The sequence below is a fragment of the Pieris napi genome, chromosome 6, assembly GCF_905475465.1.
Source record: "Pieris napi chromosome 6, ilPieNapi1.2, whole genome shotgun sequence".
Taxonomy (NCBI): Eukaryota; Metazoa; Arthropoda; class Insecta; order Lepidoptera; family Pieridae; genus Pieris; species Pieris napi.
The window spans coordinates 4341695-4485873 of record NC_062239.1 but is presented as its reverse complement, the minus strand read 5'-3'; the positions used below and the strand labels follow the sequence as shown (position 1 = coordinate 4485873).

The window sequence follows — 144179 nt, the reverse complement described above, 5'->3', positions numbered from 1 at the left end:
AATTTTTTAATTATTTAAAAAACTGGCGTAAGTTAAAATCGGTTAAGATAACTAACTGTTGAAATCGAGCCACAGACATCGATATGACCTCCGATGGATAGCTTGTATCGACAGATGGCTATTACAATCCGTCGATTACTTATTGGCACACTTCTTACAACATTTGGATGAAGATTACTATCTCAGATGGTGAATTACTGATTGAGATAGGTTATTGGGTTCGGGCGTTAGTCACCTAGGGTATCGGGTATGATTTCCTGTTTCAGCGTAAATAAAATGAACGGCAATAAATTGCACAGTCAACCCAGAACGTTACGAAGTTATGAAGGCGTGGACAAAGGTAGATCCGATTATTTTAAGGTATAGGTACATAAAAAGGTGCACGAGGTCGTACGTAGTCTTTGACGAATTCCGTACATTTTTTCATAAAAATTCCATCCAAAACTTTTCACCAAGGTAAAATGTCTCCTACGAAAGCTAACCTTGATTTATACAGTATCTACTCACTAAAATGATCTTCATTGAATATTAAGTTCGATTATACTAATTTGGTATTTGGTATCTCATCAAGTCGAACAAGATCTATTGCTTTTCCGATATCAAAAGGAGAAATTCGATAAATCGACCTACAAGGCATTATAGACAGGCACTAAATATCGACATCAAGGATGGAATTTTAATACAAATTCGCAATGAATACCCACGATCTCATTTCCAAATAGCTTTTGGCCGCAATGACACCTCTGGATTTTTAATTTATCAAGATTCATTTTCGTTATTACGAGAAATAACGATCGTACATTACGTGAATTGAATAAAATCCAAAAAACAATTTGATGTTTAAGTGAAAATATTTTTATTTTTTATGTAACAGGAGGCAAATGGGCAGGAGGCTCATCTGATGTTAAGTGATAACGCCGTCCATGGACACTCACATTGCGAGGAGGGTCTCAAGTGCGTTGCCGGCCTTTTAAGAAATGGTACGCTCGTTTCTTGAAGGACCCTAAGTCGAATTGGTTCGGAAATACTTCAGTGGGCAGCTGGTTCCACATAGTGGTGCTGCGTGGCAAAAAATGCCTTATGCCCGCCTTCCACTGCGAGCGGAACGTACCCATTACGGACTCCGCTATACTCGTAACGATGATTTTCATACTCGACTACACTTGTTCTGAAACGGCCTGAAAAAATGTTTCAGCCTCCTGAAAACTAGGGTAACAAATCATATGTGATTGACCCTCTCCTGAAATGGTCAGAAATCACATTTCAGCTTGCTGAAAAGTTTTCTAACTAGTGGGAAAATCTAGAAACATTGCAATCGACCCGTCTTCGTAACATTATGTCTTTCTCTTATATTTATATTTATTTCCAGCACACAAACATACAGTGTTTACAATATTTTTAACCATAAAATAATTAAAAATTGACAAATAGAAAAGTAAAACAAATTTTAAAAGTGCCAACCTGTGGCAGTGTACTTCTAATGCTGGCAGCATTAGAAGTACACTCGTTGTATTGCGATACTTATTCGTTGAGTGAGGAAAGCACAAGCACTGAGGTCACCGGTACTATCTACCAGGCGCCGAGGTAAGCTTTAATTGGCGCCTGTGCACTACAACACGGCCCAAGAGTTTCTACTTCAAAGGGAACAAAATCAAAGTGGGAGAAGACTCTTATATTTGAGCAGTTTATTATTTTCCACCTGTTTTTTTTATGTTTATGTAATAGGAGGCAAACGGGCAGGAGGCTCACCTGATGTTAAGTGATACCGCCGCCCATGGACACTCACAATGCCAGAAGGCTCGCAAGTGCGTTGCCGGCCTTTCAAGAATTGGTACGCGCTTTTCTTGCAGGACCCTAAGTCGAATTGGTTCGGAAATAAAAATGCTCTGCTGCCAGATTTTGTGCTTGTAACTTTCTCTATACTATTATTTAAAAAATCTTTAATACATACGTCAGTAATTGCTAGTGGTCAATTAGCGTAAATAAAAACCAGTCCACTAATTAGAATCGAGTCTTAACGAATAACGTCAAATTAAATTTGCCCCGTCGAAATACGAAATTACGTTGCAGCGTAAATCAAGTCAGCCCGTTCGCTGTTCACCCAATTACTGACACATCCAATTGATAAATTCCAATATAGTAAACAATGCACAGCTTAGATTCTCAGTTTCAGCAAAATCTATTGAGTACCTCTCGAATCTATTTTCGATAATCTGCCAGTCAAGTCTATTTTTTACAATGGTACGCTTTAGTCGACGGAGTAGACATATCACTTGTTATAGAAATTGGAAAAATGGATAACCAAAAAATATATCTAGATTTACAGGAATAGGAGCAGTCAAGTCTAGTGGCTGGATCTTTTCAGATTAAGGTCGTGCGTTCGAACTCTGGCTGTGACCTAACGGATTATTTTATGTCCCCAAATAATAGTTATACATACAGTCGAGTACAACATGTTGGAAATCAGTAACTCTGCGACCAAAAAATGTGACTATTACAGTATGCACCTATGTACGATATGAAAGGTATGGCCGATTTACCAATAAAATAACTATTAATTGCGTACAATGGTTACAAAGCAATAATATTGAAGTCACAATAAATTTCATACATTTATATATGTAGCAAAATTGCTACTTAAATTTTCAAAATTATTATTTATTAGTAAACAGGTACAAAATTGGAGGAGTACAATAGTTTTTATTTTCAAGTTCCAGTGACGAAATCCACAAAATGTGTCTATAAAGTGGCTGTAAACAACTGTCTATATCAATCACAGAGACCAACTTAAAAAGCGTGTTTTCTGTGTAAAATAAAAAAAAAAAAAACAAATTAAGAGCAAGTTTCGTTCTTAATTACCTTATTTACAACTTCATATAAAACAGTCTAAGAGCACTATTTCTTCAGTATTTATTTAACTAGGACTGTAGGTGGAGAATTTAGCACAAACCTTTTACGATCTACCTATTAAGCGAAGTATCTACTTATTTCGTTCGGGAAATTGCTCTTCTTAACTGAAATTGTAAGTACACTTACGTACACTTTAAGAGCCAACAATTTTTAATAAGATTACAAAGTTGAAATGTTCGAAGATGACACAAAAATTGAATTTCAATAAGAATATGTTGTTGTTAAAATTTATGTCCTTACTAAGCAATAGTTTGTAGTAATAGTATTAATCTAAATGGGTCCAACAATCATTATTTCATGGCTTATCTGTCATGTTGTATTAAATCATTTTTTAAGAAACAAAGAGAAACTCGATCCCTTATAGAATTAAGGGGCTACAAACGCCTTGCCTTTTACATTTGAATCGACACGAAGTAAAGAAATAAATAAAATAAATTCATATTACTACATATACAATATTATATTTATACAGCTAGCAGTTACTGAGCTTGTGTAATGGCTTAATAAAGAGATGCGCATAATGAGATAATCGTAAAAAACGTAATCCCACACGATGTTAGCTAATGGAATATAAGAAATAAAAACATAAAAGGGTTTCTCAAGCCACAGTCAAACGGGAAAATCGTAAAAAAGACTTTTCACAATATAGCAAGCGCCTAGTGATCCTACCTTATTAAGTCAGCATCCGACCCTTTTATTGAACCCGTCGAAATGTTTATGAAAGTGAAAATGTCCTTAAATGCACCTGTTTGTCCCATTACAGGGGATTTGCCCCAAATTGTACACAAAATTGTAACAAACGAGTGAAAAATTTGTTTTAGCGACTTAATTTAACCTCGTAAAACACGACAATTTATATTTTTTCTTTGTTGTAGATGTCATCGTTAATAATTCTCTTTGGATGAGGCCTGGCCACTAAATTATTGTAATTTATGGCACTCATTACTAATATTAAAATTTCAGCTTGTTTTTGAACCCATTTTTCAGCAAAAATTATTTGTTTTCTAAAAATGGTTAGTTAATATTTGAGTACGCTTAAGAATGCTCTTACGGTAGGAAATGATGAATTTCTAAAGCTAATTAGATACCGATTAATAAACACGCGATTTAAGAATGGAAGAGAAATACCTTTTCGATTGGTTTAGATTTATGGTGAACCTATTTAACTATCTAAAGACTAAGTAACCGTTAATTTTAATAAACGATACTGTTTTTTTTAATTATGGCACAATTTGTCAGGATGTGTTTGGTAACCGATGCAAACTGTGGTTACAGCGCTGATTTTAGTAGTGTATTGGTCGCCCGCGGCCTAAATGATTCTAATAGTAAAATAATATTATTAGAAAACCAAAACTAAAAAGAAAGAGAAGTAAGATCCTCCACCGTTGATAAAATTAAAACATTGGGTAAAGGAAGAATATTCATTCAATTATCAAGGATCAATTTAAAATTGAGAATAGTTCAACATACATACGCCAAGGAAAATAACAAGGCCATAATATCTGATCGTATTTGTTTTCGCTCCGTATTTGCTTTCGTGATTACGTAAAACATTTTGTACAAAGTGTACGGAGCAGTGGAAACGCACATAGCGTCAATTTACGAGCGTGTAATATTGGGACGATTGCCGTTTGAAGCAAACGAGACGAGAACGCGTCCTCTAATTTATGAGACGTAATATTCTAAGGCACGTCTACCTTAACCTATAAACGAATATGCTCATCGCCGTTATCTCTGCGAGAAATTTATTTCCTCCCCGAGTTCGGATAACTTAATCTCCTAAGAAGCTTTTTTGTGTTACAAAATTAACATGTAAAAGTTCAGTTTGTTTATCTGAATTACTGATAAAATTTAGAAAATTAGCTTATTAAGTTTTGGTAAACTTTTACTAAAATGATGTTGGTGAAATAATGTTGAATCCTATAGTGTTTATGCACTATAATTTTATAACTATTTTACATAGGTAAGCAAATATTTGGTAAATAGAATATACGGGTTAAAACCATAAGTGGATCAAGCAGTAATCGAGGTGGTAATTTATTCAAGAAAAATATTTGAAAAAAAAAAAAAAAATATTGATAATTATTTAGGTGATTTATTTTTATCGAACATCCATTACAAGGTCTCATCTATCTCTTTTACCATTTCTTTTCGGAATCAGAGAGATTTCGTTGAAAAGAAAGGCCAATTAGGATAAAAACAGGCTGTAATTACACTACTCAAATTTAGTTGATGTATTTAAAATTGTTGTGTTATTTTACGTATAATTCTCCGGACGGCTCGGGTCGAGGTAGATTAGGGTAACAATAACATCAAAGACGGTGATTTAATATACATTTATTGTATTCAAGGAACAGATTATATAAAGTTACATGGGGTTCATATCTTATACGAACCAGAATCGCTGCTATGCTATGATTATTTTACAGGGATATTCTTTGTAAATTTGCTAATTATGCAGCCTTGAATTTAGGTTGCCAAAGAGATGGTCAATGGGCATATACGTATACAGTATGGCTCTATAGACAGATTCTGTAGACGATTTTTGCCGCGCACCATCACTATGTGGAACCAGCTGCCCACTGAAGTATTTCCGAACCAATTCGACTTGGGGTCCTTCAAGAAAAGAGCGTACCAATTCTTGAAAGGCCGGCAACGCACTCGCGAGCCCTCTGGCATTGAGAATGTCCATGGGAGGCGGTATCACTTGGCATCAGGGTCTCCTGCCCGTTTGCCCCCCGTTCTATAAAAAATAAAAAAGGTAGTCTCTGTAGTAGTAGCACATAGTCTCTTTAATACTTATGATACATACAAGGGGATAAAATAAAATTTACATTACAGCCAGGAGTTAGTAGTCGAACGTACGTCCGAGTCAACGCTGTACCAGGCGAAGTTGTGACTCGAGCTTTGTCTTCCACTTTCCTTTATATATTCTCGCATTTAATTAAGTATCATTGTTTAATCGTGCGACAAGCTCCATACTTGCGATACCTACTTTATCCCTTCATAAATATCCTATTCCGTGATCGTATTTTTGTATGAAATGTTTTATCAGGTTTGTTTATCCGCGTAATATTTGTGGTGAAGCTTAATTTCGCATTAATTATTGGTGGGTTATATGGTTGGTGTGACAAACATATAAATATAAGGGAATTATACCGACAATGTTGTTTAAAATACTTGAGTATTATTTCCTGTCTATTTAGAGAGTGTTCACGGAATATAAAATTATTTAAATAATCATGTATCTATACTAAATATTATAAAATCAAAGAGTTTTATTGAAAGAATTTTATTGTGTTGATAGACCATGTCATGAGGAAGGCTATATGACATCTATGACTAAATTAAAGCAGGTAGACCCACATATGTATACGTTGAGATATCACTCTCTATACTACATACTCTATTTATACACAGAAAAGAGAGAAAGAGAATCTTAGAACTCATTATAATTGATGATGAAAGTTACATGGGGTTCATATCTTATACGAACCAGAATCGCTGCTATGCTATGATTATTTTACAGGGATATTCTATATTATTTTGCTAAGTGTGCAGCCTTGAATTTAGGTTGCCAAAGAGGTGGTCAATGGGCATATACAGTATGGCTCTATAGACAGATTCTGTAGACGATTTTTGCCGCCTACCACCACTATGTGGAACCAGCTGCCCACTGAAGTATTTCCGAACCAATTCGACTTGGGGTCCTTCAAGAATCTTTTCTTGATCTTTTCTTTTCTTTTCGTACCAATTCTTGAAAGGCCGGCAACGCACTAGCGAGCCCTCTGGCATTGAGAGTGTCCATGGGCGGCGGTATCACTTGGCATCAGGTGGGCCTCCTGCCCGTTTGCCCCCCGTTCTATAAAAAAAAAAGTAGTCTCTGTAGTATTCAGAGCACACAGTCTCTTTAATACTTATGATACATACAAGGGGACAAAAGAAAATTTACATTACAGCCAGGAGTTAGTAGTCGAACGTACGTCCGAGTCAACGCTGCACCAGGCGAAGTTGTGACTCGAGCTTTGTCTTCCACTTTCCTTTATATATTCTCACATTTAATTAAGTATGACTGCTTAATCGTGCGACAAGCTTCATACTTGCGATGCCTACTTTATCCCTTGATTTCTATTCCGTGATCGTATTTTTGTATGAAATGTTTTATCAGGTTTGTTTATACATGTAATTTTGTGGTGAAGTTTAATTTCGCATTAATTATAGGTGGGTTATATGGTTGGTGTGACAAATATATAAATATTGTTTAAATATAAGGTAATTATACCGAGAATGTTGTTTAAAATATATAATACTTGAGTATTATTTCTTGTCTATTGAGAGAGTGTTCACGGAATATAAAATTAATTAAATAATCTAATCTTATAAAAAAACTATGATTATTATTATAAAATCGAAGAGTTTTGTTGAAAGAATTTGATTGTGTTGAATAGGCCATGAGGAAGGCTATATGACATCTATGACTAAATTAAAGCAGGTAGACCCACATTTTTATACGTTGAGATTATCACTCTCTATAACTATACTACATACTCTATTTATTCACAGAAAAGAGAGAAAGAGAGAATCTTAGAACTCATTATAATTAGATGGTGTTCTTACATAATATGTTGGTATTTTCGATTCCAGTTACAGCCAAACAAAGCTTTACAAATACGTAAAATAATTAAAATAGAATAGGATTTGATCCTCGAGCTCGAAACAAAAGATAAACCCCCATTTTGTATCACAAATAAAACACGTACGTTTTCAGGTCGAATTAACTTCCAAACGCGGGGTAGCATTAAATAGAGTTAAGTTGATAATAATATCCGGAAAATTACCCAGTAATTGTCACGTACCGAACATTAGCAAAGCACCGAATTAATCCTAGTCTAGTTATGCAACATACGTTCTAAACTGCAAACAATGGCAAGCTTCTCGATTACCTAACAAAACCACCTTCATATTGCCAATGGTAATTTTTCGCTACTTTTATGCAGAATCGTATAATTTTATGGTAAATCGATTAGCAGACTGTAGCATTCCATGCATACGTTACGTATTGCGTATGGAACAAAAGGAAATTTTCGTATAATTAAATTTACAAGATACAAAGTAAAGACACTTGACACTCCATTACTATTATTAATAAATATACATAAAGAGTGTTTTAACAGATTTTGACGACATATTTAAAGAAGGGAAAGAAAATGTTAAAAAAAATAATTTAGATTTAAAGTGATAAAGGTTGATTTTAATGTAAAAGTGATTAAAGTTACAAAAATTGACTCAATGACTAATACTTCTTGACTTCGCAAGAAGAAACTTGCCTTTATGTATAATTTACAGGTCAATTGAAGTAATGAGTCCAAGTGTAAGACTGAATAAAGCATTTTTACGAATAATTCGGAATAATTCTATTATACAATCGGAACTTTAATAAAACATGTAACACAGAGTTTTAGCAAACTTAGTTAAACAATTGAAACATTTGTTTTCCTAAGCTCACTAAGTTCACTCCTCGCTTAGTGACTATATTACCTACTCAATTTCATTTGGTAATTTTAGTCTGCCATGATATTTATCCTTATGTGTTTTGTGTTGAGAATATTCGAGGCTAATTATATTTCAGCCGGTAATTATGCTGCTACTCTGCCTAATGATGTGCAAACGTTCGAGGAACGTACTAATGAGGTTGACATAATAGTTATTTTATAAACGTGTTTCAGGTGATTTTGTTAGAAGTTAGATTAAACAAAAGAAGTGACGCCGTATGCCTTGGCCTCCCATATCTTACATAAATCATTTGGTTGAACCTGCAAATTTAGGCTAGTTATTTGTTGCTTTTATTCAATTGAATACCTAGTTTATTCTCACAGCACTGTCAGTGCTGAAAAATACTGTTTCTAAACCGTTTTTTATTATTACTTTCATAATAAATAATTATTGTAATATAGCCATTTTTATACTATTAAAGTTTCATTTAAGTGGAAAAAAACTTTCTAAGTGTCTAAACTTTAAATTTAAAGTTGTGGAATTCAGATTGATCCTCATTGCCTTCAGTTTTTTTGTTAAGGGTACCAATCCGTCTGAACATTAGTATTATCGTAGTTGAAGATAAACTTCCACAATTGTATGTCTATAGGTAGATTTATTTCGAAAAGAAAATTCCAAAATGATAAGAAAACGTCTTGACGTCTTTTGTAACCCAAATGACAAACCTGGCTTTAAATATAAAAAAAAAATCCAATATTAAAATATGGAGAAGGTACCACGATAAAAGCAGTACAAAATGACGGATGAGTCAAAAAAGTGCGCATGTGGGTACGCTCCCAGGGTTAGTAAGAAGGCACGCTGACATACTCCCTACCACCGACCATTGGGTAATATGAGATGAGAATCTGATATTCTGAATGTTATTATACCATGAATGTATAAGAAAAGTAATATGGTAGAAGTGTATGAACAAGATTACATACATTTGTATTATTCGTTAAGATTCATACAAATGCAACGGAGGATCTATTTATAAAAAACTAGTCCGAATCTAGTTAACCCCAGCAATAAAAAGGTCAAACCGAATGAAAACTAACAAGCAATTCGGGAAAGAGTACAGAAATGAGTCCTAAGGGATTGTCGATAGTGTCGTAGGAAAATAGATGCAAATACCAGTGCAACGGAGTGAGGCCGAATTCGTTTCCCGACATCCAGGCTTATTGTTGCTACTTCCAGAAAATGGATTTAGCAAATGGAATGGAAAATTTCTTTGACGCCATCTTGTGTGAATGTGACATTAATGTGCGTAATAACATCCTGTTTTTGAATTTCGAATGAATTGAAACATAAGGATTATGCAATTTCGTTTTACTACCGCTTTATTTGAATTTCGTTTAACTTCAATATCAGTCTATTAATGAGATATATTGCTAAATACAGCTGTCGAAGAGTGACTTAAAATAGGTGATTCGGTTTTCTTAAAATAGTTGAAGGATGAAGAAGGATTCCTTATAATTTAATAAAAAGAAATCAAGATGCACTCAATGGCCTCAGGTTCCAAACCTCACTAGAGTGTTCCAAATTCAAAATATAACTTCAAATTTCGAATATTCAAATGGCATTAAAGCAAATATATTTAAGCATCTCGTTGTCTAAATATTTTTACTAAACCAGTAGGTGAGTGACTAAATTTTAATGTTCTCCTTGTGATTAATTTAAAATAAACTTCAGCTATTGAAAGCAAGTATAGCCAACGGAAATTCACGAAAATCAAAAGTTAAATAGCTACTTCGCAATATGCTCGTGATTACGAAGCTAAACTCCGCATTATCTTTGTGTTGGTGTTATTGAAGATACGTTCAATATAAGTACAGCCTACTTCCCTCGTTAAGCCTCTTCTTTATAGGACGCCGGAGAGCGTCGTTTAGTTTTTAATGATCGTTAGTGCACAAAGCATATGAAGTGGTCGCATGGTGCATGAAAAAGGCTTTGAAATTGTTTGAAACTATTAATCAGAAAACCACAAAATAAAAGAGATATTTTAATTAAAATAACGGTGTAACCATGGCAAAAGATTGAAAGGATGTAATTAAAACAAAGTTCCGCTACGTCTAGGAAAAATAGTTATAACGGGCTGCGTAGGACACTGGACAGTTATATACAGACTAGCTGATCCGGCAAACGTCGTTTTGCCATGTATATCATTTATAATAACAAATAGGGGTTGATCGTAGAGGGGTGAAAATTAGGGGTTGTATGTATTTTTTAATGTTGTATCATAAAAAAATAAAAACAGAAAAAAATATCTAAAAATAAAAAAATATTTAGGGGTGGACTACCCTTAACATTTAGGGGGATGAAAAATAGATGTTGTCCGACTCTCAGACATACCCAATATGCACACAAAATTTCATGAGAATCGGTCGAGCCGTTTCGGAGGAGTTTAACCACAAACACCGCGACACGAGAATTTTATATATTAGATGTATATTATGCAGCATTCGGATTTAAAATTTCTAAGATAATCGTTTCGACAGATATCGTTTATAGATATTTTTAGCTTGCTTGTTGTAAAATATGTACAGAATTTTTATCTAATTACTTGCGAAAAATCGGATTAAAATATACATTCAAGTTTTAATTAAAGTTAAACAAAACATTGTTTAACGAATTCTCTAAGTTCTAGAGCCTTTGAATTGTAAAAGTATGCTTTTCGAGTTACAAATAATTATTTTCATTTATAGAACTTTATAATACCGCTGTAAGTCCTTACACCTAACAACAAATACATATAATAGTCTGATTAATAAAATACATTATTATATATTAAAGTCTAATATAATATAAGGCAATCACTGACGAATTCATACTATTTGAATTTGGAAATGTTTTTCATTTCTAGTACTTTCTATCACAATGCTCTACTTTTAAATCCCTCAAGAGGATTATTGAAGTTTCTATACTGCTATAGTCAAAGCACTAAAGCTGTACAAGCATCAGTACTTTAGAGAAAAGATATAAATCAAAGGACATGAAAAATATCATTCACATTTAGAATTTTTTGGTATTTATAGGACCTTTTTCCAGGGTTTAATATCATCATGTTTTATTAATCCAAACTGTTCGATTGCAAACGCATAAGTAAAAAACTGTATTTTTCCGAAGCAGAACATATTATTTTCAATTTAATGTTTACAAACAACAAAACAAATGAATGGAGTGGGTCGGGAACAAATATTATAATACAAGAATTTAACGCAAGTAATAAATCAATCAATATTCACTAATCTACATCGTATAATTAAGAAAAGCGCCTAAAGGCTTTAGTATTAATTAGTAAACTTAGTTTTATACAAATAATGGTTTGATTCTTGAAACTACTTTGAATATGATTCGTCACAATACTCTATAAAATGGAAACGAAATAAAAAATATTTGCAATGAAATAATATATTTCGTGGCACGCATTAAAATGCATTTATATTAAGTTATCTTAAATTTTCAGTAATTTTATTTTATTATAACTGGGAATACATTTATTATTATACTAGCTGCCCTCGCGAACTTCGTTTTTCCTTAATGTGATTTTACTTAGCCTACTTTTTTAGTACATACCAACATGGCACATTTTGCTATTTGCTACCCCAGAGACTGTTTGGTTTTCTGGAATGAAAACCTTTTAGGTTTTTCTGTGAATTTTTCTCTATATAAACCTTAGAGTTCAAGTCATAAGATTTTAATTAAAAAATAAAAGATATAGGTTGATCGTAGAGGGGTGAAAATTAAGGGTTGTTTGTATTTTTCTATGCTGTATCAAAAAAAATTAAAACACAAACATTTATCTGAAACATAAAAATTTATGGGTGACCCTGAACATTTAGGGATTTGGAAGATAGATAGTAGCCGATTCTAAGACTTACTGAATATGCATAAAAAATTTCATAAGAATCGGTCGAGCCGAACATTGTGACACGAGAATTTCATATATAAGATATATTTATATATGGATTACATACAATCTTACTGGGAAGTCACAGTCTCCTAATATACAGTTCTGACTACAGCAGGATATATGTTCTATTTGTTGGTAGCCAATTAATATATATTATTAATTCACATCAGTTTATCAGCTTAAGCAAAATGAATCTATTAGCTTTAGATAGTAAGTGATTAACATGAATATTAAGATTGAAGGAATTGGATGAGTGTTTCTAACGTGTTCGTTCTAGTTAGATCGAAGAACGATCCAATATCCGCGCAAATTGCCTCGCTTTTCTAATTAAACTTATTCAACTGTGATGACACTTGCAAATGAACCAAATGATTGCAATCGGTAAAATTGAAGACCTTATTACAGTTATAAAGTTAAACGCCGCACAACTATGCACATACATTTATCACCTTATGTCCAGTTTTGTAATGTACAATTTACTAGTGAAATTTACAAATTGGTTAAATGTGAAAATTCCCTTCCCTGCCAAGCTAGTCTTTTATCTCTAGCAAACACCACAATCTGATGACAAAAACTTTGGTTCGTACGATTTGTTAAACTAAGCATTATTTATAAATTTTATCTTATTTATAAATTATAAACCATATCAACAACAATCCTTAAATTTAAATCCATTTTTTTAGTTTTGATCTAATCAATGTTTGAAGAAATCTGATTGATTTGTCATTAAAGTTAATAATAAATGATCAGAACATTGAAAATCATTCCAGAAACCAGGAACCAGGAACCATTACTTAATTCATTAATTGCATACACGGTACACAAGAAACGTCAAGTTTGATTACGCCGCCATCTTGGTGCGCTCTTTTATGTCATTGTCAAACTTTCCGTCTAAGCAAGCTGCATTTTTTGACATATTAATTTTTTTATTGGTTCAGTTAAAATTGTTTTTTAAGGTTGTATATTTGAAATATGCAATTTACTTTAGCGTTATGGTAAGGAATATCGTTCTAATGTCTTTTAGCAACAAAATTAACGAGGGAAAATATCCTAAGCTAATTAAGATTGTTTGTTTATGAATAAGACTATAGATATACAAGAGTATAATAAGAATAAAAGGCAATACGTATATAATGCCTGATAGCAAAATGGCAAAATAGGCAAATCGAATCGGAATAGAATGTCGTGAGTTAGAAATAGTATCGTAAATTTTTGTCTCAAAATGGAGAAACGGACACAAAAATATATTTAATGCCTATTTAAATTATCTTTTTATCTGCTTTTCTTTGCATATATATTATTAATTTGATATTACTATATAAGTCTAATGTTGTCAAATCCTTTTTTAATTTTAAAATGCTTGCTTATATAGTTACACAATATACATATTAACATGCTGTTGCTGTTATTGGCCTAGGGGCTTTAATGTGCGAATCTAATCTATGAGGTCGTAGGTTCGATGTAACTGTGCACCAATGGAAATTGGTGAAAACAAAATTGTCTATGAAATAAAATAATCAAAAAAGGGATGTAATCTGAGGCAAAGCCCATATTGTAGCTCCACATGATTTACACAAAAAAAAACTGTAATTGGCCAAACTTCACCACCGATTGTAGCCCGTAAAAATTTGTTGAACCTGATAATCATGATCATAAATAATATATACGAGCTAGTGTCAATTGCGAACAAAAATCCAAGTTAATGTTCGAAGGCGCGACCTCAGGGTACCCAATCGCACGCTTAACCATTAGGCTTAAGATACGGGACTTAAATACATTTGCAATACTACAGTTATAAATATTCATGACGAAAGCTTGTCTAAGTCACCGTTGAAAATTTGTTAAACCTAATTTCGAGTTGGGGACGATATTGCGAATGTTTAGCTGAATACATTTAAATACGTAAGCATTTAATACTACGTCTACTTCTAGATATATTTATAAAACATTTTAATTAGAATACAAAAAAAACAGATTATGCATAACGTGCTTCACGACTTTTGATAATATAGACTATAACCATTAGGCGGTACATACCAGAGACCAAGTATTTAATTGTCTTTGGCGTTACCATTGTAAAGAGAGACGATTGTGATCTGTCAACGTCTTTTGTCTAATCATTGACAAATGACGGGATCCGTTTTTCCATTTGACCAATCAAATCATCTCGCCTTTATTTCGTATTTTGCCGTACATACGATGCATTTGTTCAAAACCTCCATTTTTCTTATTAATATTTCCTACAAGTTTTCAATGCAACACATACAATCTATTCAGGCCTGCTGGAAAGCATAGACTGATGAAAAATAAAGTAGTAAAAGGTTTAATAAGTCAACGTTTCAAAGGAACTTTTTCTTTGGTTCAACAAGGAGCCTTTCCAGAACTTGTGACTTAGCTAAAATTCAATATAGTTGTACATTTGCGTTTAAGAATTTTCATTTAAATTTAAATTCGGCTTGAAATTTAGACGAAAGTGGTGTTCAAGAATTCATCAGAGCCTTGAGGAAATTATGATGTTCCTATACATGTTCAAAGATACTTTTATGTAGTACATAGTCGCATCTGCAGCATACGTTTGCTCTTGTCTTTTCAACAATCTATTATGTCTATGACAAAAAGTTATTTGAGTATTAAGTTCGTATGTGCAATGTATTTGTATATTAATCATTTTGAGATTACAACACATTCCAAAGCAATACATTCTGACCCCTTATTCCAAAATTCACACAGATGAAATCACAAGCACAAATTAGTATAAAATAATCCGAGAGTTAGCTTAGTCACTGAAACAAACTAACAAGACATACAAACCCAAATCAATTTGCAAGGTACTGTGGGTGACGGGCGGCGAGGCACGTTATAATTTGTACCGGCGAAGTTTGAGGGACCCGAGTACGAATTCAATATCTACGTCTCATTTACAGTTTTGACATCATATCGGTAGGTATAATAATCTTTGCTAAAATTATTAGTTAGTAAGTCAGCGTAGAAATCATTTTATAGATTTATCTACGTACGTTGGTGGTCTAACCTTTCACCATATATTTTCTGTATATGTGCGCAATTAGTGCTAGTACATACAGTGGAATGTTAGGAAACCACCACATCAAACACGTAAAAATCAATGGCGTGTATCCAGCGCAGAAGGGCGATCACAAACTTGCTTCTAAACAAAAATTATCTATTAAGAACAAGGCTGGCACAAATTTGTAGCACACGCATTTTAATAACTACATACGTGAATATTCCCCAACCTGTCAAATATGGCCGCCGCTAAAAGATTTGTCTTCTGTGTTCGTACAGTCCTTTCCTTATTTAAGCTTTGATGAGAGAATAATTGTTTATGAATGACATGAGTCGATAACAATAAAAGTATAACACCGGAAAGCTGGCAGCGGTTTCCAATCAATATTTCAATTATAATAACGTCCTTATTATTGGAACGCTTCTTTGCATAGATTGCATATATTAACTTTAGTGTGAATAGGTTTTGTGAAAGCATTATTTTAGTTAAAAGGATCCGTTCTGATATTGAATTCTTCATCGTTCTTGCGTAGTTTTTATCTTCAACTTTATTGTTATCCAAATCAAAATTTAATATGAGAAAACGTCTGGACCTAATTAAACAGCTCTTTAGTAGACAATAGCTGTTTATTTGTCTTTTTATCTTTAACTTTATTGTTATCCTACTCAAAATTTAATATGAAAAAACGTCTATAAATAAATTAATTAAACATAGCTCTTTAGTAAACAATGGCTGTTTATTTGAATTAAGCTGTTTTTAACGTTTGGGAAGAGGCAAACAAAAATTGGTTTATTCATATTATTTTACAAAAACATGTTAGCTTTCGTGTTTTATACGAAGCATGGGGATAACTTTCAATTCATTGATGGAAAAATTAATGACCGTTGACCTAGTATAATATGTTACGCGTGCAATTCAACTCTGAGGTCGTGGGACCAAATCCGAGTTGTGCAAACTACTTTTTTGTGGGCAATTGATACTTTTACGATGCAGGCAACATTTCAAGGAAACCGGCATACGTAAGACTTTTGATACAAATACAAAGAATTAGAAGCGTACCTTGTAATGTAATACATAATCATCACCGCGATACCATAATGAAGTACAATAAATAAATTTTGCCCATAGTTTATCACGCATCAATTATCAGGGTACGGAATGAAAGTGACAAAAGAAGGCAATCTACAAATAGTAGTGAGGCCGCCATCAAGCCGGGGCTACGGAAATTAAGCGACCCATTAATCCTTCACGTATCTACGTGGAGAAGTTACCAGTATTTATTCAGGCAAATGTAAAGTAAATTCTAGAAGGAATAAAGTTTTGAATGTCTTAAATTTTACACATAACCGTAACTTATTTTTGTCTACGACTCGGTACTTAAGATATTATTCCTTTTTGTATCGTAGAAATGGCTACAAACCGAAAAAGATTTTTTGTCTTTGACCCATGATGGAAGGATATACATTATACATATACGTATATATCCCATGACCTCTATGGCTACCGTATGTCAAATAACAAAATGTGTTTGACATATGTCAATCTCGTCATCAGTCATCTTTCGTAAATTAAGTATTACTGAATGCGGTTTCTTCAGAGTAAAATTTGTTAAACATTTATTTTGACTACATATTTATTATTTAACTCACATGTATGTTAAAATATGTTCAGACACGTCCCATAAGAAAACCTTGTTACTTAAAGAACCTGTATAAGCACAGATCTCATGGGAATCTTAGTAAATATCTCGTATGTCGACTACAGAATATACACAGATCGGAATAAATAAATAATAAACATGCGGTTAAGTCGAACTTCTCAAATATTTGTAGGATAACATTGGTATTTGGTTTAAGGCTAATTTAATACCAATCGAATATACTGTGACCAATAAGAAGTATACTTGTTCAAAATTTTGCAATAGCTTATCGAAATTCAATATTTTATTTTTTTCGTAATCTTACTGCTAAAATAAATTATACCCAACAAAAACCAATTAGACTAAATATAGCCAAAGATGGAATACATAATAGATACAAAAAATTCAAACATTTACGAAATACGTAATACCCAATTCGGCTGTGCTGTGTTCGTATAGGGTCGCATATTTATAAACACTTTTGCAAAAAAAAAGGACACCTAATTTAACTATTATACATTTTATGGTCGATTTCTGAGTTACTACGTACGCGTGAAGTGAAATTTCAATTAATTTATGATGAATTTTAAAAAAAAAGTTGTACACGCCAAAACAATAAGAAGTGGTAGGCAATACTGACAAGATTTTTTATACAGTTTAAATTAAAATATTTAAGGCACAAATAGAAAAACCTAATTACAGGAGTTTAGTTTCTAAGAATTCTGTTAGCTACAGTTATAATTATATATAGTAGGTATAAAGCATGATGTTTGCCCGTTAAAAATAGTAAAAATCAGATTTTATTGTTATTTTTGTGCATTACTAACTTTAACTTTTTATTTATAATTTTTTCAGATCTGTGCCTCAATTTTTTTTTCGTGGTCTATAATTTTTTCTACGAGGCAAGTAGGTGATCAGCTCTCTGTGTCACAGACCGTGGACAATCTTTTGTTATTTATCGACGTTATTTTTCATATCACCGTGAGTGTTAATTTCGCGCATGATCCATTGGTCCATAGCCGGGTATCGAACCTACGACCTCAGAAAGAGTGACAATGGCATAAGTTACACAAAAAAATGATAAATCAAACAACCATTATAACATATTACAATACGAATTAAATTTAAAATTCGACATTTGTGAGTGTTATATTGAATTTTTTTGTCTAGTACTTTACTGCACTTTTAGTAGATTATTCTTGTCCAAAAGACAATACCTATAATATTCATTATAATTATTTTCAAACTCTTATAAATGAAAGTATTAAATCGTCTACTTAACAACAGAATACATAGTTTCCATTCAACTATCTTGAACAGCTTTTGCTTAAGGAAAAGCTTATAATTTGTTGAGTAACTCCTTCAAGTCCACTTAAGGGCTTTCCGTTAATACGTTTCGTGATTGAAGATTTTGCCCTAATGAAATCCTTATTTTCTTATCGGTACTCTATCTGTATTCTTATTATAGCGTACGTTTTAGAGTATTATTCGGAATAAATTAGAACCGCGGCCTTTGAAAAGCACGAGGGACTTTACACTCTATAAACCAGAGAAGCTACCCAGATTTCTGTATCTTTTTCATGATCATTTGTCAATCAAATGGGCAAGTAGGTTATCAGCCCCCTGTGCCTGAGACATGCCGTCGAATTTTTGGGTCTAAGGCAAGCCGGTTCTCGCGATGTTTTCCTTTACAGTTAGAGCGAATGTTAAATGCGCACAAAGACAGAAAGTCCTTTGGTGCACAGCAGGTGATCGAACCTACGATCTCATGGATGAGAGTCGCCTGCTGAAGCCACTATGCTAATACGGCTCTGCTTCGTCACTCTATAAGTAAGATTTATATGAATTAATAACATTATTCTAATAAAAAACTCATAGCTTCCAAGTAAACGTAACTTAATTATAATGAACATAATATACTTAGCTAATGCCTAGATGCCTAGACCCCTAAGATGTATCTGTCTAATTTATATTAAGTTCACGTTAAACATTATAAATAGGCTTTATGTGATTAAAAGTCTCCTCAACAAACAAAAAATTAATTCTTCATTTCGCTTAACCATTGCTCTGTTCACCATATTCTTCGTCGTTATTGAATTTACGAGTCGTAATTACAATCCAATATCGTTCCGTTTCGAAAGGAAATTCAAGTTGTACCCGATATGGCCCGAATCCATGCGAATAATGATTTATTAATATGTATGCGGATTCAACGGATGCCTGTGTCATCTTTGAATTGATTTATATGCGAATTTCAGGTTGTTGGTGCCTGATTTTCTACTCAGTATATTTTGGGTATAAACTCGTGTAAGGAATATTTGTAGCGAAAATAAGTAACAAATAAGTAACACTGATTTTCAGTTGGCCCCTACAATCTAGGAGCGACAGCATCACCCATCATAAATGAACACTCATTAGACTCGACATTTAATAAGCTCTTCATTTTGATTCAATTATCAGAGCGTATGTTGAAGCAATATTCAAGCCACGAAATCATCCGTTCAAATACTAATAGGTACTCACCTACCGACGACGACAACGATTTTTCTTTCTATAAGCGCAGTTCTATGTATACTCAATGTCTTTACTATGTGCTTTGTGACTGACAATAAATTATATATTTGTGTGTTATTTATAAATTACTTCTATTTATTATTCATTGTTGTTGTTTCTTTGTATTCTTTTTTTGGTTATGAGACATGGACTATTAAAGAAGACACAAAAAAACGAAGCCATTGAGATGTGGTGTTACCTTGACATGCTTAGCATCAGCTGGAACAAAAGAGTGACGAATGAAGGAGTCCTTCAAGGAAACTGGATGACACGAAAAAATATGCAGACTGTGATAAAACGGAAAGACGCATATGTCGGTCACGTTTTGCGTCATCATCGCGTTACGGCAAAATTCAAGCCGAGAGACCGGCTGGTAGAACGAAGTCTTGGTTGCGGAACCTGGGAGTGGTCCGGCATCACATCCGCCGAGGTGTTTAGACATGCACAAGATACCAGGAAATTCAAGTTTTTAACAGCCAACCTTTAGTAATAAAAAGTAATAATGGCACCTGAAAAAAAAGAAGATTCTTTTTTGTGTTCTTTAACTTTTAATAGTCGGCGTAAAGAGATTCATTATACGTATATAAATGTTTCTCTGTATTTTTAATTTAAATTTGTAACAGAAATAAAGATATACTTTGGTAAAAAAACTAACATATTATCTAAGACATACAACCGACGATGAAGTCTATAAAAAATATATATCAATGATATAAGTGAATACGTTAACATTCATAAAAATTTAAAAAAAAAATCATTAGTATGAATGTAAATTTCGAATTTCTAAATGCATATTAACTGTGTCTAAGACGATTTAGAACGTGATTTAATACAGAATACAGCTTCCAGCCATATCTCTTGGGGCTGCTTACATTTTAGCCCAGCTTTACAGTTGCTTTAGAGCTTAGAAAATCTTTAAGGTGCTTAAAAGCGACAACTTTAACCAAAACTAATTTCTACATTGAAATGAAAACATTTTCTATTGCGTTATTAAAAATATTTTAGAAAATGTTAAAATTTGATGACATACGTTTACGTTTGAGAGTTAAATATGAAATAGTATGTTTCATCTATTTTACAAAACATAAAGAAACGCTTCAAGCTAAGTAAATGTATTATTGATGATAAAGTCAAATAATCTGTTATGTGCGGGGATATTTATATTATCCATATTATATAAAAAAGAACCAACCTTAAGGATTTGACTTTCATTATGTTATAATTTATTTAATGTAAATATTGAACAAGTTACGAATAAATTACCGAATATTATATTGTAAATATATAAGTCTGTGAATTATTAACGTAATTAAAATCACTTCTAGCAAAGTATTTCGTATTTCATTCGAAAACACAGCGATTTTTAACGAAGCATAAAACTAAAAGCTCAAATAGAGTTTCACTAAAAACAAAATTAATATTCCGTATTCTTTACGCTAATGGACAATGGAACTACGTTTCCAAGATTCATTTAAGAACTAAATAATTAGATGCTGCGGGCCTGGGTCTCCGCTCCGAGTATTACATCTTTTAAAACAATATTTGTCAAGACAAGACCCTGCCAACAAAATGCATGAGGGTTCTTTTCCGTTTTATTTTTCTTTAAAAATAAGACGTTCTGAAAATACGGTACATCTCTGTTATCTAGCATTAATATTGTGTTGCTGTATTTTCTTTTAGTTTTTATACAATCTGCGAATTTCTTTAATGGGCTTCATATCCAAATATTTGGAGCTTTCTATTTAATATTACTCAAAAATATGCTGGTGGTTTTATTATAATTGCATCACAATTTTAATTTACTAACAACAAGAAGCCTCTTTTAAAGAAAAAACTTTTTAACCGGATTGAAGTTATGTATTATTATAAATTTACAACTATTTAACATAATTTTAAATTTATCCGACGTTTCGCGTGCTTTACAGCGTGCGTGGTCACAATCCGCGAAAATAGATGACACCGTGAGCCATTTTTGCCAAAACCCTCCATCTTTTAGTCGATACCAACTCCGGGGAAATAAATACAGATAAGGCAACTTTCTCTACAGCTGTGATACTTTTTGACATCCAACATCTTTTGTCTTCAGTCACCGTGACCACGCACGCTGTAAAGCACGCGAAACGTCGGATAAATTTAAAATTATGTTAAATAGTTGTAAATTTATAATAATACATAACTTCAATCCGGTTAAAAAGTTTTTTCTTTAAATGTGTAAAGGTTATGTAAATCAAAGACAATACTTAGAAGCCTCTTGGTAACTGACATTAAATATGACAATTGCCGTTGCAAAGATTGAATCTAAAATTAATTATAGGATAACTTATCGACAGACTCTATAGAATGAATACTATCAATACTACAATCTGATTCTATCACTTCGATCGGTTAAGCATCGCTTTATTAATTACTTCAAGGTACGTGGTGTAAATAGATATCTTTCGAAAACTAATACTCTTATCAGTGTATATAAGTTTTTATGGAAGGTATTTAAAATATATTGTTACAGTAATCGAAAATGGGTAGATTAAACATTTATGAAAATATTTTATAATTGTTATTCTAATAATATAACAATTGACTTGATTTCTAAAACAGTCAAACCACACGTTGACTAACATACACATATATAAGCTTTCCGAAATCGGAAATGTTTTACCCATTTTTTATATTCAAGTTGTTGAAGACTAGACCGGAAACAAACCTCACATCATAACCTTTATAGACCCTTTATGCGTCACATTGAAGTGTATAAGGGTTATTTTTGAAGTATTAAAAACGTGTTTTCTTTGTGCGCGATATAATATTCTAGTATGTTATTTTATTCTGTTCTAAAAAAAAATACTATTTCGTCCATTTAGTATTGACGTATTGTATAGTATTCGTATTGAGAACTTTAAAAGCTTTAAGCGTTTAAAATGCCTCTTAAGGTTATACAGTATCATTGTGATTGTATTGAAGTATCATTACTAATTTTATTTCAGTATATACCTTATGTTTCGTTCCCTTAATATAGTTGCAGCGTCGTGTCCCATGTGATTTGAATATATGCCTCAACACTACGAAGTATCATCAATCTAAATCTGTCATGATCCTTACACAATCCATACATCACTTGGATAGAAAAAGTATTATAATTGCTATATGTAATTAATAATTAGTTTTGTCTATGTCTATTGATTCATTTATGGAATAGAATCCAATTTTGTATTTATAGCGAGCTCATAGTATCGCAGCCACTTCACAAATATTACCACACGCTCAATTTTATTTTGTTTGAATAATATATTATTATTACACTACCCTGTCCCGGCTTTGTTATTCTCAGACAAAAAAATTCAAATAGATGTTGAAATAAATTTTCAAATATGTAATGGTGAAAGAATGTTTAAAATCGTCTTTCTGGTAAATTGTCTCTTATCAGATAATATCATTTTTTGTTATTTGTCCATAATTTTTATGCAGCGTATGAAATAATTTTTATAATGTCATTATTCATCATAATTTAATTGTTATTTAACCATAATTGTTGCATATTATTTATAAAAATTATTGTTTCGAATGCTAAACAGAAGTTAAAACCTAAACCTAAAGTATCTCGCTGGCTACGAAATCCGTTTATATCCGTTTTAGAAATTTTATTAAAGTGTTGAGTACTTGCGTTTGACAATCCTTTACATAACTGCCAATAACTACTTATTGAATACTAAGTCCCAAATCGCAATAGACGAATTCGTATATAGAATGTTCAATATTGCTACAAAGCTAGCGTAGTTGTTAAATCCTTTACAAATTCCGGCAATTCGTAATTAGCTTTTAATGTGCTTAAATTAGAGTCATGCTGAACATACGCCGGCTATTCGGAAATGGCCGACGTTAAGCTTATTCTAAACAAGTATATTTGAGTTTGCAGATGTATTTCATTAAAACTAAATATATTTACTTAGAAATCTAAGACAAAAAGACTTTAATAACTGTACCTAGTCATTGTATTTTTTTATAGAACAGAGGGCTAACGGGCAGGAGGCTCAACTGATGTTTAGTGAAATTGCCGCCCATGGACACTCTCAATGCCAGAGGGCTCGCGAGTACGTTGCCGGCCTATAAATGGTGTTATGTGATTATTTAGATTTTATTAATTTCCTTCTTCCTTCCTTCGTTTCCTTATTAAAATGAAGTTTTTTCTTAAATCATATAAAGTGAGCTGAATAAATATATTATATATATATATATATATATATATATATATACTAGCTGCCCCCGCGAACTCCGTTTCTCTTTAATGTGATTTTACCTAGCCTACCTTTTTAGGAACATGGAACATTTTGCTATCGGCTGCTTGAACACGACGGACGCTTGATAACCCATCAGCGTTTCATTTGTTTTGTAAATTAAATAACCTTCTGATCGCCAAGAATGTGTAAACCCCTACCCATGGCTAAGGAAGTTTTTGATTCAATGTCTCTTTAATAGATATATTATATACTAGTGGACCCCACAGACGTTGTCCTGCATGATATTTAAAGCGATTAGGATATTAAGCAAAGTATGAAAGTACCGACTGCAGTGCCATCTGCCGGGCTGATTTGTGAATCTAAAGCATTCCCAGATCCCCTTGAACACACACAAAAAAATTCATCAAAATCGGTCCAGTCGTTTGAGAGAAGTTCAGTGACATACACACTCACAGAAGAATTATATATATAAAGATTAAAAGATTATACATGAACACTGAATACTGAATACATTTGTGAAATTAAATATTGCATCTTTCATAACTTATGATATTCACATGTAGAAACTACAGCAAACTAATAACTGAAGTTAAAGCATTATGAACTTTAGCTTCAGTTTAACAACTTAAACGCACTTCAAAGGTGAGATATCTTGTATTACAGAAATTTATAGAAACCCGCACGCTTACAGTTTCCGAGCTCATTTATTAAACTTGCTACTTTAGAGCTTGTCTTCTACAAATATGTGACTGTAGAAGAACCTGTAAATTAAAATGAACGCTACTAATAATATATTAAGAAAATATTATGCTTTAACTAGAATAACCCCACGATAAACAGAACCTTGATATCACAATACATACTTAAAAATACTTTTGAATGTCAATGAGCAGATAGGAAGTATACTGTATGCATCTGATAACGTTTGCGATTCGTAACGTTTAAGCCAACTAACTTTTTCTGAATAAATAACTTTAACAAAGTGTTTTTTTCTCATTTTATTTTGACATTAGACCTAAATAAACCAATGTCCCGTTCTGAGTCAAAGAATGGCCTTGTTAAGCATACCTTATGTTGAGTATAATCATCATACAAACCCTTGCTGTTTTCTTGGCATACTGGTTCTACATCCGACAAGGTCTAGGTAACGTATAGCTATTTAAATATAAATTTAACGTATATAAATATATATTTATTGTATTATTTATAACATTAATGAAACAAATCAGAGCAGTGTTGGCCTAGTGGCTTCAGCGTGCGACTCTCATACCTGTGGTCGATCCCCGGCTGTGCACCAATGGACTTTCTTTGTATGTGCGCATTTAACATATTGCTATCGTGAGGAAACCGACATGTCTTAGACCCAAAAAGTCGATGGCGTGTGTCAGGCACTGGAGGCTGATCACCTACTTGCCTATTAAATTTAAAAATGATCATGAAATAGATTCAGACTTCTAAGGCCAAGACCTAAAGTGGTTGTAGCGCCACTTATTTATTTTTAATGAAACAAATGGTAGGTAGCATTTTCCCGTCTAAATTCGAAAACGTTTACGTCAATGAGAAGAATATAAGTAAAATTAATCGCTTAAATAACACGGAGCAGCATTTAAAAGTAAATCGTAAATCTAAAATTATTCCCTAACTCTACGTAGAACGTGATTATGAACCACAAGCAAAGTTTCTATCATTTCATACTTTCGCATTTAGCGTGGAAACAAAATTTAAAGCACCTCGCCCGAGGTCAGAGAAAAACTCGTATTTCTGGGAATGCATCGCTTAAACGAAAATTCACCTTCAGATAGCAGTTTAAACACCATCCAGTAGCGAAAATTTAAGACATTAAAATAATTGCCTATAAATTATAGCTAAATATTAATCTATAATACTACTAATACTATATATCTACTCAGTTAAACCGGCTGGGCCGACCACTAGGCCGGCTCAGGTAAGCTTCCTTCACCTTTAGAAAGCGTTAATAAACTAATAATATTTTATTTTTTATCGTACATTACTAACGAAAAGCTTACTCTGAATTAACTTCATTATATAAATTGTTCCCACGAATACGTAAACCCATCTAATGACGGCTTTTATCGAGTTATGCAATGCTTATATTATTTCACATAATAAATGAATTGAAATAGAATGGACTTGAAACGGTAGGTAGACTTATTTTGGTTCAAGTGCACAGTCGCTAATTAAAGATTTAAGTGGGCGCCTGGTAGATAGTACCGGTGACCCCAGAGCTGGTGCTTTCCTCGCTCAACGAATAAGTATTGCAATACATCGAGTACATGCTGCCAGGGTTGTACACGGCCACAGGTACCCAACTTTATAGATATCTTGTAGTGTTCTATTTTATTATTCTTATTATTGCTATGTGGAAGATTATTTTGGTTGCCGCTGGAGGTCTCAAAATAAAATAAAACTTATAATTTAATTATAAGGTGTGGCAGTTCGATGCTGCGCACGTTTGGTTTCTTTCAAGTTTAGATTATGTCTAAATTCTAAGTAACTAGTACTTAAGTGTCCCACGGTTTACATTACACCGAGTAGGTACTTAGTATAACTAGGGCTACACATAACAAGAGTAACAATTAAACAAATTAACTTTTAAATGTAGTTACATATGAAATTTGTGTTACTCCAAAACATTTTCACCACTATTCGTTTCGTATACTATGTCACTAGTATAAAATACAGTAAACATTTGTCGCCCGAACTAGCCGGGCAGCAATTGTATCTTGCTGCGAGTCGATGCTATTGTTTCACGTACTTTTTTTGAGAAAATTCTGCATTTTCTGAGAGAATAAGTTTTGGAAATTTTTCAGGTGTTTTCTTTTTAGCATCCTACCTAGCTAACCTAGTCTAGTTTAATTATGATTTAACAGCGCTAAAATAAACTTAGGTGGTCTGTTTTAATTAATAAGTCGTTATCATATAATAAAACCTCTTAATAGGAATTTGATTCGATTCAGTTATCATCAATAATATAATTACTGATTTTTATTTTGTAGATATCTTCATTAAGAATGTTATGATCATTACATAAGTGCCACACATCTTTAACTTGGACCTAATTCTTCAAAGTTTATTTTCACCGTACGACCAAGATTCAATTAGTTCTGTACTGCAAGTACAAGTAGAGTAGATTAACGAAAAACATTATAAACTAGAATAAGAATTGTTGAGTCTTGCGGGTTTTCTGATCTCGGCTAATGTTAAAAATCATTAGGATTCTAAAAATACGCATTTTGTATAAATGATATTAAATCAAATTATTTATTAATTGTGACGAGTAATTCATTTCAAACAATCATACCATTATAACATTTTCTCAGAGGTATCATATCGAATCAGTTATTAAAAAGTCAAAAGGCAATCATCAAAGTAAAGGAAATTATTACACCTCATTTTCCGCTTATGTTTTTCAACTTTATGTGATTTTCTGTCACATCTAGTGAGCACTGTACGACACCATTATCCTATTAAGACAGATCCAATAATGCATATTGTGTAGCACCAATTAGTGTGAAAATACAATTAGACTATTAAAGAATGTTAAAAAAAGCAAAACGAATTGCAAATCTGTGCCCATCCAAGTGTTTCGGAATCAATTCGACTTAGGATCAAGAAAAGCGCAATTCATAAAAGGCTGACAATATTAATTAAGATCAGAATAGGAGCTTAATCTTTTTTACGTTGGGAAATGCCTTACGCATGCATTGCAGCTTGTGAAGGCCTTTGTGGGACTCGGTCACCTACTATAAACCCCCCCTTATCACCGCAGCTCTTCCAGGAATGATTCTCATCTGGTTTTAATTAAAATAAACTATTATTTTTCTAGAGACCCGTTAAACTGCATCAAATCTTTGTATGATAATAAATAAAAATACACCTACAATACAAGAAAAGCTTAACAGATACTGCAGATCTAGATTGCAAATAAAGTTATATAAATCCTCACCGACTAGAGACTGGATCGTGTTCTGAATGCGGATTTGAGAGATTTTTTTCTTAACTTTCCGAAGCTTTGTAGCTTTGAAGATACGCAAGCAGACTGCTCCTACGTGTGTGACGAAATAGTGTTAGTAGTAGTTCTGTTTCTGAAATGGCAATATAAATTTACATTTATTTGACTTTCTTTTTTAGACTTATTGGTATGCTGTACTTCCTTCGTTGCTGTAATGTAAAACCGGTAAAATTTTGTGTGATATTATAATAATTTAAATTTAGTTTTTAATTATAATTATTATTATGTATGTAAAGAACACTGTAAATACTTTATATTTGTTCTTTTATATATATTCTTTAAGCCCAAAAGATTGATTAGGTGCAACGGAACAATTTAAAAAACTAATTTAACTGTCTTTCAGGACTTAAGCAAAATTTTTTGCCGGCAACTCACTCGCGAGCCATCTGCCATTGAGAGTATTCACGGGTGGCGGTGGCATCACTCAACATCAGATGAGCCTCCTGCCCATATTCTCCCAGGTTTTTAAAACAATATATTTCCAGCGATTATATTTAAGCTTAATTCATTTAATTAACATAAAGCTTCAATTGTTTACAACTTAGTGTGTCTTCAACCTGAATCTGAGGAGAATGATTGAAAAATGAACCGTTTCAAACGCTTTTTTAATTATATTAAACGCTAAGTGAAAACAGAAACTAATTTGCTATATACATCAATCACGTATTACTTTCTGATTCCCTCTTTATCCTCAATGATGTCAACAAAATATTATCTCCGTCACTCGAACGAGGGCGTCCCCATTTTTCAACTCGTGATAGGTACATTAGGAAGGAAACTGCAAATGTTCTGGAAGTGATGTTACAATAAAAATGTCGCATTTCGTTGGAAATTTTATTAACATTTATTCGCCAATGCTTCATACAAGCCAATATAGTTACATTTTAGTATACATCGATTTTTTTGTATTTTTCAACAAGGTTATATTATATTCTAGTCAATACTCGTTAGTTTTATGGCATATACGTACTATACAACAAATAAAACTATACAAAAACCATCCAAACTATAGGACAGATGAAAAGTTATTTGAATAATAAAAATAATTGTATTGGCAAAATTGACCAAACACATAGGGCTTAACCAAATTTTAATTGGCCTTTCCTTTACACTCTGCGCATTAAATAACCCAAATCATCTCAGTTATCGCAAAATACTAACGTACAAAAATGATAATTGATTCGATAAGACTTTAATCGGAATAAACATTTTATCCCGAAAAGCCATAGTATTTGTTGTGGCATCCACAAACTTTGAATTAATCTGATTTAATTCAAATAAACGGATTGAAAAGGCTTCCAATTATATGCTGAATATCACGGTATAAAAAGAGTACTGTTAATATCAACTTTATGTATATACAATAAAATGAACCAGTGTAAATTTTATTAATACGTTTATGGTAATAGTTGTGAAGATAACAGTTAACATCGTCACAATCATTTGATTTTATTTTTATTGCCTTTGACAATGTGATGTTTGAATTTACATTTCACTAAATCGACCAATCAAAAACAACTTTTGACAAAAGATAAATGGGATTTTTGTACTCATATCAAGGTTCAGCGCTCCCTGTCCTCTGCTACATCTCGCCGTTTGCTGTAGTAAGTATAGTAGTATAGTAGCTCAAGTATACCGCACGATTTCACCCGTAGTCGATGGGCTTTGTATTCGCCTACACTTAAAAATATTTATATAAATCCAATATCTTAGTAAATTTATATTTATTTATATGATATAAACCCTTACATTATATCTTAGAAGAAATAGTAGTAATTTTTATAAGCATAAAACCCAATCTATAAAAATAATGAAAAGTACTCTCAAAAGACGTACAAATCAGCTTTACAAAGAAAAGGCTTTTCTTTACCATTAAATTCAAAAGCTTGTTAATTAGTTAAGTTTACGATACACTAAAAGTAATTTAGGTTATTCAATGAATAATATTTCTGAGAAAGAATATTCTATAACCTGCTTTCGTTCACAATTCGAAATGTCTTTTTCGTGCAGACTAAAAGCTCTTAAATGAATCAAGTGGCTACTTTAATTTGTAATTTGTTTCATTCACAGCTTCGTGTCAGACATTTTAAATGGAATTTCCTCTTTTCATCCCGGGTTATTGGACTAAATGTGTCTGAAAGATAGCATTTATTAAATAAACTGGGATGATACGTGACAAATTAAATGCTACTGCAAACAATATTATGTTTTCATATTTTACTGTTTGGTCTTCAATGTTAATATTAATCTTTTTCTATCTATTTATATTAACCGATGTTAAACGTTCTTTTATATGCCATCTATATTGCATTAGCAGCAAATGATATATATGTGTGTGTATATTATAAATATTGCAGGAAGTGATAAAACAATACTTACTGAGAGAAACCGTTGCGTGCATAACGCATAATTTATGTGCAACAGAATCATTCCAATTAAACGTTCAAATCGTATGCTATAGGAGAAAAGCGTGTAAAACTACTGTATGAATGGTGTGATTATCTTTTAAGGTTGAATCACTATAGTAAAAGTTTTGTTCTAAAGTAATGTTGTGTTTTGTGAACTAGTTGCGAAGTTTTTTAATGCTTATTCTAATAAATACGTAAACTTACTTATATGGATTACCCTTAACATCATTTGATTAAACTAAACTCCGAAATATGCGTGCTGAAATAACGCGATTTTAAATTAACGCGCGTTACCATGGAAGCTAGAATTAACATTTAAATCGTAAAATTGTTATGTTAATAATAGTAAAGTAAAGTTTTAATATACTCCACACAAATATTAAATGATTAAAATTGGATAAGTTCATTCCATACACTTCGCTACAGAAATACGTTATACTATAATAAAACGGACACCTCAGTACAGTATATTAAATAATAATTAGAAAAAAGATAGATAGTAGTTATTATGACTCTCTACTATCAACCATCTCTATCTATGTATCTAATCCCTTTAAGCTGATAATTTAAAACCTTAATCATTATCAGTCAACAAACAGAGGATTTACTTAACATGCCTCCTTTAATTTTTTAAGTCTTTTAAAAAAGGTTTTATGCTTTCACTCTAACTGACCTAAGCTTAACAGTTTTTCTTTATTATTGATCGGAAGTATTTTATATCACTGACAGATAGAACAGCATCGTCTACTAATATTGGAAAGAAATGGTCGGATACAGAAAGAACAAAAGACGTTTTTAACATTTTATTCTACTGTGTCATGTCTTTATTTAACGTAACAATAATTGAGGACACGTTTCTCCTTTTGAATGTGGATTAAGCGGAGTTCTTTCTCTAAAAGAGGAAAAACGTAAATAACGCCTCTAAATATATATTTGCTTTATCTGTTTGTTATGCAAATCTCGTTTAGATATACCCATCAAGAATTATTTACTTTTAAATGTAAATTAAAAATTTATTTAATAATTAAAATTTAAAAAAAATTATTAAGTTAGTTTGAATAAGCCTTCATTAAAAAAAGATCGTGACCATAAAAGAACCTATTTTTTTTCGTAATTTTGTAACATTGACATACGTATGAAACTTTCTATCTTTTGTGCCACTAGGGTCTACTACAACTTAGGCTCCTTCAAGAAAAGAGCGTACCAATTCTTAAAATTCCGGCAACACACTCGCGAGCCCTCTGGCATTGAGAGTGTCCATGGGCGGCGGTATCACTTAACATCAGGCCTCCTGCCCGTTTGCCGCCTGTTGTATAAAAAAAAAAGAACCTTCCTATGAAAATACTTTCAAAATGAATAAGGACGGGCGATTAGTCAAATTTCATACTAAAACCTTTGTCACCATTTTGTACCATTTTATTTAACACATATACAAAATTAACATACATATGTTTATTTAGATAGCATGCTTTGTACGCTTGCGGTGCTTACTCTCTAATATTGCTCCATTATATGAAGTATATGTCAAGTATTCCTTTTATGCTTAAGTGTGATGTAAGAATTGCCTTAAATATCATAGAATTGTCTTATATCAATGGCCTACTCGTCAGCCTCATTAGAAAGGGAAAATCTACTTTCAAATAATCTTGTTAATTATTAACATCAAAGTAAAGGTTCCACAAAACCCACTTTGGCGTAACATTAGAAGGCTCTTCAACGGGTACATTATTGCTCGTTAGGTTTTTAGGACGATGAACGTAGATGCCCCTAAATCCCAACATCTGTCAGTACTTACATCGCTCACATGTACTCTGGCGATAAATATTTTATATGCAGGTAATTTTACGTAACATTTATGTATATTATTATTTAGTTACATACAGCCACTGTTGGAATATGCTTATGTCATCTGTCCCAATTTCAAGAGAGATATCTAAAATAAAACACTATTAAAAATGTACAGGCAAGGGTTACAAAAATGGTCAGAAGACACGGTAAAAATATCTTAAACCAATTCTTCTTAAAGGCGGAAAGAGGATATGTAATAGAAACATACAATTTGTGGCTATTGTAATGTTAAACACATTAAGAATATATGTAAAACATATTCGAGGACATGCACTGACAGAATGTTATCCTGTCCTCTAAATTCAGTTAGAATTTAAAAAAAAAGTACATAATTTTATTTTTATCCTTTACATGCATAAGCATTTAGATGTTAGTGTGTTTACTAAATAATAATCAATAGTAGATTTTATTGCATTTATATATTAATTAAAGACAGCGATACTTTATACCGATTCCGCGTACAATGATTAGCTGGAATTGATATTCTTTAATCAATTACTGATTCCAATAACTATGACGTCAACTAATGGTGAAACCCTATTTTGATTCAGTTATTTCAATATCGCGCTAGAAGGTTTCCTCGGAAGGGAAACGAAACGTAATAGCGATTGCAATTCAAATAAATAATTCCATTTGCGTGGTGCTTTAAAGTCATACAACAAACTATTACAAGAAGTGCTGCTAATTTTTTAATACTATTACATCAATAGCTAACGCTAGTAAAAGTACCCTATTATTTAAGAAATGTACGGGAATTATCAGAATTTCCAAACATTGTTTACAATTGTATTTCGTTTCACTGAAATTAATCGTTAATATTAAAAGCGTAGACTGTAGGCTGGACGAGAGGTCAGTTTAAATTAAAGTTGGCTAATATTTGTATTTAATTTAATATTCCATCAGCTGTTCCTCGGAAAAACATCATGTTAAGTTGACTTTTTATATATAACAGGGGGCAAACGCAGAGGCTCATCTGATGTTAAGTGATACCGCCGCCCATGAACACTCACATAGCCAGAAGGCTCGCAAGTGTATTGCCGGCCTAGTGGTTAAGAACAACTAAATTTGGGCGTTCGAATCCGTTCTGAATCCGTGGAAAAACATCGTTCGTTCACAGACGAGACATACTACTGAGAGCCATAAACAATTGTAGACAGCGACGTTACTTGGTACTTACTTGGCACAAATGGCATTAAAAGTTAAATAAAACTAACCAATAAAATTAACTTCAAGCACATAATATATATTATGTTTATAGTCACAGGATTATTAATTTCATCATGTTAAGTCACACCGAACTAACCTACGATAATTTCCGGGCATTACATGCCTATGAGGGATCTAATGTGAATAGGTTGCTATGGTAATGAAGTGCTGCGCTTTTTAGCTCTACCGGTTCATAGTTGTACTGAGTATAGTAGTAGTAAGTATTAAAAGGATGTATTCATGCCTTTTTAAATAAATTTAAACTTATTGTTATTCGTATAACTTTATTTTAATTAACACAGTATAGCACTTCTAGCACTTTCCCCATTGTTTTCTTACCTAAGTTGTTCCGAAGTAATTAGTTTGCAACGTTACCTTTCTAAACTAAGACTAGCGTATTATTTTGTTATTTTAATGCAGTAAGGTGTTAAAATTATAAATAATATGCCTTCTTACTTAATCAGTATTCGTCTAATAGCTTCGGCGTGAGACTCTCATCCCTGAGTTCGTAGGTTCGAACCTTGGCTGTGCATCGATGTTCTTTCTTTGTGCACGCGAGTGTTAAATACACTCGCACGTAAGGTTAAGGAAAACATCGTAAGGAACCTATAATGTCTCAAACTGGTTATTTTATTATATAAAAAGGGTTTTAAGTAATTAGTTTATTTAAAGTATGCTATATCTCTTATGTTATAAATATACCATAATTTTGTTTTTGTTTAAGTGCATATAATCTTATTTTACCTTCCAAAATTTCTTCAACAATTATAATAATGTCAGTTTCGCTAATAAATAATGCCGTTTGAAATTCAGTGTCTATCACATCCATAGGAAACAGGATTGAAACTCGGTAATTAGGTTAATTGCCAATCATTCGCACTATACACCTGCTAAGTACCATTACGGATTTACTCGTTATATTTTTATTGTTGGATATTATTATATCAATAAATTTACGTATGAATTAAGAGGAGATTCACTTAAGGAAAATATAATTAAATTTAAAAAAAATATAATTTGTCTAGTTCAGTTTAAATAACAAAATAAAAATGTACACATTTTAAATCATAATTATTTTGTGTCAGAGTAAAAAAATACTTTGAATTTGTTGTTGGATGTTTCTCTGGTGATCTATAAAAAATCATGGAATATCTTTACACCATACTGTTTTATATAATAAAAGATTCATTCTTAATTTAGACGTGAGCATTAATTGAATTGTTCATAATTATTACGGCTCATGGTCACGCGCTAATGATGTATGATCAAGTAAGAGAATTTCGAAGTCGATAGGCATTTGGACAGACTTCAAGGTAAATTGTGACCATATTTTTAATGCGTAGGTATGTTACACCGATTAATTAAAGACACAAAATACACAGAAAAACCAAACTTCTACCACAATAATAGAGTATCACAAAATTTCGCATTATTAAATACCCTTTTCTAGGGATATTAAGGGCTTATAAGGGTCGGGAACAATGAAGGACAATAAACACGATTTTCATACATTATTGGGTATTATAGTAAAAATTAATATCATTCAAGGGTTAAATGTTTCGGAGGAAACAATACAAAATATTATTTAAGATCCAGTAGCGATTTCATTAGGATTTTCAAGTCAGTTCAAGGCCGTCTTAATTGTATCTATCTCAGAGGAAACTCAGTTAATTTATGTGTTATTAAAATTACACAGGAAATTGGGTATGAAATAAAACACATAGTTGTAACACTTAAAACATTTTATTTACAAAAGTATTCACAGTTTTGAACTTAAAACTATTATATTATTATTTATCTATTAATAATTAAGACGCATAATTCGTAAATACATTTTACATTTTAGTACAGACTCTACTATTTACAAGTAAACTAGAGATAGTATGGAATAAGAAACAGTTTACTTTCATAACCGATTCTTACATTTAACTATTCGATAACGGAGCGACAATGTCCCATTAATTTCCAAAGCAAACCAAGGAAGACCAATAGTTAATTACGCCTCGTAATCTGTAAGGTATAACATAGAAATTGCCACTGTACTTTATATCACGTTGACTCGCTTTAATTAACAATTACATTCAACGATTTTTTAGTCATCATTCACTAGATTTTTATTTAGATTAGAGCGAGTTAGTTTCGTTGTTTAAGTATTACAAAGGACACCCAATCAATTGTTTTCGACTGATCAAAGCGTACAGAAACATTAAAAAAGTTCATTGAAACTTTGACATATTCGACTACGTTTCAAAAGAGAAAATACAGATAACAAAAGTAATATAATCTGTGGAAGCTTCTAAATTATTTCCGGTACAATATTCATAACATAATTCTATACTCTCGTCATCATGAAAACCTCATAAAAATTATTTTCATTGGATAAAATATTCACCCTTGAAATGAGTCAATCAGTTACAGATTTAAAATCATTTCATCAGATTTCAATAAATCCCGAAACACAATTTTCACTTGTAATTAACTACCGGACAACATTTACATCAAATTTATCAAACCACATTCATTTACCAGTCAAACATAAACAGCAAACAGGCCAAATTGAATTAATTCATTTAAATTATGTACATAATTTGTTAGCTGATTTAGCAACAACAAAATGTCTAATAACAATAATAAATGAGTATAATTTAATTGAATATAAACAACGAATTGATATGCTTGCTAAAAACTATACCAATTTAAATAGTGCGAATTCCCAATTCAAACATTGAATAATTGTTTGATCCTAATCATTTTAATCTGATGAATGATATATGCAATAAGAGAGGAATATTCGTTAGTCGAATAGCGTACGAAAAAAAAAGATCACTAAAATGTATTCTTAACTACACTTGAGATTTTTTTAGATTGGTTTCGATTTACAATTAGTTTTTTTTTAAAGATCTGTGTACAGGACAACATCTGGCCAGTTAAGTTAATAAAGGAAAAAGTATAATCACACACTTAAAATCTATTATAAAGGTAAAACATTTAATTTCACATCTTGTAAAGAATATTGCGTGCTTATAAACTTGCGTAGAACAAGAGGAAACACTAAGGTGCTATGCAAAAGACATAAGAAAAGCAAAAATATATGAATTATTAGGCGCTGTCTTAATATATTGTTGCTAAGCTACTCCAATAATAAGTTATAAACAACTTTGAATACAAATTAATTAAAACTCGTAACAAAACCTTATTTACACGAACTTTGTAATAACGAACCTTACAAATTTATTGCGTGGCATTACATCGTAATATAATACGCCATAAAACATATTATATTGCTCGAACATAAAATTTTATTTACACTCAGATTAAAAGATCAACGAAAATATATTATAGTAATTCGTTTCTTACCTAAATTTGCATTTTATGCTTTATTGTATCATCTAGGAGCTAAAGCCTTATTTTGAAATGAAATAAAGGGTAGCGGTGTGTTATACAGGAATTTTGTTAGAAAATGTCTATGGTAGTAGAAGGTAATAAGTGTGGATAATGTGCAGAGAAGAGTTGGCGCAGAAATTGTGGCCCCGCTTTGCATCGCAGCCGGACGCTCACCGCTAACCACGTGGACAACCACCGACGCGGAATCTAGTAGAGAAAATAACATTTGGTTAAAAAGTTTTATATTAGTACGACTTACGTTTTGGACCCACGTAAACCTACATGAATTTCAAAACGGAATACAAATAACACTATTCCATTAACAGATCGTTGTACTAAATACAAGTGCGAAGTTTTTAGAAGAGCAGACATTAGAAAAAATCTATATGTTTAGATTTCAATGCTTTAAGTCTAAAAAAAATATTTAGTCCGAAACACTGTAAATCAGTAAAGTAATAAAAAAGTAAATATTGTCGAGTTTTTTGGGTCGCTGCAATGATTATTTATCTACTAATTATTTGTCCTTGTAGATTGGTTTAATGACCTCACAATACATGTAATTGAACAAAGTCATGAACTTGAAGTCGACGGGTAATATTTGTTTTAAAGTCTCATTTTGTTTATTATGGGCGTTATTGCTTTTGATGTTTTAAATTAAGTTTATCATTATAACATTGATTAAATCTAAACAATGACAAAGCAAATATTAATAAGAGATTATTTAAGATTCATAATTGATTTAATAAACCAGCTGAACACCAACACCAGTTTGTAAGACAAATTTCCAATATATTCCTGATAAGACTAAATATATAATGTATTTTGGCTAGAGTTTTTGGTAATATGTATGTGTAATATTCAAGTAAATTATCTATAGAAAACCCTATAGCGAATAATAAATGATGCTTATAATGTAAAAAATCTATAATCTTAATATATACGAATTACGTGTCACGTTGTTTGTCCGCTATGGACTCCTAAACTACCGAACCGATATCAATCAAATTTGCACACCGTGTGCAGTTTGATCTAACTTAAAAGATAGGATACCTAACATCTCAATTTATACCCGCAATATTATTCTATTGCAAATATTTGTTTATTATTTGATACAATTCTAACAGATGGCGCTGGGTTAAAAGTACCAACGTTTCACATAAGCTATCTACCTTTCACATAAGTTCTCCTACCGGTTCCCTTGAATAGTCTACTAGTATAAAGTATAATTGACAATATACATTAAAAAAAGTCTGCAGTAAAGTCTATTCATATTAGTCTACAAACACAGTTCTTTTAAACATCTACTAGCGCACAAGTATAGAGTTCGACCTACGACATTAAGAGACAGCACTATGTATGTCAAAATCCAATACATTTTTGACGTATTTGAGCCACACTTAGCGCAAAACTCTCTTTTCTAAATCTTTCCCTAATTGAACCATGCAAGAAATTAAAAACAGCGCCGTCCTGAAATCAAAGAATAAGCAAAAGACGTCTGTAAGTTTTTATTTAATTAAACGTTCGAGGCGAGTGTTACAATATCATCTCATTCATAATTTTTATTACTCAATTTTGAGTTTGTTCAGAACGGCTATTGCCGTAGTACTTTGTAATAACTGACACGGCAAAATTCAAATTTTGTTAAAACTTCCGCTTATATCGTATGCATTTTTAAAACAAGTGTAATTTCATAATCGTCGTATATGAAAAGCTTACGTAAGCGTACTTAACGAGATTATCCCTAAAGGATAAAATGTAACAAGCGTTTTAGCATACTGTAATTGCATAGTGTTATTGTGCACATTTATATGGAATGTTTCATTTAGATTAATATAAAACAAATTTATTAAAAATTGAAAATAAAGTAAGTTAAGTTTTAAGGTGTGTCCATTACCTATTTTTACCTTACTATCACTTATTTGTTTATATAAGTTATTGTTGAAATGGTAGTTTTTTTATTATTGCCCAAAACATCGAAAGCCTTTTTCAGGCACATCCCTGCCATTCGAACTCACACAGCGGTTTTCGCATCAGCAATAAACAATAAACTACAAGCTCCCACCTTTTCAGAATGCCAAATCATAAAATGACTGCTTCACGACTGATTTGAGAGCGACCGCCGATGCGAAAACCGCTGTGTGAGTTCGAAAAGTGAGTTACAGAATCACAGGGCTGAAGTTCACGGACTAACAGATCACCTACTTGCCTATAAAAAATAAACAAACGATAACGAAACAGATACAGAAATGGTATCTGTTTGAGAAGTGTATGAGAAGAATTAAACAAAACAATAAAAAATAAATTTAGCCCTTAAAAAGCAAGAGGGAAGACTATGTATAATGGAATATATCCGAGTTTGTTCTTATTTTTATTTAAGGGTTTAAGGCTCGGTTTTAAGGCTTACTCAGCCTTAAAACCGAGGTAATTAATTTCTCCTCAATTGTAAGTCGAGTTTGTGATGTACTAAGAGTGCCTCTCTTGAGGTAGAATTATTCGTCCACTATGAATATATTATATTACAATAGAATTAATTTCTAGAATAAGTTAATATTAACCATGTTTTATTTTAAGTAGATATAGTATTTAGCTACCACAACCGTCCAATGCTATAATGTAGCATCTAGACATTTCCGCTGTGACTCGAATTCACAGCCATGTGCGTTAACTACTCGTGCTAAGTGCAATAATTACTAACCAGAACTGCTAGGAGCGCATGTATAGTTTCCAGAGTCACGGGGCGAAGCCCGAGCTATGAGGAGGCGACTGGTTCGAGTCCGTTGTTCAGTCTCAACACTGATTCCACCACGCTGTGCGTAGTTCACCACATTTGTCCCCCGATACCAGTATATAAAGCTAGAAAAAGCACAAATATTTTAATCTTAATTTAAAAAAAATGTATTATAATGTTTTAACAGAAGTCATTTTTCATTATAATTTGACAAAACGAATGAATGTGCGATGTTTAATTGTTTCTTTATAACATAATAAGCTGCAATAGGACTTTAATGAATACTTTTATAAGCGCAGTCCCTTGGAATTAAAAATTGCCAACTAATATCGTAATACAGCGAACATCAACAATGAAATAAATCCACATATTAAGTATTAAGTAATATTTCTATTTTCTGTTTCTATATTTTAATAGATTTTCACTTTGAGTTTTACTTTGAGCCATTTCATTGTTAGGCGATTTTTTCATATTATCTTCGCCCATTGTTTTAATAGATAAATATTTTAAAAATAAAAGTGGTTATTACTTTTTTGCGGAATAAGAAACTCCTGAGCTTGAATTTGTTAACCCTTTGAAAGGCCCGAAGGTATGTTAATTACAAATTACATACGTCCTTTATTTACGGCCTTTATTTGATCTAATAAAAACGCGCTTACCTACTAAAATTTACAAATAATTATTTAGATTTAATTTACATACAACATAAAGTCGACAATCTTATTTAGAAAATTTAAGGTATTTATAAATAAAACTGTAAATATAATTCAAGATTTTAGTATTTACCTAGGTGGATCTGGTGCGTGGCGTGCAATACACGTCAAGTTAATGTCGGAGCCAGCTCTCACAAACAACTCTGGACCAGACAGGATCTCCGCTTTGGATACTGCAACAATATTGTAGCTATATTTTGCTGATCTATACTAGACAACGCCTTAAGCGTTTACGTTAGTAACTTAAGCTAACAAGCATATTTAGACTTAGCTTATGAATGATAGGTGAATTCAAAGTATTGGGCTAAGAATTGAGGCGTAGCTTATGAATGATAGGTGAATTCAAAGTATTGGGCTAAGAATTGAGACGTAGCTTATGAATGATAGGTGAATTCAAAGTATTGGGCTAAGAATTGAGGCGTAGCTTATGAATGATAGGTGAATTCAAAGTATTTGGCTAAGAATTGAGGCGTAGCTTATGAATGATAGGTGAATTTAATGTATTGGGCTAAGAATTGAGGCGTAGCTTATGAATGATAGGTGAATTCAAAGTATTGGGCTAAGAATTGAGGCGTAGAGCCTCTTAGAATTTACCAAATAAACTCAGGCAAATTCTTACGTTTCTATTCAGATTAAAAATAAATCAGTGGCGCTACAACCTTTCTAGTTGTTGGCCTCAGATTTCTGTATCTGTTACGTGAGCATTTACAAATCTAATAGGCAAGTAGGTGATCAGCCTCCTGTGCCTGACACACGCCGTCAACTTTTTGGGTCTAAGAGAAGCCGGTTTCCTCACGATGTTTACCTACACCGTTCGAGCCAATGTTATAAATAGAAAGAACGTCCATTGGTGCACAGCCGGGGATCGAATCCAAACCTCAGGGATGAGAGTCGCACGTTGAAAACACTAGGCCAACAATGCTCTACTACTTATATTCAGATTAGTCACATTATTGCTAATTAAATTTCAGTCTTAGAGTGTTTACGATTTATCAGATTCTGAAATTAAATTTATTAAAGCGTGTAATTAACAGCTCTGGCGGTTAAGGAAGACATCACAATACAACCGGCCTGACTTAACTATCGACCGTATGTAAGGTAAATTATTTACTTAATTTTGATTTATGAAATAAATGCGAAAATCAGATCACGATAGTGCCGCTGAATTATTTATTAAGGTATAATTTACACATTAAATTAGGTATTTATGTGTCTACGAAAGCCACGTATAAAGGATAAAAATAAAGAAATCTTTCGATTTATACGTATTTAATCTTCCGATAGAGAGCTCAATAAAGTGCTACAGTTACTTGTAGTTTCAGTGTAATTAGATCTAATTGAATCTCTGAAGATTGAGAAACTCTACAATAAATGTATTTAACTGAACAGCTTAAGTTCAGATGCACTTTCGGTACTAAACTAAAACATTAATTAGAATTCGCGTGAAACATTTCCATTAAGGTGTTCTCTGAAGCTTGTGTGAGCAAGAAAGGAAACTTGTTCCTATTCGTGGTCTCAGTTCACACCTCAGTCGTATTCAACTGTCCGGGGCAAACTATTCGAGTCGAAATTAATCTCGCTTGACATGCGATTGTCAGTTGTTTATTGAGACCGAAAATTATTGAGCACCAAACAAAAGCAAAACGTGTTTATTTTCACTATTAAAAGCGATATAATTGGACTATTCTAAGACTGATATTTAAGTAATAGAACTCGGATGTGAATTCAATCTAAATAAACTTGACTTTGTTCTGAAACAGTACAGTTTTTATAAGAGAATAACATTTTTTTTTCTTTTCTCACAGTGGTTGCCTGGAAGAGATCGCTCGAAAGCGATAAGGCCGCCAGTTGCTTTCCTTTACTTGTAATTTTGTTAAATTTTTATATCATAAAGCAACAAAGTGTAAATAAATAAATAAACATTACATATTAACATAAAACTCTGTAAGATATTAAATCAATACAATAACCTCCTACCGATAAAGGCCTTTTAACTTTAAGAGGTGTGTATGGTATTTGTTCAATTGAGATTGTAATTAATATTTGATTGTAATGAAAATGTAATGAATATTTCTCTGAATGGATGTCTGAAACCATTATTATGTTTATGGTAGGAAATGTGAGTATCTACATATATAGTTGAAAGATGGTGGTTTATTACTAAGATACTTTTTAAACATTATTTAGAAGATAAGCGGTTCAGTTGAGAGGTGTAAATTGTATCCGTAATAGGGAAAGGATTTATTATATACACTGAAAAATTATATTCACGACTCCATCAATATCAAATAACAGATGCTGCGAAATAGTTTTTAGCATAGACCCTCGTCATCCGGGTTTTTGCCAGGCATAATGGTGGCTGTACACACTCGGCGAGAGCCTCTCGCCGAGAGTCTCGACCGAGAGGACCGAGAGAAGAGCGCAGCCTGTACACACTCGTTACGTTATTTGTATTTATAACACCGTTAATAATGGACGTGGAAACCGCTGCTGCTGTTTGTCTTTGTGCAATAAGTTATTATAATTTTCTTCACGTTTACCATAAAAAAACAATTACGAAGCCATGGCGAAGAAGAAGATGGTGGATGGTTACTATGCACCGCAACAGAAATAGGTAATTAGGTTCATAAAGTTTTAATATTATCCAAAATTGTAAATTGCTACTTGTATTAATCTTTCTTTTATGTCCACGGTACGTAGCCATGAGTAAATCTCGCTTTTTCTTTAGTTCCCCAATTGGGATATCCATCGGCCGGCTTATTTGCATCCAAGCATCATGTAGAGATTGTTTATTTTTGTGTCCTACATCCTTCGGATTCCATAACAACGATTCCCTTTGGTAACACTCCAAAAACTCTAATTCGCGTTCGTTAGACCACATTGTGCGATACGTCCTGTCACAACCACAGTCATCAAGCAAGTGATTGAACGAGTGTGTACAGGTCGCTCTCGTTTTACTCGCGAGACCCTTTGACTCGTGCGCAAAAAACCGACATGCGACCGAGAGAGGCGAGACCGACTGCGAGGAAGCGAGGCGAGACGAGAGCTCTACTGTACACTCTCGCCCTCGGCCTGTCTCGGGGTGTCTCGCCGAGTGTGTACAGCCACCATAATAAATTAGATATAATAAGGCATGAGTAATACGATAAATACATCAACAAGTAACAATAGTCCTACTTTAAGATTATTTGTATGTAATTTTAATATACCAAAATTTATTTGTGCAGTCCTAAATTTGTATTTCTATGTGATTTTAATACCTATATAAAAATTTTATGTGTGCCTTTTAAACGAAATACATCCACATCTTACTTCAAGGTTAAAATAAACGCAAAGATCACCCTATGTCCTATTTTATGTAATAGGATTATACATTTAATTTAGTTCGTTTAGTTTTTATTGATATTATACTTGAATATCTTACCAACAACAGTAAGCCAGAAAGATAGACTTATCTTAGGCTCTGTGGATACTTGGCACTCATACGCCCCGGAATCTCGGGGCTGCGCGTGAGCAACTCGCAGGGTCCACTCGTCAGAGCCATCTGTATGAAGTGCTGCAAAGCGTGCGTCACTACTGTATGTATGCACGCCAACTGTGAGGATGTGCAGGTCTCGTTTCCGGATCCATGACACCTGGAACCAAATATGTCATATAATGCATATACTTTCATTAACACTGGATCATAACGCAAAACGATTTTAATTCAAACCATTGTTGTTATAACTCTAAAATCGACTTAAATAATTCAAATAAATATTCGCGCGTAATCCGAAAACTGTATTTTACAAGAAAAACAATATTTCCGAATCCTCGTTGCAAAATGTTATTCCGAGAGCAATACTAACGAAATTTATTAAATGAATTTAATTTATCAAATCAAAACACACGATTATAGTTAATTGAAGCTGCGAAAGCTCTTCGCAAAAAGTAAAAATGTACAGTGAACTTTATTTGGCATAAAATGAAAATTGTTAATTTATACGCCAGGGGCAGCATAATGTAGGCTTCTACGGAGCAGGGGCCGTTATTAAATCTATTAATGCTTTCATTAAACCTGCTAATTTTACTGCCGCGTCGCTTCGCTTCGAACTCGGAAACTATATTGTTATATAAATTTCATTGGACTTGAAAACTTATAAATTGCAAATATATAACTCGACTTTAAGGCTATTTTATAGATGCGAGAAATAAAAATTTATGATGTATATTTTAAAAAGAATATTCCGATATTAGTGCATAACTGTTTCAAAGAATTAATTTCACTTAGTTCACGGGATTAATCAAACAACAAACAAAAGAAAACTAATATTACTTCAAAAATATTCATTTAGAATCTACTGTATTTTGTATAACTTTATTTAAGGTTTCGCAACGGAGAAAGTCAGTGATACTAAAATGAAATTTAGGATTTGAAAGATTACATTTAGCAATGCATTTTCGTAAAATTTTAATTAAAGTCCCATTTGTCCAAACAAACATCGGCTATAACAAATATCCATTTGCAATGTATGTGCTAAAATGTTGCAGGCATCCACTGTTCTGAATCACAATGTAAGCTAATTACTTGCAGGCCCAACCAATATTACAGTATTTGTCAACTGAAGAAATGTACTGTTTGTTATTAGATTTTAAAAAGGTATAGAAGAGGAATATAATATAACTAAATAAGCATTTATTAAACTAATCAAAGAAGAGTGATTGAAGTTTCTCAGAAGTCAAAATTTCAATTCGTCCATGCGTTGGGTTGTTTCTCTCCCTACAATTTATGTAAGGGGCAATGGCTGCCCATGCGTCGTGCTCGTGAATGGGTGCTACTTGTGGTCACTCGTGTAAGTGGTGATATTATTCATAAGTTAATTTTTTTCTAAATATTGACAGTCATATGTGTGCAATATGATTAAGTAAATTTTGTTATGATTTCATAATAGTCCAATATGTGTTCATAAAACCACATTTATTACGTAAACAGGTTGACGATTGAAATTCTTATACACATATTGATTTATTGCATCATCCAGATCAACTTAGGTCCGTACCTCAAAAAGAGGAAAAAAAACACTCCTAAACATTAAGGCTTTTCCAGGCATGTTTCAAGTCATTTCACACACATATAAACAAAATCATGTAAGTGAAATGGTCCAATACTAAAACCAACGAAATTCGGTCACAAGTTTGGCAAATACTCTTATACAGAAATCCGATAATCTCTCCTTTCATGTATCGGTCGATTTCTGTCGAAGTCAGACACGTACTGACTCTCCCGATAATAAGGGTAATACACGAAGCTAAACGAAAATTAACTTATGACCTTGATATCTTTACACTGTGAAAAGTAATTTATTTGTAGCAATAATGACTTCGAGTAGACGTTCTACTACGTTTGGTTTACTAAGTTTATTATAATAAACTTATTACTTAAATTGTATTTATATTTAAATTGTTAAAGCACCTCAAATAAAATAAAAAGTATATAATATAAATCAGTCTATTGTAAGGGTGTATTCATCGTTGTTTTAAATGTTTAAAAAATGGTAAATCAAATCCCATGAAAATGCTAATAATTGTAAAACAATAAAAATATTTTTACGCTTACACCCGTATTACAACTATCCATTAAATTTATTAAATAATTCTAAATTTTTGCGGCATTTTAAATTGATTGCACATTAACAAAAAAATAAGTTTTTCACTATTGGCAAGGTAAAACGAATTCCCAGTAACTCAAATGTTTCGATTATTTTTTATTAGTCTACAATGTAGAGCTATTAATTCACCATTATTTTCAAACGACCACCGCACTTTATGACATCGTCGTTATTATTTTCACATTAGATATCATTTTAATAAATTATAATAGGGTTTACATGGACAAAAATACTGATACAAGCGAAAAAGCCATTCTTTGTCTCTGTTTATAGAATTTTAGATGATAGAGCAAGCAGTGTTGGTCTAGTGGCTTCAGCGTGCGACTCTCATACCTGAGGTCGTAGGTTCGATCCCCGGCTGTACACCAATGGAATTTCTTTCTATGTGCGCATTTAACATTTGCTCGAACGGTGAAGGAAAACATCGTGAGGAAATCGACATGTCTTAGACCCAAAAAGTCGACGGCATGTGTCAGGTACTGGAGGCTGATCACCTACTTGCCTATTATATTTAAAAATGATCATGAAACAGATTCAGAATTATTTGAATGTAAGTATTTTTTATTGAAGAGTAGCGCATATATTTCTGCTTTATAATATTATCGGTACATTTATATTATGTGCCCAAGTATGTTGTTAAAGTCATATTTATATATAAGTAATTGTATATTTAGTTGGTGTACTACATAAGGATATAAGAATAGAATACAAAAGTGCGGATAGTCGTGTTATAAGGCAGTTTATATTACGATACAATACTCCGACCAAAATTCTAATGGCATAGTTAAAGCTTCTCTTATTAAAATACAACGTAAAATTGGTTTTTCTAATATATGATTAATATAACACTAGATTTATATTTAAAGAGTAAAATTTGTGTGAATACATAGAGGTAAGTTATAATAATAATATATTTTATTTCTATATCATAAATTTCGATTTCAAATGTTGTTTAATGTTAGTAGTAGTATGGTATGAGATAATTATGAGGCGAGTTATGTCAGAATATTTCATTTAAAAATCAAAATATTTAATTGTTTTTTTAAATTAACTTTTGATGATACAAACAGCCTGCATATTGTTGTAGATACTTTTAATTGTCATTTTCAAATACATTCAGCTATCTAATATGTTATTAGGTCATTGACGCACAATTTAATTACCAATAGCGCTACAACCCTTTAGGTCTGGGCCTCAGATTTCTGTATCTGTGACGTGATCATTTCTAAAAGGCAAGTAGCTGATCGAACTTCTGTGCCTGACACTAGCAGTCGACTTTTTAGGTCTAACGCATGCTCGGTTTCCTCACAATATTTTCCTTCACCGTATGAGCGAGTACAGTAGTGCACAGCCAGAGATCGAACCTACGACCCCAGGGATGAGAGTCGCACCTTTAAACCAGTAGGCCAACACTGCTATTCACTGACTAGACTGAATAACTATAAACATAGCAAAACAATCAAAAAGTCCATACAAAGAGGCATTTCTTAAATATATTGAAACTTGAAATCAATACCATGTATTTAGGTAAATTATATCATCTACGTATTTTAAACACAACATTTAAGGATTTTTTCAAGCCGATTACTCTGTTTTTGATGGAAATATGTTAGCTTGTAAGCGATGTGTTCATAAATTTTTACGGCTACAGCATGTTCGTAAAACGTATCTGAAATTGACGCGAGTAAGTGAACAAAAAAACGAGTTACCGCGAGTGATTGGTTTATGTACTATTTTAGTACGTACGTTTCTATTTACAAATTATTTTGTAAAGATATGACTGAGTTTTACTTATATATTCGCTAATCTCGACCCTGGAGTGTGCGTTCGAACCCCGGGAATTTGCCATTTGAATCATTATTTTATTTTAGCTATACAAGAAAAAAAACTGTTTTTTTCTTAATTGTAAAGTAATTACAATTTACGGCACACATAAACAATCTTATGTAGAAATATGTGGTGTTACATACTTTTCGTAGACACATAAATTTCTAAGAATAATAAACCTTTATTTTGATGAATGAATTTGAGTTAGTCATGGGGTAACAAGTGCTAAAAATCATATTTGTCGCCTCTAAAGTAACTTTAAATTGACCTTTCTTAGCTTTAAGCAATACAAAGCACTACAAAACTATTTAACATGCTAAAGAAATTCACTGTTTATATTCGCATTTTTATTTGAATAGTTTATGTCGAATATGTAGCTTAAATAAATAAATTTTCCCTCAGGGAAATCTTCGCTGCCCTTTTCTCGTTTTGAACCAGCTTAGTCGAATTTCGCTCTCAACATCTCTTATTAATTTTGAACGCCAAAAATAACAGCTCTTACTAAGTATACGAAGTTTGTATAGCGTAATAAATATGAAAAAACCAGATATGTATCAAAAAAATATAAAATTACATAAGCTATTATTTTGACACCTCTTACAAGAAAAAAACAACTTAGCAAGCGAATTTTATTATTATCTCCCTCAATACATAGTATACGACGAATGTATGTAGATTGAATAAATTTGACGAACAATACAAATATTGACAAAGTATTTTTATTAGCGTTGACAAATATATATCACTTTTAACGCTTTCGCGCGCAACATCGCTTCACTCTGACAATACAAATCCCTACAAAGTACAGCAAAGCCTCGTCCCCAATAACTGTCGCTCTATACTTGTCACAAATGGGACAATCCCGTTATTAAGTAGGAAAAATTGTCATACAATATTTTTACAAAATGAAAATAAACAAAAATCGCCAAGGCTTGTTGGCTCCATTCCAAATGTACTTCGCGAGCTTCGACCTATTTCTATGTACTTTATTCGCGCGTCGGCGTACATACGACATTTCCTGTGCTTAGAGCGATCAGCGAATCAAATTCGCATCAACAGGGTCGTCAGCGGTCGAAACGACACGTTCCACATAACGTCTGGTAATACAATTGGAAAGTTTCATTGCCTTCGTTATTTAGCAAATGTTGATTCGATCTCATTTAATAGTGAATAAAACTTCGGTACATAATGGAAACGAGAAAGAACACGGCGAGGAGCAAACTTTCGCTAAACTGAGTTACTACTTAGACAAGAACAATTTCGTCTAACTTGTCGGGATATGCTAGAAAAAATCTTTTCATACTTTGGTTAACTTTATAAAACTGTTCTTCTCCGATATTTACTTGAGGCTAAGTTACCTCGGGATAAAAGGTGAAAAATGGGAAAAATATGCAAAAAGTTGTTGGCGGTGTAATCTTTCTTTGCCCTTGATTAAATTGTTTGTTGAAGTAACTTTATTGGGGATACAAATTAAGCTTTAATTGTTTCTTAGCATCGTCGTGTTCCTATTTATTACTTAAGATTTAGGACTTAGATAATAATTAATGTCGCACAATATATTACAAAGAGTATCAAGTTTCGGGAAGACGATGTTATTGGGCTTGTCGGGGCGTAAATAAGCAGTCATTACTAAGAGCCATTTATTAAGGAAAATAAGCACTCATTTTGCGTCAGCTCTATTCAAATATTGTCTCAAGAATAAAAGCTTTAAGTACATTTTGTGAACAAAAGATCTATTGTATTAAAGGATAATATTTGACAAAGTTATCGCGAAAGTAATGAATTTTAAAATTGTTTCAAGTTATTTGTTTAAGTTTATAGAAGATAAGAATCAAATAAATGTTAAAAATTTTGTGGAATTTGAAACGATAGTACATCACACAAGTTTATGCGATTGCAATGTGTTTAATGGCGCGTGATATCACCAAATAGAGACTTCCTTCCGTTGATATTTTACGATTCTTCTTAGTTTATAGTTTTAATTTGGAAATTCTTATATTTTATACCTATTGGTAACAAATAAATAATATATAAATAACAAATATAATTTTTACCAAGGATTTCATAAAGTTATGGTGAATTAAATATAGTGTTTGTGCAAGTATCTAAGCCAAAAAAAGCTAAATTTGCAAGTGTTTTTCACTAAAATAAAATAAATCAGTGGCACTACAACCTTTTTAGGCTGGTCATCAGATTTCTGAATCTGTTTTATGATCATTTCTCAATCTAATAGGCAAGTGGATGAAACACGCCGTCGACTTTTTGGGTCTAAGGCAAGCCGGTTTCCTCACGTTGTTTTCCTTCACCGTTGAAGCAAATGTTAAACGCGCACTTAGTAAGAGTCAATTGGTGCACACCCGGGGATCGAAACTACGACCTCAAGGATAAGAGTTAACGGTAAAACCACGAGGCCAAAACTGCTCTTTTCACAGCATTTTTTCACTCAAACTACTTTTTTAACTTATTAAATTTTTACATTTATCGTGGTTTTAAAAAAACTAAACTAGCTGGCCCGCGAAATTTCTTTCGCATAGAAATTTGAGAGCACATGGTAAAAGAAGTAGTAGTTCCTTATAATAGCTTTAATAGTTTAAAAAACTATCAATCATACCTCTGCAAAATATTATATAGACAAAAAAAACCTACAACAAAAACTATTACGATTATAAAATGTAATATTCACCAAAACAATCGATAATGTCCAGCGGTCATCTACACTAACCTAACTCAACTCTTAAGATCTAAAGCCTAACATTTAATCCTTTGTTCCATTGTGTAGCCAAGTACGAATTGACTGGGCAATCCTGAAACGAACAGATTCAACACTTCGAATCGTTTTCCTTTCAGATCCGATATTCCTATTGGTGACATGACTTCTATTGTTTGCACTGAGAATACCTTTAACATTCAAAGTTATGACTGTGTAGATTTCAATTGTTTTTTTAAATATTGAATAAAACGTTTTTCGTAACGAAATTAAAATTTAGGCCTTACCAGTTGACAAATAAGAAGTCTTTGGGGTTCACTCAGAAGGCTGATCACCTGATAACAGACGCAAAATCTATCTGCCCCATTGGAGACGCCCGGTTAAATTATGCACTAGGTCCTGTAAAACTTTTCTGGTTGAACAATAAGGTTTTTTTAGAAAACTAACTTAAACAGACAATTGTTCCATGTCCATTTAAAAATACTCTCTTTCGGTGCAAGATTGAAAATATAAAAGTTTACTGAGTTTTATATAACTTAATACATTTTAAATATTACGTAAAACTTTTGTATTGTAACTTTTCGTTCGTTAAATAATAAATATTTCGCTCCTTTGAATTCAACTACGAATTTAAAACTTTATACATTTTAAATCGTTTTGCTGGGAGTGTGGCACATAAAACATGTATATATCAATTAAACACGAGTTGTATAAAACGTATAGTGTATAAGTGTAGTATTAGCGAATAAGTCTAGTAAATTGCAAGTGTAATATTTGCTTGTACCTTACAAATAGAAATTACACTAGTAGAAAAAGATACGAGAAAATTTGTTGCCTTGGAACTCTAAATCGATGCCCGACATAGCAAAGAAAGCTGATCAACTTCTGCCAAAAAACTAACAATGAAGCAGAAACTAAAATGTGTATGTCCAAAGTAATCACTTAGAAAAGATATTTACTCATTATTACAAATTATTACAGGAATAAAAATAATGTTAGTATAATATATTTAAATTTGAATATGGAGTAAACCAACTCACATGTCTTCAATAGTAATATATTATATACTATTGTTTTATATATATATACAATAAGTGTAAAGCTTCTTAATTTCTCTTATATGAATTGAATAAAACAAAAAATAAAGATATCTTTACAACAACAAATGTTTACTGATTAGAGAAAATAACTGTAAACTGATAAATATCCTGAAGTATAAAAAGAGAGTTGATTATTGAATATCCGTAAAAAGCACTGCCGAACTTGCGTTACGAACATTTTGCGTAACACCGTTGTGTACGCCATTATTTTATATTTTGTAATGGTTTTGCATATCTGGAGCAAGTGTTCGGTATCAGTATGCAAATGACGACTTAATTTAGAGATAAGCTGTATTTACGAACTTCCTGTCTCCTATATTATGTACGCATAGGTAAGTTTTTCAACCGTATTACGTGTACGTGAAACGAATTTAGTACTCAATTATTAAAACATAATATATGACGAGACTCATTTGAGCGCGCATTTAATTGAATTTACTAAGTAGCCTTTTCTCGTGCGTTTGAGTGGAAATATCGTGTGGGATTATATATTTAATTAATACAAAGGTCAGACGTTATACCTTAACTTACATCATTAAACAAAGTGCAATGAAAAGGTTCAGGCTGATATAGTCTGCGCTAAATGAGCGACATTACAGCAGCTAGGACCTTGAATGATCTTAGCTGCTGCGGTCACTGACTTGCGCCAACAGATGCCAATGTGTTATTTATGAAGATTGAATAGGTATAGGATTCTTTTTTCGAAATACCTTTCTATGAATATATTATGAGAGAATCACATTGATTTCTTATATATGTGAAAGGGCAGCGTCTGTAATGAAAGCTCACAGAAATCTACACCAAATTACTTTATAAATTATAAAGTATTTTAAAAATTATATATACCAGAGATTACTTTACACAAACTCAGAAACTAAATCTCTTTGTATATTTATTAGCATAGATTATAGAGATATGTGGGGTGTTCATACATAATCCCATTGATAAATAAGACGTGAACAATGATGTTTTATACCCCTTAACATTCGTGTGCGTCCATAATGAGTTTCTATTTCATTTTATTCTTAACCCATTGTAGACAAAAGTCCAGAAAAGAACGGATATACTAAGTATCCTAAAAAGTACTACAACCTTTTAAGCTCTTCAGATTTCTGTTTTGGTTTCATGATCATTTGTTTTTTCTTACAGGCAAGTGTAGGTAATCATTATTTTGAACTAGACACACGCCGTTCGCTTCTAGAGTCAAAGAAATGTTTCCAGTTTCCTCACGACGTTTTCCTTCACAGTACGAGCGAGTTTTAAACAAGCACATTACTGCTCAGCCGGGGTTTGAAACAGCTCAGGGATGTCGCACACTGAAGCCACAAGACCAATAATGTTATTAATTTTATCTGCGGGTTACAGTCTGTGTGAGAAAGCAAAACGAACAAGAAAACCTTTAGTTTAACACGCGTTGACACACGACGTGATACGTCATTTCCGCTTGTTCTATCAAAAATACATCGTTTCGATATTTGGCTTTCATAATACATTCTCACCTTAAATAGACGGTATTCCGCATTTATAATTCACAATTTTAGCCTTATTTAAAACTTTAACTGACATTCTATAATTTAATTTATTCATACTTTATGCATGATCACATGTTAAAGTTCAAATAAGAAATAAAGTACTGTTGAATCATAGCTTTAACGGACATATTTAGTGTTAACTAAGCTAACTGTAGCCAGCAATGTTTCGTCACTTGAATGTTGAAATACTTTGGAAAATTGATAAAGAATATATATACTAAATATGTGGATATTAAACCACCAACATTTTTATTAGCAATTATTTATTCATAACCGTATGGTCTTTGTGCATTATATGAATTGATACCTGACGAAAGTCTACTTGGTTAAAATTAACACTTAGAATGAAGTTTTGTACCACCGAGAAGGTCTTAATAGTCTCACACATTTAACATGAAAAAACTAGCCGTCAGAATACAATATATTGATATTCTATAGCATGCATTATAGTTTTTACAATCAAATTTAGTGCAAATGTACAAAAATTAACCGAAAAAGATCAAGTGTTGGGCGAAAATGAGCAAAACACTTGAAACTCAACCGCGACACAACACAAAAAGGTACACAATTTGAGGCTTTAGGGCACGTAGGGTTATAATTACACGTTCACAAACAACTATGTTTAAATTGAAATGCATATTCATTTGTCTAGAAGTTTTAATATGGTAGTTTGTGAATATTGCTTGCAATAATGATTCAAATTTTTTTTCAGTTAGGCCAAGAAATTTGAATCATTATTGCAAACACCATTGATTCCAATTTTTTTTTCAGTTAGGACAAGAAGACCTTTGGCTTTAAACCAACCTATAAAATAGACGCAGAATCAAGCCCCATTCCGACATGAAATCTGCTTAAAATTGAAATAAAAAAGATGTGTTATTAATACGAAAATTTAATATTTTAAGTAGGTACTTTATTCCGAACAAGATTGTTTTTATTTGCATATTATCAGGTCAACGAGTTAATATAGATAAAGTAAAACGTAATTCAGCGAAACCAGCATAAAATTGCCTTTTTCAAAACCACTCCACAAATTCAAAGAGCCTTTAACAAATTATACGCAATAAAAGTATTTCATTCACAAAATACGGGGTGTGAACTTTTAGACAATTACACAAATTCTATGTGGTGTGTAGAGGATCTTTTATGGCACATGTATCGAATTCGTTACATTTCCACTGGAATTCGGCTACTATTGTTTCCAGTAGGCATTTATCAATAATTAAAATGGCAGCGCTTTTGCGTTAGAGAATTTTTCATTGAGCGGATTTCGACAAAAATCGTCAGGCAGCTTTAGATTTGTCGTTTAATAGGATTGTTTGGCATCAAATGCAACAATGTTTAATAAAAAATCTAGGAATATCCAATGCAAATATAGGTATATTAAATTGCCAAAAGGAGTACGAACGTTCACAAGCGAGAAAATTATCTGAAATAACAGATTTTGCCAAATAACAGGAGGAATTGTAAAAATATGACAAATTCTATACGAAATATATGTACCTAATATATAAAATTCTCGTGTCACCCGTTTGTAATTAAACTCCTCCGAAATAACTCGACCAATTTTCGTGAAATTTTGTGTGCATATCGGATAGGTCTGCGAATCGGACTAAATATATTTTTCATCCCCCAAAATGTTAAGGATGGGTCCACCCGTAAATTTATTTTTTATTTCAAAAGACAACATTTTAAGTTTTAATTTTTTTATGATATAGCATACAAAAATACGTACAACCCTTAATTTTCACCTAGTAGATAGTTATTTTTATTGAACTATCTACTATTTAATAAAAAAATGTTTCCTAGAAATAATATACATTATGCCAAAACAACGTTTGCCGGGTCAGCTAGTATTATATACTTTTTATTAAGGATGTGAAAAATTGCTACGCCTTTATAAAAACAAATTTCCGAATAAAAATTTAAATAATAATTTGTGAATATTGCTTGCAATAATAATTTTTCAGTTAGGCCAAGAAGAATTAAAGAAAAGAGAACCCTTGGCTTTAAACCAAACTATAAAATAGACGCAGAATCATACCATATTCTGACATAAAATCTGCTTAAAATTGAAATAAAAAAGATGTGTTATTAATACGAAAATTTAATATTTCAAGTACTTTATTCCGAAAAAGATTGTTTTTATTTGCATATTATCAGGTCAACGAGTTAATATAGATAAAGTAAAACGTAATTCAGCGAAACCAGCATAAAATTGCCTTTTTCAAAACCACTCCACAAATTCAAAGAGCCTTTAACAAATTATACGCAATAAAAGTATTTCATTCACAAAATACGGGGTGTGAACTTTTAGACAATTACACAAATTCTATGTGGTGTGTAGAGGATCTTTTATGGCACATGTATCGAATTCGTTTCATTTCCACTGAAATTCGGCTACTATTGTTTCCAGTAGGCATTTATCAATAATTAAAATGGCAACGCTTTTGCGTTAGAGAAATTTTCATTGAGCGGATTTCGACAAAAATCGTCAGGCAGCTTTAGATTTGTCGTTTAATAGGATTGTTTGCCATCAAATGCAACAATGTTTAATGAAAAATCGAGGAATATCCAATGCCAATATAGGTTTATTTAATTGCCAAAACAAGTACGAACGTTCACGAGAGAGAAAATATTCTGAAGTAACATAGATTTTGTCAATTAACAGGAGGCGTACCTACTGTAAAAATATGACAAATTCAATATGAATTCTAATATACAAAATATATAAAATTCTCGCGTCACGGTGTTTGTAATTAAACTCCTCCGAAATGGCTCGACCAATTTTCGTGAAATTTTGTGTGCATATCGGATAGGTCTGCGAATCGGACTACATCTATTTTTCATCCCCCAAAATGTTAGACAACATTTTTTGTTTTTACTATACAAAAATACATACAACCCTTAATTTTCACCCCTCTACGATCCCCCCTATTTTTTATTTTATAGTAGATAGTTATTTTTATTGAACTCTAAAAAAATGTTTCCGAGAAATAATATACATGTCAAAACAACGTTTGCCGGGTAAGCTAGTATTATATACTTTTTATTAAGGATGTGAAAAATTTCTACGCCTTTATAAAAACAAATTTCTTAGGTTAATTAAACGCAAGTTTGTTTTTTATTAAACAACTGAACAACGCCTTATTAACATATAAATGAACAATTATATATATTTGAAATAACATTAAATGATTAAAAGCTCAATATACCAATAATCAAACAAAAACAAAACCTTATACAAGATTAAACCGTTAACTAGGCCTAACATAAATTTGTGGTACTCGTAACTTACAAAGAAACCGGGAGCGAAGCCTTCGGGCAAACTGGCTCTTCCAAGCCTTCTACTTGTTATCGTGAAAGCAACGCTAAGATTTAGAGTTGAAGACAATGCGGATTTTTTAATATCAAACAAGATTATTAAAACCCACTGGCCAACTTGGCTTTATTTCTGTAGGGCTTTTAGGTAATGGATTTTAAGTCTTATTACTTATGTAAGTAATTATTCGAGAAATTCTAATTTGCAATTAATTTTATCAGCCACAAATGCTACATCTAGTGTGTTTTGCAAACCATGTGTTGACATGTTGACAAGTTTAAATATAGCTCATATTATAAAGCTACGAAGTTTTTATTTGTATGGCAGAGCAAATATCAAGAACTTTCTGAAACTCAAGAATTTCAAGAACTAGTTATCTTTCTATTGATAATAATATATATGTTTTAGCCAATTCATAAATATTCGTGTGAAACCGCGCTGTGGCAACCGTTAGTATTATAAATTAAAAATCGATTTATTTGAACTTAAAGACTGCAAGAAATGATAATGTGTGACACGTAGTCACCAATGTCAAAGGGTATTTCTTTACATCATTGTCTTAGCAAATAAGTGATTATTACATTTTAACACAACTTTACATGATATAACATGCAACAAAATTTTTGAATGGACAAATTATTTGTATATATAATAGAGTTCAAAACACTTACAGATCTATCTCCGAGATTTTTCACCCTACAGTGAAGGTAAGCTGGTTGCCCCACCGCGGCCGTGTTTTCTCTTTTTGTAGCATTGTCAAAGTGTGGCTGTACGGCGGGCTCCGTCTCCGCAGTGCCGTTACTCACTGCGAAAATGCTGTCAGGGTCTGTGCTGTCAACCCCACCAGCCGACAGACCTGCAAAACCATTTGTATAACATTAGTATAGATATGGACAATATTTGAATTGTGTTATTAGAATCGGGAGCTACAACGCGTTCGAACGAACTGCAAACAAATATAATAAATAATATTATTGTAAATTTTGTGTTGAAATGTGTTTTTGTTCTAATTAAGACATACATACATATATTAGTATTAAACTGCAATAAAGAATTCGAAGAGTTTATAAACAATTTTGAACTTTCTTAGTAGAATCATTGTAATTATATAAAAGAGAGTCATGACCCATTATTTATCTACTAAAAAGGTCGTTAATCAATGTTTAGCAATTTTTTTAGATACATATATTTTTGAAGTGAAAACTTCTTTAGCGGCGTTGTACACTTTTTTTGGAATGGGTAAAAAATGTTAAGCTCGCGTCAGAACACGTGACCTGATCGAAAATTCGTAAGACGGATGGAGAGTAGACAGCTGGCGCGGCGTATTTAATGTAATATAAATTGTCATGTTTGTGTACGATAGCGCAATAAATAAATATTGTATTCTATCTACCACATAAATGATAGTTCTTTTATACTGATAATTAAAGCAATTCGTGCAAACATTTTCCCTAACCATTCCAAAATATCAAAAATGCACAACGTTAATATTCAAGTTTTTACTTCTACCGGCACTCCCAGAGTGCAACCCGTCGTTTTTTTTATAAACCACCTGAAGTTTGAGCTAAAGATAAGATTCAGTAACGAGACGTAGTACGAACTATGACCCCCGTCAGTCCAATATCAATAATTTTTTGACGTATGGAAGTTAGACTAAGCGCAAAGTCCTTTCCGAATCTCACCCGAAGACGAATGAAGCTTCTTCCTGTATGTCATTGATAAGAAATAATGGACAAGAAATATTTTGAGGAAGTAATACGGATATCTATTATATGAGGATAAACGATTATTTACATAGCGATATATGATTTTTCCCTCAAGTGAAACTATATCGCTTATTCCAAGAAAACTGGGTCATGTTTAGTCGAAAGGGTCAGTTGAAATTTACATCTCAAATAGCTTTATTAGATGAGAATATTAAAGGCTACGAAATGTCAACGTGAATTTTATATGGGAACTATAAAATAGTCATAAATATGAACCTTTCTGTTTGACTGAATATCAAACTAGGTAATAAAAAAGTTTTATTTATTAATACTTAAAATAGTTTTGATAATACGGCCGAATTGGATATTTATTGTTAACCTGAGTGAATGCCGTAGTATTATTTAACTGAACTTTACAATAGTAGGTAGGTACGTAACGCGAAACGCGGACGATAAGTAACAACGTTTTAATGTGTTTCTTTGGAAAACTTAAACGTAAAACAGTACAATCATTACATCTCAGTATAAATGATTTCTTAGTTCAGCGAGTCACAAATGTTCATAGTTATAAAAGATATGTGCAAGCATTTTTATTAATATTATAAAAAAGTACGGTTCACCCAAATGTGCACTAAACTTATAGTAAATAGTTACTTAACCTCTCATATGTTCAGGCGTTATTCTAGAAAGTAATGAAATATTCTCAAAATGTTAAAAATACATTTTAATATCAACAATTTTAAGAAAAACGTTTGTATCTCATAGATTCGGTGGCCGTCAAACATTTTTCAATTTGAAATTGGTCTTAAATACAGGGGGCTTAGTCAAGATGCCTTAACAGTAGTGTATATAGAAAGTAGAATACTAAATTTGTATGAAAATTTGTATGAACTCAGAACTGTCATTTTGATTCAACTTTAATAATCGTCTCTAAATGATGTGTCATATACAATGGTAGAATAACTTCAAAACAACGTCCGAAAGACAATTTGTTCCTGGTTTCACAATCGTAACAATCAAAATGACAGTTGACGTTTTGGGAACTTTCCCACAGAGTCAATATTTACAGATTAACCTAACAACCGGAATAAAATAAATAACTAACCAACTTTAACAAAAACCCGAAGGAGGTTATCGATTTGCCATGTAGTTTTTTTACAAAACAAATATAAATCGACTCCGTACTACGTACTACTAGTGTCGGTCAGCAGTGTGAAATCACGACGCAATTTTAATACCTTTAAAAACACAGATTATGTAGTATTTATTATTAAATCTGAGCCTTAAAACAAAAAAAATAAGACTAAACTAATGGAATGAGTTTTAAATATTATTTTAATTTCTCACCTTAATTAATTATATCTATTCATTTATTTATCATGTGACTTATACTTTACGACGAAGTGCTAGTTTTAAGTAAAATCTGTGCCTAGTATTGATTCATTTAATACATATTATCATAAGTCATTACTGATATTATATCGATCATTATAAATATCCAACAAAAAAAAATAAATGTAAATCTTTCGCACATTTCCCGCGCAATTATTTACTATTTTTAACTGACAATTGACGCGTTCATAATTTCTTTTCAGCCGGTGATAAACCAGAGAGTAAATATGCAATGAATTTTATAATTTGAATTTGGAACACTTCATTCAAATATGCAAATTAGTGTAATATTTAGGTTTAAGTTTAAATCAACAGATTTAAAATATTTGGTTATTATTTTGAATATACTAGTGTTGCTATATAAAATGTTTGTGTTGAAATTTATGTTGTGTTTTTCACGTGAACATAAAATTTGACAATGTATGTAGTCGCTTAGCAAACCTACATTCATTCTGTAGCAAACCGTCTTTTTATTTCCACACGTATTATTGCAATTTTTGTTATTCTTATTAAGTGTTGTTCTTACTCTTGGTCCCTCGAGACACAAAATACAATCCCATTTATCTAATTAAAACATATTAAGGAAGATGAATCCATTATCACATTGTTGGGACCTGGGAAGTGAAAGTGACCAATGACTAGCGGCCAAGGACGTTAGGGAACATTGACTGGGTCACGTTATAATTTGTGAAATAACCCAATTTTCATAGTATTTTGTTTCTTCATGCAAACCTTAGGTAAAGTCTGTTATTACAAAGCATATATTACGAAAACAAATAAGCATCAGCTTTTTTTAATTTTACGTGTCGTAGACTTACCTAACCTTCCCCAAAAATACCGAAGATACGGCGTCACAAACTCTGTAATCATATTAGTCACGAAACCCGCACAATGGATCTCGGATAACTAAACACAATGAAAACAGATTTATTAGGTCCTCCCAATGTTGGGCTTGTTTGTCTTACAAATAAAAGTCTGTGACGTCATTAAGATAACGGAAAAGTGGGTGGTTTTACTCAATATCAGCTATACATAAATTTGAAGTGTTTTTGTCACATAAAATATTAAACACTTCCCTACTCTGCTGGCAAGTGTTTAATGGAATGTCTAATAACATTATGTTTCCTATTAAGGTCGGAAATGGAAATCTTATACATTTTTTTTAATTTGTAACTTTGATTTCTTTTATATATACCCTACATGAAAATCAGTTTAAACATAAATTTTCCAAAAAAAATCATATCTTCGAAAATAGTTTTCTTAGTAATGTAAAGTGTATTCGCCTAATGCGGATTAAGTACCTGATAGGTGAAACAACATTAAAATTGATCAGCCCATTATTGAATATACCAAGTTCTAAAAAAATCTATTTAAAGCGACTGTAGCATCTACATGTATTTTAATTGAATTTCGATTTGTACACTACTACCCCCATTTGTCTAGAACAGTGTAAGCCTAGTGGCTTGAGCTTGCGATTCTCATTCTTGAGCTTCAAACCTATGGTCCAATGAACTATTGAACTTTTGAACTTTTTATACGCAGATTTAACACTCGCTTACGTCGTAGAAAAACATCGTCAGGATATCGGCATTTTAGACTCAAAAAGTGAACGGCATGTGTCTACTACAAAAAACCAATGATCATGAAACAGATACAAAAACCTAAAGACGGGTTTTTAAATATATAGCACCGGTGCTTTTGTTTCGATTTTGTGACAACAAAGACTTTCACATAACCATAGCATGTACAATACGTTAAACTTTAACGTAATAAAATAGTAATGCAACCTTTTTCTTTGAAGGAAACAGAACTTGTCCTCAGAATGATGTTCAAATGAAATTCTATACAATTTGCATGAAAAATATGTGTTAGAGCTGTAACTGATAAAACTTATCGTGTTGACTTATATATACTTGGTGAAACTATCCTGAACTATCCTGTATATAACACAAACAATTACTTTTAGTCACCGTGCTACAAATTGACTTTCCAGGATATATCCGAAGCCATTTAATAGACTATTCTAACTGTATCTTGCTTCCCCAAAAGGAAATCACATATTATATTTTATCGAATTTTTAGTTGGATGACTCTTATATGAATACTTAAGGCCCCATTCCAGCACAAATTGCTGTGTCAGTGTCTCGGGGTGGACTGTGGGGCGCAGTGGAGAGCTGGAGCACTGAGCCGCGCCGGCCCGTAATAACAATTAGTTATGTAAAACATTAAATTAATGTATTTTTATCTATTTCTTTTCTGAAATGGATTACTTGTCTTGCTATAAAATGTATCGTGTAAATTTCAAAATCATGTTCTGTATACATTTTCGTCATAAAATGAATTCAAAGTGTTAAAAATTGGCTATGTTTGGATATTTTTCTATCAAGGGAAATTATTTAAATCGTGTCTCGATCTTTCAAAATGGATACGTAAACCACTCAACTCCACCATATATTTTTTCCATTCGCCCTACTTCAAGAAACGATAACGAAAAATGGAAAGAAAGAAATACTGAGATGGTGACTTGTCTACGACTAAGTGAGATAAGTAATTTATATTTAGAAACTTGCAATCAATTATTGTAATAAATTTATTATTTCAGTTATTACTTCAAAATAACGACTTCGTACGAACGAATCAGGGTTTATTTTACGTTTTTATTACTTATTACGAATCATACAGGCGACTCAACTTTATTATTTTGTATAAAATCTAATATGTACAGTTTTGAAAGCACGTTTGTTCTCCAACGGGTATCAACAATGGAATTCTATTAAACCCAAGCTTTTCTTCGTATTCATTTGCGAGCTTGCAGTCTCATTGTGAAATCACATTACTCACGATGCATGGCATTATTTTATGCTGAAGATTTATAGAACAAACGCTTTGAGAATAGAATTATACTTTTCTAGGTCGACTGAATATGTAGGCTTGATTCCGCTGGCCAAGCATTTTAAATGGAAGCTTTAAGTATGTATTTAATACTAAACATCATACATTGTTATTTTAAAATGCCCAAGGATAGTTCAGACAACGTTTCTTTATGCTAAGCGCAAACACTTCTTGCCGCGCACCTCCACTTTATGGAAAGGCAAACACTTGCGAACCTTTTGGAAATGTCAGTATCTGTGGGCACTTACACACGTATCACTTAGCATCGGGTGAGCCTCCTGCCCATTTGTCCCTTGTTCTATAAAAAAAACCAGCTGCTATTCCAGGTTTTACCGAACTGATACGATTTAGAGGCCCTCAAGAAAGAGAGTACCATTCTTCGTTCCATCTTAAAGGTCAGCAACGCTCTTGAAAACCTCCTCCTGTTGCATGTGTGCAATGGCGACAGTACACTTCTAGTTATAACTTTAAGTGCCTGCTTGTTTCCCTGTCCCATAAAAAAATAAAAACACAATCCGGAGTGCGCTATATTAAGTACTGACCTGTCTCTTATCACAGGATTAAAATAATTTTAAGATTATTTATTTATGATTTCTACACAATTATTTTTAGAATTGTGACGAATGTTATAGAATTACATAGTACCTACACTTGGACAACTTTAAATTAAAAAAATATATCTACCTACATTCTGTAAATAATAACAAAACTGGGAACTATTGTGAACGCATTCACAGTACAATTAAATACAGCCTCCATAGAAACCTTATTATATGTAATGTATCTATTCAAAAAAAGAGCCTACCAGTTCTCAATCGGCCGGCAACGCACTCGCGACCCTTCTGGCATTGAGAGTGTCTATGGACGGCGGTATCATTCAAAATCGGGTGAGAATCCTGTTCGATTGCACCCTGTTCTTTTAAAAATATCGAATTACTAGCCTTATAAGTCTGAGTTAGGTTTTATCAAGAGACTATAAAGTAGTTATAGGCCATATAATATTCATCGTAAAAGGCTTAATATATTCAAGGCCTAGTCTAGACTGGCTGTGGAAAGGAGTCAGCTCAATTCTTAATAAAGACGGACATAAATACGGTTGAAGAATTTTCTCTACAGCTTTCGCATAAGCTGGTTTGAGCTGAATCTATAGCTCACTATATATTATCGGCTTCTGCTAAGCTGTCACTATTCTTAAAGTCACTTTATAGGTTATAAAATATTTCTCCAGATATAGTTTTAGTGCAAATATTATTAAACTAAAAGTTCAATTGTATTTGTCGCGAGGTTTTTGTTTATGTTTCAATGGCTGTTCGGAAGTAGATTATGATATAATTTTTTTTAGCAAATAATTTATTTAAAGACACATTTTTACGTCGTCTTAATTGATATTTTTTAAAGGAGGTACGCTATTAGCCCCTTTGGCTCAAAAACAGATTGTGGCTCCTGCGCTGGCATATTTTCTCTCGATCTATGATCTCTCAACATCAACATACACTTATCCTTAGGCAAGTTACACATCTCGATTTTTCAATGTGAATGTGTCGCTCTAACCAAAGCAGCCAGAGCCGTGCAGCGGTTAGAAATTAATAACTTCTGTATTAAATTCGTATCCGACTATACGTCTATGCTGATGGCGCTACAAAATAAAAATACAAACAACAAACTGTTACTGAAGTGTGACAATGCACTGCAGCCAATAACCCTGACAAATAGGGTTACCCTACTGTGGATAAACGAACACAGTGGATCTGTCGGCAATGATGCTGCCGACAAGCATGCGAGGAGAGGCTCCGGAATGATGCCTGCTGGCCCATATCCGCTCCTTCCCTTGCCCTTCTCGCAAGTGCGAACAAACTGGATTAGCCAAAAATCCACAGAACTCCAACATCACCGATGGTCGCGAAACGCATACTGCCGACAGTCCAAAATGGCTCTAACAGCAGTTAACCCGCTAGTGACAAAGCGACTTCTAAGCAACGGAACATATGCAGTGATTACGGGCACGGTGAAGGGACAATTACGGGCCACTGTCTCCTTAGTAAACATCTTTTTGTCCTAGGCGCGACAGTCCCATGTGCAGAGGCAGTTTCAGCGCAGAGGAATCAGTCACCTACGTAGTCCTGGAATGCGTGGCTGAGGTTTCCCAACGTTCTGTAATCCTCGGAGCAGTGAGGTCGCTCCTAGAAGCCTGTGAAGTGTCCACGTGCTTCTGAATGGAGCTAGGTTGGCTTCGTTAGCCAGCATTTTACGTACAACGGACCTAATGAGGGTCTAAGCGCGGAAACTGAGTCCACCAACGATATACCATATATACCAGCCTTTTAATCCATGAATTCAAAAAGTAGATTCACGAATCCAGGAGTGTTATGAAAATGTGCTTTAAGCACTAAGCCATTGCGACGTTAGTAAGCATCATAAACTTTTATTTTTGCTGGTACCAGCTATTATAAGATTTACCTATCATAGTCCTAAAATATGTGTACATAAGAATAATGATTAAAGACAAGTTTATTGTAAGTTTTAATTAAATTTTGTATAAAAATTTAATATAAGTCATACAACCCTTGAACATTGCTCGAATAAGAATTCCATCGCGAAAATGCCAAATATTTTATTCCCTTTCACCAATATTGTTTCAGAATCAGTTTGGAGTAGGTATTTGTTCAATATTAAGTTTTATTATCTTTTCTTCATTGCGTTTGCGGCTTAGTCACTTAACTAGAGTGAGTTCTACGTTCAATATCGGCAAAACAATTGTTTTATACTAATCACCTATTTATGGGATTAAAAAAAGGTTTCTTCACTGTTTTAATAATTTCCTGTAATAGTCGTAGATATATTTATGGAAACCTTATGCAACAGCCATTAATTTATATAGAAAAATGCATAATTGAAAGTAGATAACGATAAAAATAATTTTGTTTGAAGAACCGAGAAAAGTGGGCAATTTATGTGTGAAATAGGTTAGTACTAATGCGCTACATAGTTTTATCGATAACATGGACAAACCGAGAACTATACTTTATGGTGAAAAAAGGTTGCCGCCATGGTTTTTTCTTTTTATCTATGGTGAAGTTATTTTAATCATTGAGGAATCGTTAACTTTTTATGAACGAATGTATGATGAACGTAATATTAATTTCTTCTATAAGCGTATGACTAATTTGACAATAAAAACATAAAATCAATAATAGTTTATATTTAAAATAGTATACTTCCAACATATTTTACTTAACTACAGTACATAACTTTAATTTTCTTAATGAAGCAGAACGCAGTATGCGTTATAAGTTAAATATTTTAATAAATTAACATATAATTATATTTCGACGCATTACCATCACTAATTGTACACGTTTACGATTTCTCGATAATGTTGATTGGATTTCGTTTAATGCAATTTTTTCATATATAATTTTTTAATCATCGTGAATGTAATGAAATGAATTTTGTTAGCTTTATTTGCATTATGCGAAAGGTGTAAATGCAATCTAAGTTGGTAGTTGGTATTACGTAAATGAATATTTACCTTTTAAAATTATTGTTTAGTTTGAATTATCTTCTGGTAATCCGTAATTTTTTACAGCTGTTTAATAAAGATACTAGACGCGGACGCGGGGAACTTCGTATTGCCTACATATATGTGTGTCAAAACTTAATACAATGACAAAAGACATCAATTTTTTCCAGCTAAAAATAGTTTTTAATGTGTCATTTTTAGTATTATTATTTATGTTTACCATCGTTTAAACCTTGCCGGAACTTCCACTAATATTTCAAGATTATAGCTAGCCAAATCGGTTTAGCCATTCTCGAGTTTTAGCGAAACAAACTAACAGCAATTTATTTTCATATAAATCGATAAGATGGATATCCCACTTAAAAACATTAATTAACATACATTTATTAAAGAATAAGGCTTGGGTTTTTCATAGATATCATGTTTTCTTTCATAACATAATATATGAAAAATTTTACAAACAATATCAATATAATACTTCTAATAATAGTGTAATATTCTCGTAGATAATAAATCTTTTCAGACGTGAAAGCAATTTGTCCCTAGAGGCTGTTTTATGAAATTTCTGACTTTGACCGGTTTCGAATGGGTCCGCGTTATTCGATCGCTCCTGGGAGCTCCAGTCTACACGTCATTCATCATCTTGACAGGTGCCAATAACACTTACTTTTCTCACGTAAGGAATCGGGAAATGATAACGTGATTCCAATTTACTTTTGAAAGCGCTTGGTGATCAATGATCTGGAATTGGACCGGTGATTGGTGATTAAACGTCATTGTGAATGTCATGAATATTATTAATTTATTTATATTATATTCTTGATTTTCTTCGAAGTCTTGAATAAATTAACTGAGAACAAGAATTTCAAGGGTATAACTATGTCGTATATGTAGGCCAGGAAGTATTTTCATTAAAGAATGAGCCAGGTGAAATTTTTGCAAAATAAAAAATTAATATGACTTGAAATGACTACTTAAGGGTAAGAATTAAAAAAAAATACTGGAATACGACTGAGTAAGTACCTAACACGATCTTAACCATATTAAAATTTTTAATTGCTATTTGGTACATAAATATACTTTTTTACTATAGTCTAGTCGACAAGTTGAAAATAGAACAAAATAGAGATACTGCTCTTAAAATTATGTGCGATAGCTCATTGGATCCGGAATGACGTCTAGAAAAATGTGCTAAAAGCGTGTATTAGCACATAAAAAAATGCAAAAGTTATAGACAATTAAAGATGAAAAAAAAATGGCATTTAGTTTTTTGCCAATATTTAATAAACTATTAATATTTAAGAAATTTCAAAGATTCTGAAAGAGGAGGAAATTTCCAATAAAACACTCTTAACTCCCGGAACTCTACGCTGAAAATAGGTCTGCGGGTGACATTTTTAGGATTCGCGCGTGGCGTCAAAAGCGACTACGGCACATTAATTAATTTATTTAAGGTATTGAATATTTTTTTTTAAATTTGAAAAAATTATGGTGTGTTCTGAACACTATAATTAATTTATTCCCGTTGAAAATTTTACTTAAAGTTAATTTTTCAACAAGTTAAATAATTGTTAACTAACGAAATTTTCTCGAACGGCCGTCTTAATTGTAGGTGAAAAAAAATGTTTTAATAATGGTCGTAAAAATATTTAGCTTCGTAGAGCCTTTCTTACATACATACTTAACAAGATCGTGCCATAAAAGTTAAAAAAATATTTATACTTTGTTTATAACAATTTTTTTACTTAAACAAAAACTTAGAAATCCATGTAATGTTGTTAAAAAAAATTTTTTTTTTCTAAACCATCATATAATCGTTTTTTTATTAATACAATATATTTATTGATTGGCAAAAAAAAAATTCCCGCCATTTGTTGATAAATTTTTTTTAAACAAATTGATTAAATCAATATTTTAAAAAAAAAATTTAACACAACTTTATTACATTAAAAATTTTATGATTTAAAAAAAAAAATTCCTTTATAACAATTTTTGATTGTTTATAATCGTTTTTTTTAATTTTCTATTGTTTAAATAATTAGTTAAGAAATTTTTTTTTCTAAAAATCATAATTGACAGTCCTCTATAAAGTAACAGAAAAAAAAATTTTTTTAATCAACAATTCTATTGTTTATTAACTTACCAATTTGTTATAAACAAATATTCAACTTTTTTTTATTTTTTTTCTAAAACTTCTAAAATTAATAAAAACAACCATATATATAACAAAGTATAGAAAAAAAAGTTTTAATTTTAAATAAAAGTAATATTCATGATAATCAAAAAATTACAAAATTTTTTTTATTTAAATATTAACAGTTTATTAAATATTGGCAAAAAACTAAATGCCATTTTTTTTCATCTTTAATTGTCTATAACTTTTGCATTTTTTTATGTGCTAATACACGCTTTTAGCACATTTTTCTAGACGTCATTCCGGATCCAATGAGCTATCGCACATAATTTTAAGAGCAGTATCTCTATTTTGTTCCATTTTCAACTTGTCGACTAGACTATAGCAGCAAGTGACTCGGCAATATATCAGTTAATGCTATATCCAGTTACTTAAATAGAATAATGTAATCAAAAATGAAGGACTGACCTAATTAATAAAACTGATTAAGTACAAAACTACTAAATGGTTTTCAGATATATTTATTTATAAAACTACATTTAGTAAAAATAAACTAAGAGGTTCTTTTCTAACGGATGTGATACAGCCTTTATTTAATACCAGCAGATAGCCACATCTTGTGCACCTAAGGCGAGTTCAGGAGTCCGACTTCCATGTGTCAAAATCTACTTGAAGTTCACTTGGATCATATTGAAGGTCATACTTAGCGCTAAAGAAACTTAATATATATGAAAACTTCCAGTACATCTCCAGGTATTTTTAAACAAAAACAAAACACAATCAATATTTATTACGTTATTCAGATGAGGCGTCAGGAGTGCGCCGAGGCCTGCTCCAGTTTCCATTCTATTCTTCGCTCCCATAGATATTTACAATCAAATAAAAAAAGCTATAATTTTTTTCCACAATCGACATCGCTCGTAAAAATCAGTTTATAGTGTTTTTATGAATAAGGCTTTGGTGTCTTATAAAAGATTTATTGTCAGTAGCGGAAAACGGGGATATTGCGATTATAATTATTGATCTTCGTATTCAAAATTTGTTTAAACTTCTCATTATTATTTCAAAAATTTTAAATATTTCTATTTTTATGAGAGATGGTTATGCATACACAATGAAGATATTCAAGTGTATTTACTATATATATATTATTTTCTATTTATATATTTATATTGGCTCAGAAATATGTCTTTAGGCGGCTGGTTCTGTAGAATACGGGTGCGCGGCGGCCTAAAAATACGCACGCTTATAAACGGATATCTAACATAGATGATATGTGTGAAAAGTTTTTTTATTTTTATAGAACGGCAAACGGGCAGGAGGCTCACCAGATGTTAAGTGATACCGCCGCCCATGGAAACTCTCAATGCCAGAGGACTCGCGAGTGCGTTGCCGGCCTTTTAAGAATTGGTACGCTCTTTTCTTGAAGGACCCTAAGTAAAATTGGTTCGGAAATACTTCAGTGGGCAGCTGGTTCCACATAGTGGTGGTGCGCGGCAAAAACTGCCTTGAAAAACGCACAGTTGTGGAACGGCGGACGTCGGGTGGAATTTCGTATTCTGCCTCGACGTCCGATGATGAAACTCAGAAAAAGTTGTATATTAGACGTTCAAAGCTTATATTCATAATTAGTCCATTGAAATGTTACATTTGCTGAATATTTGTTAGAGGACGCAATTTTATTTATAGGAATATGTAGGAGGGGTTAATGGTTTATGATAATTAAAATAAATCTAATCATTATCACTACTGTCAGGTAGGATTCCATTTAAATATCAGTGAAGCACTTAGGAATTGTGATAATGGCGTAGTCGTGTTACCCGTTAGTTTAATAAGACAGACATATACGCTACCTAATTGGCGTGGAACTGCAAGCATGAAAATGTACTTGGCGCTATCACCAATACCAATATAAACTGTAATTTTATTATTGAACCCAATTTAAAGGTTCGCGTTTGCCTAATGAATTTCCGGTGTTAATTAACGTTGCTTTTATTATTTTTATGGCATGGCATACGTTGTTATTAGACTTTGTAAAACGATTTAATAAGAATATATTTAAGCTCTATACTAGAATAATCGAACATTAGTAAACTAATTAGTTTAATGAGATTTCATTGAAAGAGTTAATGTTTGAGTATATGTATAAAAGATAATCTTACTTTGGATTAAAAAAATGTATTATAAGAAGAATATCAGAATAAAATTTGCTTTAGGCAATTTTGTTTGTTTTTTGTTTTTTTTTATGTAATAGGAGGCAAACAGGCAGGAGGCTCACCTGATGTTAAGTGATACCGCCGCCCATGGACACTCACACTGCCAGAAGGCTTTCAAGAATTGGTACGCTCTTTTCTTGAAGGACCCTAAGTCAAATTGGTTCAGAAATACTTAGTTTGAGAAGAACAAGGAACTTAATAGTCCGCTAACATCTAAATATTACCTCACTATGCATGTGTTAAGTTGATAGAAATAAAAATTTGTTAGTGGCAACCTCATACACATCTTTAGGGTTGAAGCGCACGCGTAACTACTACACCAACGCTTCTGTCATCATTAGAATAGTAAACGTAATTTACTTGATTGGAAACTTCAATTAAAATTACCATAATAACTTCTACAGCTCACTTTAATGTGTGTTTTATAAGCAAGTTTTATAATGAAGCTGAAGGGAACCAAATCAATTTAATAATCCTCCCTTTATTGTGATAAATCTCTGTGACCCGTATCGTTTATATCTAACTCTTTATAGCTTAAGTTTTCACTATCATGGAATTGAAGAACAATCAAATTCCTTTTTATTCCTCTTTATCGATTGGGTCTGACGAGTTACGCAAGACCGAACCGAGTTTTATAGTACCCCTAATAACAAGTTTTATCTGGGCTAGCCAAAACTGATCACATCCAATCCTCGAATATAACGCTATTTGGATAATTTATGTTAATACTAGAAAGCGTTTGCGTAGAATTAGAATAAGCTGGAAACTTTGTAAGCCACAAATGCGGAACACACATCCTTCATCAATTTATTGGATGATCAGTCGTCATTAGCCAGATGTCTACCATATGAACCAGTTTTGATTAATAACAGAAGAAAACCACAGCCGGGGCTTGCAAAGCATTCAGGGCCTGAGTATTGCGTAGGCTCGTGCTGGTATTCTGATATGTTTTGAGGTCTATACAGCAAATTGTGTTTAAATTTACACTTAAATATTAAATAATAAATGTTATAGCGTTATTTAATTCACTATATAATTTTATATCTTAACATAAATGTGCAAGAAAACTCAATTTTAAAATTCAATTTGCAACTGAGTTGTAAATACGTGAAATTTCGCCAATAAACAAGTGTTATTAAAAAGCAACATGAATAACTATTGAAATAAAATACAGCTGTACACGTCTCCTTTAGAGTCTTTGATTACATTGATACAAAAATGGCGAGTACTAAGAACCTTTACATATGATATGTTTTTAATTAAAATATTATCAGTTTGTCAAAAAATTATTGACAGTTGATTTGTCTTATGTCGTATCTTTTGTATACTTATATAGATTCTAAGAGTACTCAACTAAAGTTTAACTATGTTCCATATTATCTACAATAGATCTATTACATAGTTATAATTAAATACCTAAAGAAGCGCTTAGATAAGCTACGAAGTTTATGTCCGTTAACTACGGGTGCAGAAAGATCTTTCTTAAAATTGGAATGGATTAGTTTTTCCCAACCATGTTTTTTGTGCCATGCCCCACCCTAGCCTTTCTAACATTCTTATGCCACCCCACCCTCATAATATTTAATATCTTAAATTGATTCGCTCACTAAAGAAATATAAATGATAGTTTGTAGGCAGAAATTTCTTGGAAGGTTAACGAAACAGTATTTTAAAACATAAAATGAAATACTGAAATTTAAAAAGATATTCCAATAGCCCCCCGTGTAGGGCGTGGGCAAGACTAGAATGGATCAATGAATTTATAAATAGCATCAGGAATACTTAATGAATGACTATAAGTATAGCTGTAACCTTTTGGCTTCGTACCAGGTACAAAGATTTTTATAAACATATAACCACATCGCGTGCATTACAAATTATGTAAATTACATTCAAATTTGCAATCTCTTGTTAGTCGCACTGTTTCTGCATCTGTTAACGTTTTGGGGACTGAAATACATATAATTTGCATTCATATTGTGAAGTAACGTACACGAAACGTATAATGCAATTACCCATGCACTTGCTTTACAGCGGTATCAATGTAGGGATACAATAGGAACATTTTAGCTTTGAGAGGACCATTAGTCGTATGTATTAGTGCACTATTCGGCAGAATTAGAAGTGAAATCAATTGCAAAATTTAGAACCTTATTCTGATAAGCCTTTTAAAAGTGCCTTTGACTTGCGAACTGGTAGTAAATGTTAATTTAGAATCAATTTAACATACTTTTTATTGACGTTCATAAGTGTACTTGGTTGCCTATATGAATAGTTATTTTTGAGTTTGAAGTGTATTTTTGGGTCCGGGGGTTGTTTGGAATGTAGTGCTAGCCATCGCTCTTGGGTATCAAAAACGTCAGAAATCTTATATGTATCTTATATATATCAAAATTGTATCGATTCAGAAATATGTCAACTGTCATTTCTGAAATAGTATGCGGCAAAAAGCGATCAGTCAAAAAGTAATTTCGTTTCTACACTAATTTCATTCAACATGAGTAATTTTAATAAATAATAAAATTCTAATCACCTCAACCTTTACTATCTGGAACCAGGTGCCTATTAAACTATTTCTAAACCAATCTAACGACTCACAATTTAAATGCCGACAACGCACTCGCGAGTCTTCTGGCAGTTTGAGGTTCGTATTCTAGAACGTCAATTTTAATCTAGTTTCCAAAACTGTCAAATCATTTTTTCTCTTGAGGTTTTACATACATGAAAGCGCTCGAAACGAGATTGTGACTTGCGATACGTTTTAGAATATGGCCCTGGGTGTTAATGGGTGGTATCTGTTAACATCGGGTGAGAAAGCTTTCCGTTCGCTCCCAATTGTTTTTTTTGTGTAACAGGGGGCAAACGGGCAGAAATAATAAAAGGCTCAACTGAACATGGCATGGCAATGTGAGTATCTATACACTCACATTGCCAAAGGGCTCGCAAGTGCGTTGCCGGCCTTTAAGAATCCTACGTTGTTTTATTGAAAATCCTATATCAAATTGTTTCGGTAATACATCGGTAGGCATCTGGTTCATCATAGTGGTGGTGCGCGGCAAAAACGGCTCACACTCAGTTGTGGAAAAAATATATAGGCGCAAATAAATGCGAAGCTATAAGTTTGGTAAATAAATGATAACGTTCTTTTAAAGATAAAAAATGACTATATCAGAAGTCGAGTACGACGTAAATACAGAATAAGGATAAACGAGGGCAAAGGAAGGATTGAAATTATTCCCTCTGTAGTTCATCGATCATCCCCTCCGGAAATTATACTGCATATCGTACCTTATGTTAGAGTTGATTCAAGCATATTACCTGCCTATTGAGGGTTTATATCAGTGTAGTTGCCTTGAATATCAAATGTAAAAACGATTATCTACTATTTCACTATTTAAATGTACTTGGTAATTGGCTCTTGAGTTTTTGACACCATGGTTGTGTTTTATGTCCATAAACAAATGTTTGTTTCTTTCCATACTCGCAGTTAAGACATTGAAAGCAAATCATAGAAAATCAACATTCTAGACCCAAAAAATAATGATGACTATCAGGCACAGAAAACCGAATAAAGACCAATTTTTATCTATTTAAATTAATCCTGTCAATAGTGCTGAAAATCTAAAATCGAATAGATTTAAAAATTGTTTTACTATATTTTCCAACTGCTAAATTAAATATTTTTAACTGAGAGAGTTGTACATCAGAATTAGCACAAGTTTGAAATTGGAATATGACTTTTAATAGCTTCATTTACTATTCTTTGTGAGAGATAGAATTGGACTCGTCAGCGTTTAAAAGAGCAGAACTGCAAAAAGCTGAGTGTTTTAAATCTTTCACTGATTTTATAAGAGCCTCTTCCTAGAGTCTATGTTTATTATTTTTATTGGAACACATTTAAAATAGCCTTTAAAGTCATATAACACAAAAAGCCAGTTAAATATTCGCCATATAAAATTCAACACACACAACAGTATCGACAATACTAATTGAAATTTTAAGCATAACATTTGTTGCCTTCCTTGCTTACAAAAAATCCCAATGAAATATGCATTTTCTCCCCATCGTACAAATCTTTTAACAATAAGTCACAACATTCTGATAGCAACGTGCTCACGTATCACTGGAACTATGAACAGCGGTTTCACTTATTATCAAATGAACCTTTTTATCGTTTATAATAAAAAATAAGGTATTAATCCTATTCAAACTGCACATTTCATCTAATACGTTTAATACGCTTTATAGAAAACATTGAATGAGGTATCTGTCAATACTTTGAATAGCAAATAAATGAAGCAGAACGCAGTAATCAGCCTTATTGGAGGAAAATGTAAATGTGTCGGGAAAGTCGGCGTTTCACCGTTCCAACGAGCACATTCAGCCTTAAGCCTGGCTCTGCGCAGTGTTACAGAGGCGAATTGTTTTCACTTATATAGCTTTCGGGAATTTAGTTAAGTTCTATTTTTAAAATAATTATCACATGACAAAAAAATACATTATTGTTAGCGGACTAACGCCATCTTGTAGCAGAAACCTATATAAAGCGTGGCGACACCGGCGTTGACTCACTTTTATTTCGAGACTTCGTGCTTCGTACTGGTTACTAACTTAACCTCAGTAGATTTTAAAAGTCTAAAGTACCTACACGTTCTAATCTTTTGTGAAAACTAATATTATATTAATCTTACCTTTGTAGCATAAACCAAAGTCCTTTACCATCGTATAATGAATAGGTACGGCCTACCTTTAAGGTTCTATTATAAAACGTCAAAGAAACTTAAATCTAGCTAAAATTTTATTTCTCAGACCTTTCAAACCAGAGAAAGGATTTTAAGGTTTCAATAGACAAAGCAGAAAATATATAAAGCAATTCGAGTGGAAGGTTTACGAGAAAATAGAATAAAAAACGAGACATGGATGTTTTAAATATATATAGTTTCTCAGTTTCACTAAAACAGGATCCATCTCTGAAGTGTAATTAGTATGCCAGACGAGAAAGAAGGTGTCAATTTACAGTCAAGGCATTTCCCTGAAGCATTCTAAAACATTTTACCTCTGACTCGAACTTAGAATGAAACCTTTATTGTTATATATTACAAAAAAAAACTAAATAATTTTATATATAGAGTATGTATGGAATAATAATCTAAATAAATGGGGGTGATAGGGTAAAGTAATTAAAAGGTCCTCTTTATTTAATTATTTTACAATTATAATCGCGCGTTTCGAATCTTTACATAGTATTTCGGAACATCTTATTAGTAAATAAAACATGTTCACTTCTTCGCGTATGCTAAGGTCTCTTTGAATATAACTTTATTGAACTTTAGCGCTTTTGAAAACTTGGGATTGTTTAATTATGACTGAACATTCAGTATTCGGGTTTCTTTGTACTGAAACTAGGCTACGACCTAATGACCAACGTTGACATTTCAACACCTCTTCAGAAAAATAAGGAATTATATTTCGTAATGTTCTTAATACGAAATTCTAAAATTTCCTATTTTCTTGAAGCGTTGTATTTTATAAGAAAAATTTAAACAGTCATAAACTATTTGAGGAAAATGTTTTTAACTTTATATACATTTAATATTTAAAGTAAATAATTATTATGCTTTAAACAAATCTGTTTCTTTAGAAAATTAGTGGTGGATGAGATGTTAAGACAAAGAATAAAAAAAATACAGAGATACCATGGCTTACACACCATGCCTATACAGTGCTCTCGCTTTTTTTTTTGTTTAAGAACTTAATTTTCCTAATATAAGCGTCAAAGTTTAAAATAAGGTATTTGTATAAAAATATCGATAATATCGAATTTGTTCAATTTCCCCTTTAATAATGTAGGAATATATTTCAGGGAATATTAAGTAAAGCTACAAAATATACATGAAATATTCAACGAGAACAACCATTTCTAGAATAATTTGTTTTCGCAAAAACCGTCAACACAAGGGAATTGACAAGAAATATAGTTTGAGTGACGCGGATTAAGCCATTTCTCATCAGTTGACACAATATGTCAGATAGTACTCACTACTGCCGCGAACAAAACACGGAAATTCATAGCTTTTTACTATTGAAAATAAGATCGCGCGGTTTTGTATAAGATTAAGGTCCCCAAAGTCCAAGTGAGTTGATAAGTGATTACAAAAATAATATTTTGTCCCTTTTATGAATTTTAGTCACGTCACCTCACCTCATTAAAATTATAAAGAGAATATAAAGAGATATACATTTATAACTTTCGAATATATGTTTCACGTGGATTGAAACATCAATTGATGATATTATAACAGTCCATTAATCGGCTAACTCAAGTTGTTACATAAATTGAGTAATATAATATATAGTCTTTCTATTTAAATAATCTTATAGGTATATGGGAGAGCGGGTAGACTGTGTCACGTACAACAACTTAAAACGGTGCTCTGTATAAATTTGATCTTTAAAAATAATAAAATGAGAAAAACTCCGATAATACTGAAAAATCGTTGAAATAAGTGTGCAAGAAACCCAATGAACAAATAACAAGTGAAAAATAAACACCAAAAAGGGAATATAACCAATAAAATAGTGCTATTGCTTACACGGTCAATTACCATAAATCTACGTGCAAAAGTTGCTTTTCCGGACAATAAGTCAATAGTGGAACAAATCTGAAGTGAACGTGCGTGACAATTCAATGCAAACTCAAGAATAATTAAACTTTCTATTTAAAAAATTTAAAAAATAACCTAAAATGCGTTGCTAATTTGCTAAGTCAATAAACAACACCATCTAGCGTCAAATAGCCAAATCATCTCAAGAACAGCTACTGCAGTACCAATCGACGTAAACAACTACTCGATACTAGAGGTCGCAAAAGCTAAAAATAACAACTTAAAATACAAAAATCAAAATCAAAATGGAAGAGGTAATGGCAGCACTTCGAAAAATTCAAAATGACTTAGATGAACAAAAAACCACTATTACAAAAAGCGCAGATGAAGTGACGGAGAAAGTAACAAAAAATATAAACAAAATATTAGACCAAAAATTAAAAACTTTGGAAAGAAATCAGGAAAAACTCGAGGAAAAAATAGAAAACCAAGAACACAGGTTAAATCAGTTGGAGAGACAAACAAGGCAAAGAAACGTTGTTTTCTTTGGTATGGAGGAAAATGAACGTTCTTATTCACATCTAGAAAACAATGTAATTGATTTTCTGAATATTTATTTTTCTTTAAATATAAACTGCCATGACATAGAAGCAGCTAGAAGAATAGGGAAAAAAGGCGACAAGCCCCGTCCGATCGCGGTCACATTCGCCACTCTAGGTCACAAGATAAAGGTAATGCAACAAAAGAAAGCTCTGAATGATACCAGCTACTATTTAAAAGATGATTACCCATACCACGTCCTAGAGAAAAGGAAGATTCTTCAGGAACAAGTCAAAATAGAGCAGGAAAAAGGGAACAAAGCTACCATAAAATACGATAAGCTGGTAGTAATTAAACCTAATAAAACAGATGCCGACCACACGGACAACAGAAAAAGGCACCTTTCTATCTCTCCACAACAGAGGAAAAATGCCGAGAAAAATACTCTAAGGACCAGTACACAAACAGCTAAGAAAAATAAAACCGTTCAAAGTCGCACAACACCTCAACGATCCTCCAGCATCTCAGAAGGAGTGATTAAGCCAGGAATGCTTAACTTTTTAGTAAACAAGAAAGACATGCAGAGCGACGAAGGAAATAAAAGAAACAGCAACAACATATAGCAACTAACAACGCCTCTCTCAGTGTACAAACACAACATAGATAAACTTAACAAAAATGAATCATCACATCTTCCAAGACGGCTGGTCACCGAGGAAGAGTACGACCAAAACCTTCCAGCAACACCATTAAAAACCAACTCATCAACCGAAGAAAAACAATCTAATTAACCAGCTCTTGCAGAGGGCGACCTTTCGCACGCTGGGAAGAAGATATTAAAAAATAGCTGGCCCCAAATGGCAGCACATAGCGCAAAATTAGAGAAAAATGGCAAAGCTGGAAGAGGCCTTCACCTGAAGAGGGGTTCCTATACAAGAATTAGAATATCAAAAACTGTAAATAATAATACTTAACATGATAGAAATATAGTCATAATATTTATTCATTTACTAAAATATTTTGTTAAGTTTTTGCAAAGATTTAGAAAACCACATAAAGAAATGTACCTTATTAATTAACTATATTGGGAAATAAAAGGCTTTTTATTTTTTATTTTTTTTATTTTATTATTTATAGGTATATAAAAATCTTATGAATTTCGTTTTTTGCATATTCAGTAAGTTTGAGAATCGGATAACATCTACTTTTCATCCCCCTAAATGTTAAGGGTAAATTTAAATTTACCCCTAAATTTTTATTTGTATTTTTAGACAAACCTTTTCTTTTTATTTTTTTTATGATACCGCATACAAAAATACATACAATTACAGTAGATTGTTATTTTCATTGAACTAAAAAAATGTTTCCTAGAAATAATATACATGGCAAAACAACGTTTGCCGGGACAGCTAGTTAGCTATAATATTTATCGCGTAACTTCTAATTGCACCAAATTATATAATTATTTTTGTTTTGTTTGTCAGAATAAGATTTGTTTAAAAGCAAAAAACAATAAGAATTTAAATTCTCATAAGAAATGTTAGTGATTGAATGAGATGGAAGACTGTAATAGGTCTTTAATATTTTATTTTTACAGCTTGTGTTGTCACTGACGTTTTTAATTTTTATTAATGTAATAGGTGGCAAACGGGCAGGAGGCTCATCTAATGTTAAGTGATACAGCCTCCCATGGACATTCACATTGCCAGAAGGCTCGAAATACTAATAAACTTTAAAATATACATATTAAACTAAACCTACTGATATGTGTGACCCAGAATTCCATATAGTTGTGTAATAAGCTTTACATAAGCTTTAGCACTTTGCATTTGTTTTCTTTAAGAGTTAGCGACGTTAGGACTTTGACTCAGCATTTGGCGTTTGTTGTCTCGACGTTATCGTTTGTTTACAACAACCTAAGTGCTTCTAAAGATCCTTTTATGTCGAAATTCAAACTTGCTAATGGAAAATAATGTGTTGAATAAAAATATTGGTTTGTACTAAACTTTACACCAAATTCATTTAAGTAAGAATTGCAATCTTGTCTATTTATTTATCTATTAAAGTTCACCACATGACATATAATGCTATATCTACAGTATATGTTACAAGCAATCTTTTCTTAAATACATGGTAAACAATTTACAAAAAATAAAAATATAATTTCCACTTTTATATTTTATTTAACAATAAGCAACTAATTAATATTAAAACAGCGGACTAGGTATCAGATAGGCACTTAACAATGCTTTTTTCTAAAATTAATCAGCCCACTACCGATTTTGTCAAGCTTTGGATAAGAAATGTTTAGTCTGTTAAATTCACGAAGAATTTAAATAAGAGGTGCCTGAACTCCGAGAGCAAATTTGTAACTTGGAACTTTGTATTACTATTGCGTAATATCTTCTTTTATTTAGGTATGAATGTGCATATCAAAAAACCTCGGATTTACCACACGCCGTATCTTCCATTATAATATGTCCCCTGATTAAATAAGCCTGTAAATCTTATCAACGCAAGTCCATATTTTGTGTGTATAGGCCACAAAAAACATCTAAATAGAGCCTCCCAAAAAGGATAAAAACCGGGTCCTTTCCTATCGTGACCAACTATCTTGAACACGATCTCTCACATACAGAAATGCCGTATCACATTTCAGTATACAGGATAATCAACTGTATGTGAAGTACGTAAAGACGTTTATCGCTTAATGTTTATGTTTCGTTATTTTTTACTAAAGGTACAGTACACCAGGAGACCCTTTTACCATTTGCTCTTATTACTATTACTGTCACCACATCCCGTATCCCATTTCGTCCCTTTGACATCCCTGTGAAGGATATATGTACGAAAATTAATGGATTATATACTATATATTTTCTTGAAACACGAAATTTCTGTTGAAATGCAAGCAAAGAACTATTACTGTTATATCATTTCATACATACCTTAAAACACAATTATTAATTTATTGCTAGAAACAGAGGGTTCATCAATTAAAGAAATAGATACGTCTGTTGCAAGGAGGTCTGTTATTTTCATTTCTTCGCTTTCTTTATTATGCATAAATATTAAATACCTAACAATATACCTCTCAAACAATGTGTTGCTTTATATTTCCCACGAATTTTCAAATTGATGCAAAATTTACCAAATATGATAAAATTACATTACAAATACGAGTATTGTGAAAGTTATATCGATTTTATTAAAGGGTTCTATATATTAAAAGGTATTTCTTGTTTACACTTGTGATAAATAAGACTAAAATAAAATAAACTCCAAATAAATCAGCTGATTTATTTGATAACTATCTAGTTATTCTGTGAACACCGCGTTATCAAAGGGATCTAAGTTTCATCGGTCAGCATTATTAGGAGATTGAATTGTAAAAGCCTTCGGCTCGATCAAAATGAAGGTTGTATGTCAAGTGATTCGTGAAACCTACCGCTCTAGAATCAATATGCCACCTTCAATTGACCTTACCTTTAAGCTTTTACTCCTTAGCGACGAATTTCACGTGGGGCTAAGTTCGCATATTAAGCGTACACATTACACAATAAGGTAACGTATTTTTCATATATTACCAATTATGTATTTATTTATACAGCATGAATAAAATAATAAAGAAATAAGCCATCAAGGAAGCAAAATTTTTTTTTTATTAATACCGTAACAAATAGAATATCTAGTAACCAAAGCATAGTATTCTAAGTTCTTAATCATATATCTTATGTTGTCCTTCCTAATAATGTTCAAATATTCATATAGGTTTGGTATGTAGGTCCACATTAGGCTCGGGTATTTAATATTAACATTTATCGATCGCTATATGAGTTTCATGTCAGCAAATACAGTTATGAAAATGTATTAGCTGGCATCGTGGGCGGAACATTATCGAAACCTTGATTAAGAGGCTTATATTAAAGTCACATATTAAATAATGTATTATATTTTGTACTCATTCTGAGTGATCCCTTCATTATATTTTGAGAAATAATGTTTTTTGTGTTTATTAATATTATAAGTAGACTAGCTGTTCCCTGCCACGCTTCGCTGTGGCACACTGTGATTGAATGGTTGAGAAATGAGAAACAAAAGAAATCATTTTATATAAGTTTAATTTTGCAACTTGTGAAAAAAAATAGATAAAATCAATCCTTCATGCGGATTATATAATATAAAAGCAAAGCAGCAAAAGACAAAGCGTAACACGCGTGAATGTGTGAGTGCATGTGAGTGAATGAGTGAGTGTAATGTGTAACCACATATTATGTCTCAGTAGAATCTCCAACTTTGCGTAAGGTGTGCTCAGAAGCGAATCCTTTAACAGTTTTATTATATTGAGGATGGTGAGTGGGTTTTTAATAGAGTGTTGCATAGCATGCGCCAGAAATATGCTGTCAATTTGTTGAGTCAAAAACATGCTGAAGAAATGAGGTAACTCACAGCGGTTACCTTCACCATACAAGCTTAGCCGGCATTCGAACGCACGCCCATAGGGTCGAGTCACGTGCCTAAACCAACAGTTATCTTAAATTAGTAATTAAGACATGTATTGATCATGTAATTATTTTGATGTCAGCAAATATAGTGTAACGGACGTGACGTCGCCAGTCACATCCTGCCAAGCCAAGCCAAAGCCAATGCCATAGCCAATGCCAAAGCCAAAGCCAAAGCCAAAGCCAAGCCATGCCATGTTGACCAACCCTCCAGCCAACCGCCATGCCTGCCAACCGCAAATGCCAGCCACTTGGAGGGGATGAGTCTATATAAGCCAAAGCCAGCCATATTAAAACCTACTTTTTTGGAAGACGTAAAATAAAGAACAAGTGTGCTGTCACTCTGCCATTTTATTTTAACTGTCAATTATAATAAATTAAAATACAATTATCAATAAAAGAATAGGTCAATTATACTCAGAAGTGGGATAAAACGACCTCGACCACAAGTTTTTCGACCTTCTGACGAATCAATGTCGGAGGAAGATCCTTCACCGCCGGCACTGAAGCTGCTCAAGAATCTGCTAATAAAAAGAAGTAATAAAGGCTCTACGCGATCTTCAAGATGACTGTGATGATGAAGCTCCAAATAAGTCACAAGTACATCGTGCTGCATTTTTGACTCCGGAATTCGACCTTGACATTGAGGAATATACGATAAACTACGAGGTCAAGCGAAGAAGAGGTACAAGCGCCTATAGGACTACGATTATACGTGGGAGCAATGGAAAAAGCATCTCTAGCATCAAGATGGCCGACGTTAATCTTTTCATCTGACCGATGTCCTATCCATAGCGAAGAGATAGATAGATAACCTATCAACAGCGAAGTCAACAAAGACAAACTTCCATCTGGCTCTTCTTTCCATCAAGTGCGCGTTCTGGAGAATAAGGTCGGCAACGATGTGGTAACGCCACCTCGACACTACGAGTTTGGTGGTCTACTCTTATCCCTCTACCCTGCTCCGTGGCGAAGATGGTTACATCAAAGTCGTCAACACCGGGTGCGAGGTTATCGTGTGGTCGCCGGAAGAGGTCCTAACATGGGCTGAAAACTGCCAGGAATCTCCGTTGCAGCCGTATAGTCACTAGTCAGGATGGCCGAGTGTAACGGACGTGACGTCGCCAGTCACATCCTGCCAAGCCAAGCCAAAGCCAAGCTAAAGCCAAGCTAAAGCCAAGCTAAAGCCAAGCTAAAGCCAAGCTAAAGCCAAGCTAAAGCCAAGCTAAAGCCAAGCTAAAGCCAAGCTAAAGCCAAGCTAAAGCCAAGCCAAAGCCAAGCCAAAGCCAAGCTAAAGCCAAGCTAAAGCCAAGCCAAAGCCAAGCCAAAGCCAAGCTAAAGCCAAGCCAAAGCCAAGCCAAAGCCAAGCTAAAGCCAAGCCAAAGCCAAGCTAAAGCCAAGCCAAAGCCAAGCTAAAGCCAAGCCAAAGCCAAGCTAAAGCCAAGCTAAAGCCAAGCCAAAGCCAAGCTAAAGCCAAGCCAAAGCCAAGCCAAAGCCAAGCTAAAGCCAAGCCAAAGCCAAGCCAAAGCCAAGCTAAAGCCAAGCCAAAGCCAAGCTAAAGCCAAGCCAAAGCCAAGCTAAAGCCAAGCCAAAGCCAAGCTAAAGCCAAGCTAAAGCCAAGCCAAAGCCAAGCTAAAGCCAAGCCAAAGCCAAGCCAAAGCCAAGCTAAAGCCAAGCCAAAGCCAAGCTAAAGCCAAGCTAAAGCCAAGCCAAAGCCAAGCTAAAGCCAAGCCAAAGCCAAGCCAAAGCCAAGTCAAAGCCAAGCTAAAGCCAAGCCAAAGCCAAGCTAAAGCCAAGCTAAAGCCAAGCTAAAGCCAAGCTAAAGCCAAGCCAAAGCCAAGCTAAAGCCAAGCCAAAGCCAAGCCAAAGCCAAGCCAAAGCCAAGCCAAAGCCAAGCCAAAGCCAAGCCAAAGCCAAGCTAAAGCCAAGCCAAAGCCAAGCCAAAGCCAAGCCAAAGCCAAATGAGAAGTACAAGGGTTTACGTGGATATAAGAGTTTTACTGGATTACTATCTGCCGATTCGTTAAGACCCTATAAAAGCATTAATACTGTATCTGATAGTGCCAGCAGTTCAGATGAGCAACTTGAAACCGAAGATCTGATTGATTTATTAGAGAGCTAATTGTAGTTGTTGTTCCCACGGGAACAACTGTTTCAGGATGGCCGAGTGTAACGGACGTGACGTCGCCAGTCACATCCTGCCAAGCCAAGCCAAAGCCAATGCCATAGCCAATGCCAAAGCCAAAGCCAAAGCCAAAGCCAAGCCATGCCATGTTGACCAACCCTCCAGCCAACCGCCATGCCTGCCAACCGCAAATGCCAGCCACTTGGAGGGGATGAGTCTATATAAGCCAAAGCCAGCCATATTAAAACCTACTTTTTTGGAAGACGTAAAATAAAGAACAAGTGTGCTGTCACTCTGCCATTTTATTTTAACTGTCAATTATAATAAATTAAAATACAATTATCAATAAAAGAATAGGTCAATTATAATAGGTTAATTTATTAGACGGTAGCAAAAGATCCCGTGGGCGGAATATTATATCGTAACTTTCATTAAGGGGCTCATAATAAGTAAAGTCATAAAGACAAACAATATATAAGAACAATTGGTTATTAGCGCTTAGGAAATTTCTCAATTTTCCACTTAAGTCCTCTATAATAAACCTCAGTGAGCTTATTGTATTATCAATAGGTACTGATAGAAATCTATACTTATAAAGGAAATACTAGTACATTTCGTAATGAATTCAGAAAGTACTGGACCAATTTAAAAAATTCATTCACCATTAAAATGCTCCATTATCGCTGCGAAGAGTCATTACAAATATATCATTATCGGGTATTTGAATAGTTAATACTATAATTGTATGAATTAAATCCGGATAATTAAAATACATCAGGATCAGTATTGAGCAAGCAGTTGCGCGCTAATTCTTTTTTTAAATTTAAATTTGTTATTCCTGGGGCTAATTGAAAATATGTTGTATATTTTAATAAATGTCAAATCAAAATTTATTATTACACATTTAGACAAAAAATCAAGCAAAACACAGATAGCTTTTACATTTACACAAATAAGTTTTCTCAATTTAAGTTCATTCAATCTTCAAGAATAAAGAAAATAAAAAAAGTATTTACCTTGTGTAATGTTATTAAATTCTAAACATAAATTACAAATATCCCAATTATTCATATTGGGAATATTGTGTCACAAATACTTATTTAAGGCAGTTTATGTAATAGAATATGTATTTGAATATTGGCAATAATTGGAAACCATATATATACTGTGTAAATACGAGCTACAAGTTATATATTTCTTTAGGATTTTAATCCACAATTTTTGTGTGAATTAGATATGAATATTTTTTCAGATCAGCAGTTGTAGCCCAACAACCCGGCAATTTTTTACTAAAAAAAATATACGTGTTAGGCACTGATGGCTGATCACCTATTATTAAAGAAAATACGATCAAATAAACAGATATAATCTTACCCATGAAATATTATCTTGGCACTTGATTATTAAATATAAACCTTTCATAAATTTTGTTGTACATTATGTTTAACTCTTTTGTGTCATATTAAATAGCAAGATTAATTACATTATGTGCTTTTTATAATTATTATCAAATAACAATGGCTGATGTCGGCACAGTAAATATTGAAGCGGTTATTTAATATTATAGTTACACAGAGCATCAAACTACAACTTCAGGTTTCGTCAAATCCATGGAATATTGTGGCCCGAGAGAATCTCTAATCTACAGCTAATGAGGTGCCAATTGACAGGTCTATAAAAGTCCGAAAGTGGAACTGGGTGGACCATAGGCTACTGAGGGATCCAAGTCACGTTGCCAAGCAAGCTCTCGACTGGAATCCTCAAGGTAAAAGTTAACATGGCCGCCCAAAATATACCTGGCAACGAAGTATCATTGCAGAGGCGAGAGAAGCTGGAATGACGTGGAGTGAAATTAAAAGAGCTGATCAGGCTGATTTTCTACTCTGGCTGCCCCTTGCCCCACTTGAAGGACGTGGAGTTATGGTCTTATAGGACCATGGTCTTATAGGTCTTATGGTCGTATAGGACCTTAAGTAATGTAAGTCCTTTAATATTGTCTTGTTTTATTTAATCGACTCTTGTACATATTTTCGGACTTCATTTAGAGTGCTGTTGATTCTTTAGTACTTATCTCACATAGGCATTATAAAAATACAAATTTTAAGTAAATGAGACATATTATGATAAATAATTCATAAGAATAACACCGTTTAGAGTAAGTTTTATAAGTATATAAGATGTTAAAGTAAAAATACATTCTTAAGTTATATTTCATAGATGGGTCGACTAGGGTCTGGAAATGAAGCGAACGAAAAAATAAACCTCGAATAAATAGTACCTTTCGCTAGCGTAAGATGTATAAAATGTTAATAATTTATAGAGGCAAGTTTGGGGCAAGTTTGTATACACTAATCCAAACAACCGTTCCGAATATGTTTTTGATTTCTGCAAATCGTTTTTGATACGTTGATTTATGCCAAATCGATATTGAAAAAACATAAGTGTTAAGAACAGTTAATTCATAATGTAATCCTTTTAACATTTAAAAGCAATTGCAGGTTTTGTCCCTAGTACACTGGTGCTGGATGGTAAATGATCGTGCCAAAATGCGGGAGATAACGTAATAAGGGACCACGATTTATTTTACTAAAATGATAACACCACAAAAATCATAGACATCTCACAGGTTGTAATTGTCAATGACAATCTGTCAGTGCATTGGAACCATCGTTGAGTTTCAGTCGCTCTCTAATGGGTGCCTATGCCGGACTTGCGACTTTAAAGTAATCATGATGGATGACAGTGGCAACCACGTGAATAATAATCTCTTTGAATCTGGAACATGTTTATGCGCAGATTATACTATAATTGCACTTAATATAAATTAGAATAAACATAGATAAAAACAAAACACAATATAAAAAACTGTATCGTGTGGCGGGCATATTTTAGTAGAATTATACTAGTCGTAAACCAATCTAATTAGATATATAGGTCCTAATAGTAAAAAACAAAAGTGTTATTCTCAATTTCATCAAAAAAGGCGAATGATAAAATATTTTACATAGATTTATCAACAATTAAACACTGTTTACTTTTTAGTAAAAACGTTAATATGAATGTTATAAATAAAAGTCGCCGGCATATATAGAACTCGTTTTATCAGGAGCTGTAGACAAGGATAATATATAATTAATATTAAAAAAAATCAATCACTTTTGTATAATAGTATTGAATCGGTTCGATGACTAATCAACCTCTGAACCCATTTTATATGTGATACGCCTAATAAAACGCAATATTCTAGGAAATCGCTGACAAAATATTAATATCACGTACTCCCCTCATAAATAATAATTCCTTTTATGATTCCCGCGAACGTGATATGGAAGGCACTAATTAAAAATAAATTATATTATATTTTTATCTATGATTTTTCAACGTGTTTAAATTATTAGCTTAATAGTAGAGGCAAAATTTCAACAAAAATAAATTGTAAGAAAATAGTTTAATTTTGTTTAAATTTCAAATTAAACAACTGGCAAACCTGCCTTGTTACTGGTTAACATCATTGCAGATCGTCAAAGGTCTCAGGTTTAAATATACCAAATTAAAATAAACCATTGAAATATTCTTACGACAAACTTCGAAAGTTTTATTACTGGTAACCCCAAAGTTGAATATTTTGCAGTATAAATACCACCATAGGGCGATTACACCAACCATATATATACACATTTGCACTTTTAAACCTCCCCCTTAGATAACTTGTCTCTATAGAATTAGGTGCTATGGCCGACTCGTTATGGTGAAATTACATATAAACACACTTTGGTTGGCAATTTCAATAATATCAATCAATATATCTTTTACGTAAACTTTTAGAGCTAAGAAAATTATGTTTTTCGTTCTAATAACTTTCTTATTCCACTGTATTTGAAATCGTACGACGTACCGTGAAAATATTTACACATTGTGAATACACCTTTACATAGTGAGCTAAAATGCCAAATCAATTTTGTTTTTGACAAAGGAACATTTTCCTCGACTCAAACGAGAAATTCTTTTACTCTTTTGAGATTGGATAAACCCGAATTAAATATTTCGATACTTTGAACAAATTTCCTTTAATTTCCTAAAAGAAGATAAATGTTGCTCACGAAGTTACAAACAATAAATAACGTTGGTTTTGGCTAGAAGATTCGCAAAACTTTGATAATTCATCTGTGTGAGGTATTATGCGTTGCGTTTATAAAGTCTCATTTATTCTTATAGCGCCATTATCACTGTAGTACTTATTTGCAAGCTGTCAGTTGGTGTCACGTTATGATGAAGCAAGATAAATCAGTTTTCTAATGTTCGTTCGAACTATAGGCCTAATATGACTAATGTTCGTTAGAACTATAGGCCTAGTGGCTTCGTTCGACACTCTACATCGTGCGTTCGAATAACGGCTGTGCACCAATGATTCTAGTACGTATATGCGCAACTAACACTTTCTGCTATGGTGAAAGCCAACATCGTGAGGAAACAAGCTTAGAAACCCAAAAATCTATGACATGTGTCAAGCATACATGTTTTTTTATAGATCTCCACCAATATCACATGTGTATCAACAATCTTACAAGTATAGAATGGCTATGGCTCGATGCTTGGTTAGTTTTCAAATAAGATATTAAATTTTCTCATATTTGCACTTTAATATTGTAGTAGTAGTGAAGTTTTTTTTGCCGCGTACCACCAGTTTATAGAACCAGCTTCCTTTCCAGATTAGAGTGAGGGACCATCACAGGAAGAGTCTACCATTACCTTTAAGGCCGGTAACGCATTTGCTAGCCTCGTTGTATTGCAGGTATCCAAGGGTAACCGTTAGCACTGAAGTTTAAGCTCGTTTGAGTAGTGGCTCATAAGAAATGTGTAATTATTTTTTTAGTCTTCACGTATTAGTACAAACCGGTATTACTAGATTTTAGCAAATGGTCAAATAGAACTTTGACAACGGTGGCTATGTTTTTCAAGGTATTACGTAGCTCGTCGTCGGCCCGTAGTTACAGTCCAAAGATAAATTTCTAGGCATGCCTTATTGGTATTTTAGGCAGATAGGTGGTCAAGCTTCTGTGCGTGGCACGTCATTAATGTTTGCTAAGACCATCACGATGTTTTCGATCACAGTGTTGTGTTCGTGTATAGAAAGAAAATTCTATTAGTTCACAGACGGGATTCAAAGGATGAACTCTGAGTTGAGAGACGCACGCCTACCAAAGTACCACTACACATTGTTTTAGTTGGCAACAGTTCAAAGGAATAACAATGAATATGTATTCAACGGACATTGATTTATATGAATTATAGTATTCCCAAAATAGCTTTTTATTTTACAATTATAATTATACATAACAAGTACTTTTGTTAACTAAAATGTTTGCTAACTTTACGTAACGTTATTAATTAAAGTGTATAATAAACTTTAGACCGTAAAAGTAAGTAAAAATATATCATTATTTAAAAGTATGCATTGTATGCTACAATACAAAGCACTTAGACATAATTACAATTCAAAAAATTGCAATCATGAAACAATCTGGGTCTGATTTTCTCCGCAGCCGCGTTAACACTTAGTAAATTAACTAAATTAAAAGTTATGTAAGGGAATTCAGTAAACTAAGTCTCGTATTTGATACTCAAAATTAGCTTTTCTAAGCTAACCACTTACTTATATTTAATGTTATAAAGCATGAGCAAAAACACACAAATATGTCTGTCCCGTCGCGCTTTAAATATTTCACACTTGTTGAAAACTCTATTCCCAGAAACTACTGATAAAAATTAAATAAAAAAAGAAAGAGAAAAGCTGTAAGCTACCTAACATCATGCTATGACAGAATTGACGATTATAAACCAACAGTTAGCTATCTATATACAGTAAGACAAAAATAAATGAGTCCGCACACATACACAAAAAGGTATATATAACATACAATTACTGCCACTTAATACCCTTTCTTGTTCCGGATCACGGCCTCGGGTCTGGCAGATTTCATGAGACACTTTATCAAGTAAAACATAGGAAAGCAATATCCATAATAAAGGGTACGCACCCAATTGGCTGAGTAAACAGAGCGCTGCTGGGAGCCACATTACTGCTATACCTTTTCACATAATTACTTGACCACACTCACATCACAATGTATCACTTGTACTGTCTTAAACACTTGTACATTACAGTTATATGTAATTTTATTTTAGACGTTAATTTCAATCGTAAGATATCTTTGTTATATACAGTAATTCTGAGTCCTATAATCTTGAAATGCAATGGATTCTAATAATGTTAAAAAAATGGTTTGATAAACTAAATAATAAATAATCTTGAAATGGAATGGATTCTAGAAATGTCAAAAAAAAATTGTTTGATAAACGGTTGGTAATAAAAATACCGATGATACACATTTCGCATTAGATCTAGTTTCGGATTCGATAAAATAATGCAACGCAACGTCTAACTACCACCTTTAGTCTTACAACTCTTGGTTATTTAATTTACCGTACCTTAAGATTAATTTTCTTATTTTAAATAACCTCATTTATTATTATTTAAATAGCCCTTATTATTACTTAATTACAATTTAGATACTAAATCTAAATTGTAATTAATTATATAATAAACATTATTACTAATATTGTAGAATAACATATTAGATTAATGGCATATGTTTCGTGTGATTGATCACTCTAGATTCAAATTATTCACTATAATCTTCAAATCCGATAGCCGTTTGAATCTGTAGCAAAGCAAAGCTTCATACGGAATTGATTGAGAACGTCTATGTAATCAATGCTTGTGGGATACCTACTCGTATCTTGGATCGAAAACTAGTTTGTGTTTTCCTTTAGAATCAAAGCTACAGTGCAAGCCTACAAAACCGTATAAATCCAAGCGTAATCTGTGCGTGTGCATATGCTAAGAAATTGTTGCGTTGGTGGTGAATATATTTTTTTATTTACGTAATTTAAATGGTTTTAGTCTTAAAGTTCTGTATTTGTTCATTTAACAGTTAGTATTGTCTTTTATTGACATAACTTTTACACATTTAAAGAAAACACTTTTTACCAGATTGAAGTTATGTATTATTATAAATTTACAATTATTTTACATAATTTCAAATTTTTCCGACGTTTCGCGTGCGTGGTCACGGTGACTGAAGACAAAAGGTGTTGAATGTCAAAAAGTATCACAGCTGTAGAAAAAGTTGTATTATCTGTATTTATTTCCCCGGAGTTGGTATCGACTAAAAGATGGATGGTTTTGGCAGAAATGGCTCACGGTGTTATATTAATTATGTAAAATAATTGAAAATTTATAATAATACATATCTTCAATCCGGTAAAAAGTGATTTCTTTACATTTATAGGCAAGTAGATTAGGTATTAGTTCTGCTTCTTGTTGATGTTTTCTTCACATATGTAAGTAAAGTATTATTATTGTGCAAATGAATGAAAAATGCATTATAATACAACCGGCACTAACACTGATCATTCACGAGTACGGGGACGAAACTCTTACATCACTCAGGAATCTCTTCTTTCTGTCACATTAGCTTCAGCACATTTTCTTTATTTTAATACTATTCAGAAGTAAATTTGTTTATAATCTGAGTCTGAGGCAGTCCTACCAAGACTATACATTTCACAGTTGACATTAAAATTTTTAATAAAAATACACAGAAAATTCCTAGATGTTTCAAATTCAACAAAAAGTACATTTAATATTACTCGAGTATTTATCAAGATGAAAAAATACGAGGCAACGGAAACTACGGCTAATATTTTTCATTAAAGAATAGCGGAAGAAAAGAATCCCAAGTCCCGAGTATTGCGAATTTATACTTCCCAATCGACTATGGAGCCTGATATAAATTTGCAAGAATGAAGGCGTTTTACGAAGCACCTAATAAAACCTTGAATAGTACTATTGAGACCTTGTTTGACAATAAATATTCGTATTTTCTTTGATGTACATAGCTTATTACCTGTCTGCAAGGGGAATCTGGATTTTATACATTTTTATTTATCGAGATTACTTTTTAAATTGCAAACTATTTTGCGAGGCTCGGGATGTATTTTTTCTTATATTTTTATTTAACCTTTGGACGGTTAGTAAATAAAAAAAAACAAAAAAAAGCCTTTTATTTCTTACAGCTTATAAAACAATAATTAATATTAGATTATGTTAGTTTACATACATACAATTATTCGTTTTGTTAGTAATAATAATAGTAATTTATTTCAAGTTTCAAGTTTGTTTCACAGGAAAAAAAAGAATAATGTTTGGATCCTAATTTTTTTTGTGTTAGTTTTTCCTAGACCCTATTCATTAAGAAATCTGTAAGAAATCTCTGAAAAGTCTGTAACTTAGGACGGTTAGTAAAATTTAAACCTTTAAATTATGTTCTTTTCGTTATTCAGATTTAACTAACATTTGTTGATTAAAATGGTTAACTTTCCTGAATATTGTCTAAAACTGTCAGAACACTTAAACAGTACAAGATGAGCAGTCTTTGAGTTTAATATTTCACTATAAGCGAAAAATAAGGGACAAAGTGAATTTAAAACTGAAAAATACATACTTAAAAAAGCAATTTCGCCAAGAGAAAACAGTGAGAATAACGTGAAAATCCTGAATGACTTACGTTCAAGCTATATCGCCGGGAACTTAAAATTTTGCATAGAGATTTCTTTTAGATCTTAGACGATGGATAACGGGTTTACTTTCCATATTCGAGATAAGAATTTCAAGTAAAAATGACTACCTATTTATGACTTATCAGCTGCTCACTTATTCTGTCTTGAGTACTTATTGAAAAACAGCTTAGAATAAATGTCAAGTAAAGACAAAGAAGAAATCTATGTACCCAATATTTCATGGAATTACAGGTGCATAGCTCTCGGATGTTTTTGTTTTACAATAAAAGTATTTGACATTTAAATTCAAATGATGTAAGGTCGAAAGAGTAAAATTACAATTATATAATGCGGATCATAATAATCCAGTTCGGGTTCAAAAGCTTGACTTTTATTCTTAAATAATATTTAAAGCAAATTTCCATCTAAAGTTTGTAAGAACGTGTACGTGTAGTTGATATACCACTAAGAAGCTTTTTCGTCCGTTCCAAAATGATTGTCAATTGTTAATTTAGAAAACATTATGTATCAGATACAGTGCGTCAAATGAATTATAATGAACAACACCAATAATAATGAATGAAATTTATATACAAGCTTTCATTAGTTAAAATATATTTGTCACGTGTATTTATTTGTAAGCAGACCAAACGTGATAATGTCAAAGCATTCATTAGCTATTTGTGGTGATGTTAAACGTTTATGAATAGAAGGATAAGTAGTATTATTTTTGAAGCGAATCTTCTATATTTATTTCACGAGGGTAATTTTTTTTTAAAACATCACGAAGATGTGCAGCTTTTTTGTCGAAGAAAAGGGAGAGAGCGATTGAGACCGATTGATAGAGAGTAAGAATAACCTTATAGAAATTCTATTTTTATAATTCAAATTTCGTAAAGAGAATTTATGAAATATTAGTATTTTATATTTTATGCAAAATAATTTATTGAAATCTCAAATGACGAATTGTAAATTAAAATGCCACGTGCTTTTTATATAAAAATTAAATTTCTTATTTGTATTAATTTTCGAAACTAATATTTTAATGACAATTACATTCATTAAATTCCTAACATATCTTCCCTTTTCCCTCTCTCTAAGTCTCGGAAATCTAAAGTTTTAGATTTGTATAAATATGAACAAGAGTTAAAAATTAGTTTGCCAAAGAAGTTTCACTTCTGACTTGTGTACTTTTTGCGCACGCAGTTTTTTTTACAAACAATTGAAAGCTGCATTTAATAACATTTAGTGTAAAAACGCTCTTAGAGATTATTAAAATTCTATGAAGTGTTTACATTTATCTTGAAAATATTTAGCTTCACACTAAAGCTAATTAAAAGTTAAACTAAATTAAAACGGATTTCTGCAAAATACGAAGCATTTAGAAACTTTTCGTTATGCTTGTGTGTCCTCACAAATTAAGGGTTTAAAGTAGCTTAATGATCCCGTAGCATGTTTAATATATTAAATGTATTTCAGAGTTAAATAGTATGAAGCGTCAAGTGTATTTTTATAATGATAAACAAATAGAGATTAAACAGAAAAATATTTCTTATACGCAATTCAGTACAATGAGTCGATCACTCATCTCAAATGAACTCGTGACCACGTAGGCCTAACCTAGGCAAACTTAATGTAGATTTTATTTTTAAGTCTGATTTGAAGTGCGACTCTAAATTAGTTTCAAAATAGGGAAATCCATGACAACCCAACCATGATCTTTTCAAGATGATAAAAAATAAATAAAATAAACTTGTGATTAAGGCAATATATATGAAAGGAAAACATAATATATTTTCCTATACAAACTCTTGTCTATATTGTATTTTATATAAACTCTTTTGTAATGTTGTTTTTGCCGTCTGATCGACGATGTTTAATTTATGTCACTTGACATAATATATGTAAGATATTTTAATTTTTTTCATTATATTATTTTACTTTATAAAACCTAGAATATAGGCTTTAAATGTTGTTTTCTTTTGTATTCACAGAGAAACGCAGTTGCGCCTTATTTATTCCCAGTATAAGCGATTGATACTATTATATATATAATAATTATATATATATATATAATTGATAATAAGACGAGAAATATCACTGGGTTTTAGTTTTTATTATTTAGTTTTTCTTAATGGATCTTTGAGGATTGTAACCACTCACACTTTAATTAAATTATTGTAGTTCAAAACCTTTCCACTCAAAAAATTTTCACCGTTTACCTTAACAAGTAATTATACGAAGTTTGAGTTTTCATAAAATCTAGAAAAACTTTTCAAACATTTCATCTGTAATTGAATGAAATTGCGTTGTCGCGTCATGCCGTCAATTACATTGAAATATTCCAAATCGCCTCGGATTCAGACGTTTTTTCGGCTTTCCTGGGCGTAGAGCGCGAACGTTAAAATTTAACACATCGGGCCAGCGTTTGTGCAATCAGAACGGATTGTGCGGTTCGACTTAGCTGCGTTAAGCCACGTTACCGGAAAACATGCTATGTGGAATCCTATTATCGGTTTTATATTTCAAATTTTAAATTCAGCATATTGATATTCATGTCACAAATCTTGCATTTGTTGCTATTTTTCAATATTGAATTTTTATGAGTGATTTAATTTCGAATTTAAAAAGTAGCTATTCTTTTTAAATAAACGCCCCACCCTATCAAGTTAAGGAAGCTATTAGACAGGATAACTAGGCACTTCTACTTTGTCATGTATGTGTATATAAATGAGCTCGACTTTCATTCATGCTTCGATAATAGCACATATAAGAACTACAAACATATGAAGTTATTTTCGTGACTATAAAGAATTCGTCGACTACAACCTACTTTAACATATTCTATTAAGCGTTATTACAAATTTAAAGTCCCCAACAATCGAAGTATATACATATGTTACGTATTTAAAGAAAAAAAATATGTCAAAAACATTATATTTTTATCAAGCTTTTCCAGAGCTATTAATATCCAGTCGAGATCCCTTCAACGCAATGCTTAATTAAGCAGATACGCCAAGTTAATTATAGATGAGTGCGCTTTTGCCTACAAAAAGGTGTTTCTTTTTAATTATTGTTAATTAGATTTTCAATGCTTTTATCGCGTTATGGCCGATGAAAGGAGAATTTAAAAACGAATATACTTTTTACTTTTTCATTATTTTACGATGTAGCAATCATTTGTAACATACTATCTTCTCACGTTTTTATATGTTCACAACTTCTAATTAGATAGATTGTTCTACGTTCTCAAACAATGTCCCCCATCGTACGGACGTAAATCAATAGAAAGAGGAATACGATATGAGTGTGAGATAAAGATGGAAACATTTAAAAGATTTCTATGTCATTTATAAAAATATTAGGTTGAAAAATATATTCACGTTCATAATCCAAAAGGATAAATTAGGTAAACTTTAAACTTGCCGATTAAGTTTAAAACCAAAAAGGTTACATTGCTACCTTGAAAGTCATACTTACGACCAAATGAAACTAAATAAGGAATTTGGCTTCATGACTTTGGTTTTGAGCTTCAATGTATGAGGACTTTCCGTGAACCTTTGATAACTTACTATTGGCTAGTTTAAAATTGAGTAGAGCTGTAGTGCTTACCTTAAGTGGTTGCTGCTTTAGTATATTTAGGGATTAAAATATATGAAGTTTCTCTATGGTCTGAAGTATTGCCAGTAATTTTTGATCAAATACTAATGATTACTTTGGTAGGCAGTAAAACGGTCTGTGTTGTATACATTTTACAATATAGTGCCAAAAGGCGCATTATGGTGGACGTTGCAAAGTGGTAAAGCTCTCGAGAGAGTAATCGCATTTACAATTAGTCGTGTTAATGCGACTTTCTTTCATACAATAGAGAAAAGAGTTTAAAATTTATAATTATGTACAAATAGTATGCGATATTGCTATTTGTACATAATTATAAATTTGAATTTTATTTAGATTTGCGTGTTGTTCTCACGAGAATATAAGTGCGTGCTCCTATTTCATCATGCCATTTGTTTTTTTTTTTTTTTTCTATTAGTATAGTTAATTAATTTAAAATGTCATGTGGCCATGTTCCACATTCCATGTGTAATGGTTGCAGGTCCTTACAAACATTTTGGGAAGCAAAAAACTTGGCGATTAAAAAGAGTTTCGGAAAGGTTATTGCCAGTTCTTCTCGTCCGTTCTACGCCCTTGATTTGAGAACTGGCAGTAAATGTAAAATTAGTAGCATTTAATATGACGTATTTCTTTATTGACGTTTATAATTGTACATTGTGTTACCTAAATGAATAAATGATTTTGAATTTTAACGTTAATATTTGAATTTAGAACGCGTTGCTGTGTAAACGTAAGTTCTTAAATATGCTAAAAATTATTAATACCTAAATTCTATTTTAATGACTTGAATTTTAGCCACGAAAAGCCAAGATGAAGACAACCAAGGCTTAACAATATATTTATGGTAAGTAAAAGCGGATTAATCCGGTACCACAAGTATTTTCTACTATTAAAATCACTAACAGTTGAGCGTAAAAGCCTACACTGTGTGTAAAATATTTAGTGTGGATTGGTCCAACTTGATTTGTTTATTTTGGCCGAATCCCGTACAAAATCATTCTTTGTAATATGAGGCCCGTTTGCAAAGCCAAAGAGCGTTTGATATTCGGGAAATGCCCGGAAAATATAAAAAGCGTTTTCATATTTTTATAGTATTCCCGCTTTTATATCAGGAGTTATTTATAAAAGTAAAAATGTCCATATACTACATAAAGTTAAGGGAATAAAACGTCTTAACACCTCAGAGGTGACATACTTCTGCTGTTTTAAGATTAAACAAAACGTCTCTAGTTTATACATGGAATATTCTTAAGTCAGACAAATCTCTGTATTATTTTAGCAATGTAGATTTCCAAAATTATCAAATGTCTAAATTATTGAATAAAATGACGCAAAATGCATATACCAATCGGTTCGGAAATTATTGTATAATGTAGTTTGTATAAATAAAATTTCCCGAAATAACAGTTTAAAATATCATTACCGGAACATCACAGCTAAAAATAATATTACATAACTATGTCATGCGCAAGAATAACTAATTTCCACATTGTGGTACTATTTTAATGAGCTTCTGAAGTACCTTTATAATGTTATATGACTCTCAAATATAATTTATTGTTTACAAAGTAATTAACGCAAAATTTAATAAGAAACATATTTTAGAATTAATGAACACGTATATTAAAATATAAGTTAATTTAGTATTCTGCGGGATAGTTTTGAATTTAAATTATTTAAGAATGTTATGTGTTACACAGTTTTTCTTAGGATATTTCTGTCGGGGGTGACCATAGTGGTATCATTTTCCTTACAATGTAAATGGTTACGAAAGTACCTGTCTTTAAGGTATTTCAGGTGATGTAAGTAGGAAATTTATAAGGTGAAATTAGTGAGGCGAAAAATGTTTACCTACTAAGTTTTTCATGAGTAGAAATTCGGTTTTAAATCAATCATACATTACCGAGTGTAATTGCCCTTAACAAAGAAACTGACAAATCAGTCACGAAATTAAAAATTTAGAAGATAATATAAACAACGAAGTTGTAAAATAGAATATTTTCAATATTATACATTTTATTCCTTTTTTTTAAATTTTGTTTTTAATCCTGTTTCCTTGTATATATAAGATGAAAAATAAGGATATTAATTTGTTGGCAATATCTTAAAATGTACGTAGTAAAAGAGTCCCTTAGGAAAGCGAAACAAAAAAATTGGGCTTAGTCAAGTATGTACCAAGTAAAAAATTGCAACATCGTTTCTATAACATTTGTCTTAAAATTGAATTTAAACACGCAAAAAAATATAACCAGACTTATAAAAAGCTAAATATTTTGTGTTTCAACCAAAATCACAGAACGCCAATTATTTCAATAAAATGATTCAACAATTTTAAAAATCATGCACTGAGATTAAAATATTACTATTATGTTTGAATTATGTGTTGAAATTTATCATTACACTATTGTTTTTGATTAAGTATAAGATTATCATTCATAATTACTAGCCTAGAATTATTTAAACATTTTTATTCAATAACATGTCTCCATTTTAATCTTTGAGTTTAAATAAATACTGTCTTATGTTTGTTTAGAATGGGCTCTAAAACAACTCAAATTTACATTCTAAAGGGTATAATTACTTTACGAGATTAGGGCAATTTTGTTGCTGTTCAATACAATTAATTACAAAGTTGTAACAGTTCTCATACGGCGTTTGATAAGGCTTTTAAATTTTAATTAGATATCTTACGACTGAAAATTTAACGTATATTTTAAATATATATAATAATTACCAACAGTAAAATTATTATATCTATCGTTTGTTGTTACAAACCAATATTAAAATGTCGTCACAACACGTCACAACACAAAGTTCACACACATACAGTTCTTAAAATCCAGGTGAAAAAATAAAAACGTTGTCTTACTGACAGAGTTTTAAAGTTCGAATTGAATGTCAGTTTTCAAATCGTTCGAAATTTGAATTCTCATCGCGCAGGCTCGTTCGAAGAGGCCACAAGCGTCGAGCAGACTGGACGTAGGGGTTGACAGAGTAACGCGCGCATGCGTCAACAACCTCTCATAATTTGATATCTTACTTCAACGCCTCTGACTAAATCTACTTTCGCATTAATTTATGTCACTCTATAAAAATGGTCTAATATCAACATGAAAATGTAGTATTATTAATTAAAAACTTAAAAGTTGTTGGGCCTCATTATCGTTGAGTTTTATTCGACGCTGAGTCGCGAACATATTTATAACTTCTTCAGCGTACTTCAAACTTGCCAGACTCGAGTTTGCAATCAAATAATCATTTGCGAATCTTAACGAAGATCTTGATAAATACTTAACGCTGGAAATCTTCGTGTTATATTTACAATTTACGCTTGCGACGTATAATAATATATGGTATTATGCGATGTGTATGCTCTTTACTATTTTGAATATTAAAAAGAAATCACTAGCGAAGCTTAGATATATTATACTGGTCAATCGCACACCCAACAAAATTATAAATAATAATGTGTATAAAATAATGTGTAAAAGGCAGAAATAGAGGAAAAACAAAGTAATAGATGAATTAATTTTGAGATTAGTTGGATAAAAAAATATGAGTTTAATGTGACGAAGAAAATTTCGTCTGAATAGGCAAAAAGAAAATAGGTTGTAATGATAAACTTGACCAAACTTCTACACCTAGACCTCCTTATAAAAACTAATTTTAAATGTATGGTATTGTAAAGTTTGTTTAATGATATATAGAAGAAATATATTTTGCAAAGTGCGTATGAGTATCGATTATATGAAAGCGGTGTTAGGATGCACACGGCAAGCGCCGATCGGTGATCCAACAAATAAAGAGACTGAAGAGCGACACAGTGTGAAATAAAAACAGTTTTGCTACAAAAGTCATGTAAGGTCAAATCCTAGTGGGAGTGCCATGCTGTTGCCTTCGGGCTTCAGCCAAATGGGCAGGCACGACCGGGGCAGTACCACTGTCTCTTAGAAAACCGGCGTGAAGTGATGCAATAGGTTCGCCCTATTGTACTCGCGTTTCGTGCGGTGAGAGAGACTCCCGGAGCCCATCCCCCCCCCCCCATATGAAATATGAAGGCGCAGAAAAAAGAGAATCTACCCCAGGGGGGTACCACACGCGCTCGCGGTGGAGAATCCCCCTCTGGGCGTCCAACACCGGGACACTCAGCACCCGGTGGTGGACGCACAGGCTGCCCTTCGTATTCTGGGGGGGGCAACTCTGCGCTCAAAAACAAAAACAGTTATCGTTCTCGGGGCAAACGCAGCAATTCAACAAAGGCACCCCCGTCCACGCTCGCCGTGGACTTCACAAATGTTAGGGGGCTCAATTCCAACATCAACGCAGTCCACTACCATTTAGAGACTGCGAAGCCGGCCTTGCTCTTTCTTACCGAGACTCAGATATCCCCCCCGGCTGATACTTCCTACCTCTCCTACCCGGGGTACAAATTGGAACATTCATTTGTGCCGCGGGCGGGAGTTTGCGTGTACGTCAGAGAGGATATCTGTTCTCGTCGCCTCGGGACGCTTGAAGGAAGGGACCTATCTAACCTCTGGCTGCGCGTAGACTGCGATGACCATCCGCGATTCTACGCATGCCTGTATAGGTCCCATAGCGGAAATACCGAAACTGACCGACTCATTGAGCACATCCAAATGGCTACAGATTCCCTGCTCGAAAGGGTTCCTACCGCTGAAATCGTGATACTTGGCGATTTTAACGCCCACCATGCCGATTGGCTCGGCTCTGAAACCACCGATCACGCGGGAAGATCCTTTCACGACTTTGCTTTAGCCTACGACCTGACACAAATGGTCCCTGCGATTACGCGAATACCAGATGTGGATGGTCATAAACCCTCTTTGTTGGACCTTCTGCTGACTTCACATCCGGAGAACTATCAAGTCTCTGTTGACCCGCCTTTGGGTTCATCAGATCATTGTGTGGTCCGGAGTACTGTGCCTTCTACGCGCCCTTCACGGCCCCGCTTTATGGGTTGTCGCCGTATTTGGCACTATAAGTCAGCAGATTGGGATGGGATGCGGTCTTTCTTTGCGTCCTTCCCTTGGGGGCCTATGTGCTTTTCGCCGGAAGCTCCAGATTCCGTCGCCACCTCTGTCGCCGAAGTGGTTCTGCAGGGCATGGAACTCTTTATTCCATTTTCTGCGGTGCCGATCGGTGGCAAGTCTCAGCCCTGGTTTAAGCGTTCTTGCAAGGCGGCCTCGCGTCGAAAGCGAGAATGCTTTAAGGCATGGGCGGAAGCGGCGAAATCTCGTGATGCCAATACCAGCGAACTTAAAACAGCATATAACTCTGCCTCCAGGTCCTTCAAACGGGAAATCACTAAGGCAAAGTCAGAGCACATTGCCGGATTTGGCGAGAAATTGGCCCAACTCCCTTCAGGGACACGAGCCTTCTGGTCTCTCGCCAAAGCTGTCCAAGGGAATTTCTGTCAGCCCGCCATTCCGCCACTGCACAGGGAGGATGACTCTCTAGCCCATACTGCGAAGGAGAAGGCCGACCTTTTGGGTTGTCTCTTCGCGTCCAACTCGACTTTGGATGACCGAGGGAGATCACCACCGACCATTTCGCGGTGTGATTCTTCGATGCCGGAAATCACATTCCAGCAACGTGCTGTCCGCAAAGCACTTTCTTCCTTGGACATTCATAAGTCGAGCGGGCCGGATGGTATCCCCCCAATTGTGCTGCGTACTTGTGCTCCTGAGTTGGCTCCGGTCTTAACGCGCCTTTTCCGGTACCTTTACTCGCTCGGCACTGTCCCGAAGTGCTGGAAGACCGCTTCGATACATCCGATCCCAAAAAAAGGCGATCGCTCTGATCCGTCCAACTATCGCCCAATAGCTATAACCTCCTTGTTCTCCAAAATAATGGAAACCATTATTAATAGCCAGCTCTTGAGGTATCTAGAGGGCCACCAGTTGATTAGCGATTCTCAGTACGGCTTTCGTCGTGGTCGCTCAGCTGGTGACCTCCTTGTATACCTTACCCATAGGTGGGCAGAGGCAATTGAGTCCAAGGGGGAGGCGCTGGCGGTAAGTTTGGACATAGCGAAAGCCTTCGATCGGGTGTGGCATAGAGCACTGCTCTCGAAGCTTCCAGCCTATGGGCTTCCCGAGAAATTATGCGATTGGATCTCCAGCTTTCTGGCCGATCGGAGCATCAAGGTCGTCATCGACGGAGCATGTTCCGACCTCAAACCCGTAAACGCTGGGGTCCCACAAGGCTGTGTTCTATCCCCGACCCTATTTCTTCTGCATATCAATGATATGTTGCAACTTAGCAACATTCATTGCTATGCGGATGACAGCACTGGGGATACTCTTTACACTGGCCGGGCAGGTATTTCTCGGGCAGTTGTTGATGAGTACCGGAACAAACTTGTGTCTGAAGTCGAAACTCTACTACGTGGAGTCTCAGACTGGGGCAGACAAAACCTAGTCCAATTTAACCCCAAGAAGACACAAGTTTGCGCGTTTTCCGCTAAAAAAATACCCTTTGTCGCTACTCCTCTTTTCGAAAACACTCTTCTTAAAGCCACAGCCAGCATTGGAATACTTGGCGTTGACATATCGAACGACGTTCAGTTTCGCGGTCACTTGGAGGGAAAGGCTAAATTAGCCTCCAAAAAGCTTGGTGTGCTCAGCAAGGCGAGGCAGTACTTCACTCCGGGCCACCGCATGCAACTATATAAAGCGCAAATTCGGCCCCACATGGAGTACTGCTCTCACCTCTGGGCGGGGGCTCCCCAGTACCAGCTCCTTCCACTTGACCGTATACAACGCAGAGCGGTTCGAATCGTCGACGACCAATCCCTCTCCGATCGGCTTGATCCTTTGGCGATGCGTAGGGATGTGGGGTCACTCTGTATCTTCTACCGCATTTACCATGGAGAGTGTTCAGAGGAGTTGTTCGGATTAATACCTGCAGCTGAGTTTCATCATCGGACGTCGAGGCAGAATACGAAATTCCACCCGTATCACCTCGACGTCCGCCGTTCCACAACTGAGCGTTTTTCAAGGCAGTTTTTGCCGCGCACCACCACTATGTGGAACCAGCTGCCCACTGAAGTATTTCCGAACCAATTCGACTTAGGGTCCTTCAAGAAAAGAGCGTACCAATTCTTAAAAGGCCGGCAACGCACTCGCGAGCCCTCTGGCATTGAGAGTGTCCATGGGCGGCGGTATCACTTTACATCAGGTGAGCCTCCTGCCCGTTTGCCCCCCGTTCTATAAAAAAAAAAAAAAAAAAATGTTTATGTTTAGCGTGTGCAAGAAAGTGTTGCAATAACTTAGTAATATTTTATAAATTCTGAAATTGCTGTTTATACTAGCAAAGTTTTGTTTTGATATACCAATCTCAAGACAGATTATAATCTGTTGATTAAATAATTATTTATTATGGTAATAGTTTGTGCAAGTGTGAAATTTAGTATCAGTATTTAACCTCACCATAAGCCAACCGTGCCGCGAGAGGGTATGCGTAACGCATTTTCCCACGAAAAAAAAAAAGGCTAATTGTGAGCCGTTCAGAGGACTTGGCAACGGTATCAAGAAACGAGTGAGTCAGGCGTTGCGGAATCGTAAGGCGCCAAGTGTAGACCTGATGAAGAGCCTTGAAGAAGTAAGAGGAGTAGAAGCTACCTTCCTTTCATAGAAAATGGAACATTGAATGCACACCGGTACAACGGAAGTCTTAATTCCACATGCAAAACCCGCATTGACTGCTTTTGCGGAAGATTCCTTTTTGATGGACTCGTCCGCACCGTCGTTTAGATTGGCCAGCTCGAAGGCCTGACCTCATTCCAATTGAGGGTGCCCGGAATGTTCTAAAGAAACGAGTAAGACCAGTGCAACCACCACAAGAACCACAAAACGTTATTACAAACATCGTGGAAAGTATGCCCAGAAGCTGTGTATATTAATCTATCAATATTTAATCACGCCTTCATTTTTTTAGTACTCAGACCAACTTTAAACACGAATTCATCAATCACAAATTGTGTCATATTTCGACATATAAATACACAATGTAAAGATTTAATATTTTACTTATAAAAAATACCCGTCCGCACCAGTTCAAATTCAAACTTCGAACGCGCTTTAAATTTAAATTTGGAATACTGCTTGAACTGGTACTGTACTCGGTTCTGGCAGTTTGCCGGCGCACAAGTTATTCCATTCCGGTCCACTCCATGCTCCCTCGTCTCTTAAAACTAAAACCTTTGCCCGGCCTTTAGACGTGAGCTCATTTGCAAGATCAGAACGGAATATCTGAATCTCAATGCGCGTCTAAATATTATGCTCGACCAAACCACGCCGTTTAATGTTTAAGATCTCTTTTATTCATAGAATACGATAAAGAAAGTTTTATGGGAACTATTTGTCTTGGACATTTTTACCAATAATTCTAAGGATTTACATGAACAGTGATCTTGAAAATAAATAAACTAAAGCTAAAACTATTCATTGCGTAACGTAATGTCATACATCTTTATAGGTAAAGACCATTTATGTTTCATTTCTCTTCATAGTGTTTCCTACTTTCGATTTTTGTCTAAGTCAGATGCTTTCCTACACCTTATCACTTGCGCTCATAGAAGATTAACCCCTAGTGCACCCTCGATAACAAATGAACGACGTTCATTCACGAGCAATCTGTAACTATAAAACAAAAATAACTTTTTATTATTATAAATAGCTACGTTAGCCTGTAAAAGTTCGCTTAGCAATCAGGGTGCCTGTTATCACGTAATTGTAAGTTTACAGTGAATATATTCCGTTGTGGTATTTAGGAACCAATACGATTGGTTACCAACTCGTGATAAGGCCAGCAACGCACTTGCGATTTAGTAAATCATCATATGTGTGAGATACGGCACGATCTCCATAGAAATAGAAAAACAAAGTATACTCCTAATTAGTTTTATTTAGTTGTATTAAGAAATAATGATACTTTCGTTTAACATCCGATGTCGAGGCAGTAATAATTAACTAATTAATTAGTGGAGATTGTATCGAGGCAAGGTTTATTTCTTTGGATAAAAGGAAAATGTTGAAATGGAACCCAAGTTTTTCCCCATTCGTTAGATAAGAAAATGATTGTTCATGCAAATTATTTTGGGAGCCGAATAGTATATGCCTTAACTGTAGACACTTCGAAAATACAGTTTTGGTAGACGGAAGTAATTTAAAAGTGGTTTGTAAATTAGGGACCGTTCAAGTATTACGTAACGAATTTTGGGGGGAGGGGGTCCTTTTGTAAAATGTTACGATGCGGGGCGGGGATTGAATGCCGCGTTATTTTTAATATTATTTTCGACTTTCCAGTACTTTACACCACATAATGGTAACTTTTAGGTATAAAGAGTCACTAGGTGGTCACGAAACGTTTTACTATACTTGGGTACAGAATAATGTTACGACGCGTTACATGGGGGGGGGGTCAATAATCTCTAAAAATTTCATGACGTAATACTTGACGCTCCCTTATGTCACTACACCTCATTAAAAACCTATACTATAAATGGCTGATAAGACAACTGGTTATAAAATTATTATGTTCTATATAATTACAACTTAATATTTGTCTTAAAAGACTAAAAATTAACAATAATTTTATATTACGAAAATCTTTTACTAGAATACGTTTGATACATGTATCAATCGTAAATATTGACATATGTTATGGTTGAGTTTTACGAGAAAATAACGACTATTGATGTTCAAAAAATTAGGAGAAAGTTACTTTACTAGCCCTCTCTGCCCAATTAATGAAATATAACACATCGAAATCACCAAGCTATATTGCGTTACGCTTAGGAGACAGAGATATTATGCTATGGTATAACCTGTTTCACACGTAAACGTTTCTCATAATCATAATTCCCCTAGCTAAGGTAATTTGCAAAATTTAAAAAATGAACTAGTGCGACGTCAGGCTGCGGGAGATACTGACATCACTATTAAATACAGATCTGGAATTCCCACTATTACCAAAATGTCTCCAAAAAACTCGAAGTAACAAATACAACCAAACGCCTCAACACAGATACAAATACCTATGAAGTTTTGCAAAACCATAATCAGCTACAACCACACAAGTCACGCTTATCGTTTTTATACCTTAATGCTAGGAGTATCCGAGCAAAAGGCAAATTTAATGAACTCAAATGCATTTTAAAAACAATTTCTAAAACTGTTCATATCGTACTCATTACAGAAACATGGATCACTAATGAAACTCAGGCCCAAGAGATGAGTCTACCAAACTATACTCATTATTTCAATTATAGATCGGATTTTAGAGGTGGTGGAGTCTCAACTTATGTCCATAACAGTATTAGACATAGTTTGTCGGAGTCAACATATAAAGATGGCAACAACTACCTATGGGTCAAATTAGACAGATATGCCACCGAAATTGGACTTGTGTATAATCCTGGAGATACAAACTTCTCAAAGTTTTTGGAAGAACTTCGCTTGCAACTAAGAGAAAGAAAGAGGGCTGTAGTCTTTGGGGATTTTAATATAGATCTAGTGAAAAAGAATGAAAAACAAACTAAGCAGTATATGGATGTAATGGACGAGGCTGGATATAACATCATAAATAAAATTAGGAAAAAATATTGTACACGTGACTCGAAAACACGTAAATCAATAATCGACCACGTGTGCTCAAATTTAAGAAGTGACCGTTTTCATATGGCATTTATTGAGACAGGAATGTCCGACCATAGGCAACTTTATATCGAGTTAAAAAAATCCAAAGCCCCGCAGTTAATATACTCTGAATATGAAGCCATTGACTATGCTAAATTTAACAAACTATTCACGACCTACAATTTAGATGTAGCAACACTTGATTATTCTTTACTAGAAGATACGATTAAGGACTGTGTAAGGAAATGCAAACAAGTAAAGAAAAAGATACTTAATCCACCTCAGAAAGATTGGATAAGTGGAGAAGTCATTAGTGCAATTCACTTTAGAAACCAATTATGGGCTGAACTAAAAAAAGATCCTACAAATATAGTTGTTCAAGCACAATATACTACTACAAGAGATACGGTCAAAAGGAAAATAAGGGAAACTAAAGATAATTACTTCTCCAACGAATTTATTAAACACGCTAAAAACCCTAAAAAAATGTGGAGTCTAATAAATAAATTGGCTAGTAACAAGCTAAATAAAGATTGCACACCTTCCAAACTTATTATAGACACTAAAGAGTTAACTCAAACAACTGATATTTGTGCTGCTTTTAATACATACTTTTCTACCATAGGGCTAAAACTAGCCAATGAAATACCAACACAATTTCACATTAATTTTACACTAGCACTTCCTCAAAGTCTTAACTCTGAACTATCTAACTTTAATCCATGCACAACACTTGAAATCACTAATATAATAAAAACACTAAACACGAATTGTAGTAGTGGAATAGATGGGATCAATACTAAAACAATAAAATGCGTAGTTGATCATATTTCTGAATATCTCTCGATCTGCTTTAATAAGCTGCTGCATAATGGTGAATTTCCGGATTCTCTTAAAAAGGCCAGAGTTGCTCCTATCCATAAATCTGGCCCCAAAACCGAACCCGGCAATTACAGACCAATATCTATTCTACCTACAATATCAAAAATATTAGAAAAGATTACTTACTCACGACTTGACACTTACTTGCAAACTAACAATTTCATTTTTAAACGTCAATATGGTTTTAGATCAAAAAGCAGCACTTTATCAGCCACAGCCGATCTCGTTAGCGACATAAAACAAAATATTGACTCTAAGAAAATGGTGCTGGGTGTCTTTATTGATCTGAAAAAAGCGTTTGACACCGTAAGCCACAACTTATTGCTTAAAAAATTAGAATGCATAGGAATAAAAGATCGTGCACTAAAATTATTCAAATCATATCTATCAAACAGAACCCAGATAGTAAAAATAGGTAATGCTCAAAGTTCAGAAATACCAATAACATGCGGCGTCCCACAAGGATCTATATTAGGTCCATTGTTATTTTTAATATATATTAACAACATTCACGAACTCGGTTTACACGGCCGAATCACTCTCTACGCTGATGACACCTGCTTATTTTACTTTGGTTCAAATATCCAGACTATGGTTGCTCAAGCTCAATCAGACCTAAATGTTCTATCTTCTTGGTTTCAACAAAATCTTCTAACAATTAATATTTCAAAAACATCTTATGTAATATTCAAGGCAACAAATAAACTCATTCCTATCTTTCAACCGCTTAAAGTTCAAGACGTTGAAATCAATAACAAAAAATGGGAGAAATATCTGGGTCTTAGAATGGATACAAATTTAAAATGGAACTTTCATATATCACACATAATTACCAAACTAAAATCACTTATAGGCAGATTTTGGTCAATATCTAAATGCATTCCGCAATCTGTACGTCATTTGATCTATAATTGTTTAGTCAAGCCACATTTCATATACCTAATTGAAATATGGGGTACAGCATGCAAAAACAAAATTTCTACAATACAAACACTACAAAATAAATTAATAAAAGCACTATTCAGATACAATTTTTTAACACCTACTAATAAAATCTACCAAGAAACTAAAATTATGACGATTAAACAACTATATGTTTATAGCACCTGTATCCTTATTAAAAAAATTTTAAATAACTCTCTACATAGTAACTTATCATTTAATAAAATCAAATACACCACTACACGCAATACTCGTCGAGCGAGTTTGCTTATCTTGCCAAAGCCGCGCACAAATTATTTAAAGAGATCTATTAGGTATGAGGGTGTGCAATTGTTTAATCGGTTGCCGTCTAAGCTTCGTAACATTAGCGTGATTGATCAGTTCAAAAGGGCATTAAAGACACACATCAGAATGGGCCCATTAGACTAGAATTGGGCTAGCTGATGGCGACGTGTATCTCGTTCGTATATATACTTAATATTAAATTTCTCATGTAAATAAAAAAATAATTTTTGTAATGAGAAATAAAGTTCTTTAAACATTAAGGTAGGGGGTTGTAAGAGGTTTATATTAAGCCTGACTTATCATGTTCCTTTTAACCTCACTTCAAGTTTTTCAGCTTACTATTCATCTTTTACCTCTGGGGAAATATTTTTTTTATTTATACGTAAGTTTAATCGTACGTGAAAGAAAACATGGACTTGTAAATAAAGAATATAAAATAAATTTAGTCTATCCTTAGTACAAAATTTTATCTACATTTCTGAACTAATACAGTTATACACTCAATCAATTAAAACTTTTTGATTTACTATATATTTTTATCTTTTTTGAGGTACATACGAATATAAAGGTGACGGTTTTCCGACTTGCGACGTCAAACTGATGTTTTTAATCATAGTCTTGAAATTTATATATTTACTTTTGTCGACAACCAACTGCTTTCAAAAAAGATTATAAAGGGATCGGACCTCATACAAAATCTAAGGAATATGCAAATTTCTGATCGATTCTAAAAATATTTGGCAACTAAGTGACAATTTTTTATTTCTAAAAAAAAACAAATTTTGAAGCTAGAAACGATTAGTGTTGGAAAATTAAATGCTTTATGTTTCTTTATAATATATATTATAGTCGAGTTTTAGCGAGACAAACGAACAACAATATTAATTTTTATATATATGTATGTATAGATACTTTAAAAAAACGGGTTGTCAAGGGGGATTCCAATAAAATTTAGAAACAAACAAAAAACACATTGCATACCCTTTAACAGACAAACATAGCATGCTTTATACAAAACAAGTGTTACAAACAGGAATCTTCAAACCATAAATTAACGATTTAAAAGCCGACAAATATAAATGGTAACATATTGCAAAATTTTGGAAAATATAGCTCTGTGAAACTGTACGTACGAGTACGAGACTCCTGTTTGTAACTAGAAGACAGGTGGATGGCGTCAATTTCAGAGGAAAATTAATTGCCTAACTTACACAGCAGAGTTAGAACCTAGGACGGTTCTACGAAAGGGAATAGCAAAATGATTAATAGGAAAACGAGGATGAAATCGAGAAATCCAAAATGAGATATTATATTATTATGTAATGTAATATAATTATATAATATCTGTTTATTTATGAGAGCAAAAGGGGACTATTGATGTGGCTGTAGACAATCTAATGTATAATAGACATGTCTTAGAATTTGGCACTTTATAACCATCAAGATGGTGGCAATCATTAAAATTCTTTATCCGTAGAATAGTGGCTCTATGTAAAATTTATTATTATCGCTCTATTTAATTAATATCGCAATAATAACTATGAAAATCCCTTTAGTTGTACGATAACCTGCGATAACAATTTCGATTAATATTAAAATCATTTACACTCTAATATTTATCAATTATTATCCGCAAACTAAAACAATTATGGTAAACTCATAACCGCAATTGGACAAGCAAATGCAAAATGTCACAATATACTATTTAATTCTGCGGTTCAAACGTTGTTTGTAACATTCCCTGATAATACCAGTTTAATTACTCATTAAACATCAGGAAAAGTAAATTATGTAAATAAAACGTAGATAACATACTGGTAATATTTAACGCGATTTACCGCTCGCAAAACAGATTTTAATATCGCTAATTGTTCAACAATTATATAAATTACACCAGATGCGTTGCGGTAATCGTTGAAATTGTTTAAACAAGAAAGTCATTTGGAAAGGTAATTGCGTCATTGTTTTCTTTTTAGTATAAAAAAGGTTTCACTTTGGAGGTTTTATATCTATTTAAATATAACCACTGCTTTTTATTACCTAATCTTTTCCAACTCCGAGGATTGGGGTTCAACTATAGGGGTTATCAAATACTTATAGGGCTAGTTATTAGAAGTTTAAACTATTGATGATAGACTGCTAACAAAATTATTAACATTTTATGTCCATCTTTGGAGCAGTGTTGGCCTTGTGGCTTCAGCGTGTGACTCTCATCCCCGAGGTCGTAGGTTCGATCCCCAGCTGGGCAATGGACTTTGTTTCTATGTGCGCATTTAACATTCGCTCGAACGGTGAAGGAAAACATCGTGAGGAAACCGACATGTCTTAGACCCAAAAAGTCGACGGCGTGTGTGAGGCACTGATCACCTACTTGCCTATTAGATTGAAAAAAAAATGATCATGAAACAGATTCAGAATTCTGAGGCCTAAAGGTTGTAGCGCCACTGATTTTTTAATATAAATCTTTATAAAAGGTGTGCTTTTTGTACATACATTGCATTATCTAGACGAGGTAAGTAAAATAAAAATAACCTGTATTTAAGTACTACATAATTAGGATTACATTATGTCAATGTCATTATGTTTAATATTATTACAGGACCTCTGATAAAGTGAAGGCTTCCGAATTCTTCCACTTGTCTCTCACCCTCGCTACCATTTTCCAATCCATCCTATTTTCCTTTTTGTTCCCAGGTTTCCGGTAGGTGTACTCTCTTTTTTCTTCCCCACTGAGCCATTTCAAGTAAGAGTCTTTTGGACGCATCACAAATGCGGGTAATGTGACCGGCCCATTTCCACTTTAACTTTTTTGAATGTGTTACGTCTGTTATGTACGTACGGCTTCATATTACCCTGTTTTTAACTTTGTCTTTAAGTTTCAACCGAAGAATAGAAAGTTCTTTAGCACACTCCAATGTTATTCATTAGCGCCTTATTAAAAATTTACGTTTGACATGCATATGATAGACATGGAAGTATGCATGACTGTTCTTTATATACTCAAGTTAAGGTCGGACTTCATTCCTTTTAATACCCAAAATGTGTATTCATCAAATTTATAAACTTAGTCTGGCCATAAATACGGTTACAATTAAAAATAAACAAAATATAATTTGAATTTGGAATCTGTCATTTTTATATGATTGTTCACTGAGCTTTCTCATTATGGCGCCCTCTCATTTTCTCAGAACACTTCGAATAAATTTTTCATATTTTAAATTATTGAATGTTTATGTATTAAACTAAGGCACTGTGAAATAATAAATGTTATTTGAAAAAAAAAATTTATTATTTCGTATTTATGGCAAATTTTATATATCAAAGATCACATAGTTGTTGTTTTTATTGGATCGGGTTACGAAAAAGGTTGCTAAACACTAAATTAGGATAATGGAAACCGCCACATCTAGCAGAGGCATAGAGTCTTTTAACCTCCTAATAAGACATGTGGCAGACATATTACAGAAAAATATGTAGGTGACACGAAGTTCATCGGGTCATCTAGTAAATGAATAAATTCAAATTCAAAATTAGTTTTGTGACGCCGTCTGATTACACAATTACACTCAATTTCAACTGAGCTCTTTTAATACTGGTAGGTGGTGAAATGAACATAAAATTACGCGTTGACTAAATATTCAAATCAAAGTTGGAACTTCGTGGTATCTTTTTACATGGGTGTATAGTATGAAAACATGAGTTGTATGGTGTATGTGTGATATGTGTGTTAAGATGTAATTCTACAATAGTACAGAAAAATAGGGTGCGTGTACTTACGTACGCGCTTAAGAAGTTATACTTCTTTGGCATTATTAAAACAACAGAGCGTTTTCTAAGGCAGTTTTTGCCGCGCACCACCACTATGTGAACCAGCTACCCACAGAAGTATTTCCGAACCAATTCGACTTAGGGTCCTTCAAGAAAAGAGCGTACCAATTCTTGAAAGGCCGGCAACGCACTTGCGAGCCTTCTGGCATTGTGAGTGTCCATGGGCGGAGGTATCACTTAACATCAGGTGAGCCTCTTGCCCGTTTGCCTCCTATTACATAAAAAAAAAAAAAATTATTAAAAATAGTTTTTGATTGCATTCAAATAATTAATTACAATTAAATAATCAAAGACTTATGCTTACATTAATTGTCACACATTTTAGATGTAAGATTTAGTAAAATAATTAGTAAATTTAGGATTGTGTGTGATGTCGTAAGCTTAATAACTAAATAAATAAATAAATAAAAGACTGGAAAAGGAGTCATTATAATCAATAAAGTTCAGTTTACATTTGAAAAATTAAATAAATAAATATTTATTATTATTCTCTTACATTAAGTGTAACATAAATTCTATTATTATTCGAATGTTGTTTATAAATTATGTCCAATGCCGTTGCATCTTCCGTGGGCAACTTCATTCTGTTAATTTTGTGTCCTAAAGAAGTATAACTTCAAAAACACAAAAGTACATAGAGTTAGGTATTTGATAGCTCATTAATATAAGAATAACACCATAAAATGATCAGCTTCAAATCATTCATTTCCAATTTCTGAGACTCATTTAATCAGGGCAATTCCGATTTCTGTAATAGAATTGTTTCACTTTTCCCTTTCCCATTACGCTTCAAATACTAAGTTAACGGATCTGTAGAGATTCCTTGCGATTACAGTAGTTAATAGGAAATCTAGAAGTGTTATACATTTAAAAAAAGGAAAAAAAGAAAAAAGAAAAAGTTATCAAGTAAAGGTTTATGTAACCTTGTTTAATAAATAATTACATTAAAAACATAAAAAAAATTGATTACATTAAATCAAAATTACCTATTTTTCGGGAACGTTAGAATGTACCACGTGTAATTAGAATGTGTCACGGTTCTACAGCGTTAAGCTTAGGTTTCCTAGAAAAGCGGTGACGTTTAACATAATGCGAAACAACAATAATTTTCGCTCATCCAAGTCACGTTTCCACTCATTGTATTAATTAAATATGGGCACCGCTACACGCGAAAAATGTTGAACTAATGTTTATCACCGCTATGACGGCCGTCATGCAAATGACAGCACCGCTATTTGACGTTACGGAGACACTTAACGTTCTCTAGAAAACCTACTGCGATGTTATTTATAGAGAACGTATGGGTGACGTCACCCAACGTTACATTACGGCCGTTAGATAACGGCACCGCTTTTCTAGGAAACCTTAGCTTTACATTATGAACTAGCCCATAAAATACCCAATCATTGTAAACAAGAAAGTCACTCTGCCTTTATATAAAATACACTGGCTTTATACATGTGTAAAGTGATACAAAAAAACATATATTTTTATGTTAATATTAAGTTATTATTATTAAATACAACATGAATTTAAAGTGTGTAATAAAAAGATACCTGTTACTAATTAAATAATAAGCAATATATGATATCTTAATTGAAACCTTTCAACGGATTTAACATGCGATGTAATACCTAATTAATGTTAATCACTATAGTCACATTTACAGGCACCTACAGGTGGTCAGTGAACTGTGGTCCAATAGCTAATTACACTTCCTTGACACCTGACCTAATCTAAGTAACAAAGAATGAACAAATATGTATTTGATTCTTGTTCTGTCAATTGCACGATTGCATAAGTATCAGTCTGAGACTTTAGGTGAGGGAATCTGTTACAGGAAATAATAGTGTTATGATAGGTCGTGGCTGTATTCTCGAGTACCTGAGTTATCTTTTTAACGCTTTCAAAATATCGATAACTTGTCAAACTTTCGTCTCTCAAAAGTTGCGTCACACTTGTAAAATATTAAATAAACGAAGTTCTACAACGACGGCGTGGTTTAGACGGCATATGGAATGCAAGACGGCTACTTGTCTATCACTACATAGTATAAAACAAAGTCACTTTCTCTGTCCTTATGTATGCTTAAATCTTTAAAACTACGCAACGGATTTTGATGCGGTTTTTTTTTAATAGATAGAGTGACTGAAGAGGAGGGTTTATATGTATAATAACATCTGAGAAATACTGTTATTTTTGAGGTTTCTATTGTGATGTCGTAAATCGTATCATTTTTTCCGCTTACATTGCGAACCCTACGAGATTTATCAAAATAATGTACTAAGTATTGTACACATTGAAAAGGTTGAAAGAAAACTCTGCGATGGTATATAATAATTTAATAAAAATAATTTAATGTCTACCTATGTAACCTAATATCTTATGGATATCCCACAATAACATTTTTTTGTCATTTACTTTATACGACAAATAATGGCTAATTTTCGAAGCAATTTTAACCAATACAGCATTAATCCTTATCCAATTAAGTACCTTAAATACATTGTTGATTTAATATAAATCTATATGGCCCTTTAAAGCATATGATTTAAATGAATATTTTCGAAGATTTAACAAATTTAAAAATTGCGAGATGCAGCGCGTTGGAGAACACGGTTCTCCCTATACTCTATAGCACTTTGAATTTTTTTTTTTTTTTTAAAGGGACCCCTACATCCTAGCCTATCAGCCACGCAATCTGGCAGATTTGTGACCGAGTGGCCAAGCAGCAGGGGAGTGTCAGAATCTCCCCTTTCTTAAAAAGGGACATTATTGTCTTAAAGGGTTGGCGTCCCCCGCCGGGCCCGGGCGACAACTACTCCGAAAATATCGTCATAATATTTATAGGTGAGTTGGGGCCCGCTGCCCGGCGACACCCGCGTTACCTCTCGTGCTATTTGTGCGGGTGACATATCTGACAATCTTGTCGCAGAATTTTTCACTTTGAATTTAGTATCAGCATTGCATCCGTGCGAAGCCGGGGCAGGTCGCTAGTTAAAAATATAATAGTAGTCATCAGATCTTGAGGTAGTGTCGCTGGTTTTTGTAACGTTTCTTCGACTAAAACAAACGAAAACTGCAACTTATAGGTTATACAGTGTTTTTAGGGATCGGAAGCGAGCAAAAGCCATCTAAGAGAAAATAACTTTGACGGAGCAGTTTTCAACGAACAATTTATGAAAGTTCGTATTCGCTGAGACCATCCATTTACCTAGTGACGTTCATTGGTTACTCTTGATTTAGATTTCCTGAAAGTCACATCGTTGCGATTATTACAGCTAGTTTATACCACGACTTTTCTCGTACAACGATATATTCCTAATATTTCTATTGTGCAATTAACGCTCTTGACTTTGATTTTATTTCCAATGCAATAAACATACAACTTTCTTTATTATAAAGTTGTTAAAATAATTATCCGGCTTGCAAGTGCAACGACATCTTTTTGCCTTACGATGCCTCCTATACGATACAATACTTGCAATACAGTGAAAAATATTTTTTTATGAAATCTCTCGTCTTACGGTGTTATATATTAATTCAATAATTCAAACATATTTTTTATATCAAAAAATCTAAACTATATATCGAAGTTAAAAATATTTGAATAAATTCTCAACTACTCTAATTAATGCAGCGATTTGAATAATGTTACACTAACAACCGTTAAATATGAACTGTGATAATAATATTCTCGGTAACCCTTAAAATAGTTTGGTATTTGTGAAAATGTACATAAATAATAATGCACATTACGCAGATATCACGAATAAATTATAAAGGATTTTAAGGTTATCATACAATTCGTGTAAGTAAAGAATTTACGCATTAATCTCACTACACTATTTTAAAATGTTTTTTGTTCTTAAGCATGGCATCCAAAATTAAATAAGCCATGATGTGGTTGATCATCATCAACCTTCGAAAGGAGATGGCACTATAAGACGAAGCTATTATATCTCTCTGTAGCTAAGTAGAGTAGTCTCATAGACGTTCACACGCCACGCCACGCCAGTCACGAAAAACGGTATGAAGCGAGAAGATATTCTTAATAATAGTAAGTCTGCCTTTATTTTCAGCTACGATTCTGCAACTACAACCTATGAGTTCTAGCATCTTAGGAAACATGTAAATTACGTACGTATACGTAAGGGCAACACGTGTATTTAGTAATTGTTATGTAAATGTCGCAAGGAATTATTGGCTGAAGCAAACATGTGAACACAACGGCCGCAATTTTAATTGCACAGACATTTACGATTTTATTTTCAAAAGCTGTGGCCACAAGGTGATATGTCCCCCTGGTGGGGCAAAAGGTATCTAGCGTAGAAAACCAGCCTGATCGGTCTTGGGCAGCTGTTTTAACTTCTCGACATTCCAACTTTTTTCGCCACTGCAATGATGCTTCGTTCGTGCCAGGTCTGTTTTGGGGGGCCACGTTTCCTTTAACCGTGAGGATTCAACAAGTTCTCAACAAAACTTACAAGTCGCATCCAGATGTCCCATTTTAACGTATTTTTCAAAGAAGACAAAAGGTTCCCTTTGCCTGTCTGATTCCTATTTTATGTGTTCATATTGTCGGTGCACGATTTATTGGGGCGAAACTCAGAATGCTCTATACGTATAAGGAGTTCGACAGCCTGACTATGAACCCCATTATGACTCTGCATAGTATTTTAAGATGGCGTAAAGAGGTCGGCCTAAGTTATTAGGAGTCCTTTATTCCAGACTTCCGGAAGTTCTTCCAAACCCCATAACATGTCATCGCCCTAGCCTTAAGGTCTGTTTTTTGTTTATTAAAAGTCTCTCGGTTTATATTTAAACATTTTCGAATATTCAAAACATTATTTTATCAATAATAAATCGTTAATTTGCAAAGAAAGAGCCACAAGATTATATTTTTACCATTCTTGTGGTGGCTATTACTACAACTTACTTTTGCGCATTTCTCTCTTAATGTTTATATTGTGTTCTTACAATTGTCTACATTACTCAAAGACTCCTGTTTATTTTATAATAGGGCAAAAAGAAAATAATAAAAACTGTTTTAAAAGTGTCGCTTTGATAACTCTTTTGAAAAAGTATTCGCTTCAGTAGTCATTCTAAAAGAAAAATCAATTAGTTTCTTAAACTTTACATAACTTTCTAAGAAAGGGTTGGTAAAGTATATACACAATATTGATTTAACATATTTTTCTTCTTTTTCTTAACAATTATTCTAATTTTTAATTTAATTTTATACTTGTATATACTTTTACTCAAGACCTCATTACTTACACTGCTAACTTTTACTAATATTATTTTTTCTTCTAAGTATTATTATTATTAAAATAATACAAATAAAAAAATTGTTATATTTCATTATTTTTATATTTATTTTTATTATCGTTATTTTGTGTGTTTCTCTGTGTATCATTTGTTAGTTATAAATGTTATGTCTATTTGCGAAGGTCTAATAGTTAATATTACAAACACATTAATTGTTTCTGTGTATCATATTGATTTTTTTCTTCATTTTAACGAAATAGCATTTGGATTTATTAAATTTACTTGTAGGTTTTAATGCAAAAATACTTTAAAAAAACAAACAACTTATAGATGTTTGCATTTATTATTATTTGTTACATGATATATACTTCAAAATACATATTAACTGAAGACGAAAATCGCGGTTAATTACTCAATATTGTTGTACAAAATAGGGAAACATATTTAACAATAATCCCTTCAATACAATACTAGTACATCGATCCTAGATCCAATTAAGGTATGGTATTCATATTACCTGCTGAACAAACAAGCTGAAATTATTCGAATTTAGCCCAATCGCGTATGTACAATAATTCTTAATTTCGCACACAATTTATTTCGGTTGACGTTTGTAGCCTTAAAAGTAATTTCCCAGAGTCGTATTACCGTGAACATTGTACGCTGAATGTAAACGACTACCTACTAATCTTTTCGCTGAATTAACTTACTTTGACTTGCTGACTTAAAGCCTTCATTGCGCGATATGTCTTACTCAGCTGTACGACGAAGATATGCAAAGTATACTTTGAGGTTTCTTAATATGTAAAAACCATAAAATTTAATTTTACTATTTTTTCACCTATAACTAGTCTAAATTGACTTTACCAAATAGTGATATGTTAATGCATAAGTCACTTTTAAAAAAAGGCCATAATATAAGGAACTGTCTTATCTGTATTATAGTAAAGCGCGGCTGATACGCAGATTTCAGCCTTGGGATTCTGTAACTCGCACAGCGGTTTTTGCAGCGGTTTTCGCAGCGGCGGTCGCTCTCAAATCACTCGTGAAGCAATCATTTTACGATTTGGCATTATGATAAGTTTTTTGTTCTTTGTCGTGAAATGACTGCTTCACGACTGATTTGAACGCGACAGCCGCTGCAAAAACCGCTGTGCGAGTTCGAAAAGTGACTTACAGAATCGCAAGGCTAGAAATGTGAGCCCATGGACATGTATGACACATATGACCATATGACCATAGTGACCATGGACATATATGACCATAGTGAGCAATCGGGCCTCTTGCGGTGTGTTCTTTAAATAAATCCTGACATGATGATTCCTTCTTCCTTCCTTAACTGAATCACTGATTAATAGGATATTAAATATTATATTATATTAAACTACTCATTTATATGATAAAATAAAAATGTATAGTATTCAGACATAATATGAATGTGGAAGCAATGGCTCTAGTCAGTAGTAATAATGTCTATGGAATCACGACTACAAATTTTAACAACTTTAAATGATTACAAATTGTCAAGTTGGCTTTGACATTGTTATAGTTCTGTGTCATATAATTACAATGACAGCTGACAATTGAGGCAATGCTCCGACGTGTATATTGAAATAATTGGCAACATAGAAAGAATGAATGGTAAATTGTGGTCCTTCTCCCTGTATGAAGTCTGTTAAGAAGTACGCTTATCTCATTTTCGTTTAGACGTGTCTAAATATTAGTGAAACCTCGTATAAAAATATACTATGAAAATAAACGACAGACCGCAAACTTAATCATTTTATGTGTACAATGTACTTTTTAGTTCTCTTATTAACAATGAAGTGTCGGGAGTGGGAAACCAACATCCGGGGATTATGGTTTTAAAGAATGTTTAATTTAAAATTTTCTATACCGTTTTTATGTCAATATTAATAATATTACGATATTTTCTTTAGCTTTTGCAATGTTTTAGAAGTAGAAAATAATTGCTAATAAGCTGTTCATCGACTATACCATTTTGTGAGAGTTTTATTTTGTTATTACTAGTTAGGTTATTATTATCTATCTTATATATATATATAATGAAAATGGTCTTCGTTTGAGGCTCAATCACGCCTAAACCACTGATCGTATGAAATCGACATGAAGCTACCACCATTCGATGCGAAATTTTTCCTAGATGGTTTATGGCTATTTATTTTTTAAATTCCAACGTTCCTTCATTTTTTTATTGCTGTTTTACTTTTATGAAAATTTATACATACGGACTTCACCGCGGAAACATTCGGGGAGGCTTCCTAGGACCTCAAAACGTCAACATCTGTTAATAACTCGATTTTCGAAATATTTCAATTTTCTTAGCGGGAAGTTAAAAAGAAGAATAATAAAAATATGAAAAAAAAAATGAAACATAAAATTTATTTTAATTCGTCCAGCAAAGCGGACGGGAAACGGCTAGTAAGTAATAATAACAAAATGTATTAAGTTGTGAATTCCTCATATAAACTAATAACTTAATAAATGTTTGAAAAAACAGATAACTAGCTCAACAGATAGAAATATGATTATGAAAATGTTGTAATCGTATTATTCAAACTTATATTTTATACTGTTACGTGCAGATAATTCATAAAAGACAATTTTGTCGTATATTTATCAAAGGCTACGAGGGTTAAGCCTTTGTGTGACGAAAACAAGGAGTGAATGGTTTTGTGAACGGCGACACGGACAAATCGCTTTAATTTTGTATTCATGGAACCTGTCGTTATTTTACATTAAACAATCTAAATTAATAACTTTATTGTTTTATTATATAGATGTCATGGACCGATGATAGAATTAATCACTTCATGAAGTACAATTTTACGTAATGAAAACTGGAAAATACGTTGATAAGCAGGTAATGCCATGGCTACTTCTGAAAATGGTTAAATATAGATCAAATAATAACACGTCAGATTTTTTGATATAACTTTGTAATATACATACATACACCTATATAGTAGAGAGTTACAAAATAAGGTACAGTCTGGAATCTGATAACTTGTGTTCTTGATTATTTTTATAGAATAATATATAAAATTCTCGTGTCGCGGTGTTTGTAGTTAAACTCCTCCAAAACGGCTTGACCGATTCTCATGAAATTTTGTGTGCATATTGGGTATGTCTGAGAATCGGACAACATCTATTTTTTATCCCCCTAAGTGTTAAGGGTAGTCAACCCCTAAATTATTTTTTTAAATTTTTAGATAAAATTATTATTTTTTTATTTTTTTATGATACAGCATTAAAAAATACATACAACCCCTAATTTTCACCCCTCTACGATCAACCCCTATTTTTTATTATAAATGATATACATGGCAAAACGACGTTTGTCAGTAACACTATAAAATACAATGTAAAGTACCTAGGTTGATTCGGGGTAATAAGTTTATTTAGGATAATGCGCATTTTTAGAGTATGCTTTGTTGCCTACAAAGTCCTCCCTCAACGGCCGGCAACGCACCCACTTAATGGATGTCCATGGGTGCGAAGACTGCCCTTTTTGGGCATCCCGTAAGCTAGTTTTTATCCCTATCCTACAATAAAATACATCTGTCAGCAACTTCATACTTTATTCTGTCGTGACCAATTAACGTTCATTAAAATAACGTCAGAAGTTGAACTTTTAAAGTTTACGGCCAATTTCAGCCATTTCATGCACTGCAACTTGAAGTGATGTATAACTCTCAATATTGAAGTTAATAATTGGAAAAAATTAATATCACCATTGTATTGATTAGTTGTTAAAATAATTCAAGTCAAGTTAGTGAATGCTATTCATAGATGGCGAAATTACGAAATTATAATTAATTAAAAAGTTTTTACGAAATTAATAATTTTATATCGAATACACAAACAAATTAATTTTATATACTACAAAATATTAAGAGTGTAATACGTAATTAAGAATTTGAAAAATCTATTATTTTATGAGATAATTATTACTATTTCTTTAAATTCTCAAAGTACGGGCAATGTTCTAGTAATGTGCTAGCAATAAACTTAACTTTTGGAGCTTTTTTAGTACTAATACTTCTAAAACCATAACCATAACCACTTTTTACCTAGAATTTTTTAAATTATTAAAAATATTGTTAAATAACAAAATACATTAAAAAAATACATTTTCAATATTTTTTTTATATAATATTATACCGCTCTTACTTATACCAGACTTTAATCTGTTGCATTACATACTGTACGAATTCCCATAGTTCAGGTACACTGCAAAGAAAAGTGTAGGTTTAAGTTACGTTATCGCATTTTTATCTGAAATAGTTCATTTTACATTTCCCCATAGCTGTGCGTGCTAGTAGCCAAGTTGTTAGCGATAACTTACACTTATTTATAATTTGAAATGTTTTTGTTAAACGTAAAGTTATTTATTACTGAAAATATTACTCGTATTTGTACGAACGTTCGTATTTTAATTTGAATATTTTAATTATTTACTAAGCAACTCAGTGGTTTACTAGTTTTCCAAAATTAGCTTAAGAACATATATGTACATTCAAGATTGCGAAGTACATAATAATACCTCCCTGTTCATTATCTGCAGTGAATTGTTGTAACTAGTTTTATCGTAATCAGCTCATATTGTTTATGAGGCGATAGTCACTCTCTAAACAACGTCCAAATAATGAATTAAAAAAAAAAATCCGATGAAAATATTTCTTATTTAGTTCTGAATGTCTCTAACGAATACACTGTTATTATATATAATAATAACACCCTGTGACCCACTGTTCATACAGGTAGATGAAAATTTAGTATTAATTCAGACGTACAAAATGGCCGAAATCACCTAACGGATCCGGATGATCCAATCATAGATTAAAAGCCGCTCACGCGGCAATGTAACGTCGAAATGAGATTAGGGTAAAAAACTACCTTCACCGCGGATGCCGTGGACCTGTACACCGCTCACTCCAGTGAGCTTCCGTCCTGCCCTTCAGGCGATTGACCACCCCGTGACGGCCTTAGCCGAGGTTTGAGTCTCGCAGGGATGCTCTTGCGCTAGTGACGGGAAAAAAGATCGCCAAAACAGCCCCAGCTGAGCTGTAAAGGCCCGGCCAACAGCGAGTTCCATCTAATCTTGTAATATATTCGGAAAAAAACATTATAATATTCCTAATTCCATAAGTTTAGAGGTTAAGAGCAGTGTTGGCCTAGTGGCTTTAACGTGCGACTCTCATCCCTGAGGTCGTAGGTTCGATCCCCAGCTGCACACAAATGGACTTTCTTTCTATGTGCGCATTTAACAGTTGCTCGAACGGTGAAAGAAAACATCGTGAGGAAACCGACATGTCTTAGACCCAAACAGTCGACGGCGTGTGTCAGGCACTGGAGGCTGATCACCTACTTGCCTATTAGATTTATAAAGGATCATGAGAATCTTAATCTCACAGATTCAGAAATCTGAGGCCAAGACCTAAAGAGGTTGTAGCGCCACTGATTTATTTTTAATTCCATGAGTTAGAGTCCACCTAAAACAGTTCGACGGTTTACGTGAAATCCACTCGTTTGCGACGTATCTAGTTAAACTTTGTAATATGGTTAGTTATCCACATTACGAGTCTGCTGGGATACTGGTTGAGATTAACTACCTTTGTAATTGAATTGTATGAGCGACGGTACGAACTATCTCTATATTAAGTAAATTATTAATATTGAATGCGAATTGACCAGTACAAAATTGTTTAGAACACACCTAAAATCTATCAACATATAAAGATCTCTTGCAAATAGTTTGTAATCTGTATATATGTAATCTATTTGTATACTTGGTGGGAAAATTTGAACGTTACTTGATTTATTGGACCAGGGTGCGTTCTATAAAATATGTTTTATATGGCATACCCGAGTCGCTCCAAATGATGTCTTAGATTGTTAATTGTCTTAGGTTCAGACCAGCCATCAGCTTACTACGCCTTCACGGACCAGTCTATTTGCATTTAAATAAGACACATTATGTTTATGGGAACATTAGGTATAATACTTAATCGACTCGCACGTCTTAGGCGTAGATTATAAACTAGCTCAAACGCATGTTGCACCTTTATAATCTATTAACTCCCAGTTTCTATTTAACGCGTGCTAAATATAAAACAAATGAAAATCGTATAATCTATTTAATGGGTGTTGAAGCGAGATTTAATATCGAGATTCCAAATTTGAATTTCGGTAAAACACCTGTTAATAAGTAGAACGCAACGCAAATAACAGGGAGGACAATGGACATCCGAGGATCAGGCAATAGGAATAAGCGATTTGTCAATTAGTAACGAATGTTTGCTGCAATCTGACGACCGGCTCCATTGTAATTAATCAACCCCCTGCATTGATGAGCGGATCGATGCATTATTTACGAGATTAGTTTTCACTAATAATCTACTAGCTTTTAGTTTTATGTGGGAATTAATAATACTAGTCACTGTTATTGTATAGAACAATAATTATTTATTACCAATAATTAATAATAAATAACTATAACAACAATTTACGACGCATATAATTTTCTCCAGACCAACTGGACCACGGTGGCTTATCTCTGTTGAAACTTGTCATGTTTGTATACTAGATATTATAATGCAGTGTACCTATAAAATAATACCCGTACCTATACCCGTCTAATACTACGATACGACCACAGTGACAGATGCAGGCGATTACCGACATTTCCGAGTTCTTCCAAGGCCTGGGGGCGTTCAAGCATCGCCTACCTCCATCTTTAATAAATCAATAAAAATCGATTCAATAAATTAATAAAAATTAAAAATGCTGTTTTTTTTTATTTTCATCCGGGAAATATTTAAAATTTAAAATGCCGTATTTTCACTCGGGCATCTAAATCGAGGCCTCATTTTCCGTACTCGAACCGGCTAACACTAAAGAGGCTAACGATACATATATATATATATATATACGAATAAGAATTTATTTTAAATTCTTATATAATAGACAACGCATAATCATATATATATAGAGTTTTATGACATATAAACTATTTCGAGGTCATATCTGTTATTAGGATAGATGTTATTAAGCAATCATCAAGTTTTCTTCTTATAAAAGGTTGAGGGTAGGGAAGCAAATATTTTCTTGTTATCTTATATTATATTTTCTCTTGTAATATTACAAGGGCAGTGCATTCGTCGTTCTGGATTATAAATTGTTTTCAAATGAAAATATATAAAAAATTTCTAACCTAAACAAAAACCGTGTTAAATGTTTTTCAAAAACAAAAATATTTTTCCAATTTGTCTCTCCTTAAAATCTACCTCAGAATTCAAGGAATAAATCAAAAAGAATTACTCGAACTAGTCCAGACGTCTTCGACCTATACGCTTAGCAACACGTTTTGCAATTAGTTTTTATTTTTATAGATGTGTTTTGTGTTCCACCGGCAAGTGAAGGGATTTCAATTTGACTCAGTCAGTTTACAATTCCACTAAATACTGAATCAATCTAACAATAAATACACGTTCTGTAATTACGATCTATTGATATTAGTCATATCGCCAGGGACATCTTGTGTACGTGTAATTACATAATAACAGGTAATATTGCTTTCGAGTAATGTTTGCTTTAAAACGTAATACATATAACAGGCGGAAGTTATTGATAATTACGTCTTTTGTTATTAAATAATCCCGTCAGAGGTATAAGCCCGTTTATTGTATAACTAAAATAATTAAAATCATAATTAAATTCAATTCGACTTAGGGTCATTCAAGAAAACAGCGTACCAATTCTTAAAAGGCCGGCAACGCACTCGCGAGCCCTCTGGCATTGAGAGTGTCCACTGTCCATGGGCGGCGGTATCACTTACCATCAGAAGAGCCTCCTGCCCGTTTGCCCCCTGTCCTATAAAAAAAAAACTAATGAATACACGTAGGCACAAAGGATGTTCATAGGTTAGATGCTAAACATCTGATTCGTATAAAGTACATACACAATAATTAAAAAGCTAAAATCAAATTTATTATATAAAATTTTTCTTAAAGAAGTCTCATTAAATTTGTACAAGGTTTTATTTTATTAATTTTTTTTTGTAAATTTCAAGCGTTGTATATGTTTCAATAGTATATCTATGTGTTTCATTTAAGCGGGAACCGTAATAATATATGGATTAAACGGTATCAACATTATCAAAACTTTGCTTTTATGATAAATTGCTAGGAATGGAACCCTTTTATACCTCATAGTATTGTCTTTGATTGACATAACCTTTACACATTTAAATAAAAAACTTTTTTGACCGGATTGAAGTTATGTATTATTATAAATTTACAACTATTTGACATAATTTTAAATTTATCCGACGTTTCGCGTGCTTTTCAGCGTGCGTGGTCACGGTGACTGAAGACAAAGGTGTTGGATGTCAAAAAGTATCATAGCTGTAGAGAAAGTTGCATTATCTGTATTTATTTCCCCGGAGTTGGTATCGACTAAAAGATGGACTCCATCTCCGCGAAACGTCGGTTAAATTTAAAATTATGTTAAATAGTTGTAAATTTATAATAATACATAACTTCAATCCGGTCAAAAAAGTTTTTTACCTTTTATACCTCGTTTACAGTCTGCAGGGTCCCGGTAGAACGCACACGCGATTCAGTATAAACAAATAATTACAAAAAATATAATTTATTGAAAGTTATTATCAACAAATACTCTAATTCCAATACTAAAATCAAATTTAAGCTAACCAAACCACCTATGTTTGTGTTTACTGGATTAGATACAATTTCAAGTTTCTGACATTATTCGGTACAAATTAGTGAGAAATGAGAGCGGGCTGTGGGCAGCATAGGGGGTGGTCATATCGACCCCTCCAATTCAATTTGCGGCGCTCAACCCGTCACAAGCGCGGCTACAGTCCGGACAAATATACCGTGATATGTAATTTTCAACGGCGAGTTATTTAGCCGCAGTTTTTAACAATAGAGAAGCACAATTACTCTTTTGATGAATGAAATTAATTTTTTCAAGCTAAATGTACAATGTACACTTATATTGGGAGTTTATTACCTCGGAGGGTTTCTGGAATTACTAATTTGCATGTTAGGTTAGTTAGTTATGCATGTTTATTGTTTCTTCGTTGCAACAGCTTAAAAATTTTGAATATCAAAAGAGTAATCTTAGTGAAACTGATCATATCACATACGATGGAAGATTGTGTGATTTTTTTAAGACTTAGAACCAGTCACTTAATATATCCTGGACACAACGGATTTATTTAGATTAACTTTCGCTAAATGGAACACGTGCCTTCCTTTTACTGATGGTGGTATTCAATCACGTCAAAATAGATTAATGGATTTGGTAAAATCTCTCGTCGGTATAGAGTACAGATTGAATAGCACACAGTTTTATACTTGAAAACGTATGGCTCTTGTGGAAATTAATAAAGAGAATATAACAAAAGGCGTGGATGCAACATTATTTATAACCTACATGTACCTACATAACAAAATATGCGTCCGTTCAAACCCATTTTAAATTTGTTTATACAAAATTAACGAAATAATACGAGTGATATGACAGTGAAACTAACCTAAATTATTTTCATGTCTCTTAATTAAATAATTTAGAAAACAATAATCTACTACGCACAAATTTGGCCTAGGGGTACCATATTCAAGTGTAAGAAATATTAATCATTTAAAAACTTATAACTTCCTTTTATATTAAATAAATTTAGCCAATTAATTAAAAATAGAATTTTTCACTGTCAAACATTTTTCTTTACTTAAGTAACCTACTTAATTTTTTTGTATCATACAGACATATTTTAAGTTATATTTGCGTTCTCTCCTAAGTGAAATAGTGTTTTCAGAGAATACATTCTTGAACCCTGCTTTTTATACTTGCATAAAAAGAACAACAAGAAAACAACTTTAAAAAATTTTTGTATATCAAATTTAATTAAATAACAAAAAATATGAGTCTGTAGTCTAGACCCTTACACAAATCACGTTGACTGTTTGTTGGCTTGCGTTTTGGTTATTTATTATATGCTAAGTATTGGTTCTATTGTCTCCACCCAAAATTTATTACAGTTAATTCGACGCCTTGATTTCCGTTGATATAAATGGCCTTTAGAGGGAGGGTTTCTTACCAGTTCTTGTCGCCCGCTCTACGCCCTTCGGAACTGGTAATTAATATATAAAGGGTTTCTTTTTATAATATTTAAATATTAACGTTTGTCAGTGAACATAGTTACCAATTTTGATTTTTCGCAAAATATAATATTGCAGTTTTTGTAGGAATATAAATTCTGTAGGCCTAAGCATGGTAGTTAATGAATCTTTAGCTACAAATGTTACCGTACCCATAAGTTAAAGTAAACTAAAACCTTTTAACAAATAATTATTAAGTTTTGAGGTTGGAAGAAATCCTAATAAAACCATGAAACTAACACAAAACATTGTATTTCATGGTAGTGTTACGTAACATTCCTTTAAAGTAATATTAATAGTGTACGACTGTGTCGAAAACTCATATATAAATAAATTATAACGTAAGCTCACCAAAAATACCTCCACCCTTCATAACTGAAAAAATTGGTGAAACGGAATCTGATGTGTAAAATATCGAGCACACGTCAATAGAAAACAGAGTTCAATTCAAAAATACACAACAAACGTTTTGGCACGATTCGTTAACAAATAGCTTAGTTCAGGAACGACGGGAGTTTGTCCACCACGCCACAGGTTACAAAATACAGTTAACCCAAAAGATAATAAATACATTAAATCACGAAAATATATAATAATCTTAATATATAAAACAAATTTGTGTTAGTTACACCAGTTGTACCCAAGATCGGCTGGACCGATGTTAGTCATCTCTTTTTTGGTGGATTCTTCTCCGCTCGGAATAGCAGAATAAGTAATAAAATATCAGATAAGTTATCAAATAAAAATAAATAAATTAGTTAATTTAACGAATGCAAACAGCATGTGGTGCCATCTGTTAACAAAGTTACGCATATAAAATAAACCTACCACTTTGTTCTTGCGCCGAATAAAAAAAAAACAAAAAATGTTGTTACGTATATCAGAAAGTGCTTTATTATGCAGCATCGCAATATTAGCGCTAAAGAGAAGAGGCCTTATGGGTAAAACTGCCATTCTTCTTTCGCAATGGCAAGGAATAAAACATTTCTGTTTTTTGAGTGCATTTGAGTCTTTTTTTATACCTCTTATTATATGGCCCATTTCCATTTGAGTCTTCGTATCCTCGTTGACATCTTCAATTTTCGTGCGGTGATATGATTTTTTTTGTATAACAAATGTTAATTTATCTGACAGTGTACCATGTATCTCCGTAAAAAGACAACGGAATATTCGAAAGTGGTGGTCTAGTCCGTGGATCAACTGTCAAAATTCCAATGAACAAAGATCTTTTTTTTGGAGGATGATTTGAAGGATTACCGACCTCCAGTAATAAGAGTGGCAACAAGATCATAATGGTGGATCATTCCTTTAAACATTTGTAATTAATTATATTATTTGTATTTTTTAACCGCGGAAGTAAACACCTAAAAAATTTAATAAATAACAATATACATATTGTCAAGTTGTTTGGGGTTATAATTAATATCTCATCTACTTGGTTTATAATATATAATAATATATGTTTTATTCTATTATATTATTTCGGTCCAATTTAGTGGATATATTTGATATCTTCTTATGCATTGTAGGTATGCTGTTTGTTTAGTCTGTACATTTGATGCGAGACCGTTCCCTCGAATTGAACTAGATTCTCTACTGGATTTAGCTATTATGGGCTGGACTTTTGAACTGTGTAAGCTAACTTTTGCGAGGAACAATGATTGAATATAATATTTAAATAACGAATAACTTTGCTTTAAATATGATCCTCCTGTATTCGTGAAGTTACCTATACCGATGTACCTAACATCGGTATCTATAGAGCCGTAAACTATGATCTAGACTTTTTGTTTATGGGACAAAAGCCAAACGAGCAAGTGGGTAAATTTAGGTAAAGTGCTAGCCACCGCCCATGGACATCTACAACGCCATGCATTTCTTGCGTGTGAGTTGCCGAGCATTGAGAACCCTTTTTATATTATTCATTAGACTACTAATTCTAAAAATTGTTAGATAAATGATTGTAAAAATTTACTTATTTTAATTTACTACCGCCCATGGACACTTACATTACCAGAAGGCTTGGAAGTGCGTTACCCAAGACACGTTGTCGGAAGTTGACGGACATATAAAGAAATAGCATGGTTAAAACAAGAATACAAAAAAATATATTTATTATTACTGTTTCCTGTTTATTTAAGTGTGTAAACAAATAAATATATTAGCAAATTACCGAATCTACCCTATGTAACGTATCTAAACTAAGTGACTTAGACATTTATTGAATAAACATAGGAATCACGATATTGAACAGTATCTTATAAATTATTAATTGAGGAGAAAAACAACAAAATTTGTCGGATTTCCATTAAGTATGAATGAAAGCGTACGCAAACCTTAATGGAATATTTGAATTGAGAGACATTTTAATTATATTATCGATAGGCGAAAAATGAAATGGATAAATTTAAATTGCAGCTCCTAATATTGCCATTTCTTACTTACTTTTACATTAATATAATTGACCCAAGATCTCATCATTTTTTTTGCTCACTTGGGTGCAAATTACTAAGTTTGTACACTTTATATGCGCTGTATACATTTCTTACTACAAAACGTGTTATAGCTTACCGCAAGGTAGTAAGGAGAAATGGTCCAGTAACCTGACAGAACGATGTCCACGTTACGGAAAGCGTGGTAGAGGACGACCATATAAGCTATGGTACGACATATGCAGAATCATGATGGGAAATTGTGGGGCAAAATGGCGGCGCGCTTAATAAAAGCAAATAGAGAAGAGACTCCTTTTCATAATATATTTTAAGGTTAGTTATTGTTTTTTGTTATAATAAACACATTTTAAATAGTATTTGTTGTAATTCACATTTATTTTGATACTTCGGTAACTTCAGCAGAAACTTTACAAAATTTTGACAAGTAATTGTTACAAATTCGGTTTTAATAGCGCCTTGATTTCAGAGAAAGGTACAAATACAGAAAATGCTTCCTAGAAATGTTGTATTTTGATAGCGTGTTTCTATATTGCGAAAGTGTTGAAAGGCAATAATGATGCACATAGTACATGTAATATGAAAACGTAGCACGAAAATCACTTGACGCTATTTTATTTAAAAGTAACTTGCTATGAGTTACATATACATACATATTACAGAGATAATAGTGAAATTTTCTCGCTTTAGGCATTAAGCATTTACTAGTGTTATACAATCCCGTTATTTATTAAACGTTATCTATAGAGGCAGTTGTCAAAAACATTTTTTTGGGAAACATTGCACCAAGCAAAACCTTGTGTGGATATTGTCCAAGACAAACAATAATTGTTTATAAATCAGTAATTGACTTGGTTTTTAAAAAAACGACGGGTTGCACTCCGGGAGTGCTGGCTGAAGTGAAAACTTGAATATTAACGTTGTGCATTTTTGATATTTTGGAATTAGGGGATAATTTTGCACGAATTGCTTTAATTATCAGTATCTCATTTATGTGGTAGAATACAATATTTATTTATTGCGCTATCGTACACAAACATGACAATTTATATTACATTAAATACGCCGCGCCAGCTGTCTACTCTCCATCTGTCTTACGAATTTTCTATCAGGTCACGTGTCCTGACGCGAGTTTAACATTTTTTACCCATGCCAAAAAAAAAGAAGTTTTCACTTCAAAAATCGGTGAAGCCTCTTTAGCTTCTGTAGAATAACGCCTTGTAGCTACGACTGTGAGATAGTCCCAGTATTTTGTTTTTCAGATAAAACCTCCTAATGGCAACCTTATAAGAGAAACGAAGTGCGTGACCAACTTAACAACAGAGGCAGTAAGTTTCCTATAAGCAAGGCGATTAATTGTCCCATTAATGTGTCTTTCAGTGGCCATTTCATTGCTAATCGAGCTAAGGAATCAGATAACATCGCTTTAGGTCAGCCGAAGCTATTTGAGTAATACACGCGATTAGTCAATTTTCGTGGTAACGCGGAGTAAATTAGTCGTAGTTTTTCGTGAACGCAACGTTCCCCGCTGTGAAAGTGGCGAAAACATTATAAATAGTCCAAGATTAGACATTTCGTACATGTTTTTGTGCTATACAAAATTCACCTGTCATCTAGTTAATGAAGTCTTTTCTAACTAAAACTTTTCAAACAGAACTTCCGATAGTTTGATAGTTCAATGATTGTATTTATTTATTTACAGCATACAAACGCCAAACTTTAACAAAAATATGACACATTTTATACAATTAAAAGTTTTTAAATACAATAATACCAAAAACCGTTTCTTCTTATACTGCCATCTCACCACATTCTTGTGCGTGACCTTTAAACAGAACAGTGATTTGTTTAAGAACGTGATCAATAGATAATTTAGCCAGTAAGTGCGCAGTCGAATTCTAACGAAAGTTGGCCTTGACCTAATCAACAGAGAACTACGTTTTCCTATCGGAGAGTTATTCATAACTTTTTTTATTTATTTATATATTTTAATAAATTACGTGTACAACAAAACTTGTATCATTTAATACAAGTTATAAGTTAGTAACAGTATTATATTTGCATCCACTTCTGTAGTTTAACTTGAGTATAGCGGAAATCCTTTGAGCTTCACTTCCGGGCATTAAGTAACAGAACGCTATTGTGATAATCGGAGCGTTGCTGGCATAATAATGAGAAATGTTATATTTAAATAAACTTCTAGTCTATACTTAGATCTGTGGTTACTAATTTCTTACCATATTCAGTCGAAGTATGTTATGTGATACTACTACTCTAGATTTAAACTACTGATAGTTTTAAACGATTGCATGATTACATTAATTTTTAATTGATAGTTTACACGTGTCACATCGTAATTGAAAGGGCCAACTGATTTCGATATTACACTAGACTGTTCTGGGTCAATTAAATAACGAGTTGAACTAACTTTCATAGAAAACCAGACAAAGTTGCTAAGGGTCTGAAGATATTGGAGATCTAAAACTAAACTAAAGTTGGGAATATTTCTAGGAACCTTCGTGTCTTTGGAACACTACAAAATGCTCACCAGTTGAGGTATTTGGATACGTATACAAAGCAATATATTACTGCCTGTTTCGGCTTTGGATGGCTGGAAATAATTTCTAAATTTGGGAAGTTTTTGAGTTGTATCGTTAAAAACACCAATAAAACCTTCGTAATATTTGTATAGTTAGGAGAAATAACAAAGTTGATAATATTTTATTTTATTTTATTAAAGAATTATACTAGCATTTCTTATGTAGCAGTGTGAAAGCATATCCAATTTGCAGTAAAGTAAAAAATAAGTGCACCCATGTCTGCAGATTATGCATGTTAACATGGTTATTATCTATTTGTAAAAGGATACCGCATTTGCTTCAAAACGATTGGTTATCTTGTATATTGTATTAACATTTTACTAAACTCTATCTACTTGCTACGGGCAACTATAAATTACAGTTAGAATATTAAAAATTCTTGATGCATTTTATGATAAAAAGATTTAGGAGTTTAGTAAATTCCATCCGGTACGAATAATTGTATGGAAAACCACTTTTAAGGCCCATTTACATGATGCCATTTTCTTGCCTGTAGCATACAATTATATCAACGCAATAAATGAATTGCATAGTCTAAACAAAACGTAACATTCTTGATCAATGGGAAAAGTTTCCTTTCAAAACTATTATTGATGTAAACAGCACGTACAATAATTTTTTACGCAATTCTTGTACGCAATTATCTCTTCATTTGCAAACGTGAGTACAGTGAGTGAGGGTGTGTTAAATTAAATTAAATAAAAATTTAATAAATTAAAAATTAATTTAGTTTAAATTCTTTATTTTGTTTGTCTTCCTTCGGTCCGAAACCGTCAACTTCAAATTCCTGTGAAAATGCTGCTAGCGCAGCATTACGTGCATCAGTTCTTATAATTTACATTTTCGGTATCCCATAAACACTCATGACTGCGATAAATCTCAATGAACTTTATTATATCAGCAGAACTGAATTTAAACACCTTTTTACTCATATTCATACCTCTCTGTTGGATGGTTCTAATCTTTTAAGAAGACTGAGCTCTGGTGGTGAGGGTCTATATTAAAAAAAACAATAATTTATGTTTATAAAGAGCCAAAGATGTTACACTATCTGCGTCTAGAATAGAAGTACTAAAAACAAAAAACAGAAACTATCTTTTTATATAAAATTCAAACAGGTATTCTTTATATTCTAAACTAAAACTTTTTCTTTACATGTGCCAAGTGTTACCTGCCTTTATTACATTAATATTTACATATTCAAACTCCAACACTCTTCTAAAATATTTAAGACTTGAATGAAAAATTTGTCAATGCAAATACGTGCAATACTTGCACGAAAGCGCCATTAAATGGTATAGGCACGTACAAGCCTGTGTTTAGACAAGACAATACTTGAAAGCAATAATCTCCTTAAAATAGTTGCATTGGTGTAAACAAAAGGCATGTGCAATTATTTCCTTGTCATTACTTGAATACAATACTTGCATTCAAGTTTTCAAGTGTAAACAGTTGCATACAATCCTTGAACGGCAATTATTGCGCTTCATTTATTGCATTCAATTATTGCTCTGGTATGTACAAGAAAATGGCATCATGTAAATGGGCCTTTAGTGTTGAAAGCTTGAAATGGCTAATAAAAATATCGTGAAAATATAACTAGAATAATTTCACAGCAAGAATATTACTATCGATTGGTTCTACAAAATGTGAGTTACATTTTGCTCAGTCCTTATTTATTACATATAAATGGAAAATAGAATTGAAACCAGATCTTTGGTTTATGACAGAAGAAGTCATAAACTTTGCGGATTTCCAAACGTGTTACTATTTTGATGCTTTTTCGAAGTGAAACAATGTATTTTTACTTTTATATTTCAGACGCTCCTTGTTTACTTGATTACTTAGCGAAGTTAGTAACGTTTGGCGAACCTTTTCAGTGCTTACAGAATTATATGGTTTGTTATTATACCGTATATAAAACTTTAGCTTGAGGGATTCGTTTGTTATATTTTTAATGACATAAAAGGGAATAAACCAACGGAAATCAACACCAGTTGATTAAGACTTATAAATTTTAGAGTATTGAGTATTTGGTCAGCTTTAAATTCGGACATTTAAACAAATAAAATATATATGGCTGTAGCAACACAAAATGTTTAGCATTTAGCTGCGTATATATCATCATTTTCCCTAGTACAATTAACCATAGGAGTAATTCATCATCGTTTGTCAAAATATAATTATATCGTGCACTACACGTAACTTTAACGTGAACATGGTATGCATGGTGGTAAAGATTTTTATAAGGGCATCTACATATACATAGAATTAACGGATTAATGCAATTCATGTGCACCTGAAGATATCTTCTATCCTCTATTCCTGTTAGCCCCAAATGGGGAACACTACAGCGAGATTTCTTCATTTTATTTATTATATTTGTCCATCTTTTTTGCCTAAGACCGGTTCCTTCAATGAATTCTATGTATAGTAAGTTCAAATGCACGACATAAGGATCATACTTAGCACTAGGCCAGACCATACATAAACTAGGTCAAACAGGCCAGGACATAAGTATACATTTAAAGTAAACAATTTCTTTTACCGGATTGAAGTTATGTATTATTATATAATTTAATTTGTATTATTATTAATTTAATACAGGACAGCATGAGCCATTTCTGCCAAAACCCTCCATCTTTTAGTCGATACCAACTCCGGGGAAATATACGTTATTAATACAAGTTTTTCTACAGCTGTGATACTTTTTGACATTCAACAACTTTTGTCTTCAGTCACCGTGACCACGCACCCTGTAAAGCCGCACAAACGTCGGTTAAATATAAAATTATGTAAAATAATTGTAAATTTATAATTAAACTTCAATCCGGTAAAAAAATTGTTTCCTGTAAATGTGTAAAAGTTATGTTAATAAAAGACAATACCATACGTATACATACTTTTATTAAAATATCTAGTAAAGTTGTTGATATAGTGTCCATAATTCACATTATAAAGTGGGCGACACGTTTACGTTAAATGCAAGGTAACAGCGTTGTGCAATTTTCTCGGCTGCGCAGTTATTAAGTGAAATAATTCCACATTAATTATAACCCATTACAGCACTGCGCAGCTCGTAATATTTTACGATTTCAATCAAAATAATGTGTTGTATAAGATATTTTCAACTGGAGTTTTGCATTTTCAGCGAAAATAGTTATTTACGTTTGTGATTTCACATATAGTTAAAGTCAATATATCAATAGTTGTATTTATGTGTGTATTGTTATTTGGGTTTATTATAAATTATTAAGCAATTTTGTTGAGTACAAGAAGAAACTATGGGAATGGAGTGCATGATTATTTGGATATTTATTCATTTTAACTTTATTTTCTACCAACTCAGCAACTTAACACTATTTCGATAGAAACCAAGAAAAAAATGTAATAGTATTTATTTAATCAACATTATTTTATTAATTCTATATGTGGATTTTTCCGCAAGCTTTCATAACACAGGGATTTAGGAGGCTTTCAAGAGAAATCTAAGCGTAGCTTAAATGATATTGAGACCTTCTTATGTTGAGAAAAATTATCCGTCACACTTCCGGATATTAAAGTATGAAAGTACCGACTGCAGCGCCACCTGCCGGGCTGATTTGTGAATCTAAACCATTCCCAGATCCCCTTGAACACACACAAAAAATTTCATCAAAATCGGTTCAGTCGTTTGAGAGAAGTTCAGTGACATACACACTCACAGAAGAATTATATATATAAAGATAATACTCCAGTGGCGCAACAACGCTATACCTATGGTCAGATTTCTGTCACACATGTAGCTGTCGATTTGGAACATCGGTATCCTCACGATGTTTTCCTTCGAGTGAGTATTAGATGCGCACATAGACAGAAAGTCCGTGCACAGCCGGGGATCGACTTCAGGAATGAGAGTTGCACGCTGAATCCTTTAGGCCAACATTGCTTTTATTTTTTATATCATATTTATAAGGTACATTAAAAACCTTACACATAATACAAACAACTATGTAACGTAAAATGAACAATTTACGTGTGAGTTTTCTGGGTTTCCACATGTGACGTCACGAATGCCAGGATATCCGCCACAAACCCATTTCTATCGTGGCCACGCTGTAATAACTACAAAGTTGAATATGTCGATGTTTTGTTACAAAAAATTCACTTTGTACCTTTGATATACGAAATTTTTAAACTTGGAATTTTAAACAGTATTCTGTGTTCTATGGAGGAATGTACTATACAATATGCTATATACTATATATATGCGATTAAGTTCAAGTAACGCAAAGGGATTTTTTAGTATAGTGTATATCTTGTAATAATAATTACACCCAAATCAGGCATGAATAAAATTCTTTCTAAATGTACTCATTTTGTATTCAGTACATTATAGGATCAAAGATTTAAATGTAAATACGTGACTACCACAGCTATCTTTAACATTTGCAAATAAAATATCCAACGACAAAGTTGTTAAATAAACCTGACAATTTGCAGGCTATTATAATAGATCTGTTATCAAAGTTATGTTTTTGTATTACTCAATGAGTGTATGTATGGCCACGTCTTATAAATCGACCGATACAAAAAGTATTTATTTAAACTTTTGAATAAATCAGATTTCTAATATTATTTTCATGTACTAATAATAATTTCATAGATGACATTAGTACGGCTGTTTAACAAACATACGCTTTGATTTGATTTTATCACTTGGAGCAGTCTTTCAACAGTCGTTACAGTAGTATTTTTTTTTTAAAGACAATTCACACCAATTGACCTAGTCCCATGCTAAGCTGGTGAAACTTGTGTTATGGGTACTAGGCAACGGATATACATACATATTATAAATAGGTAGACATATAAATACATATTTAAACACCCAAGACCTAAGCATAACACCAAATGCTCATCACATCGATTTTCGTCTCAGCCGGGGATCGAACCCGGGACCCATGGATTCGCAGTCAGGGGTACTAACCACTAGACCAATGAGTCGTCATACAAACATGAAACAGCTCATAAATATGTAAATAAAAATATCACGAGATTTCAGTTAACAACTAAAGTTAAAGCAGAAGCTACAAAATGTACGGCTTCAACTAATTACAAAAGGCCAACTATTCGCTTGTGATTGCAACTTTTTTAATAACTAAATTCATAAAAAGACAAAAGTTTTTTGTCCTCCACAAAGCCCGATTTTATTTACAAAGTTTGCGATAGCTGCTCAGGCATATTTTAATGGACGAACTGTGATTTTTAAATTAGTTTCTTCATTTATTTTTATTTATCAAAATAAAAATACATATTTAAGTTGGCATATGGCTTATCTTTCTAAAACTTGCAACATGTATTTATATGTTTAGGAATTTACTGTAATATTCAAACACTTGACGTCTTCATCTATATTTTTCAGAGCATCCTAAATCCCGATGTTTTTTTGCAAGTTGGATGTCGCTCTCTCAATATTTGTAGCGCTGATGTCGACCTTGGGATCGTACACCTAAACTCATGCGCAGCTCGCTCATATTGGTAGTTACAGAGTATGGGTCCAGATGACACTAGAAAGTCAGCCAGCACCAAGCTCATCGTACTTACTCGTAAAGACATCTAGCGTGTCTATCAAAATCCATTATTTGTAGCCGAACAGAGGAGGCTTAAATATAAATAGCCTAGTCCTAGCGGAAATCTTCATTTCTCGCGATTAGATTTTTTGCTTCCTAATGGGGTTTCTACGAATTCTGGCTATAACAGCATTAGCCTTTGTAGTTCTAACAGCACGCGGCCGCCCCGATCTTTTCTGGTCTTTGACAGACGAAGTGTTGTTCTAAGTTCTTGTGAAACTCTAGTACAATATATGTTCCCGTAACAAGTATTATGTGGTTCCCAAGCGAAATCAGAGAATTATCACTAAATAGCTTTTTATACATTTGACGATTATTTAAATGAACCTAATACTTGGGATTGATTTGCTCCAGTTCAAATATTAATAGCTGCTCTGCCTTACAAACAATTTGTATGACTCAAAACTTAGCAAATAAAAAGAGTGGCGGAGAGTTTCTTGCCCGCTGCCGCGCTTACGAACTGGTTATTATTATTTTTTTATTAATATTTTTCTATACCTTTTTTTTTCATTTGTCCCTGTGGCAGTGATGTAGTCTCTTATTGTTTTGTTTTGGGTAAAGTTTTTGATAACGTTAATTATATTTTTCTTACGTCTTTAATTTTATAAAATCAATTATTTACAAATACTGAAACTATACAATACTACATACTACAAAAGAATGCCTCACACATTTTATCGGACATAGAAGATGACATTTTATTCCTGTCTTCATTTAACTAGTATTAAAACTATGCCATTTAGTCTTTTCATGCCAATATTCTCGTAAATGATGAAATGGAGACACTATAATTTGCTTGAAAATAATCAATAATCGTATATGGAAGCAAAGCGATCGAACAAAGCATATAGATGCAACGAGAACAAACATTCAGTCTTTGTGCGTTCACAAGCTCAAAGGGAAACCGTAAACTAAGCATCAGGCACTGGATATGTCATTTGCAATATTCAGTTATTAGTCTAAACTCTAATAGGATTTCGAATACATTTATTTGACATTTGTGGCGTACCTATTTGACTCTAATTTTAAAATAATCGTAAAAATCAAATATATTCCATGGAAATAATGCATATAAATGAGCGCTCGTAACTTTTAATTTGAATAAATCACATATTGAAGGCAAAAGATTCATTTGAATTTGTAAATGGAATTCGACCTTACAATTTTTACCTAAACAAAATTCCTTTCATCTTCAGGTAAACATTAGCTTCACCTAAGCCTCCACGTGCAGGCACCGCGTCATGAATACGTATTGAAACGAGCTTACACGCTTATATCTACTGTAACAATGATGAATTGTATGTACCTGTTTATGTAACACGTGGAGCAAAATAAAAGCTAAGCGTTATTGGAAAACAAATTTCATCAACAATAATAATTGTCATTAATTTATTAGATATGATTTTTTAAAGAAAAACGCTTTTTACCGGATTAAAGTTATGTATTATTATAAATTTACAACTATTTGACATAATTTTAAATTTATCCGACGTTTCGCGTGCTTTACAGCGTGCGTGGTCACGGTGACTGAAGACAAAAATATTTTTGCCAAAACCCTCCATCTTTTAGTCGATACCAACTCCGGGGAAATAAATACAGATAATGCAACTTTCTCTGCAGCTGTGATACTTTTTGACATTCAACATCTTTTGTCTTCAGGCACCGTGACCACGCACGCTGTAAAGCACGCGAAACGTCGGATAAATTTAAAATTATGTCAAATAGTTGTAAATTTATAATAATACATATCTTTAATCCGGTAAAAAGCGTTTTTCTTTAAATGTGTAATAAGAGTTATGTTAATCAAAGACAATACTATAGATATGATTTATGGCAGACATTTCACAGGTCTCTCTGTCGTCGCAGACATCTCTTTCCTGATTTCGTTTTTATCTTTTAATATGAACTATATGTGAAATTTCGGGCAACAATTGTTGTAACTTTTAAATGACGAAACAACACTTAATTTTTTTTTTCTATTTATCGCAATGAATTTGTCAATAACAAAATGTTTGTTAGTACATCGCCCAACACTGAATACTTATTTTTACTTATATGTTCTGTTTCATCAGCACATATAATCAAACGACGAGAATAATTGTTTCAGGTCAGTCTGGGAGGCTTAGAAAATTATATTTCATGTTGATTCAGCAAACTAGACTGGAATTTACATCACCCAGCGTTATAGAGCCAATATCTATTGACTATGTGCTCGATCAACAAGTTTTATTAAATAAGAGTAATTTGTTTATTGAGGTATTTTTCGGTTAGGATTGCGGAGGAACATCAATAATAGTTTAATCGAAAAAGAGTTCTAACATTATCAAGAATATGGTTGCCACAGGATAGGTAATAACACTGTGATGAGTTATTACACTGAGCTACAATATTTAGTTGCTTCTCTGTAATGTTAAATAATAATCCCGTGGCCTTACATCCCTAAGTGAGTCTTGGCCTCAGATTGCATCCGTTTCTCGGTGTGTTTTTTTTTATAGACAAGTAGGTCAGCCTTCTTGTGTCTTGCACATTTCGATGTTTACAAATTAGTAACTGTTAATATACTATATATGTATATAGTATATTATTAACAGTTTACTATACTAAATTACACGTAATTAGTACTACTATATATATATATATAGCGCACTAAGAAAATACCGTTGGAGATTTGAACGTACGACCACATGGATGAGGATCACACGCTTAAGCCACTAGGCCAATACTGATCATGCCTTTCAACTCTGTAAAAGGAATGAAAATAAATCTGGATTGCAATATCTTGATGATCTTAGTTGTTAAGAATCACGTAATATTATTAATAAAAATTATACTCATTTCTAGTATAGTAGTAGATTTAAAAAAATATAAAAACCGTAGTGTAAATATACAGAAATGTCAGGAAATTATGACTAGTATCTGTTAACAATCGTATCATTAAATATTAAAAATTTATATATTACCTTGTAAAGAGTTGCTTTAAAACATTGACATAAGATAATGTTTTATAAGTAAGATTTATTAAACAAAAAAAATTATTGACTATCACCTTTTAACAATTATTGGTTTTGTCCATATTTGCAGCAAGCGTGACCAGACATAAGGTTCATTCATATGAATCTTATGGATTAAATCAAAATATGTAGAATAATAAGCATTATATAATATACGCAGATGCAGGCTAGATTTTCTATTTCCGATTCCATTCTTACATACAATATAGCTTCTCAACATTAACCTTACAGTATGCTTAGACCCAGTCAAGAATAAAGTGCTTTGTACAGCGCTGGCAGACTGGAATAATGATGAAAAGAGTGGAACAAATCAGCCTCAACACAACATATTGTCCTAATTGAATGGAAGGGAAATCGCTTTTCGGTGATTCGACATGTTATTGATACATTAAAGTACTATATAGATTTTAAGATGTACGTATACAAAATCGCTTTTACTTAAAAAAGCTAATAAACCTTTTTTTGAGTGTTTGAGTAAAAGGGTGTTTTTGGGACAAAAATAATAATTTAGCAGTGTAAGATATAAACAATCTAGTTGTTTGTTTGATTTGTAGCTCTCTTCCTCTCTCTCTCTCTCTCTCGTTCTCGTAAACCCATGCCCTTTAAAACGATACAACTAAGAAGTTTAGATAGGAATCCAACACCGAAATCAGTTAATAAGTTCCATTAATAGTAATAAATATTTAAATATTTTAGATTTCATTTCAAGGGCTTTATACTTTACATTATTATATGGATACATAACACACACATTAGAAAAATAGAGTAAGAAATATAATTTTGTTTTTATAGAACAACAAATGGGCAGGACGCTCACCTAATGTTAAATGATACCGCCGCCTATGGACACTCAATGCCAGAGGGCTCGTCAGTGCGTTTCCGGCCTTTTAAGAAACAATATATAAATATAGATGCATCCTAGAGTATTTTCACAGATAAGATAAAAATGACGCAATTGCAAAAACATTCACAAAAAAACAAACGGTATAACATAGTAATAATAAAAGTAATTAAAAGTAATTAAAAGTTAAATTTAAACAACTTTAAACAGCTTTGCAGTGTACCTTTAACGCTGGCAGGATTTCCTCGTTGTGTTGCGATACTTATCCGTTGAGCGAGGAAAGCACCAGCTCTGGGGTCACTGGTACTATCTACCAAGCGTCAACTTAAATCTATAATAAGCGCCTGTGTACTTGAACCCCACAGCCACAACATATTTTATATAACACCACGTGACTTCAAAAAAAGACAACTTTGCAACTAAGAAAATAAATTATAGGCATATTGTCTGGTCTTGTATAAATTAATACATATCTTTTTACGCTGACGATACTGCCAAGATAAATCTATGCGACGTAGTGTGTATAAATGACAGCTTTATTCGCGTATATTTTTGCTGACGTGTACAAACAGGGGGTAACAAACAGTCAACAACAATATACGTGCAATTTATCCTGGTTTCGCGAAATGGGGACCAGGTGTACATTCAGAATACCGTAATAGTTTAATATTCGCTCATGTTTGACCGAAAATAAAATACTTAATTTAATTTCAAAGTATTCGTGCGTATGATATACGTATGGTTTGCAAAATAACTGATTGTAGAGCTTTTAAGAGGCAAACACAGCATGCTTTATACTTAATACCTATTGCTAAATAGGATTATTAAAAACTATAAATAGATGATCTATAAAGCGAGAGATATAAATGATAAATTATTGCGTAACAGTAAGAAAGTACAAATATGAATATATACATAGGTATAGTTCCTTTTATACACTTTAGAGGTAGTCCCATTTTAATTGAATAAAATTCTATGTAATAAATCAGGCATGAGACAAATGAGTAAACAAATCAAGTATATATACGTGAGATATGTTAATATAAACTTGACAAAAATTCACTTGGTTACACTAATTTAAAAATAGAACTATATCTACAAAATTAATTTTCATAACATAATTGTGTGATTAATACGATTATGATTAGGGTCCCTTCATAAGGATTAGGGTTAGTTAAGTTAGCCGCAGACCGCCCTAATTGTTAATGTATTAAGTAACCACGACATTACAAACAATGTAACCTATTAGCATAATCTTCATACAAACATCATAAGTTCATAAACTTTTAGCAATGGATCTTATTTCTAGGAACATAGGGTGTATTTTAAATAAACTTATTAAACATTTTAACATATGAAAGGACTGTAAATAATCTCAATCTGTTTGAGAATTACAAAGACTTAAAAATATAATTATGAATGTATTAATGAAAAGTACCTCCGAAACGAATTAATT

The 144179-nt window shown here is 32.9% G+C and overlaps 1 protein-coding gene across 3 annotated transcripts; it reads right to left on the bottom strand.

Moving 5' to 3' along the window:
• Positions 1-36195: 36195 nt before the first annotated feature.
• Positions 36196-99105, bottom strand: LOC125050548 (limbic system-associated membrane protein-like). Of its 3 annotated transcripts, none has more exons than XM_047650471.1 (7): positions 98908-99105; positions 89931-90154; positions 56932-57116; positions 43549-43759; positions 40198-40297; positions 39379-39536; positions 36196-36890 (listed from the first exon to the last, which is right to left on the bottom strand). In XM_047650471.1, exons 2-7 carry the CDS (start codon positions 89968-89970, stop codon positions 36685-36687), a joined length of 900 nt encoding a protein of 299 aa, XP_047506427.1. In that variant the 5' UTR covers positions 89971-90154; positions 98908-99105; the 3' UTR covers positions 36196-36684. The 3 variants fall into 3 exon arrangements, with proteins under 3 accessions (XP_047506427.1, XP_047506426.1, XP_047506428.1); XM_047650470.1 differs by having other exon boundaries at positions 89931-90136; XM_047650472.1 differs by having other exon boundaries at positions 89931-90043.
• Positions 99106-144179: the final 45074 nt, after the last annotated feature.

What these genes read in the sequence shown, in the direction of transcription:
- LOC125050548 (XM_047650471.1), bottom strand. Translation starts at nt 89,970, where the DNA reads ATGTGGCTCCCAGCAGCGCTCTGTTTACTCAGCCAATTGG. An exon ending in CTGTTTACTCAGCCAATTGG is followed by an intron (nt 57,117 to 89,930) that starts GTGCGTACCCTT and finishes ATGGTTTTGCAG; the next exon opens with GTCTGTCGGCTGGTGGGGTT. An exon ending in TTTCTGGCTTACTGTTGTTG is followed by an intron (nt 40,298 to 43,548) that starts GTAAGATATTCA and finishes ATATTGTTGCAG; the next exon opens with TATCCAAAGCGGAGATCCTG.